The following is a 144,179-nucleotide window of genomic DNA, read 5'->3' as shown; positions in this document are numbered from 1 at the left end:
GACCTTTTGTAAATTGATTCTATTATCAGGGTCCGAGTCTAAGTTATGGATGGTAGACTAAATTTACTGATTCATGAGCTATATGAATATAGATACTCAATAAATGTGATATATTTTGCTAATAGTTTAGACCAGTAGTAAGAGGATATATATATAATGCAGCCAAGTTGAGCTGCCCCTTTGTTTGACACTATTCGTGTAATTTATTGCTATATATATATGAGTAATCGATAACTCTATGCTCTGATGTTTGCCTACCCTAAAAATAGTAGTCCATTAATCAGGATTGTTTAATGTATATATATTTTTTGAAGCTAATCCCAATACACTTTGCATTTATATGATGAAATAATGTTTGCATTGCTTAAATGGTTAATTTGTTTTCTTGCAAGGGAAGGAAGGGGAAGGGTGTGTTATGTTTTAACCAATAGGGAACATTTTACCTTTGTAAATAAGGGTGACACCTGTACAAATTTATGTCTATGATTACGGCTGCTTTTGGCCGAAACATGTAAGACGTATTTGTCTCTCCCCCTATCCTTGATGTTACCTCTATTTGCTTTTTAACCTTTTTGGATTCAAATAAAGTTTGGACTTTTATATATCTTCAAATGGGAGCTTTCTGGACTTATTTTTTCTTTCTACTCTTCTTATCTGTCAGAGCAAAGAGTAATGTTAACACGAATAAGTATATTGACTCTATTGAAATAGAATCTTCTTGTGTGTCCCTAGTAGATTAAGTGCATAAAATAGCTTGATATCAAAAATCTATGTGTAAGATTTATGAATAATATCACGTAATGCGTATCACATTTCAAATAGCAAACCAAAAAAACCCAAAAAAGGGGGGACATTGTTTACAATATTTCAGCCAATATTATCACTATAGAGCAGATGCTGCCCATTAATTTATTAACCAAATTTAATTGCGTTTTTCAACAAACGATAATAAAAGAATAATGTCAACACTAATCCACCAATTGACTTATTGAACACACTATTCTTATTTATAAAAGCAAAGAGTATTGTTATGCAATCATAAGATGAAATATGCTAAAGTGTATCTCTTATTACAGTGGTTATAATCATAATTTATTTTGTACTGTAATTTTCCAAACGTCATCTGCTACAAGTATAGGACTATCATTCGTGCCAGTATGGTAGTTTATCCCTATATGAGTTATTACAATAGTGTTACTGTTCCTTCTGTCATAGATTATTGATCTATATGCACATTAAAAGTCACCTATTGTACATTTACAGGAATGCCGCAAATCCATCCTGTTCGTTAATCCCATTGGGTGTAAGGGTATTAAGCCAAAAAATCCAGCGGCATTCAGATTGGAGCAGCATTTGTTCTATATCTCCTCCTCTTATGCCTGGTTTTATAACCTGTAATACAGAGACTTTTAGTCGTGGTCTAGGACCATGTTTCTTTAAGTAATGTCTTGCTACCGGAATGAGTGTTTTATTTTTACCTATATCAGTAATGCAATTTTTAATGCTATTGATATGTTCACCTATTCTGGTGCGTAGTTCTCTGGTCATAATACCCACATATCTCAAACCACATTCACATAGTAAACAGTAGACCACATTTTTGGTCCTACAATTAGCGAAACCAAGCATCCGTTTGGTTCCAGCACGTGTAGAAAATTCTCTTTCATCATGTATATATTCGCAGAAGCTACATGAGCCACAAGCATAAGTTCCACATAATCTTTTGGTACTTGTTTTTTTCCTAATAAAATGACTCTGTACCAGTTTGTTCCCTATTGTTGGTGCTCTGCGCCAGCTGGTGTTAATTCTTTGGCCTATACAATTAGCCAAAACTGGATCTGATTTCAAGATGTTAACATGTTTATCAAGTATCTCATGAATGTGCTGATGTTCTGAGTTATAGGTTGTAACAAATCTTACAGTATCATCAAGTTTTGTATTTTTCTTTTTAGGTATGAGTAAGGAGTCTCTTGAGGTTCTTTTGGCACGTTGGAATGCCAATCTTATAATTTTTCTTGTGTAACCTCTCTCCTTCAGACGCAATTTGAGCTCTTTCGCTCTTTTCATGAAAACAACATCATCTGTACAATTCCTCCTGATTCTGAGGAATTCCCCATGAATTCTTTGAATTTATTTATGCTCCCTGTCCAGATGATAAACAAATCATCTATATAGCGACTCCACATGCTTATGTACTGTGTGTACTGTGACATATCCTCTCCAAAAACTATTTCACGCTCCCACCACCCCAAATAGATGTTCGCATATGTGGGGGCACAGCTAGAACCCATAGCGGTCCCCTGTGTCTGTAAGTAAAATCTGTCGTTGAATACAAAGTAATTGTGTTTGAGGACAAAGTGTAATAATTTTATTATAAAATCATTACGTTCTTTTTTGTCATTAGCTTGCATGTCCAAGAAATATTTGACTGCATCACAGCCTTTGTCGTGTTTGATAGACGTATAGAGTGACTCAACATCACAGGTTATTAATAGAGTTTCTGTGTCAACTGTTATGTCATTTATCTTCCCAAGTATGTCCATTGTGTCCCTGGTATAGGAAGGGAGGGAAGTCACTGTATCTCGTAAATATAGGTCAAGAAATCTACTCGCTTGTTCACATAGACTCCCTATACTCGAGACTATAGGTCTGCCTGGTGGTTTTGTTCTATTTTTGTGAACCTTAGGTAAGAGATATAGTGTTGCAATTTTCGGATTCTTTACTTCTAAGAAGCAATATTCCTTTTGTCTAATAGTGCCGTTCATTTTGGCTTCTGTTATTAAGCTCTTATAATTTGTCAGGAATTGAATTCCACTATTTCCATTACTATGGAACTATCCTGGCCCTCTGCACCACTTTCTCAATTTACATGGAGACTGGACGAGACTTTTTTTAAAAAAAACAATATAAACTAAAAATTCATACCAGAAATGAATACTTTTCCTTTAACCAATGATGATATTTCAAAAATGAGATTGACAGAAATGGGTGATAAGTTTTTGAAACGTGGGTATCCTACAGACTTGATTACTAAAACTATTCAGGATGTTTTACCCTTGCGGAGAAAAGAACTTTTGAAATCTAAACCTCCTAGAACTGATCAAAGCAGAATGACTTTTGTCTCTGAATATTGCAGACAGAGTAAACAAATAACAAACATCATTCGCCGACATTGGGGCATTTTACAGAGATGCAATACAGAGATAAAAGAATTTCAGGAATTTCCTATGCCTGCTTTTAAAAGATCTAAAAATTTGCGTGACATTCTTGTCAAAGCTGATTTGGGTCCTAGTAAAATTTCTAGGCAGACTTACATTACAAAGAAAAACCTAGGTTGTTTTCCATGTCTAGGCTGTAGCAATTGTGGGTCTATCATAAAAAGTCCTCATTTTTTGCATCCACACACTGGTCATAAATTCATCTATAGAGATTTTTTTACTTGCAATACAAAATTTGTGGTTTATCTAATCAAATGTCCGTGTGGGCGTGTCGATGTGGGGGAGTCAACAAGACGCATAGGGGACCGCATTACGGAACATAAAAGCAATATTAGATGCAAGGTACTATCTGCACCTGTAGCGCACCATTTTCTATCTGCAGGCCATCAGGTTAACCAACTTAGGTTCCAGGTTATCGAGCAAATCCGCACCCCCAGACGTGGGGGCAATAGGGAGCTATTGCTCAAACAGCGTGAAACATTTTGGATATTTAAGCTCGATACCCTGGAACCTAAAGGCATGAATAGAGAAATAGATTGGACCTCTTTTTATTAATTATTATCTCAATATTATTATATTAAAAAAAAAAATTATTTTTGGGATTAATGTCCTGTCATTATTTACATAATGTAATTTGCATTTTTATTCTGTATCTTAGATCTCTATGACCATTGCCAGTCCTGATTCCCTTGAGTTGACGTTGCTGACTTTGAAGTGATATAAGTATACTGCCAATTGTACACTGTATATGATGCATCTTTGTTATTAATGAGCGATTCATTGTTACATTTATCTATCTAAGTTGATCCACTGTAGTAGCAAATTGCTAGATTGTTGCAAAATTTATCATTAATTTTGATAATAATTATCTAATAGTTCATTGTGGCTTCTTATCTGTTGTTTTTAAATTTTTCATTCACACTGACTGTGACACAAGATGGCGCTATATACAAATTTTGTGAAGCTTTAAGAATGTAAGGGTTAAAATTCCCAGGAATTACCTATAAAACACAGGTGTGTAATGAGTGATGTTATCACATGATTAAGGGGCACAGCCCCGAAACGTTGTGACTTTGTTTGCTCCTGTTCCTCTTGTACACAAATAAATAAGGAATTTTGCAAGGAGACCACCTTGTTTGTGTTTTATACCATTGCCTGCAAGTTGGCAGTTACTTGCACCGGTCTCCTGTTTCCTGGGTCTCAGTGCTGGATACTACTATCTTTTGCAACCTTTAACCAAGAAGCCCAGTCCAACCCAGGGCCAGACTGTGACATTTCTGAAGACCAGATGACATTGCAATGCCGCTTTCTTTAGTTAAATGACCCTGCTACACCTTTTTATTCTAGGCATGGAACCTCTAGCCGCACATATTAGACAGAATGCCAATATTAAGGGTGTGCCTATAGGTACTGATAAGTATAAGATAGGTCTATATGCAGATGATCTCCTTTGAACCCTAACATAACCCTCCACCTCTCTAGCCCTCTAGTCCAAGAATTTCAACAATTTGGCAAACTTTCACATTTTCATATCAACAATCAAAATCAATGGTACTAAATATCAACATAAATCCTATTTTTTTTTAAAGGACTAGCTGCAGTATGTCCTTATAAACTAAAGTTGGATTCAATTAAATACTTGGTGTTCTTCCCTTCACCCAACCTCAACAAACTATCTCACTTTAATTATAAACACCTCTTATTAAATATACAGTCTGATTGCATTAACTGGCAGCATAAACTCCTTTCACGGTGGGACCGTATTCAATCCATCAAAATGACGGTCTTTCCAAGAATACTTTGCATTTTACAGACAGTCCCAATATATCTCCCCACCTTGTATATACAACTGAATACTTTTAATTTTAATACTATAAAAAATAATAAAAAATATCTACTACTAGATTTCCCCTATCAGCAGTTTTCCACAATGCAGAATTTAATCCTATTGCCAGTAATCAAAACAATAATGAAGTAGGGGAACTTCTACATCAGGGAAAACTTAGATCTAGACTGAATTTATAAAACATAGCAGAAGGATGTTTCACTTCTTGGTTAATATGTACAATTGCACCATCTTTGGCAAATATCTCCATATAAGCATGATTTTTGGAGTGATTTAACTCCTTTTGAGCACCTGTGTTGACAGGATGCCATCCTTATAAAGGTTTTAGATGATTGTTTATATAATTTGCTACTTAAATACTCCCAGAAATGGAAGAATTAGAATTTGTCGTAACACCTCAGAAATGGTTGAGGCTATTTTAGAACACCAGTAATTCCTCCACTTCAAGGCCGGATTGGCCTACCAGGATACCAGGAGATTTCCCGGTGGGCTGCAGCAGCTGGGGCTGGAAAGCTACAATTTAAAGAGGTGATCAAAGAATGCAATTGGGTTGTAGGGAACCTATATAACCACAAGATGGCACTTTTTTAATTCAAACTAATATCATTCTTTTTTTTAAAAAATATTTATTTATATCCAGTAGTGTACAAAAAAACAAAAAAAAACATGGCAATAGATAGCAATACATTTCTTGATTTGCACCACGCAGGGTCATGAGTATACCTCCAGAAAAAAAAAAAAAAGGTACAAAAAATAACTGATTTCTTGTTTTGCGCCACGCAGGGCCAAGAGAGGAACCAAAAGAGAAAAAAAGAGAAAACAATTTTAACAATCTTATACATCTTGATTGTTCACTCTGGCCCTTAATACTTCCTTAACACTACTGTTTTAATATAATTTTTAAACTTCTTTCTTTAAATGATTTTAAAATACACGAACATTGGATAACATTTCAAAGACAATAAGTCATCTTTATACCAAAGAAAAAAAACAATAAATTACGTACTTTAGTGAGAACTTTACACTCAATCTGAATTGAATGTTATCTATATTAGATTGTCTTTCTCGTCTGTTTAGTTTGACCAAAAATCTCTCAGATTATATTCCTGAATCCGTGTATATATCATAATCATCCATATACACACATACATTCACACCTATCGAACCCATCGATAGGTACCAAGATCCACACCAAGGGGGGGAAGGGGGGATAAAGAAAGAGAAGAAAGAAAGAAACAAAAAAAAGAAAAGAAAAAATTTTTTTTTTTAAGAAAAACTGACCCAAAAACCTCAATATACTTTCTTAACTAATTGACCATTCTTTGGGAAAATGCCCTGTGAGTATATTTTGAAGAACAAAGATGGCATTGCTCAGTGGGCGAACTAATTGAATTTGAGTGCTATTCGGGAGTGACTTAATAATACCCTCCCATTTATTGAAAAAAGCTTGGACCTGCTCATTGTTTAAATTTTTTATATTGTACTGTTCCAATGTAATTTGCATAATGACTGCTTTCTTGAAGCCTGAGAATTTTACCATCTGTGCAGCCTTCCAATTTTTCAAGATGATAATACGGGCTAACATCAGTAATGTATTAATAAGTTTGTACTCTCTACCACCCGTCGGCCGCGTGGTAAGAAACACTACCTCTTGCGGACCTATATTTATTCTCGGATTAACTACCCGCTTAATCCAGTAAAATATCTTATTCCAAAATTGCATAATTTTAGGGCAGAACCACAGGCAATGCATAATATCGGCATTTTCTATACTGCATTTTGTACACTGATGGACTTTTTTATACCACATGGTCATTTTGCTTGGGGTAATGTAAACATTATATAGCAACTTCAACTGGGATTCACGCCATGCTGTAGGGACCCAAGAATCATTGATTATTGTCAGGCAATTCTGCACATCTATAACAAGGATCTCTGGGAAGTATCTTAGCCATATCGAATGTATATACTTAATTTGTCTAGTTTTAATATTGGCATTCAAAATTTTGTATAGATTAGCTATTGAGAAACTTCCCGCTTGATAAATTTTAATCCCAATTGCTAACAGGCCCGTATTCCAGTGCGACTTGAATTCTGTTTGGATACAAGTTAAACAATGCCGTATTTGAAGATAAGCGAAAAGCTCCTTATTCTGTATTCCATATTTAGATCTAAGAGTGTCAAATGTATCAATTATGCCAGGTTCCACCATTAACTGCCTAACGTATCTTAAGCCTCTCTCTCGCCAGCCCTGAAAAACTTGAGACTGGTACCCCGGTTGAAATCCCGGGTTTCCTTGAATTGTTAAGAATTCAGTCGCGAATGGAACAACCTTAATTTCCAAGCAGTATTTTTGCCACACCCTGATGACATTTTTAAACGTTATCAGATTATCTATGTTACAGGGGAGGTTTCTAATTGGGCAATGTAATATGGCTTTCAGGTCAAATGGAGCAACAATACTGGATTCACACTGATAGAAGGTAACATACTCCTTTTCAGTAATCCAGTCAATAGCATATTTTAATATTGTAGCCCAGTTATAGTATTTAATATTAGGAAACGATAGGCCAGCAGCCATATTGTCATTCATTAACCTATTTAACGCCATCCGTGGTTTTCTCCCCTTCCAGATAAACTTAGAACACATCTGGTTGAATCTGCCTATATCTCTACTTTTAAGTAAGACCGGAATATTCTGTAACAAATACAATAACTTAGGAAATAATATTGTCTTAATTAACATTATACGTGGTATAAGTGAAATCGGGAGATTCATCCAGTTATCCAATTGTTTCTGTATTTCCTGTAAACAAAATGGGAAATTTAAGGTATACCACTCTGATGGATTATCGCTAAGAACTATGCCTAAATAGTTTATATGCTTGGTTTCTTTAAAAGGGTGCCTCACATTCCCTTTTAATGGTCTCCTTATCCACAGTAACTCAGATTTACTTGAGTTGATTTTGTAGCCTGATATTGAGCCAAACAAATGCAGTAATTTGAGCAATATCGGTAAATTAACCTCCACGTTATTTAAAAAGAGCAATAAATCGTCTGCGTATAGTGAAAGAATGAACTTATGCCCCCGGATAGTAATACCCTCTAATTGGTCGCGCAGCAATATAGCCAATGGTTCGAGTGATATGTTAAACAGGAGGGGAGATAAAGGACATCCTTGCCTTGTACCTCTATAGAGAGAGAAAAAGTCTGTAGTTACATTATTTACAATAATGGCGGAAACCGGATTACTGTATATCAGTTTAATAAAATTAGCAAAATTGCCACTAAATCCGAACTTATCTATTGCCATGAAGCGATGACCTCAATCTATATAATCAAAAGCTTTCTCCGCATCCAACGCCACCATCGCGGCACTCAGTCTGTCCATGGTTTTCTCTGATAGATTGTTCCAAAAATAATCCAGTATCAGCATAGTTTTACGGATGCTTTTTACTGGGTTTCTCCCCTGCATAAAACCAACTTGATTCTCGTGTATAATATTTCTAAGAACAGGTTGTAATCGCATAGCAATAATCGATGTCAGTAACTTATAGTCTACATTTAATAATGATATAGGTCTATATAATTCAGCTCTCTCTGGGTCCTTGTTTTTCTTTAGGATAAGTGAAATATTAGATGCTGTAAAATATCGAGAACAACTTGAATGCGAGCCATAGTAGCTGTTGAATAACTTATATAAGATTGGGGTCACCTCCTCCTGCAACATTCTATAGAACTCTATCGGAAGGCAATCGGGCCCAGCAGCTTTATTAAGCTTAGCTTGTTTAATTGCCGTGTTTATTTCTTGTAGTGTAATTGGAGCGTTTAGATCTCGCTCTTCCTCAGACGAAATTCTTGGGAGTTTCACCCTAGACCAAAATACCTCTCTATCTATCTGTTTAGGAGGATCTGCCCTGTAAATTCCTTGAAAGTATTTAAAAAATACCTTCTTTATTTCTTCTGTCTGTGTATACCTGTTATTGCTCTGTCTAATTGTGGTAATCCAGTTGCTATCTTTAGGTTTAGCTATTCTAGCCAAGTATTTTGCAGCCCGGCCAGTGAATCCTCTGTATAACGCTTTCTGTTTTAGACCTTCTTGCATGGCCTTATGTTTTAGAAAAATGTTCCACTGGGATTTAGCCTCAGCATATCTCTTCCAATTATCATTGGTTCTAAGGGCTATATAAGTGTTGTAAGAGTTCCTAACTGTATTTGAAAGTTGCAGTTCTGTCTGTTTGTTTTTTTTCTTTAATATGCCTAAATAAACTTTAATGTGCCCTCTAAGAACAGCCTTTGCTGCCTCCCAGTAGATTTCAGTCTTCTCCAAAAAATTATCATTAAAGCTATGATACTCAGTCCATTTATTTCTAAGAAAATTCTGAAATCCACTGTTAGTTGCAAGATATTTGGGGAAGAACAAATTGTTATTATTCGCCTTTTTAAATGCGTTACAACCAAACTCCAGAGAGATAATGGCATGATCTGACAACACAATATCTTTGATGTCAGTTTTACAATCAGAGCCAAGCAAATTCTCTGCAATTAGGAACATATCGATTCTAGAAAGGCTTTGGAAACTTGATGACGCGCAAGTATATGCCTTAGTGTCTGGATGATGGATTCTCCAGATATCCCGCACCCCAAGTTGGGCACATAATTTTTGGAATATACGTGTTTTCTTATCCCCCTTGTACAATTCCTTCTTCCCAATTCTATCTAAATTAGGTAGGGGTGTTAGGTTGAAATCTCCCGCTATTATTAAGTTCTGTCCTATATATCCCAATAGCTTGTTTATTAAGCCATTCCAGAAATATGTGTCTAAAGCGTTAGGCCTGTATACATTACAAATTGTAAAACAAGCTGTATTAATTTTTATCTGCATAATTTGAAATCTGCCTCCAGGATCCTGTTCTGTACCAATTACTTCATGCCTTAATTGTTTATTAATCAGAATTGCCAGTCCTTTCTTCCTACCCTCCCCCGCTAATGCAACGACTTCTCCTACCCATTTTGTTTTTAACTTCATGATCTCCGAATCTTTTAGGTGAAGTTCCTGTAACATTACTAGATCAGGTTTGTATATCCCAAGCTGTCTAATGATGGCTTTCCTCTTAATTGGTGAGGTTATCCCACCTACGTTCCATGAGAGGAAATTTAAGGGACTCATGTCCACCTTCATTCCTTTAACTGTGGAGTTAACCTATATGATTTCAATCTGTTGTCAGTGGGGAGAGAAGGAAAAAGAAAAAAAAAAAAAAAAGGGGGGGGGGACCACCACATACATACATTCCAGACACATCCAAGCACCAACGGGGAACACAACCATACAGCCATGCACTCACTAGTCTACATACCATCAACACAGTCATATCGAAACCTAACTACCTGTCATTAATGTATTTTGATTTGTTATATTTATTGTATACCCTGGTCCTTACAAAAGGCCTGCGCTTCTTTATAATTGTTCAATACCTTCTGAGTTCCATCTATAGATAGCACCAGCTTAGCCGGGTATAGCATCCTGACATTATAGTTTGCGTTTAAAAGTTTAGAGCAGAATGGAGACATCTCTTTGCGCCTTGCTACGGTCTCACTAGAGAAATCCTGGAAAATTAAAATCTTATGCTGGTCTATCACAAGTGGATACATTTTTCTATATTGACGTAGGAAAGTTACTTTATCTTGAAAATTTAAAAACTTCAATACAATAGGTCTACTAGTGTTATGGTCTTTTCTCATTGGACGTACTATTCCTATTCTATGGATCCTCTCTATAAGTACTGGCGTAGGTGAATTGATTCCAAGACTCTGAGATAATGTGACCGTAGCAAAATACATCAAATCCTGATAGGTGTCACCTTCTGGAAGACCGATAATTCTAAGATTATTGCGCCTGGATCGGTCTTCCAGATCCTCAACTCTAGCTTGCAACTTATCAAGACGCGCCATATAATCAATAGTGATAGGTTCAGCTGAGTTAAGTTTATCCTCAATGTCTGAAATCCTTGTCTCTACCTCTGTTAGCCTTGTAGAAAAGTGCCTTATTTCTGCCGTAAGACTACAAATATCATTTTTAATATCTGATTTCATACTATCCAATTGTGGTGTGATGGACTTAGTGATTTGAAGGACAAGTTCCTGCATATCAATATGTGTCTCACTCTGAATTTGTGATGAGTCTAATGTCTGGTCAGTGCGTTTAGCCATTTTTTTTTCCTTCTGTTTAGCAGGCATAATAGGAGAAGGATTCCGAGTTGTGAGTATGAATTTATCCATATATACAAAATCTGATCAAGCCCACTACTACTAGGCCACTCAGGGTGACTGTGCCACACAATTTACGGGACTATTGAATTCGTGTGTTGTATAGAAGTGTTTGGAAAAGTCCGCGGGGGGATGTGTAAATCACAGGAGGGAAAAATAGGCAATACGTGCCTGTGCTACTAAGCCAAAAAAAGGCTAATCAATGTCTACATGCAAAAGGGGTCAGTGGGGAATGCGAGAAGGGATGTGAGGTGAGGAAGAAGAAGGGACAAAAAAAACAGAGGAAAAAAACAAAAAAAAAACAAGAGAAGTGCAAGTACAAAAACGTGAAAAGGGATGAGAAATAAACAAAGGAGTGGCCTGAATGGGGAATTACCAGGTTCTGGAGTACTTAGGATCTTTTTAGGAGTTTTAAGTTATTCTAAGTCCCACTTAATAAACCACTAACTGTTAAGTATATTACCAATATAGGAGGTATTAGAGGTGATTACTCTCTCAAGGCATATTTACACAACAAAGTTTCAGCGTTTTATACCAAGCAATACCTATTGCCAGGCTGAGCCGTATGATTACTCTAAAGGTTTATCTTGGCAGATTAATTTTCTACCAATATTTTTGCTTGTATCTGCTAAGCTTAATACAATAATGAGAAGATCTTACAGCCTGAGTGATATTCCTAGTACCTACGCTAGGAGCTTCCTTCTAACATTTAAAGACCAAGCAATTTAACCGATATAACAACTAAAAATCACAATCCAGAGGACTAGCGGCCTTATTTATCAGCCTAAAAATGCACCCTCAGGTAATATAATATCTCATTCAGGCAAAATTTACAGTATGATCCAGTATTCTTACCCTTAAACAGAATGTTATCCCGCCTAAGCCATAATGCACACAATAAACTGTACCTATGAGAAAAAACATTACCCCCTTATACTAGCATATGTATAAATATCCAATGGTGACTTCACTTAAAATATCCAGAGGGGACCATGCAATGCTAAATGTCCATACACATAGCCAGTTTACTGAGAATTATTTAGAGATAAATATTTAAATGTCCAGATGTCCGAATGATTATTTTTATGTATTTACAGAAAAAAAGAAACCGGATTTAAATGCAGTCATAAAGATTTTTTTCCCTTTAAACTTGCAAACTACAGCACAAGGAGCCACCTTCGGAAAGTGTATCCAAGATATATAAGATGAGTCCCCTGTCAATACAGCATGAATTGGATCCCTTCAATTATGACTAACATGTGCAGCCAGTACACAGGTGTATTGCCCAATACATATGTCCCCTACTCCACGGCATAGAGAGGGCCAGGCATCTCCCCTTCCACTGGTCGTACTCTCACAGGTCATATTTAAGTTTCGGCAAGAATACTGATAAGCAGGAGCAAGGTACCTTAATTATAGAGAGAGGGCCACTCCAATGATCTTTCGCCAGGCCTTCCTGTACTCACACTGTGTCCTTATGCGAATCCGCTCGTAGGGCCAAGCTAGGAGTGCCCCCAGCCGTCTTCCGTTTGATGCTCCAGGCCCACTATCAGCTCTCTATGGGATGCACCTCTCTGCCGGAACTATGCTTCACGCTACCATCGCAGCGCTATAGGACGTCTGTATTCATCCGCTGAACCACCACCGGCTCTGTATCTGACACCTCAATCTATGTGCTCACCAGGGAGACACCAGGCATCTCGCGACCTCCGATATTCCGACAGACACAGGACACGTCAGCAAGCTTAGGTATGTCTTTCACCTACTTTCTCCTCTCAGCGTTAGGGCCAAATTTTGTTATAGGGGTAAGGCCTCTGCAGCGGATACTTTTTCTTGAGGGCCATCAGGCGGCCCAACATGATATTTCTTCTGCCTCTTACATCCCGGCATGACAAGGGCTTCACCTCAGTAAGTTCACCAGGGAACTGTCCGGCCTCTCGTCTCCACCTAGGTTTCACCACTCAAGTCAGGACAGTGAACTTTCCATAGGGGGGCTTTGTTTAACGGCAAGACAGGCCACTACCGGGCCTGAGAATCTTCTTTTAGGTAGTATCAAATCTATATGCAGGTAGTCAGGTGTTATTTGCAACAACTAAAACAAGCACCGTTACAGTCTGATTGCTCCAGTCAGAGTGCAAAATAATGATATTGTAGCAGGTTGCTTCTGCCACGAAGCATACAAAATGGCAATTAGCAGACTTCCACTTCGTGGATCCCAAGATCCTATGCCCAGGCCAGTGGAGGATCCAGGGCCAAGGGTCGGTTGAAGGCGGGAGTGGTTGATTCAAGCTGTAAGCAGGAGCAGCCCAGCGTGCAGCACCTTGCTTGCTCCTCCCTCAAACGGAAGTCTCCGTTCACCCAAACTAATATAATTCTAATATAAAGTATTTAGGGAAGGAGTATCCCAGTAATCCCCATTATACTTAGTTAATGGAAAATAGGGCTGGTCTTTATATTTTCCAGGGCTGCTTTTTATTCCCAGTCCGGCCCTGCTCCACTTTACCGAATATATTAGAAATTAATTACATAATACTTTCACAATGGTACCTAACACCAATACGTCTCAAACTTATATTCCCTAGATTTTCACCCAAATGTTGGAGAGATTGTTGAGAAATAGGTACTGTGATCCATATATGGTGGTCATGCCCCCATCTGAGTTATTTACGGAAATCATTAGGATTGTTTTTTTAAAAACCTTATGGGAGACTAATTTTCTCTAACACCTTTCACAGTACTATTTAACAATAAGCCTAAACATGGATGTAGCCATGATTAGCTCTTCTCCAAATCGACCTTAATATCCCTGATAGGTATTCGAAGTTGACTTTAGTTCTCAGTTTAGCTGAATGGAAAGAGAACACAAGATTTAATGGTTCCTGAAGAGTAGCAAACCTTAGGAAAAACAAACTGACTATGTTTTAAGACATTATGTTTTATTGGGAAACATTACAATCACAAATAGGACTTTAGAGTTTACTTAAACCAAGCAGAACTACTGTTATAGCACCACTCTCTCCTCTTCTTTAGTCTCTTTCTTATTGCTCTGGTTTACTTCCTTTCATCCAGTTCATTTAACCATTTACTTATTTTATTTTTGTATTTTTTGTTCATATATTTATTGAAGTTTTTTGTAGCTACTTCATGTTTACTCAAGTAATACCTCCATATGTAGCTACTTCATGATTACTCAAGTAATACCTCCATATGTAGCTACTTTATGTTTACTCAAGTAATACCTTCATATGTAGCTACATCATGTTTACTGAAGTAATACCGCCATATGTAGCTACTTCCTGTTTACTCTAGTAATTCCTTCATATGTAGCTACCTCATGATTACTCAAGTAATACCACCATTTACTTATTTTATTTTTGTATTTTTTGTTCATATATTTATTGAAGGTTTTTGTAACTACTTCCTGTTTATTCAAGTAATATATCCATACATAGCTACTTCCTGTTTACTTAAGAAATATCTCACATTTCTGTTTTCAGCTGTTCTCTCAGTCCTAGTAATAATACAGAATGTTCAATCTATGCAAGACTCGGCTACACTGTAATCTTCCTATACATTAGGTTCATTATACTATGTTTCTAATATATGTCAGTTCAAATGTTTGTAATATTTACAGTTTACTCAAAACCTAAATAAAGAACAATAAATATACAAAAATATATATCTGGGTTTTGTTGCTATCAGACAAATGTTTTTCAAAATTGCACTTTGGCCCTCCAAGAAACAAAGTGTGGCCCCCCTCATGGATAAAGTTTGCTTTAAACTATCCTTATGACATGTTTAGCCTATTAAGCAGTGTCTAACTCTACTGACTAAAAAGGAAAATGAGGAAATGACAATTCACAAAGAGGCTTCTTATACAAAATAAATGTCCATCACTCCGGTCTCTCTAGCTCAGTCATCTACAGATGGTGATTGCTGGACAGGGACTGTGATGTAGAAATATGTCAGTGCTACCACCATGCAACTTCCATACACATATGAAACGTATCATGTAAATAAAGGGAGAAGATTAAAACAAATAATTGTCAGATACCAGCAGCTGCTCCTGAATCTATATTTTTCAGCAAAGGATAAGAAAAGAACAAAGCAAATTAGATAATAGAAGTAAATTGGAAGGTTATTTAAAATGTTATGCTCTATCTGAATCATGCAAAAAAAATATGTTGAGCTTCACATCCCTTTAACCCTGCTGTATCAATTAAGCTTCCCTCTGAGGGAGCAAACCCCTGATTTAATCAGCAAATAGAATCCTGACCCCATTGCTACTGTACAGCAGTATAATGCATAGCAAATTTCTGCAGCCCTTTTTGCCAGTCATCTGATAAATTATTGTACCCACGACATGGGCTCTGTGCATATTTACACTTATTATTTGATCTAGATATTGAACACATTGCTAGCTGTAATACAATCTGAGCTGGGTGGAGCCTGGCATCTAGTGGTAGAATTAGATACATGCACAAATATGAATCTGAATTCACAAGGAATGAAAGACAGAATATATAAAATTCCACACAGACACAAATACACTTTACAATTTTAAACAACTATTTATTATTTTAGAACAAAAGAAAATGTATGCTTTCCTGATAAATGTATTTCTTTTTGACACGATAAGTCCAAGGATCATCTTAATTACTAATGGGATATTCACTGCCTGGTCAGCAGGAGACAGCAAAGCTGTTAAATAGCTCTTCCCTCACACTCCAGTCATTCGACCGAAGTTAAGGTGAGAAAGGAAGAATCAAGGTGCAGAGGTGGCTGAAGTTTATAACATACAAATAACCTGTCTAAATAACAGGGTGGGCCTTGGACTCATCGTGTCAAAAAAGAAATACATTTATCAAGTAAGCATAAATTTTCTTTTCTTTTTAATGACACGAGTCCACAGATCATCTTAATTACTAATGGGATTCAATACCCAAGCTAGAGTACACAGATGATACGGGAGGGACAAGACAGGGAACCTAAACGGAAGGCACCACTGCTTGAAGAACCTTTCTCCCAAAAGCTGCCTCAGCCGAAGCAAGGGTGTCAAATTTATAGAACAAGAAAAAGTGTGAAGAGAGGACCAAGTTGCAGCCTTGCAAATCTGTTCCACAGAAGCATCATTCTTGAATGCCCATGAGGAAACAACGGCCCTCGTGGAATGAGCCGTAACTCTCTCTCCTCTCTGTCCAGCAGTCTCATATGCAAAATGTATGATACTCTTCAGCCAGAATGAGAAGTAGCCGTAGCTTTCTGTCCCCTACATTTTCCTGCAAAAACCACAAACAAAGCAGAAGATTGGCGAAAATCTTCAGTCGCCTTTAGGTAAAACTTTAAAGCACGGACCACGTCCAAATTGTACAGAAGCCGTTCCTTCTGAGAACTAGGATTAGGACACAAGGAAGGAACAACAATCTCCTGATTAATGTTCCGATCAGAAACAACCTTAGGAAGAAATCCTAATTTAGTATGTAAAACTACCTTATCTGAATGCAAAATAAGGTAAGGGGACTCATACTGCAATGCTGAGAGTTCTGACACTCTACAAGCAGAAGAAATAGCAACAAGAAACAAAGTTTTCCAAGATAACAACTTAATATCTAAGGAATGCATAGGCTTAAATGGAGCCCCTTGAAGAACTTTGAGAACTAAATTCAGACTCCATGGAGGAGTAACTGGTTTGAACACAGGCCTGATCCTGACCAAGGCCTGACAAAATGGTTGAACATCTGGAACATCCGCCAGAGGTTTGTGTAACAAAATAGATAAGGCCGAGATTTGACCCTTTGGGGAACTTGTCGAGAAACCTTTCTCCAAAAGACAGAATTCTAGGAATCCTAACTCTACTCCATGAGTAGCCCTTGGATTCACACCAATAGAGATATTTACGCTATATCTTATGGTAAATCCTACTAGTTACAAGTTCAATCTCCAAGCAGTCAGTTTAAGAGAAACTAGATTTGGGTGAAGGAAGGGCCCTTGAATTAGAAGGTCCTTCCTCAACGGAAGTCTCCAAGGTGGCAGAGATGACATGTCCACCAGATCTGCATACTAAATCCTGCGAGGCCAAGCAGGTGCAATGAGAATCACCGATGCCCTCTCCTGCTTGATTCGAGCAATGACCTGAGGAAGAAGAACAAATGGAGGAAATAGGTATGCTAAACTGAAAGTCCAAGGAACCGACAGAGCATCTATCAGTTCCGCCTGGGGTTCCCTGGACCTCAACCCGTATCTCAGGATCTTAGTTATTCTGTCGAGATGCCATGAGATCTAATTCCGGCTGACCCCACTTGAGAATCAGGCTGGAGAACACTTCCGGATGGAGTTCCCACTCCCCCGGATGAAAGGTCCGCCTGCTCATGAAGTCCGATAATAAGGATAAGGGAAAGGAGAGGGGAAAAAGAGGGGATTGGTAGCACTCTAATCCTAATTTAAATAACAAGCTGTTTAGACAACCAGCTATAATACACCGCTAGGTAGTGAAGGGTTAATTAAAATATAAAGTTTTAATTAAGTATAGTTAAAAACTAAAGAAAAGTTTAGTAAAGGCAATATACCAATCGCCACAAAATGCCCACAACAGTTAAAGCCAAACACAACCACGCTTGAAAATCAGTATAGACTGCAAGGCTAATAATATGTCACCCTCCTGTATTCCTGGCCGATAACAGGATACATCGGCATCAGGTGTCAAGGGTGACACAGTATAGCGTGTAATTGCAGTGTCTAGAAAAAGCGTGTATGTGGTTGTCTGGCTCAAATAAATTAAAACTCTGTATACAAACGCGTTTCGGCCGTTGTAAGGCCTTTCTCGATGTGTGAAAAGAAGAAAAGAAATGACAAGCCGATTGACTGTCAAATTAGCCTTTTTAACCCTTTAAGGACACAGCTTTCAGTATGCTCAATTGTTTTATGACGGAAAAATTCCGTCATATGTCCTTAAGAGGTTAAACCCTGCATAAAATATGTCAAAACCAATCAGCGCTTGGTAAACGGACACGGCTCCTCAGCAGCCAATCTTATTGATCATTTGATTGCCAAGGACGAACCGTAAGATACCTGTGCTAAGATTGGATAACGTGGACACGATAGAGGTCCAATTACGCTCCATCTCTAAGTCAAGCCTCTCCTTACACTGCTCGTATGACTAATAAGTCACGCACACGATCAACAGTAAATTAAAAGTAACGTCGCCTTTTTTTTTTTTTACAGAATATTGCACCGCATTATCCACTTGTCAAAGATGGATTGTTCCATCAATACCCATTTTCTTTTGCGCATTACTATACCTGTGATCATATGTGAATAACATCAGTTAACACTTATCAGCATCAGCGTTACATATAAGCATAGCCTCATTCAGTGCTGCATATTGATGTTGCCAAGAGAGGTTATATTGAGCTTGGTTGCATGATTGGAATATGGCTAAAGTTACAGTATGACTTGAAAATAAGACATGCACAATTTATGAAATAGACGTGATAGCATCACATAATCCCATGTTTTTCACAATCAGCATTGGATAGTAGTTACATGCCCATATATTTATGTGAATGTGGAATGGATTGTAGCTACACACGGGGACCAGAAAAGATTATGGTATAATGGGGGTTGTAAGTATTGATATATTCAGACAGAAAAGCGAGACATATACCCTATTATCACGAAAAAAAAAAAAAAAAAAAATATATATATATATATATATATATATATATATATATATATAAACCCTGATGTCACCAATGTTATTATAATCTGGTAGCCCATTCTGGGTGCATGCCCTATATGTTGATGGGTAGATAGATAGCCTTAGATAAGCCAAAATTGCAATAGATTAACATATAGACATTGTACAGTGTAACTGATTATGTCTTCATTAGCTGTAGCATATATATGGCACTAATCACAATCAAAAAGTCAGTAGTATTCATAAGGTAATTTGTAGAAAGCAATACTGATTATATAAATGATTAGTCATAGGCTAATCTATAAGTATACCCAAAAATTATTATTCTCATTGGATAACGTGGACACGATAGAGGTCCAATTACGCTCCATCTCTAAGTCAAACCTCTCTTGGCAACATCAATATGCAGCACTGAATGAGGCTATGCTTATATGTAACGCTGATGCTGATAAGTGTTAACTTATGTTATTCACATATGATCACAGGTATAGTAATGCGCAAAAGAAAATGGGTATTGATGGAACGATCCGTCTTTGACAAGTGGATAATGCGGTGCAATATTCTGTATAATAAAAAAGGCGACTTTACTTTTAATTTACTGCTGATCGTGTGCGTGACATATTAGTCATACGAGCAGTGTAAGGAAAGGCTTGACTTAGAGATGGAGCGTAATTGGACCTCTATCATGTCCACGTTATCCAATCTTAGCACAGGTATCTTACGGTCCGTCCTTGGCAATGAAATGATCGATATGATTGGCTGCTGAGGAGGCGTGCCCATTTACCAACCGCTGATTGGTTTTGACATATTTTATGCAGGGTTTAAAAAGGCTAACTTGACAGTCAATCGGCTTGTCATTTCTTTTCTTCTTTTCACACATTGAGAAAGGCCTTACAACGGCCGAAATGCGTTTGTGTACAGAGTTTTAATTTATTTGAGCCAGACACCACAGACACTTTTTCTAGACACTGCAATTACACGCTATACTGTGTCACCCCTGACACCTGATGCCGATGTATCCTGTTATTGGCCAGGAATACAGGAGGGTGACATATTATTAGCCTTGCAGTCTATACTGATTTTCAAGCGTGGTTGTGTTTGGCTTTAACTGTTGTGGGCATTTTGTGGCGATTGGTATATTGCCTTTACTAAACTTTTCTTTAGTTTTTAACTATACTTAATTAAAACTTTATATTTTAATTAACCCTTCACTACCTAGCGGTGTTTTATAGCTGGTTGTCTAAACAGCTTGTTCTTTAAATTAGGATTAGAGTGCTACCAATCCCCTCTTTTTCCCCTGTCCTTTCCCTTATCCTTATTATCAGACTTAATTTAAGGGGCAGCACCGAAGTTTATATACTTCTTATATCCTATACATACAATTTGACATTGTACCAATATTAACTGTTTATTTTTTGCTCATGAAGTCCACCTCCCAGTTGTCCACCCCTGGGATGTAGATCGCCAACAGGCAGCAAGAATGGGCATCCGCCCACTGAATTATCTTGGTTACCTCTGTCATCGCTAAGGAACTCCTTGATCCTCCCTGATTGATGTAAGCCACTGAAGTTATGTTGTCCAACTGGAACTTGCTAAACTGGACCAAGGCTAACTGAGGCAAGGCCAGAAGAGCACTGAAGATCGCTCTCAGCTCCAGGATGTTTATAAGAAGAAAAGACTCTGAGTCCAAACTCCCTAAGCCTTTAGGAAACCCCAGACTGCTCCCCACCCTAGAAGGCTGGTGTCTGTTGTCACAATCACCGAAGATGGTCTGTGAAAGCAGGTTCCGTGGGAGAAATGATCCAGAGACAACCACTATTGAAGAAAATCCCTTGTCTCCTGCTCCATTAGTATTCGAAGAGACAAATCCGCATAATCTCCGTTCCATTGTCGGAGCATGCTTAACTGCAGAGGTCTGAGGTGGAACCGAGCAAACGGGATGATGTCCATTGCCACCACCATCAGCCAGATTACCTCCATGCACTGAGCCACTGAAGGCTGAGGAATGGACTGAAGGACTAGACAAGTATCGCTAATCTTTGATTTCCTGACTTCTGTCAGAAAAATATACATTGATAGGGAATCTAATATAGTTCCTAAGAAAGTTACCCTTGTAGTTGGGACTAAGGAACTTTTTTCCAAATTTACATTCCACCCGTGAGATTGCAGAAAGGATAACACAATGTCTGTGTAGGATCGTGCATGTTGTAATAATGGCACCTGGACTAGGATGTCATCCAGATAGGGCGCCACTGCAATGCCCCGAAACCGAAGAACCGCCAACAGCGATCCCAGAACTTGAGATGATCCCTGTGAATGGGAACATGCAGGTACGCGTCCTTTAAATCCACTATTGTCATAAATTGACCCTCTTGGATCAAAGGGAGAATGGAACGAATAGTTTCTATCTTGAAGGACGGTACTCTGAGAAATTTGTTTAAACTTTTGAGATCTAAAATCGGCCTGAAGGTTCCCTCTTTTTTGGGAACCACAGATTGGAATAAAATTCCAGACCCTGTTCCTGTACCGGAACAGGAACAATCACTCCCAGGTTGGAAAGGTCTCTTACGCAGTGTAAGAACGCCTCTCTTTTTGTCTGGTCTGCAGAAAATCTTGAAAGCAGAAACCTGCCTCTGGGAGAAAAAATTTGGAATTCTAACTTGTATCCCTGGGACACTATTTATATTGCCCAGGGATCCTGAACATCTCAAACCCAAGCCTGAGCAAAGAAGGAAAGTCTGCCCCCTACAAGATCCGGTCCTGGATCGGGGGCATTCCCTTCTTACTGTCTTAGATTCAACAGCAGGCTTTTTGGATTGTTTTCCCTTATTCCAAGATTGATTGGGTCTCCATGCAGGCTTAGTCTGTTCCTGTTTGGAGGCAGTAGAGGAAGAATTTCCCTTGAAATTTTGAAAGGAACAAAAATTACTCTGTTGTCCTTTTTGTTTGTTTCTCTATGCTGAGGGAGAAGATGACCCTTACCTCCCGTGATATCAGAGATAATCTCTGAGAGGCCAGATCCAAACAAGGTTTTCCCCTTGTAAGGAATAGCTAGAAGCTTAGACTTAGAGGACACATCCGCAGACCAAGGCTTTAACCATAAAGCTCTGCGAGCTAGAATAGAGAAACCCGAAATCTTTGCTCCCAGTTTGATAACTTGAAGGGAAAGCATCTGTAATAAAGGAATTATCCAATTTCAGAGCTTTAATCCTATCCTGGATTTCATCCAAAGAAGTTTCTGTCCTGATAGCATCAGACAGAGCATCGAACCAATATGCCGCCGCACTAGTAATGGTAGCAATGCTCACAGCCCTGGTGTACATACATCTTTTTGAGTAAACCCTCTAATTTCTCCATGGGATCTTTGAAAGCACAACTATCCTCTATGGGAATAGTAGTTCTCTTAGCTAAGGTGGAAATGGCCTCTTCCACCTTGGGCACTGTTTGCCAATTCTCATTGATAGAGTCGGCTATGGGAAACATCCTTTTTAAAAATAGGAGATGGAGAAAAAGGTATACCCGGTCTCTCCCACTCCTTAGTAATGATCTCAGAAGCTCGGTCTGGGACTGGAAAGACATCTGTTGAGGAGGGAACCTCAAAATATTTGTTTAGTTTACTGTACTTTTTAGGAATAACTACTACGAGGAGTCGCTGTCATCCAAAGTAGCTAAAACCTCCTTAAGTAACAGACGGAGATGTTCTAGCTTAAATCTGAAAGATACCACTTCAGTGTCAGCAGGAAGAATTATACTGTCTGAATCTGAAATTTCCCCTTCAGATGCTACTACGGTATCCTCCTCTTCTGGGAGGGGATCTCCAAAATAGTAACAACAGCGTCAGAGACCTCGCTTGCTGAATGTCTGATTTTCCTCTCACGCTTTCCTTGTAATATTGGAAAGCAGACAGAGCATCTGAAATTGTAGAAGACATAAGAGAAGCAATGTCCCTCAGTAACTCCAGCTGGAGTTAGAGAGGAAACGCAGGGCACTGTATGTGAGGGCGGTAAAATCTGGGACACAAGGAGAAAATTGCAGCATATATTGAACCTCGCCATTAGACTCCTGGACAACATCCGCTTTAGGACAAGTTGGCTCAGAAAAAAATATTTCCCTATAATTTAGAGTCCTCTTAATACATGAGGAACAGAAAGGGATTGGTGGTCCACATTGGCCTCAAAGCATAAGGAGCAAGTGGCCTCTTACAGGGGCTCTTGGTCCATGCTGTTCACAATGGTCTAAATAATAAATAAAAACTTTAAACTTTAATTAAAAAAAAATGTAAGAAAAAACGTTAGTCTCTTTAAAATTTAAACATGTAACTATTTTACTGCGTCTGACAAATTATACTCTTCACAATTTTAAGACTTATCTAAACATCTCTACACCTCAGCAACTTTGCTGAGGGGCCACACTGTACCAGGGCTATTGCCTTTATTTTATACAACAGACGATCCGGAACGTAGCAGGAGAAAAAAAGCGTTTCTCCGGTTCTAGCAAAGCCTGTCTATGCGCTAACACTGTTTCTGTGGGCAGATTGCGCAGATGGCTATTCCGTGTGTCTCTCAATACAGGCGCAGAAAAGTGGCGCGCAACACTGAGATCCGCCCATCGTGGGCGTCGCCAAAAACGGAACCATCTCCCGGTCGGTATATTGCAAGCTAAAACCGCCGGGAGATAATCAGAGCCTTAAAAAAACAATGTCCCCCTGTGTCCAGCTCCAGTGCCTGCATGAAAATGGCTGCCCCCATCACAATAAAGAGCCTCTATTTAATCTTAGCCCTTATTATTATGCGATTACCAGTAATATAGTGCTCACTTTTTTCTGAAAGTTATATGTTCCCAGAAAACATTAAAGTTAGCACTTACCTTGAACTTCTGCCTGACAGCAGTGAGAATTATGTCCCACAAGTTCCCATTGCTCTAAAGCCACCACTGCTCTACTGAAGAGACTGATATGGACTACGGCTACACCCTAGAACAAAGCAGCACAATCTTGTACTATAAAAATAATAAACTCTTGATTGAAGAATCTTTTCTAACACCTAACTTTACCACCTCCTTGCACTTAACGTAGGCAAAGAGAATGACTGGAGTTGGAGGGAAGGGAGGAGCCATTTAACAGCTTTGCTGTGGTGCTGTTTGCCGCCTCCTGCTGACCAGGAGGTGAATATCCCATTAGTAATTAAGATGATCCGTGGACTCATTGTGTTATTAAAAAGAAATGTATTTTCCATTAAACCCTGCACAAGGCATATTGGGGCTCATATCTCTTTTAATCTTTTACAAAATGTAAACAAGCAGATAAGGATCACCTGTGCAACCAAAATATTGCTCACCTGTGTATGACAACATGCCAGACAAGAAAACAAACCAAGAATTTTCATTTCATACAGTAATCATTTGTTCTACTCTGCTTGCGGAACATTCCTTGCCATCAGTCCTAGTATTAACCAGTAAAGGAGAAGTGTTCATGCTGAAAGTACACTGCCTTTTGTTCTCTACTGTACATTGCTGAATCAGTGTCTGCCAGGAGTTGTACAGAGCCTTTAGTTGGTTACTTCCTACCCCTACCTCAGTCTCTTCTGGGTATTTCGGAGTTAACTCGAGTAGTGTGATACACACTACATGCATAGAAACATACACACATTCACACTACTTGCATACATACACTACATACATACAGATAAACACTACATACAAATATACACACACACACACACACACACACACTACATGCATACATAACCACATGCATACACACACACACTATCTACATATACACAAACTACATGCATGCACACATTAAATACATACAAAGACATATACACACACTACATGCATAAAAACATTCACACATGCATACAGATACACACACACACACAAGTACATGCATACAAACACACACTACCTACAAACACACACATTAAATACATACAGACACACAACTACATGCAAACAGACACTACCTAGATATACAAAAAACTACATGCATACACACATTAACCCCTTAACAGCTGGACTTATATGTCTACATCGGAACAAAGTTTAGATGCAAACATGAAAGTTAAAAATTTAAATCATGCGATCGCCTAAGGGCGTTAAAGCCCAGTGTGGTTAGGATGGCACAGAACATCCTAAGGGCATTAAGGTGTTAAATACATAGATACACACAGAGACACACTACATGCATACAGATACACACACTACATACATACCAACACACGCCACACACACAAGTCCTATAACTATGTGATCAAATCAGTAACATACTGAATGCTAAGCAGCAGCCCATGATGCCTTTTAAATAAAACAGATTTATTACGATTAGTTTACTCATTTACCACAGAATAATGTAATATAATAGGGGCATCTGACTCCCTAGCCACCAGCCTTCCCACTGCTACTGACCCCCCCCCCGCCCCAACGCTCAGGTGGGTTAGTTGGGGTCTGGCAGTTAGGTGGTTAATTGCAGTGGGCAGGTTGCGGTTAGAGGGTTTCCTGAAGGGGGGTTAGGTGCAGGGATTTTGGGTGGCGGTTAGGGGGCTAATGCAGGGCCAGACTACAAATGGAGAGCAAAAAAAAAGCTTTTTTATCTTTGCCATCATATTACAAATTGAAAGTAATAGATTAGTGCAAGAGAGGAAGTCTATGACATGCTAAAATCTGAATATCAAAGTGCATGCGCACTAAATCCCTCACATCACCAAATCACCTCAGCCTTCTATGGGGGTGTGCTGAAAAACTCATGTGGGATATCGCTTGAGCTCTGAGGCGAACATGCTAAACCGATCAAATAGTGGAGGAGTTCTTTACCAACTTTTAATCTATGATTTTCTAATGAAATATAAATTTATAAACACTGCACATGAACATTTGTATACACTACACATACACACACACATTTAAACAGACATCTGTATACACGCATACAAATACACACAATTTGTATACACTCATACATACACAAATACACACACATAAAAAAATATATACATATGCACATATAAACACGCACATTTGTACACACTCATACATACACGCACATAAATACACACATTCATACATTTGCATACACACATACAAAATGCAAACACATACATACAGTATCTCACAAAGTACACCCCTCACATTTTTTGTAAATATTTTATTATATCTTTTCATGTGGCAACACTGAAGAAAGGACACTTTGCTGCAATGTAAAGTAGTGAGTGTACAGCCTGTATAACAGTGTAAACTTGCTGTCCCCTCAAAATAACTCAACACTCAGCCATTAATATCTAAACCGTTGGCAACAAAAGTGAGTACACCCCCTAAGTGGAAATGTCCAAATTGGGCCCAAAGTGTCAATATTTTGTGTGGCCACCATTATTTTCCTGCACTGCCTTAACCCTCTTGGGCATGGAGTTCACACAGAGCTTCACAGGTTGCCACTGGAGTCCTCTTCCACTCCTCCATGATGACATCACAGAGCTGGTGGATGTTCGAGACCTTGCGCTCCCCCACTTTCCATTTGAGGATGCCCCACAGATGCTCAATAGGATTTAAGTCTGGAGACATGTTTGGCCAGTCCATCGCCTTTACCCTCAGCTTCTTTAGCAAGGCAGGGGTCATCTTGGAGGTATGTTTGGGGTCGTTATGTTGGCATACTGCCCTGCAGCCCAGTCTCCAAAGCAAGGGGATCATGCTCTGCTTCAGTATGTCACATTACATGTTGGCATTCATGGTTCCCTCAATGAACTATAGCTCCCCAGTGCCGGCAGCAATTATGCAGGCCCAGACCATGACACTCCCACCACCATGCTTGATTGTAGGCAAGACACACTTGTCTTTGTACTCCTCACCAGGTTCCCACCACACATGCTTGACACCATCTGAACCAAATAAGTTTATCTTGGTCTCATCAGACCACAGGACATGGTTCCAGTAATCCAGCATCAGCAAACTGTTTGCAGGCTTTCTTGTGCATCATCTTTAGAAGAGGCTCCTTCAGGGACCACAGCCATGCAGCCCAATTTGATGCAGTGAGCACTGACAGGCTGACCACCCCCCCCCACCCATTCAACCTGTGCAGCAATGTTAGCAGCACCCATACGTCTATTTCCCAAAGACAACAATCTGGATATGACGCTGAGCATGTGCACTTAACTTCTTTGGTCAACCATGGCAAGGCCTGTTCTGAGTGGAACCTGTCCTGTGAAACCGCTGTATGGTATTGCCCAATGTGCTGCAGCTCAGTTTCAGGGTCTTGGCAATCTTCTTATAGCCTAGGCCATCTTTATATAGAACAACAATTCTTTTTTTCAGATCCTCAGAGAGTTCTTTGCCATGAGGTGCCATGTTGAACTTCCAGTGACCAGTATGAGAGAATGCGAGAGCGATAACACCAAATTTAACACACCTGCTCCCCATTCACACCCGATACCTTGTAATACTAACAAGTCACATGACACCTAAAAAGCAATAACCCATAAAAAAAAAAAAGTGGAATTTTTAAGGTAACACATAAAATTGTACTTGGTATAAGCCCACAAGTAGTTCCAGATTAAATATTATAGCTGCTCTCGCTGAATCTCGCCCACAGCAGCAGCAGGACTATTAATAGTTAAGGCTGCAGATAAAGCTGTTGTCTTATTTACCCGATTAGAAGCCATTGGCCAGTTTGAGAGGTTACACCACTGTTCAGTTGCCAGGATTAAAAAAAAAAAAGATCCATAATGCGGATGGAAATTTGTTAGCTTTCTATTTAATGGTTAAGATGTCAGACTCACAATATCTAATAAGACACAATTTGTGGTGTTTATCGGTTTATTATAATGCATCATACAAGTAAAATAAAAATTTTGAATAATTGTTTTTTTTTGGAAAAAGACAAAACTGGTCTAAAAGTTCAAACTTTGATTTAGTGCAGGATTTACCAATATTTTGTATTAAAAAACCCAGAAACACCAGCACTTGTAAATAGACTCAGCTTCATAAAGAGCTCAGCGGAAGTTTCATTTTTATGGCATCGGATGTATTTTTGTCTCCAGCTATCAATGAGATGAACAAATTCCAGTGTTTAAAAACGCCATTACGTTCTAACTTGTATATGGATCCCATGATACAGTAGTGTCATCACTTATAAATTACAGAGCAAAAATCACTGCTATTATTTAGTGGTTAGCAGCCGTCATGATCTGCAGACTGAAAAGTGCATAAAGAAAATAGCTTTTGTATTTAAAATTTAGAAAGTAGTATAATTTAGTGGACACAAACCGTGTATGCTACTTGCACAGCAAATTATATTCTACGTATAATTAGTAGGATAAAAAAAGTATTATTTCAAATGCCCAGAAACAGACTGGGGTGAAATGTGACATCAGTTATCGGAATCTTGTATTACACTAAGGCCCTGTCATATCTCATTTCCAATGCATACTGTTGACGAAGGACAAGCCTATCAGCTTGCTGTCTTGTTTTAAAGAACATATTGGAGTACATAACAGCTAGCAAGGGACATGAAACCCAAACATTTCCTTTCATAATTCAGATAGAGAATACAATTTAAAGCAACTTTCCAATTTATGTCTATAATTTAAATTTGCTTCCTTCTCTTATCCTTTGATGAAAGGTTTATCTAGGAAAGCTCAGGAGCAGCAAATAACCTAGGTTGCTGATTGGTGGCTGCAGATACATAATGATTGCTATTGGCTCACCCATGTGTTCAGTCAGCAACCAGTAGTGCATTGCTGTTCATTTAACAAAGTTTACCAAGAAAACTTGATAATAGGAGTACATTAGAAAGGTGCTTAAAATGACATGCTCTATCTGAATCATGAAAGAAAAAAAAAATTGGGTTTCATATCCCTTTAAGTATTCTAGATAAAAAAAAAAAAAAAAGATAGATAATATGGGATAAACTTTGGTTTTAATTGAAATTTAATTTTGTTTTGTATATCTATGTTTTATGTCTTAAATATTCAAATAAAATCTTTGTCAAATGAGACATTACTAGAGGTCTGAGGTCTATGACAGAACAAGACCAGAATGGCTAAAGCCAGGTGTCAAACGGCAGACAAGAATTTACCTGAAGACAAAAACAGAAAAAGGCGTAACACTGGAATTATCTAAGCACTGAATAACCAATGTATATTCTTATTAGTGAAGATTTTATTTTGTAGTAAAGTTAAAGGGACTTTGTGTTTTTGTTATTGCATCTAAAAGATAGAAAAGAAAAATGTATTAGGGCTTCTTGTTTTTTCAAAAAGCAGATGCTGATCTAATTAACAATACCACTTGTTTATATCCATGCTGATGAAGGTGTGTTACGGTTAAAGGGACAGTCTAGTCAAACTTAAACTTTCATGATTCAGATAGGGCATGCAATTTTAAAAAAAAACTTTTCAATTTACTTTTATCATCAAATGTGCTTTGTTCTCTTGATGTTCTTTGTTGAAAGCTAGACCTAGGTAGGCTCATATGCCAATTTCTAAACCTTTGAAGGCTGTCTCTTATCTCAGTGCAATTGATAGATTTTCACAGCTAGACAGTGCTAGTTCATGTGTGCAATAGAGATACAATTGTGCTCACTCCTGTAGAGTTATTTATGAGTCAGGACTGGCTAAAATGCATGTCTGTCAAAAGGACTGAGATAAGGGGGCAGTCTGCAGCGGCTTAGATACAAGATAATCAGAGGTAAAAAGTATATTAATATAACAATAATGGTTATGCAAAACTGGGGAATGGGTAATAAAGAGATTATCTACTGTATCTTTAGAAACAATAAAAATTCTGGAGTAGACTGTCCTTTTAACCAATATATCTGTAATGGTCAGTCAATGCAATGAGCCATCTGTCCCTAGGGAAGTGTTGTATACAAACATTAACTTCCTGTTAGTTTCTAAATAAAATGAAACAGTTGTAACAAATGTTGCTGAAAAAATGATTTTAACATGTTTAGCTGCTGCTGTTTCATTTGTAGGACAGAACTGACTTTAATGCTGTCTAGTTTACACATGACAAAATCCATATAAGGCATAGAAGCGCCTTGTAAACCACTAGGGTAACAATGGATTCCAGCTCCATAAAAACCTCACTACATAAATGTATGAGCTTGAACTCATATGGAAAAAAACTAATTTACAAAACGATAGTGTTTGTGCAATTTTCAAACACCGTGAGCAGTACGTAGCAGCACAAGATTTGCCATAGTGCAACAGGTCACACCTCTAGCAACTTGCTACATTGTGTAATGAGAACAAGTAATTGGCTGCAATATTAGAATGGAGGGGTCAGACCTCTATACAATGATACTCTGTCTAATAAGTCATTTGCTGGGTCCCTGTAATGTCTTATACAGTGAGGTAAAGGTTTTTCAAAGGCTGGATAATTTGGGTCATGCATCACTACTAAACCACAAGACCTTGACTGATTGTTAAAAAAACTAACGGAAAAAAACCCACTATGTAATCAGCTTCACAGGAGGATTTTAGCACCCCCAAAACGTATCCTCTAAAGCTAAGAATGTGTACACAGCACCCAAGAGACATCTGCATTTACATTTCAAAGTGCAGGTGGCATAGACAGGTTGATAATGTGTAAGACAGTTTAGCCAAGAACCAGACAGACAGCAATAAGGCACGGCAGGAGCTCAGCCACTTTAGCAGGTGAACTGCTGCAAAGCAACATTCCCACAAACACTCAGAAATAAAATGTTACAAGATGGGGTTAATCTCACATAAGTAACCTTTCCTCTTATCAACTCTCATGAGCTTCCGCTTTCAAGTCAGTTCCCACAATGCACACACTTCATACACACATCCAAGAAAATACAATGCTCAAATCATCCTCATTAATAAATAAAAGGGAGTTAAATTAATTACACATCCCCGCAATACAAAATCTTCCACTACCATTGCAATTGCTGAGGATCTGTTGCAGTTTAAGCATAAGGTTCAGTTTTTCCAACAGAAACATCACTGTCTTGTTTGTAGTCTTTGTTATAAGAGGAGTGATTTCTGTAGGGAAATTGTTCAGTTTCTCAGTCAACAAAATAAAAATTCACGGAAATGTCAGAGGACCAATGCATTACCAAAAAGTTCTAATTTTACAAAAGAATAATGCTACAGTCAGGATGGTTATGTCCCATAACCCGAGTGTCATCTGGAACAGGAGTTACTCTTATCAATCCCATAACATAGAATGTCAGTTTTAGGACAGCTTTCTGGGGCCGCCATATTTCAGGACTGGTCTACTCCTGCGACAGCAGCGTCCTCTTTGGGAGGAGGTTCCAAGTAAATAGGGGTCACAGAGGGGGGCTTCTTAACTCTGCGGAAAAGAAAAAACAAAAAAAAGCAAAAAAACAACAAGACCAGATTTTAATTATTGCAATCATTTTACTAGTTTTGCATTGTTTTTTTTCAAATGCCCTTTTAATCATAGAAAATTATTCAGTAAATAAGTCAATGAAGCAAATCACAGGTGACACAAAACGTACTGAAGTATCCTCAGGGTGTAATAATTTTTGCTAGTGTATTAGTTCTCTTACACTACCCAGTCAGTGTCCAAGGATTACCCAGTAATAGACACGGTATAAGTATACAGGGACATTCCAAGAACCAGGCCTGCTGCTGTGTTCTGGAACTGCTGCAAGGAACCAACAGTGTTTTTAACCAACAGTGTGTGCTATCTCATGGGCAAACAAAAGTCAAAGTTGTGCCACAAAACAGCAGACAGAGGCTCTGGGTGGACCAAACTGCACTACAATGCACTTCCTGCTATTATAGAGGAGACTATTTAATATAAAAAGCAAGTCCACTAGAGAGGGTTTAAATCAGACGTTGACAAATTTGTTTGAAGTGGAGAAACAATATTGAGAGGAGCCCCCTGTAAATGGTTATAAAATATCTATATTCTCTGGCTACAGTGAGACACATTGAGGCCAACACAGTCTGAGTGACCTAGAGCAAAAGATAATGTTACTTACGCAAAAGGAGAAAAAGGGACCCCGACCACCACAAAATGATTCTTCTTTCGAAAGAGGCGCCAAACTCCTTTGTGATTCCCTCGGACATCAAGGTCCCAGATATGTAGGCACTTTGGGGGAATATAAACTAGTTTATGGGAAGCTGTGAGCAGAAATAAACACAAACTGACAGACTAGCAGGACATGAGAGTGCATCCATGAGGATTCCATTTTTGGCCGGAATATACCCTCAATTGTATATATACACGAAGCATACAGAAAACAACTAATATACCTTTAGGTCTTTATGAAATTGTAATTACACACCAAGTTTCCAGGGGCATGCAGAGTTTGGGTGCAACTAGGGACAGTACCTTTGCGACCTGAGTCCAGGTGTTGAAGTCTGCTTCCTGCTCCATCCTGATATACATGACATAGGTTTTATGCTCCGAGTCTGGGATGAACGAATCCTCACACTGGTTTTTGCTGTGATCTAGCACCACTGCCTCACTGAAAGTAGTAACAACGTCTCATGAGGGCTCTTTTCACATAGTCAGTGCAAGATATTGTATAGCAGCAACAGAAGAACAGTACATACCTCAGTATCCTATGGATTTCTAGCTCATATGCATCCTTCTTCAAGCTAGGGCCCATCATTAAAATAAAAAAATAAAAAATTACATTGGCAAACAAATTTGAATTATATTTATCAGGTCTCTGTTCCGTTGTTTGCTGCCGTTAATACCATTTTTCAGTTTCTTAGGTTACCATATGCCTCTGCAGTCGAGATAAGGACCATGGGAATGAGGATTTAGGCAGATGGACCAATGCTGTTAGATTGCCAATCTGCGTTTGCTATTGCAATACTGGGGTTACAGGTGTGTGTCATGTTTGTGGCTCAGCTACAGTCTGAAAATCAGTGACTCCGATACAAGGCTGCTGTATTTGGGAAGTTTTCAAGACACTGGAATTCTCAGAGTTTCTGCACTTTGACATATTTAGACTAAATTTCTTATAAGCAGTTACATAAAACTGGGCACATTTCTAAATTCTGACAATGTATTTTTAACAGAACATCTTAAGTCACTATAATATTTTGTTTTATCTTTAAACTTTCATAACAGTTACCCCAATTTCCAAAGATAAGGTAAGCTAACACAAAATCAAAATGGAGTTTAGAGTAGAGTAATGTATGAGAGGGCACACAAAGGCCTTTAACTACAACGAGAGCCGTACTGCTGCTCATGCCTCGCCACGAGAGCCGTACTGCTGCTCATGCCTCGCCACGAGAGCCGTACTGCTGCTCATGCCTCGCCACGAGAGCCGTACTGCTGCTCATGCCTCGCCACGAGAGCCGTACTGCTGCTCATGCCTCGCCACGAGAGCCGTACTGCTGCTCATGCCTCGCCACGAGAGCCGTACTGCTGCTCATGCCTCGCCACGAGAGCCGTACTGCTGCTCATGCCTCGCCACGAGAGCCGTACTGCTGCTCATGCCTCGCCACGAGAGCCGTACTGCTGCTCATGCCTCGCCACGAGAGCCGTACTGCTGCTCATGCCTCGCCACGAGAGCCGTACTGCTGCTCATGCCTCGCCACGAGAGCCGTACTGCTGCTCATGCCTCGCCACGAGAGCCGTACTGCTGCTCATGCCTCGCCACGAGAGCCGTACTGCTGCTCATGCCTCGCCACGAGAGCCGTACTGCTGCTCATGCCTCGCCACGAGAGCCGTACTGCTGCTCATGCCTCGCCACGAGAGCCGTACTGCTGCTCATGCCTCGCCTCGCGAGCCGTACTGCTGCTCACGCCTCGCGAGCCGTACTGCTGCTCACGCCTCGCCACGAGAGCCGTACTGCTGCTCACGCCTCGCCACGAGAGCCGTACTGCTGCTCACGCCTCGCCACGAGAGCCGTACTGCTGCTCACGCCTCGCCACGAGAGCCGTACTGCTGCTCACGCCTCGCCACGAGAGCCGTACTGCTGCTCACGCCTCGCCACGAGAGCCGTACTGCTGCTCATGCCTCGCCACGAGAGCCGTACTGCTGCTCATGCCTCGCCACGAGAGCCGTACTGCTGCTCATGCCTCGCCACGAGAGCCGTACTGCTGCTCATGCCTCGCCACGAGAGCCGTACTGCTGCTCATGCCTCACCACAACTGTATTTCTACTTGTGCCCCATAAGAATGCCACTAAAGGTGTGATTCTTCTGTGTGTCCACTCACATCTGAATACATGCCAAGGTCACCCTCTGCCTGGCACATTGAGCTAAATGAGATTACACACAACATCATTTAGTGTATCTCTGCTATTCCAGCAAGGCATCTGTCAGTTAGAAGGTGTTATGGTATGTACTGAGGGGGCAGTGATGCACTGTAATACCCTACTCCTGTGTCCCTTGTTTATAGAAGTACAAAAAAAAAAAAAATGAAACATGCATACGCCAAACAAGAGACTCCTGGACTGGTTTCACAAGACCCTTGACCTATAAGTAATCAGTTGGAGGGTTTTTTTTTGTTTTTTTGTTTGTTTGTTGTTGGGTTTTATTTGGGGGGGGGGTGAAATGAACTGTAGAAGAGATTAAAAGCATATGGCTGACCGAAAAGGGTTAACATTACTCTGTAAGTAGTTGATATATCTCTGTGCCTAGAACTGCACAACAAATATTTAGTGCAGAAGAGAACAGAGTACCGTTATGTGAAAACAATCACAAATTAGTGAGATAAATGCTAGATGCTTTATTCCAGCAGTATACAATAAAGATATGTTCTGTCTAGCCATACCTCTCCACATTGCTTAGCTGCACATTCGGAATGGTATTGAACTTGTGCTTTTTAAAATAAGCTTCCTGTAGAGAAGGAAAAAAAAAAACATTTTATTTTTGAAAAATATCTGGGATTCAAAATAAAGGTTTTATCTGGGTTTTTTTTAATAAAACTTCTTTAGTAAAGTGTATTAAGGAACAACCTTTTGTATAAAACTAGGGATTTATACACATTTTTAGATAAAGGACTACACCTTGTACTGGAGCTAGTAACAGGAGATGCTTGTTTAGGTCCTGCTATGGTCTTACCAGGTAAAAGAATATGCCAGGGTGTTTCTGTTGACTTGTATTACACAAGATTTTACCATATGATCAATACAAATGTGGAATAGTCAATCAGAATAAAGCAACGCACTGTGTCACACTGCATAAATCAGTTCCGAGTCATTTCACAGCTATTTACCTCCAATCAAAAAGTATTAAAAAAAATATCCACTTACTAAGAAACATGCAAAGTCGCATTGCTTACATGGGAGAAATACCTGCTGTCCCTTAAGGGGCCACTGTAAGTAAATATTTTCTATGCCTGTTACTAACTACCCCAAATACACTTTTTATCAATAGCATTTCATTAACATATCTCTACCGTATATCAGAAATCTTGTCTGCAAATTTAATTGTTTTCCAAACCCACTCCGTGAGTATCCTTTGCTCTGTAACAATCCGTTTACAATACCTAGGTTTCAAAATGGCGCTTTAAACACAAAGTTATTGGTTTAAGTATTTTGAACACACAGTGCTGAAAATAGTGGGCAGGATAACGTGACATCATCGGCGAATAAAAGATATAACTTTTAGAACGTTATGAAACTTCGTTTTGGAGAAAATATAGGTCAGTAGGGTTTAATTAATGTTTATTAACTTTAATAAGTTAGTTGTTTAGCTTAAAAATTATAACAGAAAGTAATCCTTTAAGGGGATCCTGCTGGCACATGATTACAGAAGCTGTCTATGGGTCAAATAAACAATTTAACACTCATTTGCAACTAGTAACTCCATCTTTACAGGTCTATGGACAGTTAACGTTAAATGTGCTCTAGCATCATCCTTGGTTAGGAAACGCTTAAGAGGACACAGATATCGCACCCAAAATCCGCCATATATTCAAACCTTTTCCAACAAACAATAGGAGAAGTTAAAAACAGCCTTATAACTTCTTAGAAAATACCTCAATCTATGCAAAGTTACCCCCATAACCCGAGCGAGCGAACCAGCATTCAGCAGAGAAAATTATTTTAACTCACATGGAAATAGCCGTTCATGTTCAGACCAACAATGCCAAAATGATACGATCTGGAGACATCTGGGATGAGACACTCCCTGCCCTTTCGTTGTTCTGGCATTCGCATCCACATATCCCAGTCCCACAACTAGAACAAACATCAGCAAGAAAGTAGACACATTGAGTATGACTGTAGCAGCACAGCTCCGATAAGAGGACACAATGAGAGACTGACGTTCATACTTCACTTTGTAGCTACAGAGACACAATTCATCATATCTGTATAGTAAAGGATACCACTGGTGGGGATTATAGGTCACCCATGTGTGTCTATAGGTAGCTAAATTAGCAATGGAGTAATTTATTCTAAACACAAATCATTTTGCAGAGAGGAGATACACGGTAAAGAACCAAAATCAGTTCAGCTCCAAAACAAAAGAATTGTTTTTGCCAGTCAGCCTCTCAGTAATTAGTTTGACCAGACCACAAGCCGATTAAAACACAAAACATTATTTGGCATTCACTTGCTTTTTCTGGAGTTGGCCACTTTGGTTCCAATTCATCCTTGTAGAGGTTTTTTCTTAAAACCCACCCCAAGCCTGGCATGGTCTCCACCCTGTAGAGAAGAGATGGATCCTCTGCAGTGTGCTCATATCCCTGAAAAACAAAGAATCCATCTGGGAATCATTCTGAGAACAGGAAATACTAAATGTACTACAAGTGCTGTAGAAAGCTGATCTAGAGACACAGAAATTAAATTCTATAACTACCCACTACCGTGATAAAGGGGCGCGATTTCTGCTTTTCCCGTGCTCATTTATCCTGTTACTATTGCACCATAATAAATAAATATGCCAAACTTGATGTGACATTGCAACCACAAATAAAAACATTGTATCTCAGCTGCCAACCTGATCATTCCATGCAGAGATGCAGTACAGGCTCTCATCTTCTTCCAGTAGGTGTATAGTCTGACTCAGGAAGCTGCAACGTCACAATGTGGGCGACATCTGTTACACAGATGATTCACAATGGGAGAGATTATTTTTTAGTTAATGTGAAAGAACGAACTTGAGCCTACCTGAAAAAATCTATTGAAATGTCCAAATCTTCTTCAAGTACAATTACAAACTTGGCATCCTTTACATGAAAAAGCAGAAGAAAATGTTAAAGGACCACTCAATGCAGTAGAATTAGATAACTAACAAGTGCATAATAAAAATACAATGATTTAACACCCTCTCTGAATTTCAAATAAGCAGTAAAAAAAATTTTCTGACAAATGTTTTTTTTCCACCATTTTCCGGCCTCCTGTATCATGTGACAGACATCAGCCAATCACAGACTAGTATACGTATACCCTGTGAGCTTGTGCACATGCTCAGTAGGATCTTCTTCCCCAAAAAGTGTGAATATAAAAAGACTGTGCAAAATTTGATAATGGACGTAAATTGGAAATGGTCTTAAAACTGCATGCTCTATTTAAATCAAAAAAGTTTATTTTGACTTGAGTGTCCCTTTAAACTGTGTATGTGACACAAGACATATTAATTAATATCACTCAGTTAAGTATCTGTAGGTGAAATAAATGTGTTGTATAGCAAAATATTAAACTAGAAAGATTATTTTCTTCAAACTAAACTGAAGATCAAGTTTATTAGGAAAATGTGTGAAATAACAGACGTCATGCAATGCTTTTTAAAAGATTCCACTTGATAACTTAAAGCAACATAAATAGCAGCAGACAATTCATGGCTACGGACACGTATGAAGAAATTCTTTAAGGTTTCATTTTAATTTACTCCCATAAACTATTCTTTTGTGCGTTTTTTTCCTCAAATCGGACTATAGTTGTAGTTGGGTTTCGGTGCAGAAATAGTGATAAACACTTTACAATGAATGTGAAGAAACAAAAGCTACAGCGGTAAGTGAGGTTGTTACTCACGGGATGCAGGTTAAATGTGGCCGTCAAACTGGCTTTGTAATGCTGAAAATAAAACAAAATACATTTAACAATTATTACTTAAAAGGGACAAGAATAGTGTTAAAATGACATGCTCTCATTTGTTGGGACCCTGCAAAGCTATAGGTTTAATCACTGTAAAGTAGTTAAACAAATAGTTAAAGTACAACTGTTGGTCCTGAGTGGAGACTGCCACCCAATCAGCAGCGGTAGTTGCACAATTGGGTTATGTGACTACTGCTGCTGAATGGATCAAAATCCTGGTCCACTTGAGACCATCTGCGCTCTGCAGCTCCCAAAACAGTCCTTTAAAGGGACAGTCTAGGCCAAAATAAAACTTTCATGATTCAAATAGAGCATGTAATTTTAAACAATTTACTTTTATCACCAATTTTGCTTTGTTCTCTTGGTATTCTTAGTTGAAAGCTTAACGTAGGAGGTTCATATGCTAATTTCTTAGACCTTGAAGGCCACTTCTTTTCAGAATGCATTTTAACAGTTTTTCACCACTAGAGGGTGTTAGTTCACGTATTTCATAGATATAACACTGCGCTCGTGCACGTGAAGTTATCTGGGAGCAGGCACTGATTGGCTAAACTGCAAGTCTGTCAAAAGAACTGAAATAAAGGGGCAGTTTGCAGAGGCTTAGATACATGATAATCACAGAGGTTAAAAGTATATTATTATAACTGTTTGTTATGCAAAACTGGGGAATGGGTAATAAAGTGATTATCCATCTTTTAAAATAAAAATTCTGGTGTAGACTGTCCCTTTAACTAATCTGTACAACCCCTTTGAAGGGGTTAAACGCATAGCATTGCAGGGTTGCTAGTGTTCCAATTACACCTTGTAACAAACTAGATAATGTAATTTGACCACTAGAAGGTTGCTTTAATGGATTCCTTTGCTATCCCCATTATAAACCATGAAAATAGGGGTTGACCGATGTGATCCTTTGAAGCCAGCCATATGTTTTTGTAGGAATTCGTATACAGTAAATGAAAAATAATAAAAATTAGTAAGAGCCAGCAGGAGCTGTGTCAAGTCTTGTACTGAAGGAGGGTTCCTGAAGGTTTACGTCTGGTTACTAACTTTACATAACGTTACATAGATCTATACATTTCTTTGCTGGCTACTAAAACAAAGTGTGTGACTGGTTCCTTTGTTTGATATAAATCTGTGTGCCCTGTATTGCAGGATTAAAACAAAATATTGCCATCATTTTGGTTTACAAAGCATATGAGTAGCATTTATATACCATTACTAACAGTCGTGAGATTCCTGCTGCAGCATTGTCAGTGGTGAGGAAATTATCAATGTCACTGACTCAGTTGTTGTCATCAGTATATAATTTAGGGTGAAGAAGAGCTTTAGGGTTTGTGCTTAGGGAGAAAACCAGATTATGTAGAATCTTGTTAGGCAAAGAGTCAACTCTGTTTCCCTGTGATGGTGCAATGCATTGTGAAGCAAAATTAAGCAGTCCACCCAGGCTTACGAAGGGAATGTGGCAAAATAATGCTCAACATTGAAGCTACAACACTGCAGTGCTGCAATATGCCGACTTGGCATGTTCCTATCAATTAACGCATGCTTATTGTGTATAGCAGCTTAAAGTGGGTATGCGAGGGGGGATTGTTACCTGGGACACACGTGCATTCTTGATGCTTATAGGTGTATGCTGGATGCCTTTCAGCCCATAAAGCTCCACAACATCCATTGGTTCCTGCAAACAGGCAAGTAGGTTTAATGCACTTTGTAAACCTTTTCACGAATACAACAGATCATGATGCGAGTCTTTGTACAGTTAAAGCACAACTTAACTTTTCTCTACATATAATGGGATCAATGCTATTTTACAGGAAAGTTATTGTATATTAATATAAACAATACGAGATCTTGTTATGGATTTATAGCCATACATACTACTTGCTTTGGATTTATAGCCATACATATTACTTGCTTTAGCTGGGTATATGCATCATATTGAGAACTAAGCCAAGGTGTCTGTCTAATCATACAGATATAATAAGTGTATTCATTAGAACAATTATAGTGATGCATTTTCTAAATAAATGTATAAATTATAGATATGCAATTATCACAATAAATAGGAGAAAGTGTTGTTACAAACAACAGCCAGATCTGTACCAGCTGTGCATCGCTTATTGGAACTGCTTTTTATTTACATATTCAGACCTTCCTGTGAGTTGTAGGTGAGGTCACTTGGCTTTTTTAAATATGATTACAGTATAAAGTGGCTTCCTGACAAGTTTATTTATAGACAAGCTAAAAGTGGTATTCTTTATACGGCACATAAGTAGGGAGGGTTCTTACATATAAACTCATAAGAGGAAAACAGAAGAGCAACAGTAAAATGCTATAATGCTGGGGGTCTTAAACCTTTGTATATGGAGGACTGGTCTCGGCCACATAACATTACACTTCTGCTAAAAATAATGCCTCACATCATAATCATATTTTTAGATAATAGAAAATGAGTTACTTTTAATGAACTTAATGCAATGATAAAATAAAAACAACTGCATTTTCCATACTAAATTACGGACATCTGTTTTCTGCTCAGTGGTGCCAGAGGCCCCATATAAGCCTCAGACTGTACAATAATAAAATACTCTAATGCATTAGTGCAAATGCATGTAAGTAACGTAAGGCTCCAGCATTGGCGCAATAAGTTCTAATCCTGCAGAGAAACCAGTTCTGAAGAGAACACGTTATTGGCAGCAACATTGCCGCTTCTGGTTGGTTCAATGGCCCTGTCCTGCACAGAAGTGGTAATGCACTCCGGTGCCCGAGTATGGCTTGCAAGGGTTAACTAGCTAGTCATGCACTAGCATTTGTGCAGTTATAAAAACCACTAATGCTTTAGGGCATTTTATTTCATTACATCCCATATGTTTTAGGCATAATATATGTGGGAATATTTGTGTAATTGTTGCACATTTCTAATATACAAAATAGTGTTACCTCATAGTATCCATCTATAAAGACCGTTATCATCTGTGGGGTGACTCCCTGTGCCGACAATAAAGACCGCAGCATCCTATAAACAGCAAATAATTCTTTACTTTCTAACACATATTTTGTTAACATTATTTCAACATTAAAAAAGAATTTTCAGCTCAAAATTAAAACCTTACAACACGTCAGAAGCAGAGAGCTTTAAAGGGGCATGAATGTCATGATATAGCATCCAATATACTTGTTATCAAAAGTACTTTGCTGTCTTCTTATACTTTGTTTAAAAGGCATACCTATGTATGCTCAAGAGCAGCAATGCACTACCGAGAGCAAGCTGGTGGCTACATACATATGTCTTGTCATTAGCTCAACAGATGTACTCCGCTAGCTCACAGTAGTACATTGCTGTTCTAGAGCAGACTGTTTTTAACCCTTTGCAGGGATTAAACACTAAGAACCAGATTACACGTGGCGCGGGTTAGCGAGCGTATTACAAGTTGAAAGTAAATGGTTTGTGCGAGTGTACCTGAAGCATGCTACAGGTACAATCTCGCACAAACCATTTACTTTTAACTTGTAATACGCTCGCTAACCCGCGCCACGTGTAATATATATGTGTAATTTATTTTAATGTATATATGTTGTGTTTGGTGCACATTTATTCTTAGCCCTAACCCTAAATCAGTTGAGCTAACCGCTCAGCGATGTACGCTTATTTTCAACTTGTAATATGCGCGCAAGTTTGCGCAGTTGCAATATCGTACCCATGCTAATGTTGGCACGCCATTTGTAATCTAGCCCATAGTTAGATGCAAGCAATAGTGCAACAGAAATGCGCTAACACATTACAGCATTTTCCTTTTGTACTTGTATGTATCTGTGGTTATAGTGTATGCAAATTAACTGTTATGCCAGACTGGTGCAGATGCCTGGGAACAAGATCTAACAGCACAATTCACTGATCCTATGCTGCATGCGTTAGTTACTTCACGGCTCACCTGTACAAGTAATTGGGTCTGTTCCCAGCAATTACAGCCACTGGCACGTTGGAGACTTTATTTTCTTTTAGCTGAACAGGTAAATACAATAAACAAATAAGTGGTCAGGGCAATATTTAAATAATCTTTATACAAACGTGAGACTCAGAGGCAACGACACCATCCCAGTGATACGTTATAGCCTCTCATGCCATACACTAACCACACATACAGCTAGATTACGAGTTTTGTGTTATGAGAAGTGCGGTACTAACTTGCACGTTATTGTCACCGCTCACTTACCTACAGCACTGGTATTACAGGTTTTTCTAAACCTGGCGTTATTAGGCAAGGAGTGAGTGTAGAGCAAAATTGAGCTCCATACCGCACTCCAATACCAGCGCTGCTTAAGTCGGCGGTGAGCTGTTTTTACATACTTGTGCACGATTTCCCCATAGACATCAATGGGGAGAGCCGGCTGAGAAAAATAAAAGCAGCGTAAAGCTCCGTAACGCAGCCCCATTGATTCCTATGGGGAAACTACATTTATGTTTACACCCAACATGAACCCCAAGTCTAAACACCCCTAATCTTACACTTATTAAGCCCTAACCTGCCGCCCCAGACATCGACATCTACATTATACTTATTAACCCCTAATCTGCTGCCCCAAACATCGCTAACACCTACATAATGATATTAACCCCTAATCTGCCACTATAATAAACCGCCGTACTCCCGCATCGCAAACACTAGTTAAATATTATTAACCCCTAATCTGCCGCCCCTATACTAAAATGTAATAACCCCTAAACCTAAGTCTAACCCTAACACCCCCTAACAAATATAATTAAAATAAAATATAAATAAAACCTACTATCATTACCTAAATTATTCCTATTTAAAACTAAATACTTACCTATAAAATAAACCCTAAGCTAGCTACAATATAACTAATAGTTACATTGTAGCTATCTTAGGGTTTATTTTTATTTTACAGGCAAGTTTGTATTTATTTTAACTAGGTAGAATAGTTAGTAAATAGTTAATAACTATTTAATAACTACCTAGCTAAAATAAATCCTAACCTAAGTTACACTAACACCTAACCTTACACTACAATTAAATTACCTAAATTAAATACAATTAACTAAACTACAACAAAAAAAAACCCCACTAAAATTACAGAAAATAAAAAACAAATGACAAGATCTTTAAACTAATTACACCTAATCTAATAGCCCTATCAAAATAAAAAAAGCCCACCCAAAATAAAAAAAAACTAGCCTAAACTAAACTACCAATAGAAAATTCCACTAGTGTGGCGCTTACCGTTCCTGCGAGGGTCCGGGGTCCTTTCACTGAGCAGCGTCACTTCAGCGTGTCTGAGAGGTAACAGTGTGTCACGTCCGTTCCGCTCCTCCGTGCAGACTGTGTGGGAAATCCGGAAGTAGGGAGCCCAGCCGACACGCCTCTGTCCAGGCGTGATGAGAGTACAAAGTGCAACGTGAAAGAACGGCTACAGGGCTACAAACCTACTCAATCCAATGAATAAAAGGGGACAGCATAAAAGAAGTTGTAAAAGTAAAAAGGCTTTATTGTGTAACACTAAAAACAAGTAGAGCCGTAGCTCAAAACAGCATACACTGACAAAAGGGGTAACAGTGCAGCACAGCAGACATGTTTCGTGTGTCCTCAGCACACTTGTTCACTACCAATAGCCCTTAAAAGGGCCTTTTGTGGGGCATTGCCCCAAAGAAGTCAGCTCTTTTACCTGAAAAAAAAATACAAACAACCCCCCCCCCAACAGTAAAAGCCACCCCACACACAAACAACCCCCCAAATAAAACCCTAACTAAAAAAATCTAAGCTCCCCATTGCCCTGAAAAGGGCATTTGGATGGGCACTGCCCTTAAAAGGGCATTTAGCTCTATTGCGGCCCAAAGCCCTAACCTTAAAATAAAACCCACCCAATAAACCCTTAAAAAAGAAAATGTATGCTTACCTGATAAATGTATTTCTTTTTTGACACGATAAGTCCACGGATCATCTAAATTACTAATGGGATATTCACCTCCTGGTCAACAGGAGGCGGCAAAAAGCAACACAGCAGAGCTGTTAAATAGCTCCTTCCTTTCCTCCCACTCCAGTTATTCGACCGAAGTTAGGTAGAGAAAAGAAAAGCTAAGGTGCAGAGGTGACTGAATTTAGTATAACCCAAAAACCTGTCTTACCAGAAAAAACAGGGCGGGCCGTGGACTCATCGTGTCAAAAAAAGAAATAAATTCATGGTAAGCATAAATTTTCTTTTCTTTTTTAAGACACGATGAGTCCACGGATCATCTCAATTACTAATGGGATTCAATACCCAAGCTAGAGTACACAGATGATACGGGAGGGACAAGACAGGGCATCTAAAAGAAGGCACCACTGCTTGTAGAACTTTTCTCCCAAAAGCGGCCTCAGCTGAGGCAAAAGTGTCAAATTTGTAGAATTTAGTAAAAGTGTGGAGAGGACCAAGTTGCAGCCTTGCAAATCTGCTCCACAGAAGCTTCGTTTTTGTATACCCATGAAGAAGCAACAGCCCTCGTGGAATGAGCCGTAACTTTTTCAGGAGGCTGATGTCCAGCAGACTCGTATTCAAAACGGATGATGCTCTTTAACCAAAGAGAAAGAAGCTGCCATAGCCTTCTGTCCCTTACGTTTTCAAGAGAAAATCACAAACAAAGAAGAAGACTGACGAAAGTCTTTTGTTGCCTGTAGGTAAAACTTCAAAGCACGGACCACATCCAGATTGTGTAGAAGTCACTCCTTCTGAGAAGAAGGATTAGGACACAGAGAAGGAACAACAATCTCCTGATTAATGTTCCGGTCAGAAACAACCTTAGGAAGAAATCCTGGCTTTGTACGAAAAACCACCTTATCTGAATGGAAAATAAGATAAGGAGACTCATACTGTAATGCCGAGAGTTCAGAAACTCTTCGAGCAGAAGAAATAGCAACTAAAAACAAAATCTTCCAAGATAAAAATTTAATATCTAAGGAATGCATAGGCTCAAACGGATCCCCCTGAAGAACCTTGTGAACTAAATTCAGACTCCAAGGAGGAGTAACTGCTTTGAACACAGGTCTAATTCTGACTAAGGCCTGACAAAAAGATTGAACATCTGGAATATCTTCCAGACGTCTGTGAAACAAAATAGACAAGGCAGATATTTGACCCTTTAGAGAACTTTATGACAAGCCCTTCTCTAAACCCTCTTGAAGGAAGGACAATCCTAACTCTACTTAGCCCTTGGAAGTACACCAAAAAAGATTTACGCCAAATTTTATGGTAAATTCTTCTCATTACAGGTTTACGAGCTTGAATCATGGTATCAATGACCCACTCGGAAAAAACCCTCTTAGATAAAATTAAGCGTTCAATCTCCAAGCAGTCAGCTTCAGAGAAACTAGATTTGGATGAAGGAAGGGACCCTGGATTAGAAGGTCCTTCCTCAACGGAAGTCTCCAAGTAGAGAGGACATTTCCACCAGATCTGCATACTAAATCCTGCGAGGCCAAGCCGAAGCAATTAGTATCACCGAAACCCTCTCCCGCTTGATTCAAGCAATGACTTGAGGAAGAAGAGCAAACTGAGGAAATAGGTATGCTAGACTGAAAGTCCAAGGGACCGCCAGAGCATCTATCATTTCTGCCTGGGGTCCTTGGACCTTAAACCGTATATTGGGAGCTTGGCATTCTGACGAGATGCCATGAGATCTAATTCCGGCTGACCCCATTTGAGAGTCAGACTGGAGAACACTTCCGGATGAAGTTCCCATTCCCCCGGATGAAAAGTCTGTCTGCTCAGAAAATCCGCCTCACAGTTCTCCACTCCTGGGATTGCTGAAAGGAAACTAGAATGGGCTTCCACCCACTGAATTATTTTGGATATCTGTCATCGCTAAGGAACTTCTTGTTCCTCCCTGATGATTGATGTAAGCTACTGAGGTTATGTTGTCCAACATGAATCTGATAAATTGAACTGATGCTAATTGTGGCCATGCCAGAAGAGCATTGAAGATCGCTCTTAGCTCCAGAATGTTTATCGGGAGAAAAGACTAGGACCGAGTCCAAACTCCCTGAGCCTTTAGGGAGCCCCATACTGCTCCCCATCCCTGAAGGCTGGCATCTGTTGTGACTATCACCCAGGATGGACTGCGAAAGCAGGACCCCTGAGAAAGATGATCCGGAGACAACCACCATTGAAGAGAATCCCTTGTCTCCTGTTCCAGTAGAATTTGAGACAAAAATCTGTATAATCTCCGTTCCATTGTCTGAGCATGCTTAATTGCAAAGGTCTGAGATGAATTTGAGCAAACGGGATGATGTCCATTGCTGCCACCATCAACCCAATAATTTCCATACACTGAGCTACTGATGGTCGAGGGGTGGAGTGAAGTACTAGACAAGTATCTATAATTTTTGATTTCCTGTCTTCAGAAAAATCTTCATTGAAAGAGAATCTATTATGGTTCCCAAGAAAGTTACTCGTGTCTGGAACTAGAGAACTCTTTTCCAAATTTACCTTCCACCCATGAGTCTGCAGGAAGGAAAGTACCATTTCTGTGTGGGACTTTGCTTGATGAAATGACGGAGCCTGAACTAGGATTTCGTCCAGATAAGGCGCCACCGCTACTCGTCATAAACGAAGAACTCTCAGCAGAGATCCCAAAACCTTTGTGAAAATTCTGGGAGCTGTAGCAAGACGCAAGACCGAAAGGAAGAGCCACAAACTGGAAATGTTTGTCCAGAAACGCGAATCTTAGGAACATGCAGGTAAGCGTCCTTTAAATCCAGTTGTCATAAACTGACCCTCTTGGATTATAAAGGAAGGAAGGAATGAATTGTTTCCATCTTGAAGGACGGAATCCTGGGAAATTTGTTTAAGCTCTTGAGATCTAAAATTGGTCTGAAAGTTCCTTCTTTTTTGGGAAACACAAAGATTGGAATAAAACCCAACCCTGTTCTTGAATTGAAACTGGGACAATCACTCCCAGATCTGAGAGGTCTTTTATACAATGTAAGAACGCCTCTTTGTCTGGTCTGCAGATAATCTTGAAAGAAGAAACCTTCCTCTGGGAGGAAAACTCTTGAATTCTATCTTGTATCCCTGGGACACAATCTCTACCGCCCAGGGATCCTGAACATCTTGAATCCAAGCCTGAGAGAAAAGAGAAAGTCTGCCCCCGATAAGATCTGGTCCCGGATCGGGGGCCTGACCATAATGCTGACTTTGCCTCAATGGCAGGCTTCTTGGGTTGTTTACCTTTATTCCATGATTGAGTCGGTCTCCATGCAGGTTTAGGTTGTTCCTGCTTAGTGGAGGAAGAGAAAGAATATCACTTGAAATTTCGAAAGGAACGAAAATTATTCTGACATCCTTTAGCTTGATTCTCCTATCCTGAGGAAGAAGATGGCCCTTACCTCCTGTGATATCAGAGATAATTTCCGCAAGGTCTTCCCCTTGTTGTAAGGAATAGCCAAGAGCTTAGATTTTGAGGAAACATCTGCAGACCAGGGCTTGGGCTTTAACCATAAAGCTCTGCGGGCCAAAATAGAGAAACCCGATATCTTCGCTCCCAGTTTAATAATCTGAAGGGAAGCATCTGTAATAAAGGCATTAGCGAGCTTCAAAGCCTTTATTCTAGCCTGAATTTCTTCCAAAGACTTCTCAGTCCTGAGAGACTCAGACAGAGCATCAAACCAATAGGCTGCCGCACTAGTAACGGTAGCAATGCATGTAGCTGGCTGCCACTCCAAACCCTGGTGAACATAAATCTTCTTAAGAAGACCTTCCTGTTTCTTATCCATAGGGTCTTTGAAAGCACAACTATCTTCTATAGGAATAGTAGTTCTCTTAGCTAAGGCGGAAACAACCCCTTCCACCTTAGGAACTGTTTGCCAAGTTTCCCTAAAGGAATCCGCTACGGGAAACATCTTCTTAAAAATATGCGAAGGAGAAAAAGGAATGCCTGGTCTCTCCCATTCCTTTGAAATGATTTCCGATGCTCTTTGGAACTGGAAAAACATCTGAGTAAGAAGGGACTTCAAAGTATCTGTCCAGCTTACTATACTTCTCTGGGATAACCATGATTGTGGAGTCACAATCATCTAAAGTGACCAAAACCTCTCTAAGTAATAGACGTAGGTGTTCCAGTTTAAATCTAAAAGAGACAACCTCTGAATCCGTCAGAGGTAAAGTATATTCTGAATCTGAAATTTCTCCCTCAGATACTGCCGTAGGGTCCTCCTCCTGTCCTTGGGGGGGGAACCTCAGAAATAACCACAATGGCGTCAGAACTGACTAAATGTCTGGCCTTTCTCTTACGCTTGCCCTGTAACATTGGAAAGGCAGACAATGCATCAGAAATTGTAGAAGACATATGGGAAGCTATGTCTTTTAAAGTAACCAGCGGGCGCTAGAGCAGAGGTAAATCTACAAAAGGTTATACAGACTGCGCAAAGGTTAGGGTATATATGCTTTAGAATTTAAGGGGATATTTCTCCTAAATCCCCAGGGGAAAGGACACACAGAGAACAATGTAAAATCTAAAGCACCAGTACAGGCAAAAAATACCCAGGAAAAAGAGAGCAAACGATTTTGATGTTTATATTAAAAAATAATTTATTCTTCAACAAATGTCACAATGAGAACCTAAAAATAAAAATATATGTATAACATGGAATGATAATCTCCTAGGTAAAAATTAAACCTTATACAAGAATTCAGACAGTAAAATATGTGATTGGCCAATCTCTATTAAAAAATGTGAGTAATCTATAAAAGCATTTACACAAGGAAAATCACACATGTATTGTAGGCTACTAATGTAAGCAACTAGAACTGTATGTATCACAATTTCTAGCAATTTGTAACACAATATCTATCATAAAAATATCTACTGATAATCAAAAGTATGTGCGCTAAGTGCATATACCAAAATAGCTTCCGTTAAATATGGCTATGTCCGCATGACAGTGAAATGTCCACAAAGGTGCAGATGAATATGAATGCTTTACTGGTATCCGTGATTCCTTTAGTGTAGCACAGTGTTTTTGGGTGTTAGTGCTCTAATGGATCCACTCAAAACTACAGGTACCTGTTTTAGTGATCCTTTTAAGTTCAGCTCTTAGAGTGGAATGAGCTGTCTTCTTTGTCCTATGTCACCTTGTAGAAGTAAATGCCTCCAGAATAAGACGAGCAATGTAACTGCTTTAGCTGATCTTGAAGCCGCACTGTGAACCCCAGCTACAAACACTTCTGTCTCTTGCTCAGTTTGCGCCTATACCGGTTAGGGCGCTGATTGGCTTAGTGGTATGGGAGTGTCTGGTTTGAGCTGTCGGGTGCCGGAAAGGATCAGCTGTAGAGCCGGCACTAAGCCGGTATAGGCGAACTGGGCAAGAGACAGAAGTGTTTGTAGCTGGGGTTGACAGCGCGGCTTCAAGATCAGCTAAAGCAGTTACATTGCTCGTCTTATTCTGGAGGCATTTACTTCTACAAGGTGACATTGGACAAAGAAGACAGCTCATTCCACTCTAAGAGCTGAACTTAAAAGGATCACTAAAACAGGTACCTGTAGTTTTGAGTGGATCCATTAGAGCACTAACACCCAAAAACACTGTGCTACACTAAAGGAATCACGGATACCAGTAAAGCATTCATATTCATCTGCACCTTTGTGGACATTTCACTGTCATGCGGACATAGCCATATTTAACGGAAGCTATTTTGGTATATGCACTTAGCGCACATACTTTTGATTATCAGTAGATATTTTTATGATAGTGTTACAAATTGCTAGAAATTGTGATACATACAGTTCTAGTTGCTTACATTAGTAGCCTACAATACATGTGTGATTTTCCTTGTGTAAATGCTAGAGCAGAGGTGCAGGGCACTGCTTGTGCTGGTGGTACATTTTGGGGACGTTAGGGGAGAAAGCTGCGGCATAACTTGACCCTCATCAATTGAGCCTGATGCAACATTGGCCATAGAAAAATTTTGCTCAGAAAAAAATATGATCCCTAAAATTTAAGGTCCTTTGAATACATGTAGGACAGAAAGGGATTGGTGTTTCTACAGTTGCTTCCAAAAACACAATGAGCAAGAAGCATTTTGTAAGGATCCTTGGTCCATCCTTAAACAGAATTTGGCCTTATAAACAATAAAATTAATGTTTTCCAAAATGGTACTGTCGCTTTAAATGCAAAGAGACCACTGCGTTATTTTGTGTAATAAAAAGTAATAATGATATCAGAAAGTATATTTTTTAGCTCAAAAAAAACTACTTATAAAAATAAAAGCACCCCTGCACCTCATAAGCTGTGCTGAGGTGCTCCTACCTGACCAGCAACGACTGGAATCAATACATAAAACAGCGCAATCTATTTTTCAGTCCGTGATGCGCTACAGAGAAGCAGGAAACTCAAATCCCCAACCGGTGCTAGAAACGCATGTCCATATGCAGAATCATGCACTTCTACACCACTGAAAAGAATGCTTCACTTTCTTGATGTAGGCAGAGTATCTGCCCGACTGCTGGGCAACCTTTGTTGTTTAAAATGGCGCGAGTTGAAAGCTCCGCCCATCGTGGGCGTGAAGATAAGTAACTGACAATAAGAGGATGATATAGTGAAAAAATTAAAAATAAAACTGAGCAAACGTTTATTTAAATTCAAATTCCCCAGTCCCTGTACTTGCATTAAAGCGGTCATTAAAAGGGACATGAAAAAAAAAAAATTTCTTTCAGGATTTAGAAAGAGCATGCAATTTTAAACAACTTTTTAATTTACTTCTATTATCTAATTTACTTCATTCTCTTGATATGCTTTGCTGAAAAGCATATCTAGATATGCTCAGTAGCTGCTGATTGGTAGATGCACATAGAGGCCTTGTCTGATTGGCTCACCCATGTGCATTGCTATTTCTTCAGCAAAGGATATCTAAAGAATGAAGCATAATAGAAGTAATTTGGAAAGTTATTTAAAATTGTATTCTCTACCTGAATCATGAAATAACTTTTTGGGGTTTAGTGTCCCTTTAAATATCCTGAACCAGGAAAATTAGAAATTATGTCAAATGGGAATAAAGTGCTAGCCCTTTCCTGGGTCCCCCAGAAATAAATAAGCAGTACTTAACTTAATGTCTGCCTGACAGCTAGGCAGATCACAAGTTTAAGAAGTCCTCTCCCTCCTAGTGACCTGTTGAGAAAAAGGCATGCTGAGTAATCTATTACCTCAGACTAAGGCATATAGGGCAGCAAATATATGGGAGGCGCAGTGAGAATTATGTCCCACAAGTTCCCATTGCTCTAAAGCCACCAAAGCCCTACTGAAGAGACTGATATGGACTACGGCTACACCCTAGAACAAAGCAGTACAATCTTGAACTACTTTAAAAATAATAAACTCTTGAAGAATCTAATCCTAACACCTCACTTTGCCACTTCCTATCACGAACGCAGGCAAGAGAATGACTGGGGTGGGAGGGAAGGGATGAGCTATTTAATAGCTCTGCTGGTGTGCTCTTTGCCGCCTCCTGTAGACCAGGAGGTGAATATCCCATTAGTAATTGAAATGATCCGTGGACTCATCGTGTCTTAAAAAAGAAATCCTAACACTAACCCCCTTAAGATCCACTTACAGTTTTGAAGATCCGACATCCATCCTCAACGAAGCCGGAAGAAGTCCTCATCGAACCCGGGAGAAGTCTTCATCCAAGCCGGGAGAAGTCTTCATCCAAGCAGGGAGAAGTGGTCCTTCAGACGGGCAGAAGTCTTCATCCAGACGGCATCTTCATCTATCCAGCGCAAAGTGGGTCCATCTTCAAGACATCCGGTGCGGAGCATCCTCTTCCAACGACGACTACCCGACGAATGAATGTACCTTTAAGTGATGTCATCCAAGATGGCGTCCCTTAGATTCCGATTGGCTGATTGGAACAGCCAATAGAATGCAAGCTCAAGCCTATTGGCTGATTGGATCAGCCAATAGGATTTGTCCAACCTTAATTCCAATTGGCTGATAGAATTCTAAGGGACACCATCTCTGATGTCTTGAAGTTGGACCCACTCCACGCCGGTTGGATGAAGACTTCTGCCCGTCTGGAGGACCAGCGTAAAACTTATAACTACTGACTTTAGAATGCGTTACGAATCTTGCGGGATAGGCTGTACCGCTCAATTTTTGGCCTCCCAGGACAAGCTTGCAATACCGGCGCTATGGAAGTCCCATTGAAAATAGACTATACGCAAATTGTGTAAGTTGATTTGCGGTAAGGCAAAAAAAGTGTGCGGTACAGCTGTACCTACAAGACTCTTAATAGCAGCGGTAGTTAAAAAGCAGCGTTATGAGCCTTAACGCTGCTTTTTTTTTTACGCATAACGCAAGACTCGTAATCTAGCCGATAGAAAACTGTTTCTTTGTTATAGGTATGTTTATATATATATATATATATATATATATATATATATATATATATATATATATATATATATATATACACACACACTCTCTCTAACTCTGGTCCTTGCTTGTCACTTGCTAAATGACAAAAATGTTCCACACTTTACAGGAACAACGTTGTACTTAATACTCACAGGGCTTGGGTTAAACTCAATAGGAGTCGGATCCTTACAGCTGCAAACGCTGCCGTAACCTTCCACCTTACTGCAGAATCTCTTCCTCCTGCGATTCAACTCTGTATCAGGCCAATGGCATTCAGCATCTGTAGTAAATGATATTGTGACATACATTAAAGTGATGATAATCTTTCCCCTTTGTATTTTAGGTGGAGTTGAATTCATCAGTTGTAATGAAGATGCGCTGCAACTCACTTTTTAATTGAGCCATGTCATTCTAATACCCTATGCTCTTGGCCAGCAACTTCAAAAAAGTAATTTATTTTTTTTTGTGAGCAAACGGTTTGAGCTGTTCTCCAATCAGTGCTTTAGCTGTACGGCACTTTTATTGTAGCTAGAGCGATGATTTTTTTAAGTGGGTGGCCGGTGCACCGGGTATTGAATTTTACCGCTACATTAAAAAGTTATAGTGCATCTTCAGTACAAGGGATGAATTAAAGGGACAGTCAAGTCGCAAAAAAACTTTCAGGATTTAAATAGGACATGTCATTTTAAACAACTTCCCAATTTTGCTTTGTTCTCTTGTTATTCTTAGTTGAAAGCTAAACCTAGGAGGTTCATATGCTAATTTCTTAGACCTTGAAGATTGCCTCTAATCTGAATGCATTTTGACCACTAGAGGGCATTACTTCATGTGTTTCATATAGATATTATTGAGCTCATGCACGTGAAGTGACCTAGGAGTGAGCACTGATTGGCTAAAATGCAAGTCAGTCAAAAGAACTGAAATAAGGGGACAGTCTGCAGAGGCTTAGATACAAGGTAATTACAGAGGTAAAACGTGTATTATTATAACTGTGTTGCTTATGCAAAACTGGGGAATGGGTAATAAAAGGGATTATCTTTCTTTTTAAACAACAAAAATTCTGATGTTGACTGTCTCTTTAAACTCTAAAAAAATGCCTACATTCCAGATCTGTATATTAAAAGGGGAAAGTTTACCATCACTTTAACTACCAACCCTCAATGTATTTATGAGGTTAATGAGATTTCAGAACATTATAATACATGAAAAGGTGACATGAAGGAAGAAAGTGTCATCTAAAGACATTATTTATGCGCTTATACCCAGATTTATTGAGACATTTATTCACATGGCTCAAAGCTGCCTTTGTCTCTCCTCTAATTAAAGGGACATGAAACCCACATTATTTTGTTTCACGATTCAGACAGAGCATTTGATTTTTAACAACTTTCCAGTTTACTTCTATTATCAATTTTGCTTCATTCTCTTGGTATCTTTAATTGAAGTAGCAGCAATGCACTACTGGGAGCTAGCTGAACACATCTGTAAGCGAATCAAAAGAGTCATATGTGCAGCCACCAATCAACAGCTAGCTCCCAGCTCCTGAGCCTATCTAGGTATGGTTTTCAACAAAAGGACACCAAGAAAACAAAGCAAATTAGATAGTAGTAAATTTAAAAAAAAGTTGTTTAATTTTGTATGTTCTATCTGAATCCTGAAAAAAAAATTTTTTGGTTTCCGTCCCCTTTAAAGGACCAGTCAACACATTAGATTTGCATAATCAACAAATACAAGATAACAAGACAATGCAATAGCACTTAGTCTGTAGTAGATTTTTTTTTATAACAAATTTCAGTTATGTATATTTCCACTCCCCTTGTACCATGTGATAGCAATCAGCCAATCACAAATGCATATACGTATAATCTGAATTCTTGCACATGCTCAGTAGGATCTGGTGATTCAAAAACAGAATTTATGTTTACCTGATAAATTTCTTTCTCCTACGGTGTGTCCGGTCCACGGCTTCATCCTTACTTGTGGGATATTCTCATTCCCTACAGGAAGTGGCAAAGAGAGCACACAGCAAAGCTGTCCATATAGTCCCCCCTCTAGCTCCTCCCCCCAGTCATTCGACCGACGGTTAGGAGAAAAAGGAGAACCATAGGGTGCAGTGGTGACTGTAGTGTACAAGAAACAAAAATTTTAAACCTGACTAAAAGCCAGGGCGGGCCGTGGACCGGACACACCGTAGGAGAAAGAAATTATCAGGTAAACATAAATTCTGTTTTCTCCTACATTGGTGTGTCCGGTCCACGGCTTCATCCTTACTTGTGGGAACCAATACCAAAGCTTTAGGACACGGATGAAGGGAGGGAACAAGTCAGGTAACCTAAACAAAAGGCACCACTGCTTGTAAAACCTCTCCCCCAAAAATAGCCTCCGAAGAAGCATAAGTATCGAATTTGTAAAATTTGGCAAATCTATACAGAGAAGACCACGTCGCTGCCTTACAGATCTGTTCAACAGAAGCCTTATTCTTGAAAGCCCATGTGGAAGCCACAGCTCTAGTAGAGTGAGCTGTAATTCGTTCAGGAGGCTGCCGTCCGGCAGTCTCATAAGCCAATCGGATGATGCTTTTTAGCCAGAAGGAAAGAGAGGTAGCAGTAGCTTCCTGACCTCTCCTCTTACCAGAATAGACAAACAAGGATGATGTCTGTCTGAAATCCTTTGTTGCTTCTAAATAGAATTTTAAAGCATGAACCACATCCAGATTATGTAACAAACGTTCCTTCTTCGAAATTGGATTCGAACACAGAGAAGGAACAACTATTTCCTGGTTAATATTCCTATTGGAAACCACTTTTGGAAGAAAACCAGGCTTGGTACGTTATCTGTATGAAAAAACCAGATAGGGTGAATTACACTGCAAAGCAGACAATTCAGAAACTCAAGATAGTAACTTAATATCTATGGAATGTAAAGGTTCAAACGGAACCCCTTGAAGAACTGAAAGAACTAAGTTTAGACTCCATGGAGGAGTCACAGGTCTGTAGACAGACTTGATTCTGACGCCTGTACAAACGCTTGAACATCTGGCACGGCTGCCAGACGTTTGAGCAACAAAACAGACAGAGCAGATATCTGTCCCTTTAGAGAACTAGCTGACAGACCTTTCTCCAATCCCTCTTGGAGAAAGGAAAGTATACTTGGAATCTTAATTTTACTCCATGAGTAACCCTTGGATTCGCACCAACAGAGATATTTTTGCCATATCTTATGGTAAATTTTCCTGGTCACAGGCTTTCTGGCCTGAACCAGAGTATCTATAACAGATTCCGAAAACTCACGCTTAGATAGGATCAAGCGTTCAATCTCCAAGCAGTCAGTTGCAGAGAAACTAGGTTTGAATGTTCGAATGGACCTTGTACTAGAAGGTCCTGTCTCAAAAGGTAGCTTCCATGGTGGAACCGATGACATTCACCAGGTCTGCATACCAAGTCCTGCGTGGCCACGCAGGAACTATTAGAATCACCGAAGCCTTCTCCTGTTTGATCCTGGCTACTAGCCTGGGAAGGAGAGGAAACGGTGGAAAGACATAAACTAGATTGAACGACCAAGGCGCCACTAATGCATCCATCAATGTCGCCTTGGGATCCCTGGACCTGGACCCGTAGCGTGGAACCTTGGAGTTCTGACGAGACGCCATCAGATCCATATCTGGAATGCCCCATAGTTGAGTTAACTGGGCAAAGACCTCCGGGTGAAGTTCCCACTCCCCCGGATGGAAAGTCGGACGACTCAAATAATCCGCCTCCCAGTTGTCTACTCCTGGGATGTGAATTGCAGATAGATGGCAGGAGTGATCCTCCGCCCATCTTGGATACTTCTCTCATCGCCAGGGAACTCTTTGTTCCTCCCTGATGATTGATGTACGCCACAGTCGTCATGTTGTCCGACTGAAATCTTATAAATTTGGCCTTCGCTAGTTGAGGCCAAGCCAGGAGCGCATTGAATATCGCTCTCAGTTCCAAAATGTACATCGGGAGAAGAGATTCTTCCCGAGACCATAAACCCTGAGCTTTCAGGTAGTCCCAGACCGTGCCCCAGCCTAAGAGACTGGCGTCGGTCGTGACAATGATCCACTCTGGTCTGCGGAAACTCATTCCCTGAGACAACCACCAGAGGAGCGATTCTCTGGTTTTCTGGACCATTTGTATCTGGGGAGACAAATCTGCATAATCCCCATTCCACTGCCTGAGCATGCACAATTGCAGTGGTCTTAGATGAATTCTGGCAAACGGGACTATGTCCATTGCCGCAACCATTAGACCGATTACCTCCATGCACTGAGCCACAGACGGCTGAGGAATGGCGTGAAGAACTCGACAAGCATTTGAAAGTTTTGACTTCCTGACCTCCGTCAGAAAGATTTTCATTTCTACCGAGTCTATTATTGTTCCCAGGAAAGGAACCCTTGTGACTGGGGACAGAGAACTTTTTTCTACGTTCACCTTCCACCCGTGAGACCTTAGGAAGGCAAGAGCAATATCTGTATGAGCCTTGGCTCTGGGAAAAGACGACGCCTGTATTAAGATGTCGTCCAGGTAAGGTGCTACTGCAATGCCCCGCGGTCTTAGTACCGCTAGAAGGGACCCTAGCACCTTTGTGAAAATTCTGGGAGCGGTGGCTAACCCAAAAGGAAGAGCCACGAACTGGTAATGCTTGTCCAGAAAGGCGAACCTTAAGAACTGATGGTGATTTTTGTGGATAGGAATATGCAGGTATGCATCCTTTAGGTCCACGGCAGTCGTGTATTGATCCTCCTGGATCATTGGTAAAATTGTTCGAATTGTTTCCATTTTGAATGATGGAACTTTGAGGAATTTGTTTAGGATCTTTAAATCCAGAATTGGCCTGGCTGTTCCCTCCTTTTTGGGAACTACAAACAGGTTTGAGTAAAAAGTAAGAATGCCTGTTTCCTTATCTGTCTAAAGATAAGTGAGACATGAGGAACCTTCCCCTTGGGGAAAGGTCTTTGAACTCTAGAAGGTACCCCTGAGAGACAATTTCTAGTGCCAAGGGGTCCGGAACATCTCTTGCCCAAGCCTGAGCAAAGAGAGAAAGCCTGCCCCCTACTAGATCCGGTCCCGGATCGGGGCTACCCTTTCATGCTGTCTTGGTAGCAGCAGGCTTCTTGGCCTGTTTACCCTTGTTCCAGCCCTGCAAAGGTTTCCATGTTGGCTTGGGCTGGTAAGCGTTACCCTCTTGCTTAGTAGCTGTAGAGGTTGAAGCAGGTCCGTTCCTGAAGTTGCGAAAGGAACGAAAATTGGTCTTGTTTTTAGCCTTGAAGGCTCTACCTTGTGGAAGGGCATGGCCCTTTCCCAGTGATATCTGAAATAATCTCTTTCAACTCTGGCCCGAATAGGGTCTTACCCTTGAAAGGAATATTAAGCAATTTTGTTTTGGACGACCCTCTACCTTGGGGACCGTCTGCCAAGCGTCCCTTCTAGGGTCAACAATTGGGAACATTTTCTAAAATATAGGAGGGGGAACAAAAGGTACACCTGGCTTCTCCCACTCCTTAGACACGATATCCGCCATCTTAGGTATCGGAAACACATCAGTGTGTACTGGGACCTCTAGGAATTTGTCCATTTTACACAATTTTTCTGGGATCACCAAAGGATCACAATCATCAAGTGCAACTAGGACCTCCTTAAGTAGGGCGCGGAGGTGTTCTAGCTTAAATTTAAATGTTATGGTATCAGGCTCTGCCTGCTGAGAAACTTTTCCTGTCAGAAATTTCTCCCTCAAACAGGCCCTCCCTCACCGCCAAGTCAGATTGATGTGAGGGCACTACAGATAAATTATCCTCTGCGTCTGCTTGCTCATTGTCTGTGTTTAAAACTGAGCAATCACGCTTCCTAGGAAAAGCTGGCAGTTTAGATAAAAATGCTGAAAGAGAATTATCCATTAATGTCGCTAACTGTTGCATAGTAATCACAATTGGTGCGCTAGATGTACTGGGCATCGCCTGCGCGGGCATAGCTGGTGTTGACACAGAAGGAGAGGAAAGCAAGCTATCTTCACTACCTTCAGCTAAAGAATCATCTTGGGCTATATTTTTAAGTGTGATTGTACTGTCCTTAAGCTGTTTGGACGCTATGGCACACTTCACACATAAATTTAATGGGGGAACCACCTTGGCCTTTGGACATACAGAACATAGGTTATCTGAAGGGTCAGACATGTTTGACAGACTTAAACAGAACTACAATGCAATAAAAATAATTTTTGACAAAAACGTTACTGTCTCTTTAAATAATAAAAGTGCACACTTTATTATTGAAACATCAAAAAACCATGAAATAAACATCCGATTTTTATGAAATTTTCACCACAGAGTCTGAATGCTTTGAAAAGATTGCACACAAATTTTCAGACCAATTAACCCCTTAATGCCCAAACCGGAGCTAATAACAGTTATTAACAGGTTAAAACACTACAGTACTAGCCACAGCTTCCACTGTAGCCCATTACCTTCCTAGGGATTATTTTAGTAGGAAATAAGCCTCTCTGGAGTCTTTTCTGAACCCACATGAAGCTGCATGGACTGCCTAAGCAAAAAACAACTGAACAATTGAGGCCTGAAAACGAGGCCTCCTCCCTCTTCCTTCCAGAGTGAAGGGGCCTTTCTGACTAGATTTAGGTGTCCAAATAAGTGCCAGGCCGAAATTAAACCCCACATACTCTCTACCACCCCCGTGGAGATGCTACTTGTTCAGAGCGGCAAAGAGAATGACTGGGGGGCGGAGCTAGAGGGGGGACTATATGGACAGCTTTGCTGTGTGCTCTCTTTGCCACTTCCTGTAGGGAATGCATTATGCCACAAGTAAGGATGAAGCCGTGGACCGGACACACCAATGTAGGAGAAAATTGTAAATATAAAAGACTGCACATTTTATTTAATAGAAGTAAATTGAAAAGTTGTTTAAAATTACATGCTCTATCTGAATCATGAAATTTTAATTTAACCTGAGTGTCCCTTTAAGTCTTTAGTAGTTTACCCGGTTATGTTTCTGATAAGGGTAAACCTTTGTGTGTCATGTATGGGGGGGAGTTGTGCTTGTAGAAGATGTAGGCGGTAGCTCCCCTTGTTTTAGGAGCCAGGTAAAGCCTTTGGTCTATAGGTACATGTACAACAGGGAATGAAAACCTAGAAGTTTTTTTTTTTTTTTTTTATTGAGGAAATATACATACATGAATAACAAGTACAAAAGAGGAAAACCAAAATATGACAGATGTTGGAGCATGTACAAGCACAATATATTGCTGAAGCAGTCCTCATTTTTGTCCCATATAACAAGTTTCTAGGTCACGCTTGGAGCTTTAATTAATATGTTTCCAAAAGAAAATGGGATTGTTTAAACTAGATACAAAACATTGTGAAATAAACAGAAACAGGGCTAGATCAGGTCCGAGCCGTCAAGAGCCATCTCATAAATATAAACAGTTTGCGTCCCGCACAAGTAATGTTAGTACATGGCAAGAGCTTGTTAGTAAGTAAAAATGGAGTGTACGTGGATATTCCTTTCCCTGACATATGTGTTTTTGGAAATACTAGCGGGCCAGTATCATTCAATGCACTGCCTAGGAGATGTGGGGCGTAACAATACTTTACATCCTCTAAGGGTAGTTAATCCAGGCGTTAACTCTTTTGCCCTCTCTATAACCCCGGCCGAAGGTCACAGAGTAAAGGCCAGCGACTTCCCATGAGGGTGGTAATGATAGTTTGGGATTAATACTCCCAGAGACCATGGACTGTATAAGGCATGGGGTTGTGTATACGCTATTATGAAGCAGGGCATTCCTTTACATTATATAGGCAACTACAATCCAAACAAGTGCCGTGCATTAGATTGCCGGTTATAAGGCGCAAAGTATGAATAAGTGTCAACAGTCACTTCACCGTCAGTCACACAAATATCAGTCTTGTGCTCCTAGATATTATATTAGTGCCCGAAAAGTTAACATCTGCTATAAATTAGGTCTTTACTTGCAGGGTATACTATGGGAATAGGCTTTTTGCTGGACTACCAATGATATGTTGGCAACCACCGTTTTGCTAAAAATACATACAACGTAAAAACATTTTGGGGAGCTTATAATATACTTATATAAACATAACACAAGATTCCAAAACAACAAGGAATTTCTTAGGAACATTAACGTGAGTTCCAATGAACAGGGAGAGACAGACACTTATTATAGCTCTTTTTGCTTTTTGTCAGCCCCCTGAGTCTACTTGCAATCTGGGCAGGGTCCCTTTGTGAATACTCAGTTTGCATGGCCATAGAATAATGCAGTCTTTCCCATACATGGCCTTGTTCTTTAGGTGCAAGGAGGGACATGATTTCTCATATACAATCTCCCAGGTCTCAAGTTCAAAGGGATTCCCACAGGCTATTAGCTGGTGTATATTACCCACTGCATGACATTTCTGATTAGGCTTGGTGTCCCAGTTTCACCAAATGCCAGCAGCGCTTTTACAATGAAAGTTTTTGGCACCAGTATTACCTCTTTAATGTCAATGACAGAGTCTATCTGTATGTCTGAGCTTACTTACCGGCATCGGGAGGGATAAGAATGCTCCTGCCAGGCAGCCGAAGAGTATATGCTATTCTTGTAGCCGCGCCAGGGCCCTTCTGCGCAAGCTGCAAATTGATGCCATTCAGGGCTGCCTCCTTGCTGCTAGGATTATGCCTGTCGGCTTGTACTGTTGTGGGAAGGTCCCTCTTCTGCAGCTGTATCGGAAGATTTTCTGCAGGCTGAGGTTCACTCTCTGCCGTTATATCTCTCCAGTCACCATCTTTGTTTGGGTGTGCTATAGGGATCTGTGTTGATTCTTCCATGGGTATGTTTTTTATCGTTGGTAGGGTGCTCTGAGTACGGTCTAATGGGAGTGATCGATGATAGATTCTGAGGAGTAGATTCTCCAGTTTAGCAAAGCGCTGATCTAGCTCCTGCTCCAGGCTCATCTCCCATGCGGTCGCCATCTTGAAAGCAATCTTATGTGCGGCAACTTAAGGACCCGAACCCTTACAAGATTGTTGGCTGTAAATTATTTATTTTGCTTAGTGATGTTTTAAAAGGTCGGTAAGGCAGAGACCTGCTGCCAGCACTGATAACCCGGAGGAGACGGGGGGGGTCGCTACCTATTAATAGGCCACCGCCTTAGGTCTTAGTCTTCCGAACTGTGTCTCTTGGGTCATGGAAACAGCTGTCGAAGATGGAAATATAGCCACCGTTTGTTTGGCAACCATAAATCGTTGAGATATATGTGTATTTTAGCCGTTAGGCTCTCTAAAATCGGTGGATTGAAGAGGATTCTTCTAGAGCCTGCAGTAGATACGTCCTATCAAGTACGTGGTTTGAACACGCCCACCGAAAACCTAGAAGTTTTATGTATTACATGCATCTAAGTTCTGCCACTTACCAGTTCAAGATTGATCTTGTTTTATTTCTAATGAAATTATACACAAGAAGCTTGGTTTCCAATCACAAATGGCAAAAGTTGTAACTTAAAAAGTCAGCAAAGGAATTTATGTAAAGAAAAAACATAATTTATGTAAGAACTTACCTGATAAATTCATTTCTTTCATATTAGCAAGAGTCCATGAGCTAGTGACGTATGGGATATACATTCCTACCAGGAGGGGCAAAGTTTCCCAAACCTTAAAATGCCTATAAATACACCCCTCACCACACCCACAATTCAGTTTAACGAATAGCCAAGAAGTGGGGTGATAAAAAAGTGCGAAAGCATATAAAATAAGGAATTGGAATGATTGTGCTTTATACAAAAAAATCATAACCACCACAAAAAGGGTGGGCCTCATGGACTCTTGCTAATATGAAAGAAATGAATTTATCAGGTAAGTTCTTACATAAATTATGTTTTCTTTCATGTAATTAGCAAGAGTCCATGAGCTAGTGACGTATGGGATAATGATTACCCAAGATGTGGATCTTTCCACACAAGAGTCACTAGAGAGGGAGGGATAAAATAAAGACAGCCAATTCCTGCTGAAAATAATCCACACCCAAAATAAAGTTTAATAAAAAACATAAGCAGAAGATTCAGACTGAAACCGCTGCCTGAAGTACTTTTCTACCAAAAACTGCTTCAGAAGAAGAAAATACATCAAAAATGGTAGAATTTAGTAAAAATATGCAAAGAGGACCAAGTTGCAGCTTTGCAAATGTGATCAACCGAAGCTTCATTCCTAAACGCCCAGGAAGTAGAAACTGACCTGGTAGAATGAGCTGTAATCCTCTGAGGCGGAGTTTTACCCGACTCAACATAGGCAAGATGAATTAAAGATTTCAACCAAGATGCCAAAGAAATGGCAGAAGCTTTCTGGCCTTTTCTAGAACCGGAAAAGATAACAAATAGACTAGAAGTCTTTCGGAAAGACTTAGTAGCTTCAACATAATATTTCAAAGCTCTAACAACATCCAAAGAATGCAATGATTTCTCCTTAGAATTCTTAGGATTAGGACATAATGAAGGAACCACAATTTCTCTACTAATGTTGTTGGAATTCACAACTTTAGGTAAAAATTCAAAAGAAGTTCGCAACACCGCCTTATCCTGATGAAAAATCAGAAAAGGAGACTCACAAGAAAGAGCAGATAATTCAGAAACTCTTCTGGCAGAAGAGATGGCCAAAAGGAACAAAACTTTCCAAGAAAGTAATTTAATGACCAATGAATGCATAGGTTCAAAGGGAGGAGCTTGAAGAGCTCCCAGAACCAAATTCAAACTCCAAGGAGGAGAAATTGACTTAATGACAGGTTTTATACGAACCAAAGCTTGTACAAAACAATAAATATCAGGAAGAATAGCAATCTTTCTGTGAAAAAGAACAGAAAGAGCAGAGATTTGTCCTTTCAAGGAACTTGCAGACAAACCCTTATCTAAACCATCCTGAAGAAACTGTAAAATTCTCGGTATTCTAAAAGGATGCCAAGAAAAATGATGAGAAAGACACCAAAAAAATATAAGTCTTCCAGACTCTATAATATATCTCTCTAGATACAGATTTACGAGCCTGTAACACAGTATTAATCACAGAGTCAGAGAAACCTCTTTGACCAAGAATCAAGCGTTCAATCGCCATACCTTTAAATTTAAGGATTTCAGATCCTGATGGAAAAAAGGACCTTGTGACAGAAGGTCTGGTCTAACGGAAGAGTCCACGGTTGGCAAGAGGCCATCCGGACAAGATCCGCATACCAAACCTGTAAGGCCATGCCGGAGCTACCAGCAGAACAAACGAGCATTCCTTCAGAATCTTGGAGATTACTCTTGGAAGAAGAACTAGAGGCGGAAAGATATAGGCAGGATGATACTTCCAAGGAAGTGATAATGCATCCACTGCCTCCGCCTAAGGATCCCGGGATCTGGACAGATATCTGGGAAGTTTCTTGTTTAGATGAGACGCCATCAGATCTATTTCTGGAAGTTCCCACATTTGAACAACCTGAAGAAATACCTCTGGGTGAAGAGACCATTCGCCCGGATGCAACGTTTGGCGACTGAGATAATCCGCTTCCCAATTGTCTACACCTGGGATATGAACCGCAGAGATTAGACAGGAGCTGGAGTCCGCCCAAACCAAAAAATTCGAGATACTTCTTTCATAGCCAGAGGACTGTGAGTCGCTCCTTGATGATTGATGTATGCCACAGTTGTGACATTGTCTGTCTGAAAACAAATGAACGATTCTCTCTACAGAAGAGGCCAAAACTGAAGAGCTCTGAAAATTGCACGGAGTTCCAAAATATTTATCGGTAATCTCACCTCCTGAGATTCCCAAACTCCTTGTGCCGACAGAGATCCCCACACAGCTCCCCAACCTGTGAGACTTGTATCTGTTGAAATTACAGTCCAGGTCGGAAGCACAAAAGAAGCCCCCTGAATTAAACGATGGTGATCTGTCCACCACGTTAGAGAGTGTCGAACAATCGGTTTTAAAGATATAAATTGAGATATCTTTGTGTAATCCTTGCACCATTGATTCAGCATACAGAGCTGAAGAGGTCGCATGTGAAAAACGAGCAAAGGGGATTGCGTTCAATGCAGCAGTCATAAGACCTAGAATTTCCATGCATAAGGTTACCGAAGGGAATGATTGTGACTGAAGGTTTCGACAAGCTGAAAACAATTTTAGACGTCTCTTGTCTGTTAAAGACAGAGTCATGGACACTGAATCTATCTGGAAACCCAGAAAGGTTACCCTTGACTGAGGAATCAATGAATTTTTTGGTAAATTGATCCTCCAACCATGATCTTGAAGAAACAACACAAGTCGAATCGCATGAGATTCTTCGAATGAGAAGACTGAGCAAATACCAAGATAATCGTCCAAATAAGGAAATACCAAAACCCTGTTCTCTGAATACAGAAAGAAGGGCACCGAGAATCTTTGAAAAAAATTCTTGGAACTGAGGCTAGGCCAAACGGTAGAGCCACAAAACTGGTAATGCTTGTCTAAAAAGAGAATCTCAAACACTAAAAGTGATCTGAATGAATCGGAATATGCAGATACACATCCTGCAAATCTATTGTAGACATAAAATGCCCTTGCTAAACAAAAGGCAGAATAGTCCTACAGTAACCATCTTGAATGTTGGTATACATAACGATTCAATATTGATAGATCCGGAACTGGTCTGAAGGAATTGACCTTCTTTGGTACAATGAAGAGATAAAATAAAACCCTAGCCCCTGTTCCAGAACTGGAACTGGCATAATTACTCCAGCCAACTCTAGATCTGAAACACATTTCAGAAATGCTGAGCCTTGCTGTGTTAACTGGGACACGGGAAAGAAAAAAATCTCTTAGCAGGAGGCCTTAACTGAAGCCAATTCTGTACCTTTCTGAAACCAGAGATTGAGAACGGAATTGATCCAAACTCCTTTGAAGAAAACGTAATCTGCCCCATACCAGCTGAACTGGAAAAAGGGCCGCACCTTCATGGGTACTTAGGAGCTGACTATAGGTTTCTATAAGGCTTGGATATATTCCAAACTGGAAATAGTTTCCAAACTGATACCGCTCCTGAGGATGAAGGATCAGGCTTTTGTTCCTTATTATGAGAAAAAGAACGAAAAAATGATTATTACCCTGGAAAGAAAGGGAAAAACAAAGTTAACTTAGAAGACATATCAGCATTCCAAGTTAAATCCATAAAGCTTTTCTAGCTAAAATAGCTAGAGACATATACCTGACATCAACTCAAATGATATCAAAAGATGGTATCACCAATAAAATTATTAGCATGTTATAGAATAAAAATAATGCTATAAAATTATGATCTGTTACTTGTTGCGCTAAAACTTCTAACCAAAAAGATGAAGCTGCAGCAACATCCGGTAAAAATATAGCAGGTCTAAGAAGATTACCTAAACATAAGTAAACTTTTCTTAGAAAGGATTCAATTTTCTTATCTAAAGGATCCTTAAATTTAGTACTATCTGCCGTAAGAATAGTAGTACATTTTAGCAGGAATAGAGACAGCCCCAAACCTTAGGGATTTTGTCCCAAAAAACTCTAATCTGTCAGATGGCACAGAATATAATTGCTTAAACGTTTAGAAGGAGTAAAAGAATTACCCAAATTATTCCATTCCCTGGAAATTACTTCAGAAAAAGCATCAGGGAGATTAAACACTTCTGGAATAAATACAGGAGATTTAAAAACCCTATTTAAACGTTTAGATTTAGTATCAAGAGGACCAGAATCCTCTATATCTAAAGCAATTAATACTTCTTTAAATAAAGAACGAATAAATTCCATCTTGAACAAATACAAAGATTTAACAGCATCAACCTCTGAGACAGAAACTTCTGAACCAGAAGAACCATTATCAGTATCAGAACGATGATGTTCATTTAAAAATTCATCTGAAAAAAAGAGAAGTTTTTAAAAGACTTTTATGTAAACTAGAAGGAGAAATAACAGACATAGCCTTCTAAATGGATTTAAAAAATAAAATCTCTTATGTTTATCAGGAACACTCTGAAAATTAAATGTTGACGGAACAGCAACAGGTAATATAACAGTACTAAAGGAAATTTTATCTGCATTAATAAGTTTGTCATGACATGCAATACAAACAACAGCTGGAGAAACAGATACCAAAAATTTATAGCAGATACACTTAGCTTGGTAGCTCCAGCCCCGGGCAGTGATTTTCCTGAAGTAACTTCTGACTCAGTTGCAACGTGGAACATCTTGCAATATGTAATAGAAAAAACAACATATAAAGCAAATTGATCAAAATCCTTAAATGACAGTTTCAGGAATGGGAAAAAAAATGCCAGTGAACAAGCTTCTAGCAACCAGAAGCAATAAATAATGAGACTTAAATAATGTGGAGACAAAAGAGACGCCCATATTTTTTTAGCGCCAAACAAGACGCCCACATTATTTGGCGCCGAAATGCTCTTGGCGCCAAAATGACGCCACATCCGGAACGCCGACATTTTTGGCGCAAAATAACGTAAAAAAAATGACGCAACTTCCGGCGACACGTATGACGCCGGAAACGGAAAAAAATGTTTGCGCCAAAAAAGTCCGCGCCAAGAATGACGCAATAAAATGAAGCATTTTCAGCCCCCGCGAGCCTAACAGCCCACAGGGAAAAAAGAGTCAAATTTTTGAAGGTAAGAAAAAAACATAATTTATGTAAGAACTTACCTGATAAATTCATTTCTTTCATATTAGCAAGAGTCCATGAGCTAGTGACGTATGGGATATACATTCCTACCAGGAGGGGCAAAGTTTCCCAAACCTCAAAATGCCTATAAATACACCCCTCACCACACCCACAATTCAGTTTAACGAATAGCCAAGAAGTGGGGTGATAAAAAAGTGCGAAAGCATATAAAATAAGGAATTGGAATAAATTGTGCTTTATACAAAATCATAACCACCACAAAAAAGGGTGGGCCTCATGGACTCTTGCTAATATGAAAGAAATGAATTTATCAGGTAAGTTCTTACATAAATTATGTTTTCTTTCATGTAATTAGCAAGAGTCCATGAGCTAGTGACGTATGGGATAATGACTACCCAAGATGTGGATCTTTCCACGCAAGAGTCACTAGAGAGGGAGGGATAAAATAAAGACAGCCAATTCCTGCTGAAAATAATCCACACCCAAAATAAAGTTTAACGAAAAACATAAGCAGAAGATTCAAACTGAAACCGCTGCCTGAAGTACTTTTCTACCAAAAACTGCTTCAGAAGAAGAAAATACATCAAAATGGTAGAATTTAGTAAAAGTATGCAAAGAGGACCAAGTTGCTGCTTTGCAAATCTGGTCAACCGAAGCTTCATTCCTAAACGCCCAGGAAGTAGAAACTGACCTAGTAGAATGAGCTGTAATTCTCTGAGGCGGGGTTTTACCCGACTCAACATAGGCAAGATGAATTAAAGATTTCAACCAAGATGCCAAAGAAATGGCAGAAGCTTTCTGGCCTTTTCTAGAACCGGAAAAGATAACAAATAGACTAGAAGTCTTACGGAAAGATTTCGTAGCTTCAACATAATATTTCAAAGCTCTAACAACATCCAAAGAATGCAACGATTTCTCCTTAGAATTCTTAGGATTAGGACATAATGAAGGAACCACAATTTCTCTACTAATGTTGTTGGAATTCACAACTTTAGGTAAAAATTCAAAAGAAGTTCGCAACACCGCCTTATCCTGGTGAAAAATCAGAAAAGGAGACTCACAAGAAAGAGCAGATAATTCAGAAACTCTTCTAGCAGAAGAGATGGCCAAAAGGAACAAAACTTTCCAAGAAAGCAATTTAATGTCCAATGAATGCATAGGTTCAAACGGAGGAGCTTGAAGAGCTCCCAGAACCAGATTCAAACTCCAAGGAGGAGAGATTGACTTAATGACAGGTTTTATACGAACCAAAGCTTGTACAAAACAATGAATATCAGGAAGAATAGCAATCTTTCTGTGAAAAAGAACAGAAAGAGCAGAGATTTGTCCTTTCAAAGAACTTGCGGACAAACCCTTATCTAAACCATCCTGAAGAAACTGTAAAATTCTCGGTATTCTAAAAGAATGCCAAGAAAAATGATGAGAAAGACACCAAGAAATATAAGTCTTCCAGACTCTATAATATATCTCTCGAGATACAGACTTACGAGCCTGTAACATAGTATTAATCACGGAGTCAGAGAAACCTCTTTGACCAAGAATCAAGCGTTCAATCTCCATACCTTTAAATTTAAGGATTTCAGATCCTGATGGAAAAAAGGACCTTGTGACAGAAGGTCTGGTCTTAACGGAAGAGTCCACGGTTGGCAAGAGGCCATCCGGACAAGATCCGCATACCAAAACCTGTGAGGCCATGCCGGAGCTACCAGCAGAACAAACGAGCATTCCTTCAGAATCTTGGATATTACTCTTGGAAGAAGAACTAGAGGCGGAAAGATATAGGCAGGATGATACTTCCAAGGAAGTGATAATGCATCCACTGCCTCCGCCTGAGGATCCCGGGATCTGGACAGATACCTGGGAAGTTTCTTGTTTAGATGGGACGCCATCAGATCTATTTCTGGAAGTTCCCACATTTGAACAATCTGAAGAAATACCTCTGGGTGAAGAGACCATTCGCCCGGATGTAACGTTTGGCGACTGAGATAATCCGCTTCCCAATTGTCTATACCTGGGATATGAACCGCAGAGATTAGACAGGAGCTGGAGTCCGCCCAAACCAAAATTCGAGATACTTCTTTCATAGCCAGAGGACTGTGAGTCCCTCCTTGATGATTGATGTATGCCACAGTTGTGACATTGTCCGTCTGAAAACAAATGAACGATTCTCTCTTCAGAAGAGGCCAAAACTGAAGAGCTCTGAAAATTGCACGGAGTTCCAAAATATTGATCGGTAATCTCACCTCCTGAGATTCCCAAACTCCTTGTGCTGTCAGAGATCCCCACACAGCTCCCCAACCTGAGAGACTTGCATCTGTTGAAATTACAGTCCAGGTCGGAAGCACAAAAGAAGCCCCCTGAATTAAACGATGGTGATCTGTCCACCATGTTAGAGAGTGTCGAACAATCGGTTTTAAAGATATTATTTGAGAAATCTTCGTGTAATCCTTGCACCATTGCTTCAGCATACAGAGCTGAAGAGGTCGCATGTGAAAACGAGCAAAGGGGATTGCGTCCGATGCAGCAGTCATAAGACCTAGAATTTCCATGCATAAGGCTACCGAAGGGAATGATTGTGACTGAAGGTTTCGACAAGCTGCAATCAATTTTAGACGTCTCTTGTCTGTTAAAGACAGAGTCATGGACACTGAATCCATCTGGAAACCCAGAAAGGTTACTCTTGTCTGAGGAATCAAAGAACTTTTTGGTAAATTGATCCTCCAACCATGATCTTGAAGAAACAACACAAGTCGATTCGTATGAGATTCTGCTAAATGTAAAGACTGAGCAAGTACCAAGATATCGTCCAAATAAGGAAATACCACAATACCCTGTTCTCTGATTACAGACAGAAGGGCACCGAGAACCTTTGTAAAAATTCTTGGAGCTGTAGCTAGGCCAAACGGCAGAGCCACAAACTGGTAATGCTTGTCCAGAAAAGAGAATCTCAGGAACTGATAATGATCTGGATGAATCGGAATATGCAGATATGCATCCTGTAAATCTATTGTGGACATATAATTCCCTTGCTGAACAAAAGGCAATATAGTCCTTACAGTTACCATCTTGAACGTTGGTATCCTTACATAACGATTCAATATTTTTAGATCCAGAACTGGTCTGAAGGAATTCTCCTTCTTTGGTACAATGAAGAGATTTGAATAAAACCCCATCCCCTGTTCCGGAACTGGAACTGGCATAATTACTCCAGACAACTCTAGATCTGAAACACATTTCAGAAATGCTTGAGCTTTTACTGGATTTACTGGGACACGGGAAAGAAAAAATCTCTTTGCAGGAGGTCTCATCTTGAAACCAATTCTGTACCCTTCTGAAACAATGCTCTGAATCCAAAGATTGTGAACAGAATTGATCCAAATTTCCTTGAAAAAACGTAACCTGCCCCCTACCAGCTGAGCTGGAACGAGGGCCGCACCTTCATGTGGACTTAGAAGCAGGCTTTGCCTTTCTAGCTGGCTTGGATTTATTCCAGACTGGAGATGGTTTCCAAACCGAAACTGCTCCTGAGGATGAAGGATCAGGCTTTTGTTCTTTGTTGAAACGAAAGGAACGAAAACGATTATTAGCCCTGTTTTTACCTTTAGATTTTTTATCCTGTGGTAAAAAAGTTCCTTTCCCACCAGTAACAGTTGAAATAATGGAATCCAACTGAGAACCAAATAATTTGTTACCCTGGAAAGAAATGGAAAGCAAAGTTGATTTAGAAGCCATATCAGCATTCCAAGTTTTAAGCCATAAAGCTCTTCTAGCTAAGATAGCTAGAGACATAAACCTGACATCAACTCTGATAATATCAAAAATAGCATCACAGATAAAATTATTAGCATGCTGAAGAAGAATAATAATATCATGAGAATCACGATGTGTTACTTGTTGCGCTAAAGTTTCCAACCAAAAAGTTGAAGCTGCAGCAACATCAGCCAAAGATATAGCAGGTCTAAGAAGATTACCTGAACACAGATAAGCTTTTCTTAGAAAGGATTCAATTTTCCTATCTAGAGGATCTTTAAACGAAGTACCATCTGACGTAGGAATAGTAGTACGTTTAGCAAGGGTAGAAATAGCCCCATCAACTTTAGGGATCTTGTCCCAAAATTCTAATCTGTCAGACGGCACAGGATATAAATGCTTAAAACGTTTAGAAGGAGTAAATGAATTACCCAATTTATCCCATTCCTTGGAAATTACTGCAGAAATAGCATTAGGAACAGGAAAAACTTCTGGAAAAACCACAGGAGCTTTAAATACCTTATCCAAACGTTTAGAATTAACATCAAGAGGACCAGAATCCTCTATTTCTAAAGCAATTAGTACTTCTTTAAGTAAAGAACGAATAAATTCCATTTTAAATAAATATGAAGATTTATCAGCATCAACCTCTGAGACAGAATCCTCTGAACCAGAGGAATCAGAATGATGATCTTCATTTAAAAATTCATCTGTAGGGAGAGAAGTTTTAAAAGATTTTTTACGTTTACTAGAAGGAGAAATAACAGACATAGCCTTCTTAATGGATTCTGAAACAAAATCTCTTATATTATCAGGAACATTCTGCACCTTAGATGTTGAAGGAACTGCAACAGGCAATGGTACTTTACTAAAGGAAATATTATCTGCTTTAACAAGTTTGTCATGACAATCAATACAAACAACAGCTGGAGGAATAGCTACCAAAAGTTTACAGCAGATGCACTTAGCTTTGGTAGATTCAGCACTTGACAGCGATTTTCCTGTAGTATCTTCTGACTCAGATGCAACGTGGGACATCTTGCAATATGTAAGAGAAAAAACAACATATATAAAGCAAAATTGATCAAATTCCTTAAAAGACAGTTTCAGGAATGGGAAAAAATGCCAAAGAACAAGCTTCTAGCAACCAGAAGCAATAAAAAATGAGACTAAAATAATGTGGAGACAAAAGTGACGCCCATATTTTTTCGCGCCAAATAAGACGCCCACATTATTTGGCGCCTAAATGCTTTTGGCGCCAAAAATGACGCCACATCCGGAACGCCGACATTTTTGGCGCAAAATAACGTCAAAAAAATGACGCAACTTCCGGCGACACGTATGACGCCGGAAACGGAAATAGAATTTTTGCGCCAAAAGAGTCCGCGCCAAGAATGACGCAATAAAATGAAGCATTTTCAGCCCCCGCGAGCCTAACAGCCCACAGGGAAGAGTCAAATTTTTTGAAGGTAAGAAAAAAATTATTAAATCAAATGCATTATCCCAAATATGAAACTGACTGTCTGAAAATAAGGAAAGTTGAACATTCTGAGTCAAGGCAAATAAATGTTTGAATACATATATTTAGAACTTTATAAACAAAGTGCCCAACCATAGCTTGGAGTGTCACAGAAAATAAGACTTACTTACCCCAGGACACTCATCTACATATAGCAGATAGCCAAACCAGTACTGAAACGAGAATCAGCAGAGGTAATGGTATATATAAGAGTATATCGTCGATCTGAAAAGGGAGGTAAGAGATGAATCTCTACGACCGATAACAGAGAACCTATGAAATAGACCCCGTAGAAGGAGATCACTGCATTCAAATAGGCAATACTCTCCTCACATCCCTCTGACATTCACTGCACGCTGAGAGGAAAACCGGGCTCCAACTTGCTGCGGAGCGCATATCAACGTAGAATCTAGCACAAACTTACTTCACCACCTCCATCGGAGGCAAAGTTTGTAAAACTGAATTGTGGGTGTGGTGAGGGGTGTATTTATAGGCATTTTGAGGTTTGGGAAACTTTGCCCCTCCTGGTAGGAATGTATATCCCATACGTCACTAGCTCATGGACTCTTGCTAATTACATGAAAGAAATGATTAATTCAAATGCATTATCCCAAATATGAAACTGACTGTCTGAAAAATAAGGAAAGTTGAACATTCTGAGTCAAGGCAAATAAATGTTTGAATACATATATTTAGAACTTTATAAACAAAGTGCCCAACCATAGCTTAGAGTGTCACAGAAAATAAGATTTACTTACCCCAGGACACTCATCTACATGTTTGTAGAAAGCCAAACCAGTACTGAAACGAGAATCAGCAGAGGTAATGGTATATATAAGAGTATATCGTCGATCTGAAAAGGGAGGTAAGAGATGAATCTCTACGACCGATAACAGAGAACCTATGAAATAGACCCCGTAGAAGGAGATCACTGTATTCAAATAGGCAATACTCTCCTCACATCCCTCTGACATTCACTGCACGCTGAGAGGAAAACCGGGCTCCAACTTGCTGCAGAGCGCATATCAACGTAGAATCTAGCACAAACTTACTTCACCACCTCCATCGGAGGCAAAGTTTGTAAAACTGAATTGTGGGTGTGGTGAGGGGTGTATTTATAGGCATTTTAAGGTTTGGGAAACTTTGCCCCTCCTGGTAGGAATGTATATCCCATACGTCACTAGCTCATGGACTCTTGCTAATTACATGAAAGAAATCCAAAAAGGTGAGACTACTGTACAGTTATTACGCTACTGTACTCTGTTATTGGTGGCGATCTTATTAATTTATAAATATAGACCCAATAAGAGAAAGGTCAATACACATCATAAAAGGTTTAACTTTAGAAGAGTTCATTACATACAAGACCATTTCTCTTTTGTTTAAATGATAAAAGGTGAAATCAGTGATTGACTCTTAAAAAGGGACAGTCTACTTGAAAACTTAAAAAAAAGATAAGAATCCCTTTATTACCCCCTTCCCAGTTATGCACAACAAACAGTTATATAAATACACTTTTTACCTCTGTGATTACCTTGTAAGCCTCTGCAGACTGCCCCCTTATCTTAGTTCTTTTGATAGACTTACATTTTAGCCAATCAGTGCCCTCATATAAAGTAACTCCACGGGGGTGAGCACAATGTTATTTATGTTGCACACATGAACTAGCGCAGTCTGTGAAAAACTGTCAGAACGCACCAAGAGGCAGCCTTCAAGGGCTTAAAAATAAGCATTTGAGCCTACCTAGCTTTCAACAAATACCAAGAGAACAAAGCAAATTTGATAAAAGTAAATTGGAAAGTTATTTAAAATTGCTTTCCCTATCAGAATCACGAAAGTTTAATTTTGACTTGAGTGTCCCTTTAACCTCCACAGCATAGAAATAATCTGAAAGTGGGTGTATTAATTTCAGTTCACTGTGGGTGAACTGAAATGTTTTATTCCTAAACTCTTAAAATGTGCTGCATTGATAAAGATGTGCAAATAAAAGTCAAAAGCAAATCATTCTGGAACAAATCCTTCACAGGATGTTCTCATATAGCGACAAATCTCCTGCACTGTACCTTCAGGTGGGACGAGCTGGATATCCGTCTTCAGCAGGACTGGGTCACCCCATGTTGATAACGCAGGTGATTTTGAATGCTTCTCTCCAAAAATCTGCCCTACAACAAACAAAAACGTACATAAGAATTAGAGAATTTTTTTTTTATAGATTATATAAATTGTGTATATATTTCTCAGCTGCCTGGGAGTGTAAGGCTTTTTCCTGTTATTGATATATAGTCCTTAGCACTTTTTTTTATATTTTTAATAAATTGTTATAATATATACCAGATTCAACCTCCATAAATGCTGTATATGTGTCATTTTTAGAGCGGACTAGATATTTTTCCCTAACCTTATAGCTGGTTATTTACTATTGCATATAGATATTCAAGATATTTTTTCTCTTAGAATGAAGTCAAGGCTTACTTTTTTGAGAGGCCTCTTGCCAAGGTGGAAAACACTTAGCATTGGTGAAGAGCTAACAAAGATAAATATCCCACTTTAGCAAAATTAGCAAATCCCTACTTATGCATCTCAGACACCTCAACACCATCTGAGCGCCTCTTCCCTGCTGCAGGCAATATCGCTGCAAACAGAGAGCCAGCCTAAGCCAGGAGCAGGTGGTCATGTTGACATTTTTGTATTTCAATGCAAAGATTCTGAAAGAATAAATAACAGAAAGTTAAACAGTGATAGTCTAATGCTTTCTACTTCTTTTCAAAACAGTTTGTGGTTTTGTTTTGATTGATTATAAAAATGTGTTCTGCTGTTTAAAAATTGGATAAACAGTTACGTTAATGTAAAGTTTTAGTCTGAAGTTTATATTTGTAAAACTCAGTATGTGGATTTTATTTAAAATATAGGAAACTATTATTGATTATTTTTTATCCGATTAATCGGAAAAATAATCGGCCGATTAATCGATTATTGAAATAATCGTTAGTTGCAGCCCTATATTGATCATATTCTTCATAGCGACAACAAAGTTACTGTTATGTATCTTTTAGACTAAATTAATTATACTTTGCAAAGCTTAGGTTATTTGTTAATAGCTCAGCTACCAAGGAAACTGAAAGAATGCTACATAAATATATATAATAAAAAACACTTATTTTCAATATATCATTTAAAACAGTAACAATTAGATAATATCCCGGATGTCTTAGACTTCTAGTTAATGCATACTACAGGATATTTCTCAATTGTGAAAGACATAGTAAGATTAACCCCTTCCCGCCGTTAGGACGTCTTGAATCCATAACCGCTTCATGAATGGGATAGTGGGCTGGAGAACATTCCTATCGTCATAGGCACTCACCTCTGACCCGATCCCATTACTGAAGTAACACAATCACATGAATGATCGCGTGATTTAAATTTTTACTTGTTTACATCGGAACTTTGCTTCAATGTAGACAAATAAGTCCCTGCAGTAAGGGGTTAATGTACTATAGTGATGACTGATCTCCTAAGCAGCCATCTAATCAATTATCTCTCCAACTCCATAAGATCAGGCTCATACCTCCTTTCTTTACTATGAACGTCCACATATCACGCCAGCCAAGAGAGGAAGCAATCTGGCTGCCCATGCTCTTGAGAAGGTTCTTAGCCGCATCTTTCAGATGGAAGGAGCCTTCATCCTAACAAGGAAGTCAGTAGAAGAGGTTTGCATTTAGTAGCAGTGGGAATAAGACACCTGGCTGGTTGCAGTTATTGTTTTTACTGGCAGCTCCTTACCTTGACTGTGAAGATCAGTATGCGCCCTCGTGCCACCATGTTAAGGAAAAGAACCATTGCTTCATCCTCATGCGGAGAATATGTGTCAAACACTCTCTTTGCCATAACATGGCCCTGCATAGTAACATAAAGAGGGGTCAGTCACTGTAATTGTAACAGTAATGCGACATCCCAGATATACCGGACCCAGAAACCACTACCTTCCATTCCTACTACGAGCTCAAATAAAATCTATTATAAGGGATTATATCAATGTATCCCAGAGTTTCTCTAACAATATATACATAGAATTGCAGTCGCTAGTTCTAAAATTACATCGTCTAGCACGTCTAGTTGAAAACATTCTGAATCAGATAAACTTCTGTTTAATTGCTACAATTAAATGATGTTGCAATAATCCATGTGAAGAGAAAAATAACTGCAAGAGACTGCATTATGCAATTGAAATATATAAATACCTACACTATAATAAACACACATTTCTAGGTTTCGCCTTAAAGGGACATGAAACTCAATTTTTTTACTTTCATGTTTCAGATAGAAGTAAATTGGAGTTGTTTCAAATGTTATGCTCTATCTAAACCATGAAAGAAAAACTTTAAGTTTCATGTACCTTTAAGGCCATCCCCAGTAAATCAGGGTTCAGTACTTACAAGGCTGAAGAGTTGATGTGAAGAGAAATTTAAAATGTAGTATTTATGATGCTATAAAAACGTGGAAACCATACCGTTGCTTGGTTCAGCACTATCACATGGATTCCCCGACCTTGTTCTCTTGCTTCATCTTCAAGCACCTACAATGTGAAATAATAAATACCTTTTTTTTTAAATTTATTTTTTATCAGTTATTTGTAGAGCGCCAAAAGATTCTGTAGGACTATAAACATTGGCATGGTATGCAGGTAACATTTATAGGGATCAAATGGGTAGAGGGCCCTGACATGAGTTGCACTGTTTTAGTCCGCTCTTATGAAGGTGATCTACCAACAGCTGGGCTCTTAGGCTTACATGCTAAGGGGGTTCAAGGGGATAACAAAGGAGGAGAGTAACTGGGTTTAGCTAGTGTAGATTGTATGCATCCCTGAACAGTAGAGTCTTAGGGAGTGCTTGAAACTTTAAAAACTAGGGGAGAGTTTTGTGGAGTGAGGCAGAGAGTGCCACAAGATAGGGGCCAGTCTGGAGAAGTCCTGTAGACAGAAATGTGAGAAAGTAACGAGAAGAGGAGGTCGTGAGCAGAGCGAAGGAGATGGGACGGAGAGTATCTGGAAAAAAGGTCTGAGATATAGGAGGGAGTAATGCAGTGAGGGCCTTGTATGTCGGAGAATTTTGTGGAGGCCTGAGGAAGCCAGTGAAGGAACTGACAGAGAGATGCAGCAGATTAAGAGCGACGTGTGAGAAAGACGAGCCTGGCAGAGGCATTCATTATGGATTGTAAAGGAGCTAGACAGTAGTCCAGGTGAGAAAGGATGAGAGAGTGGATTAAATTCTTGGTTGTGTCATGCGTAAGGAAATGTCAAATTTTAGAGATGTTTTTAAGGGGGAAGCAGCAGGAATTGGCAAAAGACTGAATGTGAGGAGTGAAATAAAGATCCGAGTCAAGTGTGACCCCAAGACATCGGGCATAGGGGTAATGATGCAGTTATCGACAGTTATAGAGAAATGGGGGAGTGGAGATTTTGGAAGGGGGGAAAATAAGGAGCTCAGTTTTGGAGAGATGTAGCTTAAGGTAGTGAGAGTAATGGAGAGACTTAATGGATGAGATATGAGAAAGACAGTGACACTCATTAGCAAGGAAAGAGATTTTTTTGGAGGGGTTTCTTGTTAAAAAAAATTCAACGTGTTATGCCCCTTTCCAGCAGCCAAAGGGATAAGTAATTTAGAGGAAATGATGCAAAACAGTTTCAGCAATATTTTTGCATCAACTAGAACTCACTGTAGTCCCGTCCACAGCTATATAGACCTTTGACCTACTGGAAAAGACTTCGATGTCCAGCACTTTCTTCCCACCAGCACGATGAGGGGCTTCCACATTCTGAACAAGATCTGAGAATAGGGGAGGAAGATAGACAGTCAAACTCAGTTTTCTTAAAAATAAAAAAAACTTATAGTACAAGGTAAATTCTGACATTAAACATTTGCAGGGATTGTGAAACTATATTAAACGTAAAATAATTAAGATCTTGGCTGATTTTCTCTTCTCTGATGAAATTATCTAAGAAGTCTCATCAGTATTGTGCACTTTTCTATATAAAGAATTTTAGAAAAACAAATTTTAGATTGGGAGCAGGTTATCTAGATACCCAGGTTCTGGATGTGAAGCAGTAAAACATATTACAATTCAATGCTCAATACTTTTTTTTTTTTTTTTTTAAGTTTGGGAATTTCTTCTCTTTATAATTAGGTCCTCAGAGATTGTAATGTTAAATTATATGTTGATAAGATAACATTGTACTAAACTTTATTTTGTCCCATTCTCCTGCAATTTAACTCTGAAAAATTCAACAGAACCATTTTTTGCTCACTTAATTGGACTTATTTATACTAAATTACTATTTGGACTCAGTGAAGGAAATAAGCAAAAGATAAGAATTTATAAAAAAAAAAAAAAAAAAGGAAAGAATTTTTTAAATAATAATAAATAATAATAATAATAATAATAATAATAATAATAATAATAATAATAATAATAATAATAATAATAATAATAATAATAATAATAATAATAATAATAATAATAATAATAATAATAATAATAATAATAATAATAATAATAATAATAATAATAATAATAATAATAATAATAATAATAATAATAATAATAATAATAATAATAATAATAATAATAATAATAATAATAATAATAATAATAATAATAATCTCTAGCTATAACCAGCTAGTGAGGATATGGGTGGGTAGGGACAGGGCACCACTTGTATAATTAATTGTGGTGATCCTGGTGCAGGAAGTTTAAATAATTAAATTGATCAAAGAGAGCACCAACAGTAAACCTAATCCTGCAACCCCTATTAATCCAATGTATACAAAAGTAAAGACACCGTCCCTTTAAGAACAAATCAGCGTATACATCACACTCATATTGAGATAAATCATATGAATATTTATTAGGAACAAAAAAAGAATATACAATAGGATAGTTACTTCCCTTTAGTTAGAACAGCTGCCTTCCAGTCTCTCTCAAAGCTGTACAAATGATGTATATTGGCAAATAGAGGCGATTAGAACCAGCGCCTCTATACAACGAATATTTATTAGGGAAATACAAAACTAATTCAACTGAGCCTATATCAGGTATCCCTGAATAAATGTTACCGGTATAAATGTTGCAACTTAAAATATATCATAGCCATGTAATGTGGCACAACGTAATCAGCAATCTGTTAAAGTTCCACCTGGAATTGTGAACAATGTATCCACAACATGTTACAGTTCATATAAGTAACAAAACAGGGCTAAGTAAGCCTCTCTTCTTGGTGACAGGGAATTCACAGTATAAATCACTACAGCATGTAAACAGACCAGCCGTCCTCCTAGACACCAAGATCACCGGACCACCAGATCTGACTTGGTATATGTTAATATGCAGGTCTTCTTACCAGACCGGCTTTTCCAAACCACACTGACTGTGTGTCCGCCTCCAATTCGTGATGTCACTGGCTGGGTGTTGCTGCTAGTTTTATCCAAGACTGGCGTCCCATAATCAGGAAAAACATGATGCAAATTTGTGCTGTATGAATATTGGTACAAATAAATACAGTTCAAGTAGAAAGTGTCCCTTCAATCAGAGGAGATGAATGGGCTCAGTGAACAAAAAATGTCTTACAAAAACAGGGCAGGCCGTGGACTCATTGTGTCAAAAAAAGAAATAAATTTATCAGGTAAGCATACATTTTCTTTTCGTTTTAATGACATGATGAGTCCACGGATCATCTTAATTACAATTGGAAATCAATACCCAAGCTAGAGTACACAGATGATATGGGAGGGACAAGACAGGGAACCTAAAACGGAAGGCACCATTGCTTGAAGAACCTTTCTCCTAAAAACAGCCTCAGCCAAGGCAAAAGTGTCAAATTTGTAAAATTTTGAAAAAGTGTGAAGAGAGGACCAAGTTGCAGCCTTGCAAATCTGTTCCACTGAAGCTTCATTTTTGAATGCCCATGAGGAAACAACAGTCCTCGTGGAATGAGCCTTAACTCTCTCTGGAGGCTGCTGTCCAGCAGTCTCATATGCAAAACGTATGATACTCTTCAGCCAAAAAGAAAGAAGTAGCCGTAGCCTAGCTTCTGTCCCTTACGTTTTCCTGATAAAACCTCAAACTGAGCAGAAGATTGATGAAAAAATCCCTAGTCGCCTGCAGGTAAAACATTAAGGCCCGAACCACGTCCAAATTGTGTAAAAGCCGCTCCTTCTGAGAAGGATTAGGACACAAGGAAGGAACAACAATCTCCTGATTAATGTTCCGATCAGAAACAACTTTAGGAAGAAATCCTAATTTAGTACGTAAAATTACCTTATCTGAATGAAAAATAAGGTAAGGAGACTCATACTGCAAAGCCGAAAATTCTGACACTCTGCGAGCAGAAGAAATAGCCACAAGAAATAAAACTTTCAAAGATACCAACTTAATATCTAAGGAATGCATAGGCTCAAACGGAGCCCCTTGAAGAACTTTGAGAACCAAATTAAGACTCCATGGAGGAGTAATTGGCTTGAACACAGGCCTGATGCTGACCAAGGCCTGACAAAAAGATTGCACATCTGCAATATATGTCAAACGTTTGTGTAACAAAATAGATAAGGCAGAAATTTGACGACCCTTTAATGAACTTGTCGATAATCCTTTCTCCAAACCTTCTTGTAGAAAGGACAAAATTCTAGGAATCCTAACTCTGCTCCATGAGTAGCCCTTGGATTCACACCAATAGAGATATTTACTCCATATCCTATGGTAAATCCTTCTAGTTAGACGTACGAGCCTGAATCATGGTCTCTATGACCGATTCTGAAAAGCCCCGCTTGGATAAAATTAAGCGTTCAATATCCAAGCAGTCAGCTTCAGAGAAACTAGAGTTGGGTGAAGAAAGGGCCCTTGAAGTAGAAGGTCCTTCCTCAACGGAAGCCTCCAAGGTGGCAGAGATGACATGTCCACCAGATCCGCATACCAAATCCTGCGAGGCCAAGCTGGTGCAATGAGGATCACAGAGGCCCTCTCTTGCTTGATTCGAGCAATGGCCCGAGGAAGAAGAGCAAATGGAGGAAATAGGTATGCTTGACTGAAGGTCATAGGTGCCGCCAGGGCATCCATCAGTACTGCCTGCGGGTCCCTGGACCTCGACCCCGTACCTCAGGAGCTTGGCATTCTGTCGAGATGCCATGAGATCTAATTCCTGCTGACCCCATTTGAGAATCAGGCTGGAGAATACTTCCGGATGGAGTTCCCACTCTCCCAGATGAAAGGTCTGCCTGCTTAGGAAGTCCACCTCCCAGTTGTCCACCCCTGGGATGTGGATCGCCGACAGACAGCAAGAGTGGGTTTCCGCCCACTGAATTATTTTGACTACCTCTCATCGCTAAGGAATTTCTCATTCCTCCCTGATGATTGATGTAAGCCACTGAAGTTATGTTGTCTGACTGGAACCTTATAAACTAGACCGAGGCCAACTGTGGCCAGGCCAGAAGAGCATTGAAGATCGCTCTCAGCTCCAGAATGTTTATATGAAGAACAGACTCTGACTAAGTCCAAACTCCCTGAGCTTTTAGGGATCCCCAGACTGCTCCCCATCCTAGAAGGCTGGCGTCTGTTGTCACTATTACCCAAGATGGTCTGCGAAAGCAGGTTCCCTGGGAAAGATGATCCAGAGACAACCACCATTGCAGAGAATCCCTTGTCTCCTGCTCCAGAAGTATTTGAGGAGACTAGTCCGCATAATCTCCGTTCCATTGCCTGAGCATGTTTAACTGCAGAGGTCTGAGGTGGAACCGAGCAAACGGGATGATGTCCATTGCCGCCACCATCAGCCCGATTGCCTATATGCACTGAGCCACTGATGGCCGAGGAGTGGACTGAAGAGCTAGATAAGTATTGAAGATTTTTCTGACAGAAGAATCTATTATGGTTCCCAAGAAAATTACCCTTGCATTTGGTATTAAGGAACTCTTTTCCAAATTTACCTTCCACCCGTGAGATCGCAGGAAGGATAGCAACATTTCCGTGTGGGATCTTGCTTGTTGGAAGGATGGCGCCTGGACTAGGATGTCGTCCAGATAGGGTGCCACTGCAATACCCCGTACCCGAAGCACCGCCAACAGCGAACCCAGAACCTTTGAGAAAATTCTGCGAGCTGTGGCAAGACCAAAGGTTAGACACGAATTTGAAGTGTTCGTCTAGAAAGGCAAACCTTAGAAACTTGTCCTTGTGAATGGGAACATGCAAGTACGCGTCCTTTGGTCCAAGAGGGTCAATTTATGACAACGGTGGATTTAAAGGAAGAATGGAACTAATAGTTTCCATCTTAAAGGACGGTACTCTGAGGAATTTGTTTAGACTCTTGAGGTCTAAAATATGCCTGAAAGTTCCCTCTTTTTCCGGAACCACAAACAGATTGGAATAAAATCTCAGACCCCGTTCCTGAGTCGGAACAGGAACTATCACTCCCAGGTCGGAGAGGTCTCTTATACAGTGCAAGAACGCCTCTCTTTTTGTCTAGTCTACAGACAATCTTGAATGCAGAAACCTGCCTCTGGGAGGAAAACTTTTGAACTCTAGTTTGTATCCCTGGGACACTTTCTACTGCCCAGGGATCCTGAAAATCTCAAACCCAAGTCTGCCCCCTACCAGATCCGGTCCCGGATCAGGGGCAGACCCTTCATGCTGACTTTGGTTCAATGGCAGGCTTCTTGGAGTGTTTTCCCTTATTCCAAGACTGATTGGGTCTCCATGAAGGTTTAGACTGTTCCTGCTTGGAGGCAGAAGAGGAAGAATTTCCCTTGAAATTTTGAAAGAAACGAAAATTGCTCTGTTGTCCTTTTTGTTTGTTTCTCTTGTCCTGAGGGAGAAGGTGACCCTTACCTCCCGTAACATGAGAAATTATTTCCGTCAAGCCAGGTCCAAACAAGGTCTTCCCCTTGTAAGGAAATCGCTAAAAGCTTAGATTTGGAAGATACATCCGCAGACCAAGGTTTTAAACCATAGGGGCTCTGCGAGCTAGAACAGAGAACCCTGAAATCTTTGCTCCCAGTTTGATAACTTGAAGGGAAGCATCCATAATAAAAGGAATTAGCCAATTTATGAGCTTTAATCCTATCCTGGATTTCATCCAGAGGAGTATCTGTCCTAATAGCATCAGACAACGCATCAAACCAATATGCTGCAGCACTAGTGACAGTAGCAATGCACACAGCTGGCTGCCATTGTAAGCCCTGGTGTACATACATCATTTTGAGTAACCCCTCTATTTTTTTGTCCATAGGATCTTTAAAAGGCACAACTATTCTCTATGGGTATAGTAGTTCTCTTAGCCAAAGTGGAAACCGCTCATTCCACCTTGGGGACTGTTTGCCAAGTCTCCTTGACAGAGTCAGCTATGGGGAACATCTTCTTCAATATAGGAGATGGATAAAAAGGGGATACCCGGTCTCTCCCACTCCTTAGCAATGATCTCAGAAGCTCAGACTGGAACCGGATAACACCTCTATTGAGGAAGGTACATCAAAATATTTGTTTAGCTTACTGGATTTTTTGGGATTAACAACGACCGTGGAGTTGCTGTCGTCCAATGTAGCTAAAACCTCCTTAAGTAGCAGACAGAGGTGTTCTAGCTTAAACCTGAAAGATACCACTTCAGTATCAGCAAGAGGAATTACACTGTCAGAATCTGAAATTTCACCCTCAGATGCTACTATGGTATCCCCCTCCTCAGGCTTCTGGGAGGGTGCATCCGCAATAGGAATAACTGCGTCAGAAACCTTGCTTACTGAATGTCTGATTGTCCACTTACGCTTTCTTTGCAACACAGGAAAGGCAGACAACATGAGAGAAGCGATGTCTTTTAAAGTAACCCCAACTGGAGCCACCGAGGAAACGCAGGGCACTGCATGTGAGGGCGGTAAAATTTGGGACGCTTGAGGAGAAAGCTGCGGCATATATTGAACATTGTCATTGGATTCCTGACCAGCATCCTCCTTAGAAAATGTTGGTTCAGGAAAAATGTTATCCCTGTAACTTACAGCCCTCTCAATTCAAGAGGAACAAAAAGGGATTGGCGATTCCACATTGGCATCAAAACATAAAGAGCAGGTGACATTTTGCATAGCCTCATGGTCCATTCTTACTCTTAATGGATAGAACTAGCAATCAAAAAGTGAAATTAACAAAATGAAACTTGACAAAAAAAAACAAAAAAACGTTACTGTCTCTTTTAAAAACTTTAACTTTTTTACTATAAACTGCAGAATGCGGAAAAAACGATACTTAGACAAAAATCACATTAGAAAATGTTGGTTCAAAACACTTCTACACCTCAGCTATCTGCTGAGGTGCCTACCTGCCCAACAACACAGGAGGTAAGTCCCACTAGCAATGCAGATGATCCCTAGATCAGCAGGAAACACTTCGAGAATCCTTCCTAGAAACGCTCGTCTTTCATGAACCCAAGCGCTTCTAGTCGGCCTGTAACTGTGTCATCTCCGTAGATGCAAGAGAAATGGTTTGTAATGCTAAAAATATTGTCACACTTAGCCCCGCCCCTCGTGGGCGTCTCTAATTAACAATCTCCCAGTCGGTATTATTCAAGTTAAACCGCCGGGAGCAGTGGAACCGCCATAAAAATTTCAACTACGCAGCAATCTTGGCCCCAGTGCCTGCTATGATGTCTATAGTCTCCTTCAGTAAGGAGAAATAAAATGTCCCAAGAGAATAAAGAGCTTTACTAACAAAAAGAGCCCTTTCCTTCCTCGTTTAAGTAAATATAGCGAGCACTTTTTCTGAGTGATCCAGAATTAAGCACTTACCTGACCAATGCCTGACAGCAAGGCATCTCACCAGGCTTGAGAGGTCCTCTCCCTCACATAGGCCTGTGGAACAAAAGAGACTGAGTATTTCCCCTCAGGTCTTCACAATTAGGGCAGCATAAAATCTATGAGAGGCGCAGTGAGAATTATGTCCCACCAGTTCCCATTGCTCTAAAGCCACCACTGCTGTACTGAAGAGACTGATGTGGACTACGGCTACACCCTAGGACAAGCAGCACAATCTTGCACCACTTTAAAAATAATAAACTCTTTATTGAAGAATCTAAAACACCACCTAACTTTACCACTTCCTAGCACTAACGTAGGCAAAGAGAATGTCTGGGTTGGGAGGGAAGGGAGGTGATATTTAACAGCTCTGCTGTGGTGCTCTTTGCCGCCTCTTGCAGGGCAGGAGTGGTATTCCCAATAGTAATTAAGATGATCCATGGACTCATTGTGTCATTAAAAAGAAAATAAAAACTTACAATGAAGTTACCAGCTCAGTAAATTACTAGTTAAATAACTGTATAGGTGAAATCAATATTCAGAGATGTGCTGCAGCTTAATAGTAACCAAAGCATATACACACTCATTTCTATGTCAAATAGTGAAGCACTTGTGATAAACTCCCAGTGATCTCTATATAAACAACACGGGAGATACACAGCCCAGCAGATTGTTCTGTTGAAAGGTACCAGCCAGGGCTTAGTGTCTGATCTCTGTATCAGACTCTTTTCTACAGCAGCAAACTTTCACCAACATAACAAACATAGCTATAAAAGTTATAAATATATTGATAATACATTACAACCACATATAGTGGTAATATTAAAAAAAGGTTCCAGTTTGTTAGCTAAAGTATTAAAGGGACACTGACCCCAAATATTTTCTTTTGTGATTCAGAGAGAGCATGCAATTTTAAGCACCTTTCTAATTTACTCCTATTATCAAATTTTCTTCATTCTCTTGGTATCTTTATTTGAAATGCAAGAATGTAAGTTTAGATGCCAGCCCATATTTGGTGAACAACCTGGGTTGTTCTTGCTGATTGGTGGATAAATTCACCCACCAATAAACAAGTGCTGTCCACCATGCTGAACCAAAAAATAGCTTAGATGCCTTCTTTTTCAAATAAAGATTGCATGAGAACGAAGAAAAATTGATAAATAGGAGTAAATTAGAAAGTTTCTAAAAATTGTATGCTCTATATGAATCTCAAAAGAAAAAAATTGGGTTCAGTGTCCCTTTAACAAATATATTCCTACTGTTGCAGTTATGAAACATCACACAATTTTAGCTGTTCTGACATCATACAGGACCCGTCAGTTTTTATCATAAAACATTGCAGCCATGCATAGTAACTGTGTACTTACCATAGTCCTGTTCAGCCTCTTCTTCATTAACTGCACGTCTTGTGTCCATGATTAACTTGATGTTTACAATAACCGTTACAAGCAGGAAAAGAACAGCCACGGTCTACAATAAAAACACATTAAAATAAACAATAGGTTATGTTTGTTCCTGTGCTCGGTGAGTTAATGCTCACCCAGTGTTCTCAACAGAACCTTTTGCGAGTCGGGCGGCAATGTAAAATAGGCAGGTGGGGGCAGTGTAATACTCTGCAACATTAAAACTTTTTTGTATTTATAAATGTTACTTAAGGTATCCAATGCACAAACTAATTGCATAATTTAACATAAATTGATTTATTGATAATCTGTGTAACAAATGTAGAAAAATAGAAAAAAAAATATTACCATAATATTGGCTTAAATGTAAGCCAGGTTGGGTGATGTGCCCATTAAATAGGTCCTGGGGAGACGAATAAAGTACATACTAAATACTAGTATTTAGAGCATGTAAAGGAAATCTGAACTAAAATACATCCAGTGGTGTACTTAGTTTTTGTACTGCCCTAGGAAATAAGCTGCTCTCACTACCCCAAACAATTTAACTCATGTTTCCTTCAAATATTTCTTACAACCAGAAATGCATGAAGGGCAATCTGGGGTCATTAATCTGCAATAAAACTAATATAATATTTGGGCCCTGATGATCAAGAAATCTTCAGAACAACAAGAAATTGCCTTTTTGGCCCTGCCAGTCTCGCAATCTGTTGGTCTGGCGATATTTTCAAACATAGTGGGCTGACCCTCTTTGCTCCGACAAGTGGAGTTGTATATCCCATAGGAAATAACTGAAGTTGCAGCTTCATCAAAAGTCCGCCAACATCGCTAGTTATCTGCGATCACGGTGGGGGGGGGGGGGGGGGGGAGAGAATCTGTATTTAAAGTGCGTTTACAGAACAGACTGCCTTTGCATAAACAAAAAAAAAATGGTTTTGGTGTAGTAATACTTCAAATAATGCCTATGTAAATAAGTTTCACTGTACATTACAAAAGATATGTGCGTTCATAGTTTTTGTGGGGTCACGACCGCCAAACATGCCGGACGTCAGCAATATTTTTCTCTTTTTGGACCCAGCTTTCTTCTTGTGAAGGTGCAACACATTAAGATCTGGATCTGTCTTCCTGTGCCCTGTCCCCATAATAAAGTATTGCTATACCTCACAAGATAAAGCACAGGATATATAGTTAACACTACATTCACTTTATATTGAGGACGGGAACTCTGAAAAGGCTGCAAACGGCGAAAGCACATGTAACGGTTGAGCACAATACTAGATGCACCTCAACCAACCGAGGGAATTCTCTGCACCGTAATCGGTACCCCTGTTCTTGTATCTCACTAGCCCACTAGATATTAAGATGCCCCATTCAGCCTTATTAAAACCTTACATAACAACTGGGAATGTTTCAAACAACAACTAGACCCATAACCCTATGTGGAGACAACTAATGGTGATTTTAAATGCATCATTGCTATATACAATCTTTAATTGTACAATGCTTTAGAGAAAGATATTTCACTGCTTTGGTTTACCCAAGTGCTCATATCTGTCCATCAGCATTATGTTTATTGAAAAGACTTTTTCTGACATTCACATCTTCACCATTACACCACACTTGTTTGAAGAGTAAGGTTCCTGATGAAGCTATTCTCAACTACACCAAGGAAAACACTGCCTCTTGTTATTTTATATACTTAACTTGGTTGGTCATTACGCAGATATATACACTTGCAACAGTATCCAAAAATGCTTGTGAAATGTCTGGTACAAGAGTAAAGTTCTGTATCATTTTCTCTGCCCTAAAATTAAACCCCCATCATCCATTAGAGAGCCAAATAATTTCACCTAGCGCAGTAAAATGGATCAAAATAGCTATTCCATGAGAAAGATACAATTTTGAAAGTCTTCTGTGCCATGTTTTTTGTTAAGGTCAGAGATAAAGATCAAATTAATATCAACCTGGAATGTCTGGGTCTCGTGTGATTTGCGACCTATATCTTGTCATGCTGCAAATTCCTCATGTTAAGTTATATTCACATCACCATGCAATTAAAGGGACACTGAACCCAATTTTTTTTCCATGATTCAGATAGAACATGACATTTTAAGCAACTTTCTAATTTACTCCTATTATAAATTTTTCTTCATTCTCTTGCTATCTTAATTTACAAACCAGGAATGTGATGCATAGGAGCCGGCCCATTTTTGGTTGAGAACCTGGGTTATGCTTGCTTATTGGTGGGTAGATGTAAGCCTCCAATAAGCAAGCGCTATCCATGGTGCTGAACCTAAAATGGGCTGGCTGCTAAGATTTACATTCCTGCTTTTAAAATAAAGATAGCAAGAGAACGAAGAAAAATTGATAATAGGAGTAAATTAGAAAAGTTTAAATGTCTCAGACTTTCTTGTGGTTTACCAAGCACCTTTCACCTCTGGCTCCAGCACTAGTCATACACAACTCTTATGATTGGAAATACAGCTAAAAAACTGACACACTGCGCACAGAAGAATACACTTGTTGATATTAAAAGTGATGAAGGTGCAAGAAAGAGGCCTTGCTACACTCGTACATATTCTATTCCAACTGTCAGTTCCCTTTAAGATAAATAATGCAGCACACCCCATGGGCTTTTTATAACCTTGCTAGTTGTGGTGGATACACAGCTGATCTATACTGATCCTGTATCAGTGTATTATGCCTATGTGTCAGGTAAGTGACAATGGTGCCCTTCCCATTTTAAACCCACAGATGAGCTTTCATCAATATGAAAACCAGCTACTTTCTAGGACAGTGTTATTTTGTCGTCAAGCATCAACTTTAATCAATACATTATAAAAGTATTTTAAAGCTGCACCTGATAAGTACTATCACATGGAAAAATAAGTACTATGAATAAGTGCAAAATAAACTGACAGTACACACGCACATGCTGGTGTTTCTGCCTACCTGGCACATTCGTCGCACTGTCCGATGATTGCTCAGCTTATATTTCCATGCCAGATACCAGCTTCTTTTACTACGTGGAAGGGGCGGCTTTCCATTAGCACCAGGATCCCAGTCCTCCATTGTTTCTGGGCCAGGCTGGGGGATTTGTTGTGTTGCCTGCATCTGTCGGTTTCCTCTTGTCAGGGACATCCGCATTGCCCTGTTGTCCTAACTAGCAGCATGGGTACTGAATAACCTAGAAAGAAATAGGCATGGTTGGAAAATTTCTTATTCACTTACTGCTATAGATACCCATCCATAGACTTATTTGTTTTTGTTTGTTTTTTTAAAGAGCACCTAAAAGATCAGCTAACATAGTTATATTAGAGATAAAACTTCAGGAAATTGGCTAACTGGTATAAAGAGATTTAAATATTGTAGAAATTGTGTAGGTTGCAATAATATTCCTAACTCAAAAAAGAAGAATAAGAATAGTTTCCATTTAAGAGATGGAAAAAAAAAAAAATATATTGACCAACTAATAACCTGTAATAGTAATTATGTGGTTTATCTCCTAGTCTGTAGTTGCAATTGGTTTTATATAAAGTAAAACCACTAGATTTCTTAAGACTAGGATATATGAACACATTTATAACATAAACATCTAGTCTCCGCACACTTTAAGGTAAAGCATAACCAAGATCCTAGTGGGTTAATTTTCATGGGAATTAGACAAGAAGATAATCATTGGAGAGGGACTGATAGGAAGAAAACTCTCAAAACTAGAAATTAAGTGCTTAATACTTTAGTACCATATGGCCTGAATGTTGGGTTTGAACTACGCCACTTCTTAACATAAGTTAACATTTTATATTTTTCCTGGTTCTATCAATATTGTCATTAATAAAAACAATTGCGATAATGGGGACACAATGTATATTATATTTTTGTAATTATGACTGTTATGTATCAATTTTCATATGAATTTTAGTAATCACAATAAGTTTGTTGTAAATATTCTCCTTGATATGATGCAATAGAAATAATGTTATAATACGTATTTGATGTTTTTAATTACTTTTATATTTTTAATAAATTAACTTTTAATATAGCGGTTCCAGACTTTATTCCACTGTTGGAATCCTTGATAGCCTATATCAGGTCTGCGGATATATCAGGAGCTGATTTGTAGCTCCAGAAAAGTGAGAGTACACTTCTATCTAATTATACCATATCCGTTATACACAGTAACACACTATGTGTTTGTCTTTTATATTTTGAGACACGGTAACAGACTTTGGCAGCAGCATCTCACTTAGCATTGGGGGAGCTAATCCTGACAGCCTTGTAAATCAGGACGGCACAGCACTTGAGCTTAAAGTGAAGGTAACGTTAACAGGTATTGAAGACACCAAAGCATTTATCAATAGAACATTAATGCAAATCGCTAACATTTTTCATACACCTATATTTTTTACAATATCTTTATTTTCAATTATGTACCGTCTCTTAGAAGACTCCTCCCCGCCTCTACTTCCGTGTTCTCCTGTGTTTGTTGTCTTGAGCGGTCCCACCCACACTCAACGTCGCTCAAAAGCGTGTTCCCGATGCCGATTTGAACTGCGCATGCGCATATCGCCGTTGACACATAGTACTCAATGAATTATTATATTCATTGAGTACTATGCTATCCTATTTTATAACTACGCTATTTGATCATTACTTGTACCACGATCAATGTTGACTGAGAATTTTGTTAGGATGTTTTTACGATGAGACCGACAGAGCATGCGTGTCTCATGAATGAGCATGGAGAATAAAGTACGCTAATATGGGTTTAACGCATGCGCTTAACACTCACGTGACGTTGCAATGAATGGGCTAAACACCCTGGGGGAGAAACAAGCATTGGAGGATCTAATATGACTCGCCTGTCAATCACTTTGTCAAAATGGCGGGCGGAAGAAAGAATATCATTGTCGGCTGTTTATAAGGTAAAAAACAAGCAATATATAATATGATTTGAAAAAAAAATGAATTAAACTAGGTCTATTTTTTAAAAAGGAATAATATGATGTACCTGAGTGTTGTTAACTTTACTTTAAGAAAGCTCAAGGTTATGCAAGTAAAATTACTTACAAATACTGCTTCCCAGTAGTAATTCAAAGTGTGCATACACCTAATATATATACCAAATAGATTTACCAATGACTCTGCCACAAATGGAATAAATGTAAAATAAACAACTTTATATAAAGAATATATGTATAAGGAGGTACACAACTATTAGATGTGGGTGAATAACTATAAAATACCCAAGACTATGGTATATGTATAAACTAGATTGAATATTTATTACAAGGTAAGAGAGACTGATCGATTGAGCATTGGATTACAAGGAGAGCAGAGTGAAATATCACTCTGAGATACCGGAGACTGAAATAATAGTACTCCATAGAAGAACCGGAGGCTGAATTGAAGAGCACTCCAAGGAGGTACTGGAGGCTGACAAGAAAGCATTTTACCAAGATTTATATTGATCGTTATCATAGATAACAGAAGCGAAGGAGTAAAAGACAACAGTTCATCATAGGCCAATATTGGCACATCATATCGGGACATTTAAGGAACCGGAGACAATTCCGGCACACCACCACAGTGCACTGTGAGTATTCAACACGGAATAACAACTAACGTCGAAATCCAGGTACTTTTTTGGGCCAATTGGCCGAAGATTATCTATACACAATAGAAAATGATTGCATTTATTGCATCCATTGATTGACATTCTATATTAAAATGTACGCCTTATATCCACATTAACGCTGAATTTAGCTCAAATTAGCCTATGAGCCAAACATACTTAAAGGGCCACTAAACCCAAAATCTTTCTTTCATGATTCAGATAGAGAATAGAAATTTAAACAACATTACAATTAACTTCTATTATTTATTTTGCTTCATTTTTTAGATATCCTTAGTTGAAGAAAAAGCAATGCACATGGTGAACCAATCACACAAAGCTTCTATGTGCAGCAACCAATCAGCAGCTACTGTGCATATCTAGATATGCTTTTTAGCAAAGAATATCAAGAGAATAAAACAAATTAGATAATATAAGTAAATTAGAAAGATGTTTAAAATTGCATTCTCTTTCTAAATCATGAAAGAAAAAATGTGGGTGTCATGTCCCTTTAACATCTTTATAAAACACCATTTGATGAACATTTGGATACATTTTGACAGATAGTACTTTAAACATCCGATATGTTTTGATACATATGGTAAAAGAACACCATTCACTTTACACACGCATTAGTGAAGTTCATATTTATTCAACAAAGGCTTCTTATTTATATTCCACAAAGGCTTCATATTTATACTTCTATCGGTCAGGATACCAATTGTTTTTAAGTGCTTTTAGCAATTGTTTTTATAGTTCATTCAGTACATAGTACTTATTGCTTCATTGACACTGGTGTCATTATCTATCATATGGGTTAATACCCATACTTTGTAATAAATATTCAATCTAGTTTATACATATACCATAGTCTTGTGTATTTTATAGTTACTCACATCTAATAGTTGTGTACCTCTTATACATATACTCTTTATATGAAGTTGTTTATTTTACATTTATTCCATTTGTGGCAGAGTCATTGGTAAATCTATTTGGTATATATATTAGGTGTATGCACACTTAATTACTACTAGGAAGCAGCATCTGTTTGTGCCACCTATAGCTAGTTGAATCATTAACTTTTTAACTGTTTTTGGGAAAGAACGTTTTTTTTTAGGTGTACAGTATTCCCTTCTGTTCAGGACAGATATACAATATCTCCTTTACCTAAAATTACTGACACATTTGTTCACATTATATTATGTAACAATGTTGCACCACGATTTGTTTCTTTTTTCTTTGAGATATTGTGAATCTAGAAACTCCTACGTCGTTTGACACTTAATATCCTTTATCAAATTTATTATTGATTATTTTTTGTTTGTGATTGCAAGTTAATTATCACTGTCTATTTGTGTAGTAGCATGAAACTTTCTCTTGTTGGGTTTGGGGTGAAGATTTTTACCTAGCTGTGTTAGTTACCAAAAATAAAATGGTTATTGGAGTATCTCTAACTTGGTTGGTGGTGGTGGAGTCCTGTTGGGTTGGAACCTTAATAGACCTTTAGTTTGGAGTTAATGAGTCTCTAGTCAGGTCAGGTATTCTTTTAAAGGGCTGAAATTAGTTCTTGCTGTGGTGAATGTGTCTAGTCCAGATGGAAGTAAAAGGTATATTTTGGTGGGTGATGAGTTGAGTTGTTTCAAGTGAAACTGAGGATAAAGACATAGGTGGGTGAATTAGCCTCTAGTTGCTTTGAAGGTAAACACAAACAGTTAATAAGGAAGTGAAGACTTCAACTATAAAGTGAAGGCATCTGTAGCTAATTTGGGGATAAAGATCTAGGAGCAGTGATAGTTTAGGTGTCTCAAACCTAGGGCCTGATGATCTAAAACTCAGAGGGAAATCACGTAAAAACTATGAGATATTTTTTAGACCTTAGATTGTAATGTAGGAGTCTATCTATTGCATCCCAATGCATGGTGAGAAACATTTCTAAAGCTATATTCTTTGAGGGACATCACAGCACTTATTTAGATAATCTTGCCTGTGCAGAGAACTTTATATGATCGGATCCCTAGTTACATGGTTAAGTGTATTTACCTTAGTAAAGCTTAACCAAGATGAGTTTTAGGAAGATAGATACATGGCTATAAAGCTAATGTGCCTGTAATTGGAGAATAAGATTTCCCTAGCTGGAAACTAAATGTCCTTACTTAGGGCTATGTATCCTAACCTGCAGATGATTAAGTAATAGCTAGGGCAAAAAGGTCCTTAGCTAATGTGTCCCTAGCTCAGCCTATGGTACCTATATGGGTTTTGAGTGGAAAGGCATTTTCTGGGAAGTTAAAGTGCCTATAATTGGGGATAAAGATATCCCTAGATGGGGTTCCTTAGCTAGGGATGATATGTCCACAGTTGAGGCAGATGTGTCCTTAAAGGGACATGAAACCCAAATTTTTTCTTTCATGATTTAGAAAGAGCATACAATTATAAACAACTTTCTAATTTACTTCTATTATCTATTTTGCTTCATTCTCTTGATATTCTTTGCTGAAAAGCATATCTAGATATGCTTAGTAGCTGCTGATAGGTAGCTGCACAAAGATGCCTCCTGTGATTGGTTCACCGTGTGCATCGCTATTTCTTCATTAAAGTATATCTAAAGAATGAAGCAAATTAGGTAATATAAATAAATTTGAATGTTGTTTAAAATTGTATTCTCTACCTTAATCATGAAAGAAAATGTTTGGGTATAGTGTCCCTTTAAGTGGGGTAGACATATATTACTATCTAGGTTAAACCTGCCCATACCCAGGACAACGTAGTCCATAGGAGGGGTGAAGCTGCCAGTAGCTGGGGTGAGATTGCCAGTAGCTGGGGTTAAGTGTATTTACCTTAGTAAAGCTTAACCAAGATGAGTTTAAGGAAGATAGATACTTGGCTATAAAGTTAATGTGCCTGTAATTGGAGAATAAGATTTCCCTAGCTGGAAACTAAATGTCCTTACTTAGGGGTATGTATCCTAACCTGCAGATGATAAAGTAATAGCCAAGGCAAAAAGGTCCTTAGCTAATGTGTCCCTAGCTAGGCCTATGGTACCTATATGGGTTTTGAGTGGAAAGGCATTTTCTGGTAAGTTAAAGTGCCTATAATTGGGGATAAAGATATCCCTAGATGGGGTTGATGTTCCTTAGCTAGGGACAATATGTCCACAGTTGAGGCAGATGTGTCCTTAGGTGGGGTGGACATATTACTAGCTAGGTTAAACCTGCCCATACCCAGGGCAAAGTTGTCCAAAGGAGGGGGTGAAGCTGCCACTAGCTGGGATGAAGCTGCCAGTATCAGAGTCAAAATTGCCCTTTGCTGGGGTGAAGCTATCAGTAGCAGGGGTAAAAGTGCCACTAGCTGGGGTGAGATTGCCAGTAGCAAGGGTAAAGCTGACAGTAGCAGGGGTGAGATTGTCAGTAGCTTGGGTGAAGCTGCCAGTAACAGGGGTGAGATTGTCAGTAGCAGGGGTGAGGGTGCCAGAAACTTGGATGAAGCTGCCAGTAGCAGGGGTGAAGCTGCCAGTAGCAGGGGTGAAGCTGCCAGTAGCAGGGGTGAAGCTGCCAGTAGCAGGGGTGAAGCTGCCAGTAGCAGGGGTGAAGCTGATAGTAGCAGGGGTGAAGCTGCCAGTAGCAGGGGTGAAGCTGCCAGTAGCAGGGGTGAAGCTGCCAGTAGCAGGGGTGAAGCTGATAGTAGCAGGGGTGAAGCTGCCAGTAGCAGGGGTGAAGCTGATAGTAGCAGGGGTGAAGCTGCCAGTAGCAGGGGTGAAGCTGATAGTAGCAGGGGTGAAGCTGCCAGTAGCAGGGGTGAAGCTGCCAGTAGCTGGGGTGAGATTGTCAGTAGCTGGGGTGAGATTGTCAGTAGCTGGGGGTGAAGGTGCCACTAGCTGGGATAAAGGTGCCATTAACTGGGGTGAAGATGCCACTAGCTGGGGAAGATCTGCCACTTGGTATGTGAGGTGACTAGCTGTGGTTAGAGATCTGTATGGTCTGTCCCACTCGCACCGTCTTTCCTTACTCACCTCGCAGTTTTCCCCCGTTCATGCCCGCAAGCAGCCCCCGGGACGGTACCGTTTCTCATCCTCTCAGACAGCTGTATGCCTGAGCGCGCACTTTCCCCACGAGCACAAGCACGTCAGCGTAAAATGTGTGTAAGAACTTGAGTTCTAATACGCAAGTGACGCTTATGCGCGCCCCCGTTTTACGGTAGCGGCTAGATTCCATCCCTCTAAAGGACACTCTGACATCACAGCAGTCACGTGATTGCAGTGATCACATGGTATAGAGAGCTGAGGAAGCACAAGTGCGGGAGACTCAAATCGATAGGACTTTTCTTGTTTTCCTTCTGCTGCTGTCTGTTTCGTCAGGAGTTGTTATCTGGGCTTATGCTGGACATGGAAAAAACACTAATGTGAAAAAGGAGTGAGAAGAACATGGGTTTTCATGAAGCAAGAAGCTGGGATCCTGATTAAAACAGCCAGCCAGAGATTTGTAGATTGTCTTTATTTTCAACTCTGAATAATGGGAACCTCATCTGTGCCCAGGATTTGTGCTAGAAACAGGAAGAACTGGTTGTGGGAAAATATTACACATGGGGCCCAACATTTTCTTTTATTCTTTATTTTCTAAGAGAAGCTGTGATCTGGGACTGCAGATGAGCAATGGGAAACCACTAAGTTAAAGGGACATTCTAGCCAAAATTGGAATCCATGATGATGCATTTCGGTTTTGAATAGCAGCATTTTTGTAATACACATGTATTAACAAAAATGCTTCTAGTAAAAGCTATAGCTGTTTCAAAAGAGTATTTAAGTATGCACAGTGCACCAGCATTTTAAACACAGCACTTGCTTAGAGAGCCTAAGGGGCTTGTACCACTTGGTAATGACTCAATTTGTTAATTGTTAGCAGGATAGAAGCCCTTCTGGTGCTATGATCAGCTGCAGTATTTAAAATGCTGGTGCACTGAGAATATCTAGCTATGCTTCACGTGCACGTGCAGAGAAAAATGTCAACACTAAAACAGTGATAACTTTTACCGAAAGCATTTTTGCCAATCCATGTATATTGCAAATATGTTTCTATCGAAAGATGTAATTAATCTACGTGCATTAAAATTTTGACTGGAATGTCCCTTTTAAGTAAAACTGCACTTGTCTTGTTACATAATTAGTGAAAGTCAGCCACAATTGTTAAAGTGAAAGTAAAGTTATGTGGTCCGCTCTCCTCGGTTGCCTAGTTAATTTAAAATAAATAGGAGTTTCAGTCATGATTTTTTACAAATTTGCATGTAAATGCCATTTTCGCTGCAAAAAAACTCAATAATTTACTACTTACAATTCAACCCGTTCTTTCCCCTCACATTTTACTTCCTCATCACATTTATCAATTGACCAATTGACTTTCTGGCCGTTAGGCGACGTCATCCACCTATATGTTCAATTGCGCATGCAGCAATTCTTTTTTGTGCTCATTGTGTAGTACCAGCGTTCACGATTCACGCATGCGCACAACTTTTGTTTTAGAACAGCCGAGTTGAAAACAGGCTCATCACAGAATCGCATGCGCATTGACAGGAAGGTCTACGATTCGCGCATGCGCAATGCGTCCTTTGCTTGTGAACGCGCATTTTCTAGATGTCTAAACACAGAATCATAAGAAGTCTAAGATGGGCGGAGGATAACGGTAGGAGCAATAAAATTTTAATTAAAAGTCACAATTCACAGAATTAAAAAAAAAAAAAACATAGCGATCTTACTATTTGGAATGTATACAATACTTGGATGTGTTGTTAAGTGCTAAAATTTACTTTCACTTTAGTATATTTGAAGCTTGATTTAAAATGGACATTAATTCATAAGAACAGGAGTTAATTCGCTTATATTGTCAATATATATCTTAACTACCTTATTTATGTGCTGGTGTTACTACACTATGACACCAAGGGGATTATGGAAAGGAAGGGGTTAATGGCTGTTCTGTGTATGACTGATGGGGAATAGTTATAGTATTCTGTGTCACTGGTATGAATGGGCATTATTCTCTCTTTACCTGTGTGTAAATGTCTGTGTGTCTGTCTCCTTATGTATGTGACTTTCTCAGAGTCAGAGACACAGAATAAACGAAGGGGATGACACTGGTCAATTGCGAACGTGGTAACGAAATAGGCTGTACGTGCTTAATGAATTTAAAAAATGGAAGCGATCAAGTAATAATAACAACTACAAGAGAACCAACATCAATGTAGCTGGAATGGGAACGTGAACCTTATAAAGTCTAAAATAGACAAGAATAAAAACAGAGGATAAAAAATATCATATCAATGGATAATTTATTATATCAATGATTACTAATATACATATACAATACACTGGTGTATAAAAAAAGAATAAAAATAAAAACAAAAAATACATAAAATGCAATAATTGAATACACTATAGTAATACCATTAAGAACTGGGAGTATAAAGAGAACAAAGGAACCTCATATGTAAAAGGTTAATGCAACAATGTATAAAAAATGTTTATAATCCGAGCTGCCTGTTAAATGAGGATCCCTTAGATTCCAAGTTATAATGTTACCAGTTAGTGGGCATTAAGTCCATAGATTGTATTATTCAAATAGAATGAAAAAGGACGGATTATTTCCTGTATATGTGATTTGTACAATTGTGAGGCAGGGTTAAACTTCGCCGTGAGTGTTTGGCTGTTTTTCCTTCAATCGATATGACAATTTGTTGTATTATGGAATTTACGTCAAATAAGTACAGTTTATAACAACAGGTGTGTAGCTTTTACTCACTTTGGAGCTTTCAGCGTCCTCGCTTTATTCACCCGTTACCTGTAAGCAGGGCAATGTGTGGAAGTGGTCCAATTGGGACCGTTGAAGTGCGTGCACTTATTCAAACTGCTGGAAATCCTTGAAGATGCATACTCCTACCGGCTCAGTATGTGCTGTCTGAGCACGTAGAAAGAGTCGGTTCTGGGAGTGGTTTCTTGGTTGCAGGAGCAATCTGTAAGAACGTCTACACGTTTCAGCTATAAAGCCTTTAGTATACACCTGCTGAAAAATCCTGATGAGATTTGTGTTCCTGTTTTGCCTTGTTGAAGCTAATTGGAGTCTTATCTCAAGTGTCATTTGAGATTCACTCCTACTGACCCCTGCTCCTAAGGCTTTAGAAATAAATGCTGGAGCACATATTATGTTCTCTGTGTAGTCAGGATTAGAACATTCAGTTGTGTGCTGTTACCTTGTGTCTGATGTCTCTTGCACATATCATGAAGACTCTGCAGCAGGTACTTTAGATAACTTTTATTCAGCTACAACCACATGGCTTATTCACTACAGGTTCATCAGTAAAACTAACATGGCTTCTGATGATGTTGCAGAGACAGAGGGTGTGGTGAGCTGAGCTTAAAGCTGCAGCACTTCTAACATATAATAATGAGACAAGGTTAGTGCAAAGATACAGTAAAAGCTGCAGTAATCTTAACATCCCCTTTTTTCTAAAAAAAAAAAAAATAAATATAAAAAATAAATAAAAATAAAGAACAGACAGTGGATAATATTGTAACATAGAACAAGTAACTAAACCATACAGTTGAACTTAGAACAGTTTATCTCTATAGTCTATGTGCACAAGACCTAGGTCGCAGCCTAGATTTTAGTCACAGTTATGTTTTCTGCGATAAGTCCGCCTTCGGATTAGGTTATTCCTTGCTGAATAATCTCTCACTGAATCCTCACATTGCCATCTAGAAGGTGGCCTTCTGTTTCTAGAGGGCCGTAGAGTATTTGGTTCAGGAGAAATAGTCTGTGGAGGAGTACCCAATGGTTGTTGATCACCTGTGATATTTTGTTGTTGGACAGAATCATTCTGAGGTTGATCTGTTTCAGTTGTGTTCATTGCATTTTCTTCCTCAGAAGACTCAGGTGGGCACCACACTCCATGCCAGATATCCTCACCATCTGAATCATTGGATATTTGTGTAGCTGGTTGAGATCTGTCTCATTTGTTCTACATGGCGGGAAACTGTACCACCAGCTTGTAGTTGAACTTTAAACATTCTGTTGCCCATGCCTTGTATTATGACAGCTGGAATCCATTTATTTGGGCCACGGTAGTTTCTAACCCATACTCTGTCATGAAGAACAAATTCTGAAACGCTGGAAGTGTTCAACTCTTGTTTGGAATGTTCTGGTCTAACTTTATCCAGTGGAGTTCTCAGGCGTCTTCCAAACTTTAACATTGCAGGTGATAGCCCAGTAGTGGCATGGGGTGTGTTTCGATAGTTAAACAAAAAGTTAGAAAGGGAGTTTGGATTAAATTTTGATTTGTGAGAGACAGCTGAGTGGCGTTTTAAAGTTTGTACAAATCTTTCAGCCTGTCCATTAGAGGCTGGAAAATATGGAGCTGTCTTACAGTGTTTGATGTTATTTGTAGCTAGAAATGTTTCAAATTCATGGGATATGAACTGTGGACCATTGTCTGAGACTAAAGTTTGTGGCAGTCCAAATCTTGCAAACATACTGCAAAGAACGACAATGGTTTGTTGTGTTGTAGTACTTGACATTTGAACTACTTCTGGCCACTTGGAATGAGCATCCACAGCTACCAAATACATTTGTCCATCCACTGGCCCTGCAAAATCAACATGGATTCTTGTCCAAGGTTCATTTGGCCATGGCCAAGTTTTTGAGGTGTCCCTGCTGGGATTCCGCTGTGTCTGTGCACATGCATTGCAAGCAGCTACATAAGAAGCAATATCTGTATCCAATTTAGGCCACCAAAAATATTCTCGTGCTCTTTGCTTCATTTTTACAACACCCTGATGTGAGCTGTGTAGTAACTTTAATGCTAATGTTTGCAGTAAGTTCGGAATTATCACTCGTGACCCCCATAACAGACAGCCTGAGTCATGCACAGTTTCCTTCTTCCTTGTAAAATATGGCTGAAGATCAGAGCGAACTACTTTAGGCCACCCATGTTGAACAAAAGACTTAATTTCCTGTAAGGTAGAATCAGCGCATGTATAAGTAGCAATCACTTTGGAATTTAGATTTAAAGGCTGTGGAGGAGTTTCTATAATTTTAGAAGATGCTGTCATGTGATGTACCATTGGTAATCTTGAAAACATATCCACATTTGTATGATCACTGTGGCATCGATATTTAATGGAGTATTTGTAAGCCGCCAGCTGAAGTGCATAGCGCTGAAGTCGAGCAGCTGTTGTGTTGGAGATACCCTTCTGAGGGTGCAGAATGGACAAGAGTGGTTTATGATCCGTGATCAGAGTAAAAGGTCTGCCATATATATAAATGTGGAATTTCTTCACAGCCCAAATTATTGCTAAAGCTTCCTGATCAATCTGGGCATAATTTCTCTCAGATGGAGTTAAAGATCTAGACGCAAAAGACACAGGACGTTCAGAACCATCGGGCATAATGTGTGAAAGTACTGCGCCTAAACCATATGGTGAAGCATCGCAGGCTAGTACCAAAGGCTTCTTAAGGTCATAGTGGACAAGGAGTCTTGATTCCAGAAGAAGTTGCTTAGAGCGTTCAAATGCTCGTGTACATAAGTCAGTCCAGGCCCATTGGTTTTTACTATCTAAAAGGCGGTGTAGTGGATATAGTAAATGAGCCAAATTTGGTAAAAATCTGTGATAGTAATTGAGCAACCCCAAATAAGAACGTAGCTGAGATACATTAACAGGGGTGGGGGCATGAACCAGCGCTTTCACTTTTTCAGCAGTTGTGTGGAGACCATTCTTGTCCACTACATGTGCACAATATTCTAAACTCTTGCAGAAGAACTCACACTTTTCCATGTTAACTTTCAGTCCGAATTCCTGTAGGCGCTGTAAAACAGCTTCAACATTGGCTTTATGAGTGGCATCATTTTCACCAGTGATAAGCATGTCATCTAACATACAGTGGGTATGTGGAATACCTGCAGCACTTCTAACATATAACAATGAGACAAGGTTAGTGCAAAGATACAGTAAAAGCTGCAGTAATCTTAACACATATTTTATCCCTTTATCAGTGATATCATTTTAAATATGCATTAAACACTAGTTTTGTGATATAAAAGGTTTAATAATGTTCAATTAAACAACTTTACAATATACTGTCATTATTTTATCAATATGGCCGCACCATTACTTTATGGAGATTAAAACTTTACTTTTACATTAGTTGTTTTAAAGGGAAAGTCTACTCTTTAATTGTTATTGTTTATAAATATAGATAATCCCTGTATTACCCATTCCCCAGTTTTGCATAACCAACACGGATATATTAATATACTTTTTACCTCTGTGATTACCTTGTATCTAAGCCTCTGCAAACTGCCCCCTTATTTCAGTTCCACAGGACTGAGCACAATGTTATTTCCATGGCATACGTGAACTAGCCCTTTCTAGCTGTGGAAAAACTCAAAATGCACTGAGATAAGGAGGTGTCAAGAAAACTGTCCCTTTTATTATTTTTGATTAATTTAAATATATTGCATTTTATGTTATTGTGAATTGCATTAAAGGGACATTTCAGCCAAAATTAGAATCCGCATGGATGCATTTAAGTTTTGAATAGCAGCATTTCCGTAATATAGATGTATTTAGCAAAATGCTTCTAATAAAAGCTATAGCTGTTTCAAAAGTGTATTTAAGTATGCACCGTGCACCAGCATTTTATACACAACACATGCTCTGAGCCTCACATACACGTGCAAAGAAAAATGTTAAGACTAAAACAGTGATACCGTTTACTAGAAGCATTTTTGCCAAAACGTGTATATTGCAAATATGTTTCTTTTCAAGAAAGTAATTCATCTGAGTGCATTTCAATTTTGACTGGAATGTCCCTTTAATACTTGATATTTAGTTTTGTCCTGAACAATCACAATCCCCCTTAGATCCATCACACATTAAGGAGAATATCGACTATAAACAAATATGTAGAAATTCTTATAAATGTTTGTTTATTCTGTACAAAATAAATATTTCTCTGTTCCTACAAAACTGTCATCAGCACCACTATAAACTCACTATACACAAGCACTACTATAGACGCTCTATACACAAGCATACTATAGACTCTCTATACACAAGCACTACTATAGACGCTCTATACACAAGCATACTATAGACTCTCTATACACAAGCACTTCTATAGACAAAAGAAAACACAGAGCGCACCCCACTCTAAGTGTTACACTGTTTTATTAGGACAAGCACACAAAACGTGTAAATCGCACGTACAATGTGATAAAAAGTTAAAAGCACAGTCACCAAATCCGAGTCCGTCCTGTCAGATACTGAGGGTTTGTTTCCTGTCACCTCGTCAGCTGCATCCTCTAGTGAGCTTCTGGAAAGCCGTAAGGGGACTTCGCCGTAACGAGGGATACTCTTTTTTTCAGCACCGTCTTTTCAGTGATCCGGAGTCGGTGCTTGTGCAGCCTCAACGCGTTTCTTCAGGCTACGACCTGACTTTTTCAAGAGGAGATAGAAACTAAATCGATGCGGTCCCTTTTAAAACGCCCGGGTCAGGCGCGCCTCCAAAGATAAGGTTGTCATTGGTTGTAAATTCATCAATGACATGAAAACGAGGCTAGCATTCATGTGTACATCAGTTCAGTCTTTTACATCAGGTGCGGTAAAATAGCTGCATATAAAATACATATAAAATGCTAGACTCTCTATACACAAGCACTTCTATAGACTCACTATACACAAGCATACTATAGACTCACTATACACAAGCACTTCTATAGACTCACTATACACAAGCATACTATAGACTCACTATACACAAGCATACTATAGACTCTCTATACACAAGCACTACTATAGACGCACTATACACAAGCATACTATAGACTTTATACACAAGCACTACTATAGATGCACTATACACAAGCATACTATAGACTCACTGTACACAAGCACTACTATAGACTCACTATACACAAGCATACTATAGACTCACTATACACAAGCATACTATAGACTCACTATACACAAGCACTACTATAGATGCACTATACACAAGCATACTATAGACTCACTATACACAATCACTACTATAGAAGCACTATACACAAGCATACTATAGACTCTATACACAAGCACTACTATAGACGCACTATACACAAGCACACTATAGACTCACTGTACACAAGCACACTATAGACTCACTGTAAAAAAAAAAAAAAAAAGACAGGGTTAATTGACTGCACCCGGAAAAGAAAACAAGCTCACTATAAAGGGACCTCCTAACAAAGGACCCAGCTAATTACGTGGGAAAAAGTGACACAATAGGAGGGCCAAAGGCTAAAGTAATTTATCAGGGCTATAAAAGAAACCTGCAACAGATAATGTTGCAGTGGGCCACTTAAAGACAAAAGATACAAAAAATGGTGGCCTATCTAACAAATAAATATATAAAAACAGATATTATTTAATTGTAGCAGAAATAAAAAACAGAAATATTTATACAGTTTACTAAATCTGGCTAAGCATAAGCAGATAAATGAGGACCTGTGATAAGTGTGTGCCAGATATAGTGAGTTACAAATAAATAACAGACATTGGCGTATATACAATGTACAATAATACAGTCAAGTGGGTACCCAAGTGAATAAACGCCCCTCTTGGGGCAAAAAATGATTAATTGAAAAAATGTAAAAATAGTCTACAAAAAGTGTCTCTGATGAGTGTTTTTAATAATCCCAGTGACAGTCTGTTCTTAGAACATATAAGTGAAAGGATCCTGAATATTGTCCTTTAGAATTTCCTGAGATAATATCCTAAAAGGGTGTCCTTAATAGCTAGGTATAACAACCAGTAGTCACGGGACCTGGATATGCTCAGCCTGTAAAAGTAAAAACAAATGCAAAACCCATCTAACCAAGTGAGTAAAATAGGGAATTAACTCACCAGTGAAGAATACAAGCCTATCTATTTGTTAGGTCACCATTTTTTGTATCTTTTGTCTTTAAGTGGCCCACTGCAACATTATCTGTTGCAGGTTTCTTTTATAGCCCTGATAGATTACTTTAGCCTTTGACGCTCCTATTCTATAGACTCACTGTACACAAGCATACTATAGACTCACTGTACACAAGCATACTATAGACTCTATACATGAGCATACTATAGACTCACTGTACACAAGCATACTATAGACTCAATACACGGGCATACTATAGACTATAGACTCACTGTACACAAGCATACTATAGACTCACTGTACACAAGCATACTATAGACTCTATACATGAGCATACTATAGACTCACTGTACACAAGCATACTATAGACTCTATACACGGGCATACTATAGACTATAGACTCACTGTACACAAGAATACTATAGACTCACTATACACAAGCATACTTTAGACTCACTGTACACAAGCATACTATAGACTATACACGAGCATACTATAGACTATAGACTCACTGTACACAAGCATACTATAGACTCTATACACGAGCATACTATAAACTATAGACTCACTGTACACAAGCATACTATAGACTCACTGTACACAAGCATACTATAGACTCTATACATGAGCATACTATAGACTCTATACACGAGCATACTATAGACTATACACAAGCATACTATAGACTCTATACACAAGCATACTATAGACTCACTGTACACAAGCATACTATAGACTATACACAAGCATACTATAGACTCACTATACACAAGCAAACTTAATTATCAAACTATAAATGGACAAACCAATCACATGTTTATATGTAGAGAAATGTAAAAATAAAGTTACAGTATTGTTTGGTTTGTGGCCTTTATTGTGAGAAGCTGCCTTACTGCTGCTATAGTCTGATGATTAAAATGGGGCTGATATTAATGAAAGAGTAAACTGACAAGTCAGATAGAACATGCAGTTTTAAACAATTTTCCAATTTACTTCTATTAACTAATTTGCTTCATTACTTGGTATCATTTGGTGAAAAGCAAACCTAGGTAGTCACAGGAGCAGCAATTCACTTCTGTCAGCTAGCTGGTGACTGGTGGTGACTGGTCAGCTAGCTGGTGGCTGCACTAATATGCCTCTTGTTATTGGCTCACCCAGTTCCCAGTAGAGCATTGCTGTTCCTTCAAGAAATGATACCAAGACAATTAAGCAAATATCATAGTAGATGTAAATTGGAAATTTCTTAAAAATTGTGTTCTCTATCCAAATCGTGAAAGAAAAAAAAATGTTTTTTATCCCTATAAGTGCTAGAAACATAATCTCAATAAACATGTAGAAGGGATTTTAACTTGGCGAAGAGAACATTCTAAACACGAGTTATATGATAATATACTGGTCTTATCAATACAAGTGTAGAATAAAAAAATAGTGAAACCATGCAAGGCACAACTCCATTACCTGGTAGCATAAAATTAGACACATTACAGTGATGCATTTTGGTTTTAACAGACACTTTTTTACAATAGACTTGTATTAACAAAATAATGATTCTGTCATCACTATATCAACAGCATATGCACATATGCTGTTTATGCCTTATACACAAAGATTTAAACATGGCACCTTTTTAAAGACAGAGCCCTGTTGATTATTGCCCCCATTTATTTCATACAAGATGCCACAGTCTCTCTGAGCAGGGTGGTGTCTGATTGCTGGTGCATGGGGTGCACACAGCATATGACATTGAAACACTAATAGCTTCTAAATACATGCAAAGAATAATGTGGTTTAGCTTAGAAATTATCATTTAGACAAAGGGCCAGGCGTACTATTGGCCGTGTGGACAGGGTTCTAAACTTGAATCTGTATGTCCTCTCTTTGTATGTACCAAAATTTACCGAGTGTGTACTGCCACCCCCTTCCCGCATGGCAGGGAAGGGCCTGTCAATCACCCCAAGCAAGCATGCTTAGGGTGATTTCTCTCCGTCAAATCAGAGGTGACGGAGATTGTAAAAAGCAGCGGTTATCACACTACTTAATAAAATGAGCCCTTAAAGCCTGAAGAACTTGTCTTCTATTTAATGTGCAAATGTTAGCGGCTTCTATGGTCATTACAGAGAATTCACCACTTATAATCCCTATGCGTCATATTGATGAGGGGGCAAAATAACCTGCAGTCCCTGCTGCAGCTCTCCCAGCCCTTATAAATGTCCTGTTTTGCTGAGGACCACCTGATCATGCCCTGATTTGCTTACTATCTGCCCTGCTTCACTCTGTCCTTTCTGGAGGAATCTTTTAAGGTTTGAAGTTTAATAGGGCATATTAGTATAATAAAAAGCTATCATTCTGTACTAAAACACCACTAAAATACCTATCTTATAACACCTTTCAGTTACTATAAGAGATGGGACAATAAACAGCTGTATATGGGCAACATGTTTTGCAGTATGTGATTTAGCTCTGTTCCTATACAGGACATGACCACTAGGGGGCCAAAATGTCCTTTAGCAGTAAGTGATCTAGCTCTGTCACTTTGAACAGGCTAATTCCCATCCCTATACAGGACATGACCACTAGGGGGCAAGATGTCCTTTAGCAGTATGTGATCTATCTATTTCACTGTGAACAGGCTAATTCCCATCCCTATACAGGACATGACCACTAGGGGGCAAGATGTCCTTTAGCAGTATGTGATCTATCTATTTCGCTGTGAACAGGCTAATTCCCATCCCTATACAGGACATGACCACTAGGGGGCAAGATGTCCTTTAGCAGTATGTGATCTATCTATTTCACTGTGAACAGGCTAATTCCCATCCCTATACAGGACATGACCACTAGGGGGCAAGATGTCCTTTAGCAGTATGTGATCTATCTATTTCACTGTGAACAGGATAATTCCCATCCCTATACAGGACATGCCCACTAGGGGGCAAACATATCCTTTAGCAGTATGGGATCTATCTTTGTCACTGTGAGCGGGCTAATTCCAATCCCTATACAGGACATGACCACTAGGGGGCAAGATGTCCTTTAGCAGTAGTGATGTCGCGAACTGAAAATTTTCCGAACGTGAACGTCCACAACTGTTCGCGAACTGGGAGAACCGCCATTGACTTCAATAGGCAGGCGAATTTTAAAACCCACAGGGACTCTTTCTGGCCACAATAGTAATGGAAAAGTTGTTTCAAGGGGACTAACACCTGGATTGTGGCATGCCGGAGGGGGATCCATGGCAAAACTCCCACGGAAAATTACATAGTTGATGCAGAATCTGGTTTTAAGCCATAAAGGGCATAAATCACCTAACATTCCTAAATTGTTTGGAATAACGTGCTTTAAACATCAGGTATGATGTTGTATCGATCAGGTAGTGTAAGGGTTATGCCCGCTTCACAGTGACAGACCAAACTCCCCGTTTAACGCACCGCAAACAACCGTAAACAGTCCATTTGCACAAGCACGAGATAGATAGATTTGATAGATACATAGATTAGATAGATAGATCAATAGATGCAATATACATTTGATAGATACGATAGATAGATAGATAGATAGATAGATAGATTTGATAGATAAATAGATTTGATAGATAGATAGATAATTTCCCAGACAGAGAATTACAAGACGTGCGGCCTGGGACCCATGGTAAGGTTCCCAGAGGCAGTTGCGGCGCCAGGGGACGTGTATATGGCATGGATTTTAGGAACTGGGAGATGGAAAAAGATGCTTGGTCGGTCCTCCTACTTCAAATTTGGGGCACTGCGCGTGCAATCTACTGTGCCACCAGAAATGAGTGGTGTGTTAAGTAGTACTATTCTGATCAGTTTAATACCTGTTACTCCCCCTATCGGTGGACGTGTATATGGCATGGATTTTAGGAACCGGGAGATGGAAAAAGATGCTTGGTCGGTCCTCCTACTTCAAATTTGGGGCACTGCGTGTGCAATCGTGGCCGGACTTTTAGCCGACGGACATTTGGCCGACGGACATTTGGCCGAAACACAAGTGGCTGTCACAAAACAGTCCGGCCACGAGATAGATAGATTTGATAGATAGATACATAGATTAGATAGATAGATCAATAGATGCAATATACATTTGATAGATACGATAGATAGATAAATAGATTTGATAGATAAATAGATTTGATAGATAGATAATTTCCCAGACAGAGAATTACAAGACGTGCGGTCTGAGACCCATGGTAAGGTTCCCAGAGGCAGTTGCGGCGCCAGGGGACGTGTATATGGCATGGATTTTAGGAACCGGGAGATGGAAAAAGATGCTTGGTCGGTCCTCCTACTTCAAATTTGGGGCACTGCGCGTGCAATCTACTGTGCCACCAGATATGAGTGGTGTTTTAAGTAGTACTATTCTGATCAGTTTAATCCCTGTTACGTCCCCTATCAGGGGACGTGTATATGGCATGGATTTTAGGAACCGGGAGAAGGAAAAAGATGCTTGGTTGGTCCTCCTACTTCAAATTTGGGGCACTGCGCGTGCAATCTACTGTGCCACCAGATATGAGTGGTGTGGTTTTTGAAGCCACAGTGCAGCACCAGAGGCCAGAAAAATTTGGCATGTACACATGCCTGAAAAATTAGGTATTGTTGCAGCCGCTGCTATAGCAGCGGCCAGAAAAATTGATGTTTGTTTTCCAGGCAGAAAGTGCCCTAAAACATTGCGGCTTGAACCCTAGTTGGTGGCGGATAAGTCACACAAGTCATCCGGCATTCGAAGATAAAATTCAGCAGCGTGTGGACCATTTTTAGCCCAAGGCAGCTCATCTCATCAGACCTTTTTTACTCGAATGTATCGCCCAATGTCAGTCCCTTCGGGATCCATCCCTCATTCATCTTAATAAAGGTGAGGTAATCTAGACTTTTTTGACCTAGGCAACTTCTCTTCTCAGTGACAATACCTCCTGCTGCACTGAAGGTCCTTTCTGACAGGACACTTGAAGCGGGGCAGGCCAGAAGTTCTATTGCAAATTGGGATAGCTCAGGCCACAGGTCAAGCCTGCACACCCAGTAGTCAAGGGGTTCATCGCTCCTCAGAGTGTCGAGATCTGCAGTTAAGGCGAGGTAGTCTGCTACCTGTCGGTCGAGTCGTTCTCTGAGGGTGGACCCCGAAGGGCTGTGGCGATGCATAGGAGTTTTTTTTTTAATTATTTACACTACTATTACACCAGATATGAGTGGTGGCACTGGGCAAGTGGGCCTGGCACACACGCTAGCAGGCAGGCAACTGCAATTAGATTACACTAGCAGACTGATGTTTCACAGTCAAAAAAGTTTTTTTTTTTTTAATTATTTACACTACTGTTACACCAGATATGAGTGGTGGCACTGGGCAAGTGGGCCTGGCACACACGCTGGCAGGCAGGCAACTGCAATTAGATTACACTAGCAGATTGATGTTTCACAGTCAAAAAAGGTTTTTTTTTAAAATTATTTACACTACTGTTACACCAGATATGAGTGGTGGCACTGGGCAAGTGGGCCTGGCACACACGCTAGCAGGCAGGCAACTGCAATTAGATTACACTAGCAGACTGATTTTTCACAGTCCAAAAAGTTTTTTTTTTTTTTTATTATTTACACTACTGTTACACCAGATATGAGTGGTGGCACTGGGCAAGTGGGCCTGGCACACACGCTGGCAGGCAGGCAGGCAACTGCAATTAGATTACACTAGCAGACTGATGTTTCACAGTCAAAAAAGTTTTTTTTTTTTTTAAATTATTTACACTACTGTTACACCAGATATGAGTGGTGGCACTGGGCAAGTGCCTTGGCAGGCAAGCAACTGCAATTAGATTACTATAGATGCACTATACACAAGCATACTATAGACTCACTATACACAATCACTACTATAGAAACACTATACACAAGCATACTATAGACTCTATACACAAGCACTACTATAGACGCACTATACACAAGCACACTATATACTCACTGTACACAAGCACACTATAGACTCACTGTAAAAAAAAAAAAAAGACAGGGTTAATTGACTGCGCCCGGAAAAGAAAACAAGCTCACTATAAAGGGACCTCCTAACAAAGGACCCAGCTAATTACGTGGGAAAAAGTGACACAATAGGAGGGCCAAAGGCTAAAGTAATTTATCAGGGCTATAAAAGAAACCTGCAACAGATAATGTTGCAGTGGGCCACTTAAAGACAAAAGATACAAAAAATGGTGGCCTATCTAACAAATAAATATATAAAAACAGATATTATTTAATTGTAGCAGAAATAAAAAACAGAAATATTTATACAGTTTACTAAATCTGGCTAAGCATAAGCAGATAAATGAGGACCTGTGATAAGTGTGTGCCAGATATAGTGAGTTACAAATAAATAACAGACATTGGCGTATATACAATGTACAATAATACAGTCAAGTGGGTACCCAAGTGAATAAACGCCCCTCTTGGGGCAAAAAATGATTAATTGAAAAAATGTAAAAATAGTCTACAAAAAGTGTCTCTGATGAGTGTTTTTAATAATCCCAGTGACAGTCTGTTCTTAGAACATATAAGTGAAAGGATCCTGAATATTGTCCTTTAGAATTTCCTGAGATAATATCCTAAAAGGGTGTCCTTAATAGCTAGGTATAACAACCAGTAGTCACGGGACCTGGATATGCTCAGCCTGTAAAAGTAAAAACAAATGCAAAACCCATCTAACCAAGTGAGTAAAATAGGGAATTAACTCACCAGTGAAGAATACAAGCCTATCTATTTGTTAGGTCACCATTTTTTGTATCTTTTGTCTTTAAGTGGCCCACTGCAACATTATCTGTTGCAGGTTTCTTTTATAGCCCTGATAGATTACTTTAGCCTTTGACGCTCCTATTCTATAGACTCACTGTACACAAGCATACTATAGACTCACTGTACACAAGCATACTATAGACTCTATACATGAGCATACTATAGACTCACTGTACACAAGCATACTATAGACTCTATACACGGGCATACTATAGACTATAGACTCACTGTACACAAGAATACTATAGACTCACTATACACAAGCATACTTTAGACTCACTGTACACAAGCATACTATAGACTATACACGAGCATACTATAGACTATAGACTCACTGTACACAAGCATACTATAGACTCTATACACGAGCATACTATAAACTATAGACTCACTGTACACAAGCATACTATAGACTCACTATACATAAGCATACTATAGACTCACTGTACACAAGCATACTATAGACTCTATACATGAGCATACTATAGACTCTATACATGAGCATACTATAGACTCTACACAAGCATACTATAGACTCACTGTACACAAGCATACTATAGACTATACACAAGCATACTATAGACTCACTATACACAAGCAAACTTAATTATCAAACTATAAATGGACAAACCAATCACATGTTTATATGTAGAGAAATGTAAAAATAAAGTTACAGTATTGTTTGGTTTGTGGCCTTTATTGTGAGAAGCTGCCTTACTGCTGCTATAGTCTGATGATTAAAATGGGGCTGATATTAATGAAAGAGTAAACTGACAAGTCAGATAGAACATGCAGTTTTAAACAATTTTCCAATTTACTTCTATTAACTAATTTGCTTCATTACTTGGTATCATTTGGTGAAAAGCAAACCTAGGTAGTCACAGGAGCAGCAATTCACTTCTGTCAGCTAGCTGGTGACTGGTGGTGACTGGTCAGCTAGCTGGTGGCTGCACTAATATGCCTCTTGTTATTGGCTCACCCAGTTCCCAGTAGAGCATTGCTGTTCCTTCAAGAAATGATACCAAGACAATTAAGCAAATATCATAGTAGATGTAAATTGGAAATTTCTTTAAAATTGTATTCTCTATCCAAATCGTGAAAGAAAAAAAAATGTTTTTTATCCCTATAAGTGCTAGAAACATAATCTCAATAAACATGTAGAAGGGATTTTAACTTGGCAAAGAGAACATTCTAAACATGAGTTATATGATATACTGGTCTTATCAATACAAGTGTAGAATAAAAAAATAGTGAAACCATGCAAGGCACAACTCCATTACCTGGTAGCATAAAATTAGACACATTACAGTGATGCATTTTGGTTTTAACAGACACTTTTTTACAATAGACTTGTATTAACAAAATAATGATTCTGTCATCACTATATCAACAGCATATGCACATATGCTGTTTATGCCTTATACACAAAGATTTAAACATGGCACCTTTTTAAAGACAGAGCCCTGTTGATTATTGCCCCCATTTATTTCATACAAGATGCCACAGTCTCTCTGAGCAGGGTGGTGTCTGATTGCTGGTGCATGGGGTGCACACAGCGTATGCCATTGAAACATTAATAGCTTCTAAATACATGCAAAGAATAATGTGGTTTAGCTTAGAAATGATCATTTAGACAAAGGGCCAGGTGTACTATTGGCCGTGTGGACAGGGTTCTAAACTTGAATCTGTATGTCCTATAAGAGATGGGACAATAAACAGCTGTATATGGGCAACATGTTTTGCAGTATGTGATTTAGCTCTGTCCCTATACAGGACATGATTGCTAGTATTAAATGGGTCCCATTTTAATGGGGTTATTTAAGCTTAACTGGAGCTTTTTGTAAGTATTTTAGATTTGTATAGGTTGAACTCGATGGACTTCAGTCTTTTTTCAACCTTATCTACTATGTTATCTACTATGTTATCTTATCTAGCTCTGTCACTTTGAAAAGGCTAATTCCCATCCCTATGCAGGACATGACCACTAGGGGGCAAAATGTCCTTTAGCAGTATGTGATCTATATATTTCACTGTGAACAGGCTAATTCCCATCCCTATACAGGACATGCCCACTAGGGGGCAAAATGTCCTTTAGCAGTATGTGATCTATATATTTCACTGTGAACAGGCAAATTCCCATCCCTATACAGGACATGCCCACTAGGGGGCAAACATATCCTTTAGCAGTATGGGATCTATCTTTGTCACTGTGAGCGGGCTAATTCCCACCCCTATACAGGACATGACCACTAGGGGGCAAGATGTCCTTTAGCAGTATGTGATCTAGCTCTGTCAATTTGAACAGGCTAATTCCCATCCCTATGCAGGACATGCCCACTAGGGGGCAAAAATATTCTTTAGCAGAATGGGATCTATCTTTGTCACTCTGAGCAAGCTAATTCTCATCCCTATACAGGACATGGCCACTAGGGGGCAAAATGTCCTTTAGCAGTATGGGATTTAGATTTTTCACACTGAGTGAGCTAAATCCCATTCTCAGAAAGGACAATGTCCTTTAGAGGGATGGAATCTAGTCTCAACCCCCGTTTTACTAAACTGGTCCAAAGTATTTCTAGCTGCAGACTGGAGCTCCACTCTAGACAGGAAACATGTGACCTCCACTGACTCTAGACAGGAAACGTGACCTCCACTCAATTTTTTTTTTTTTTTTAATCAACTTTAATGTAACAAACAACCTATAGACAATCATTCTAAAAACGAAACATTTTGCAGCTTTCTTGTTCTTAATGTTCACTCACAGTGGATTATGCCGATTGTCATTTATTAGTTAACCACTGTGAATGAACGCTGCAAAACGTACAAGGCTGAAGTTGGATTCTTATTCAGTCAGCTTCTTATTCTGCAACTGATTACAATTTTCAAAATAAAGATACCTAGCATTATTTTCATTTTAAATAAAATAATACACTTTCCAAAAACCTAAACAAACTTACATTTTATTAAAAAAAACAACTTATATTGCAATAATCAGATTGCAAACATGGCATAATTTTGATTGTTTCTAATAAGTAACTGATATTATAAAAGGGTTAAAATCCTTTGCGCCACTTATTTATGTGTGGAATCTCACTCCTTGTAAATATCCACACAGTAATGAGGGCCGAAAGGATTTTAACCCTTTTAAAATATCTGATTCCTTTAAAGACAAAGGTAAAGTATATGAGGTGGCAAAGTTGTCACCAGTTTGTTTGCTTCAAAAGGAGTTGGGCCGGGGTGAGAACAAGTTTATTCTATGGAGAGGTTCACGCCCTGTATATATCCACAAAGAAGTGAGTGGTCCAAAGGATTTTAACCCTTTTAAAATACTAGTTACTTATTCAGAAAAGGTCAAATATATGAAGTGGCAAGGTTGGCAATAGTTTTTTTTGTCATAGAAATCATTGGGCCAGGCTGAAAACATGTTTATCCTATGTAGGGCTTCACGTCGTGTATGTATCCACGCAGAAATGAATGCCCCAAAGTATTTTAACCCTTTTAAAATACCAGTTACTTATTCAGAAAAGGTAAAATAAATGAAGTTTAAATCAATGAGATAGGTATAGAACTGCCTTATTCATCAAATTATGTTTCCATCTATAACCCATACACTTATATTCCTTAGGGGAGTGCGGGAGGGGGGCCCCTAGTGGTTGGTATACAGTGTAATCCCAAAGAAAACGAAAACCACTATTTGGCACACACTTAAACACATAGGTAGATCCACAGAAAGGGAGCAAAAAAAACAACAACTTTTACTGTCAAATATTAAAATACAAATATTGGAGCATCTGGATTTAACACACTACAGTTATCTATTAAATTAAGCAGATTCCAACACTGTCAGAGGCCCATTGTAAGATGTCCACAGAGATAGAAAAAGGTCCCTAATAAACTACTGACTATGATTTGGTGCTACCCACAAAGGTGAGTGAAGGGTGGGGGTTATCAGACTATCTCTTGGTAGGCAGCTGCTTACAATTATTGTGCAAAAGGTACGGCTTGCAGTGACTAAGGAATGACCAGAATTACCTGTATATCAGTCACAGAGAGCACACAAATAAAGTATAACCATATCCAGATTACTCACAGACAGACGAACGCCTAATGCACGTTCCCTGGGCTTTCTTAGAGCCTCAACGATTTGACAATAAAGGTTAAGTTTTATTTTTTTGCTCCCTTTCTGCGGATCTACCTATGTGTTTAAGTGTGTGCCAAATAGTGGTTTTCTTTTTTGGGGGATTACAAAATATATGAAGTGACAAGGTTGTCACCAATATGTTTGCCATAAAGAGCGTTGGGCCAGGCTGATAACGTCTGTTGTATGATGGGGTTCACGCCCTGTATATATCCACATATAAATGAGTGTCCCACAGGATTTTAACCCATTTAAAATATCAGTTACTCAAAATTATGCTATGTTTGCCATCTGTTTATTGCAATATAAGATTATTTTTTTTATAAAATGTATTTTTTTTTAGGTTTTTGAAAAGTGTATTATTTTATTTAAAATAAAAATAATGCTAGATATCTTTATTTTGCAAATTGCAATCAGTTGCAGAAAAAGAAGCCGACTAAATAAGAAGACAACTTCAGCCTTGTACATTTTGCAGCTTTCTTGTTCTTAATGTTCACTCACAGTGGTTACCTTATAAATGACAGTCACAGTGGTTTCCTTATAAAGGACAGTCACAGTGGTTACCTTATAAAGGACAGTCACAGTGGTTACCTTATAAATGACAGTCACAGTGGTTTCCTTATAATGGACAGTCACAGTGGTTACCTTATAAATGACAATCAGCATAAACCACTGTGAGTGATGTTTCATTTTCAGAATGATTGTCTATAGGTTGTTTGTTACATTAAAGTTGATTTTAAAAAATAAAAATAAGCAAAGAAAAAAAAGCTTTGAGTGGAGGTCAGATGTTTCCTGTCTATAGTGGAGCTCCAGTCTGCAGCTAGACCCTTCTCAACTGGTCTGGGTTAAAGTAGTAATGTCACTAAACAAAGGGTGATAGTGTGACTGTGCTCGGGGCACTCTAAGCTGTCAGTGGTTGCTGTATGTAACTGCACCCGGGGTGAGGGGGAATGCCAGAGTCTGCATATACTCCACAGCTGGGTTCTCATTTATTTACTCAGCAAATTACACAAGCACTTCAGTTAAACCCATTCAAGGCAAATGTACCTCAAATTCCTCAATATTCTATCAGAAATAGCCGATTTACCTCAAATAACAATAAACAGAATCAGATAACAAAACAATAAACTGCATTAGATTTACCTCCGCAAACAATAAGCAGTGGCAGATTTACTTCAGGTGTCAAAAATCAGCGACAGATTTGCTTCACGTGACAATAACCAAGCATCAGATTTAACTCTGGTGACAATAACCAGCATCAGATTTAACTCTGGTGACAATAACTAGCATCAGATTTAACTCTGGTGACAATAACCAGCATCAGATTTACCTCAGTCAACAATAACCAACAGCAGATTTACCTCAGGTGGCAATAACCAGCGAAAGATTTATCTCAGGTGACAATGAGCAGTGGCAGATTTACTCAGGGTGACAATAAGGAGCCACAGATTTACCTCAGATGACTCCTATGGCACTATGGAAGCGCCAGCCTGTCTGGAGGGGCGGTGAGCTCTTGATCAGATAAGGCTCTTATCAGATGGCAATTGTGTATATAAACTGTGTGTTTGTCCCAATAAGTCTGTGTTTCACCTTAATACTGGTCTTGCCTGGTTATTAGGGTGGACTACTTGCTATAATCACTTTCCTGCTATACAGCTACAGGTTCCAGGGTAAAGAATGATCCGTAACATCTAGTTGGCAGTGGTGGGATGTTTCCTTCCACCTGGAACATTCAAACCACCAACAGGAACCCTTCTGATGGAGCAGCAGTACTCGTGTACAAGTGGCCAGCAATAAGCCGAAAGCAACCATCATTGCAGAGCTGATGGAGGGCGACGAAGCCAGTGATTAGGCCAGAGAACCAGACAGCAGCCAGGCCAGTGATCGGGCTAGCAAGCCCTCAACAGGTGGGACTGATATGTCCCAAGTCCAGCAGGAGATCCAATAGTGGCTGGCACTTTATGGAACTACCCCACCACAGGAGGTGATAACTCAGATTATTGCCGAAACCACTCGTCTCAAGCTGCTGGAGGTCCAAAAGGCTCTGGAGGGAGCCGCACTGGTCGATCTGAGGCATGCTTCACCCCAAAAAGAAAGTTACCCCATAAGGCCTTCCATGTCTTTAAAGATGGAGAGGAAGACATTGACCGGTACCTCCAGGTATTTAAGACCCAGTGTGAGATGCAGGGCATTGGCGGAGACCGACTGGGTTACCCTCCTGATAGGAAAGCTGTCGGGAAGGGCTTTGGATGCTTTTGAGGCTATCCCCCTGCAAGACAAGTGGAGCTATGACTGGGTAAAAAGAGCGCATCCTGGCCCGGTATGCCATCACTCCGGAGGCGCATCGTCTCAAGTTTCGGAGTCTGAGAAGGAGAGAGCGGCAACCATTTACAGAGTGGACCCACCAATTCACCCACTCCCTGGACTATTGGTTCTCGGGTTGCCAAGTGACCACCCTGGCCCAAGCCTCCCAGCTCATCCTGCTGGAGCACTTTTATGACCACTTCCCACCGGAGGTATAAGAATGGGTCCAGGATTGGAAACCCGCCATGGTAGATCAAGCAGCAGCTCTGGTGGACCAGTTCTTAGATGCCCGACGCACGGTTCAACCCAAACCTTGTCCAATGGTCCGCCCTACTATCGCATCTTCTCATCCTCCAGTGATCCACCGGTACCCTTCTGCTCCACCAGCTCAACCCCGCTCTTCTGACCCAAGTCCACCCCGGAAGACGGGAATCCAGTGCTACGGGTGTGATCAGATTGGCCATGTACGGTCCAATTGCCCAAGGAATCCGCCCCCTAACAACTGGACCAGAGCACCGGCTGGGGTTTCCAGAGCAGCAGCCCATTGCTTGGAGTCAGGAAACCCCACTTGGGCTGAAGAGGAAGCATGAGGTAGACCCAGTACAAGCGTCAGCTGGCGACAATCGTTTGCATTATCACCAGCCAGTGTGGATTATCGACTGGCAGGCCCAAGGGTTATGGGACAGCAGAGCCACCATTACTCTTGTCCAGTCACACCTGGTCACCAGTTCAGAAAAGACCAGGAAATCAATTACAGTTCGTGTGGCTGGGGGTAAGGTGCTCCAAATCCCCACTGCATGGGTCCACTTGGATTGGGGGTGCCGGTTTCCCATGCTGTGTAAGTGGGTGTCATAGGCCACTTGCCAGAAGTTCTGCTAGGGAATAACTTGGGACATCTCGCCTCCTCCTTTCTTATGAATGGCCCTACGGATGCCCAATTACCACCCACCAACAAGCCAGGCGCCATGCTGAGGCACTCGAGAATGGGACCAAGGTAAGCCACCCGACTTCTACACTGACAGATTACCCCCTTTCCTGGGCTTCCCCCTCCGACTTTGCCCAGGAGATGTTATGTGACCAGACGTTAGCCTCCTACTGGGGCCCGGGCGGGGACAGACCCCAGGGGGTTAGGAGGGGACCCGCTTTGAGTGGGACAGAGGGTGGCGGGAGCAGGCAGATGTCCAAGCGACAGTTGGTGTTACCGCAAAAGGATCGGTATGACCTACAACGCATTAGGGCACAACATTCCCCTGGCAGGAAATCTAGGGATTACTAGGACCCGCCACTGACTTACCCAGACCTTTTTCTGGCCCTGGATATTGGGGACGTTAGAAAGTACTGCCGAATCTGTGACATCTGTCAGAGAGTAGGGAAGACAGGGTAACCACTCCAAAGCTTCCCTGCATCCCCCTCCCTATTATCAACAAACTATTCAGCAGGATAGCTGTCTTACCATGCCCCATCCCAGCCCCTTGGGAAAGAGATATATACTGATGGTAGTAGACTATGCTACCCAGTACACGGAGGCAATCTCCCTGGCCAACATCCAGGCAGAGACAGTAGCCGATTCCCTGCTCCGGATCGTTTGCCAGAGTGGGTTTCCGCCGGGAGATTATCTCTGACTAAGGGACAGAGTTTACTGCTGTGTTCACCCAGCAGCTATAAAGGCTTTGCAGGATAAAACCCCTGCCGAGCTCCCCATACGACCCCCAGACTAACGAGTTATGCGAGAGGTTTCAATGGGAAACTGAAGCAGCTGCTTTGGATGTTCTCTGTCTCTCACAAGGACTGGAAGAGTCACCTGCCGCACCTCATGTTCGCTTACCTAAATAAGTTTAGTTAGTGTTGGCAATGTCGGGGAACAGCGTTTTAGGGGGTTAATAGGTTTAGTTAGTGTCGGCTATGATTTACCTCAGGTGCCAATTAGACATGTGCAACGCTAAAATTTTTGTTTAGTTTCGTTTTTCATTAGTTAAATAATTTAGTTTAAAGGGACATGAAACTTAAATTTTTTCCTTTCATGATTTAGAACAAGCATACCATTTTAAACAACTTTCTAATTTACTTCTATTATCTAATTTGCTTCATTCTCTTGATATTCTTTGCTGAAAAGCATATCTAGATAGACTCAGTAGCTGCTGATTGGTGGCTGCACATAGATGCCTCATGAGATTGGCTCCCCATGTACATTGCTATTTCTTCAACAAAGGATATCTAAAGAATGAAACAAATTAGATAATAGAAGTCAATTGGAATGTTGTTTAAAATTGTATTCTCTACTTGAATCATTAAAGACATTTTTTGGGGTTTAGTATGCTTTTAACCCCTTAATGACCACAGCACTTTTCCATTTTCTGTCCGTTTGGGACCAAGGCTATTTTTACATTTTTGCTGTGTTTGTGTTTAGCTGTAATTTTCATTTTACTCATTTACTGTACCCCACACATATTATATACTGTTTTTCTCTACATTAAATGGACTTTCTAAAGATACCATTATTTTCATCATATCTTATAATTCGCTCTTTATTTTTTTTTTACAAATATGAGGAAAAAAAATGGAAAAAAAAACAGTTTTTTCTAACTTTGACCCCCAAAATCTGTTACACATCTACAACCACCAAAAAAACACCCATGCTAAATAGTTTCTAAAAAAATTTAGCAATACCGAATGTTTACATGTTCTTCGATTTTTTTTGCAAGTTATAGGGCAATAAATACAAGTAGCACTTTGCTCTTTCCAAACCACTTTTTTTCAAAATTAGCGCTAGTTACATTGGGACACTGATATCTTTCAGGAATCCCTGAATATCCCTTGACATGTATATAATTTTTTTAGAAGACATCCCGAAGTATTGATCTAGGCCCATTTTGGTATATTTCATGCCACCATTTCACCGCAAAATGCAATCAAATAAAAAAAAAATCGTTCACTTTTTCACAATTTTTTTCACAAACTTTAGGTTTCTCACTGAAATTATTTACAAACAGCTTGTGCAATCATGGCACAAATGGTTGTAAATGCTTTTCTGGGATCCCCTTTGTTCAGAAATAGCAAAACATATATGACTTTGGCGTTGCTTTTTGGTAATTAGAAGGCCGCTAAATGCCGCTGCGCATCACACGTGTATTTTGTCTAGCAGTGAAGGGGTTAATTAGGTAGCTTGTAGGGAGCTTGCAGGGTTGATTTTAGCTTTAGTGTAGGGATCAGCCTCCCACCTGACACATCACACCCCCTGATCCCTCCCAAACAGCTCCCTTCCCTCCCCACAATTGTCCCGCCATCTTAAGTACTGGCAGAAAGTCTGCCAGTACTAAAATAAGTTGTTTTTTTTTGTAGCATATTTACATATGCTGCTCTGCAGGATCCCCCCTTAGCCCCCAACCTCCCTGATCCCTCCCCAAACAGCTCTCTAACCCTCCCCCTCTGCCTTATTGGAGCCATCTTGGGTACTGGCAAATGTTCTGCAGTGTAGCAGTTCCCACCCCGCTCCCTGCCCGTGCACGCGCCCGCCCCCCCGTGCGCGCCCCTGGCGATCAAGCCCACAATTCTGGCCCCCCTCTTGCATCATCAGATGCATTGATGGCTGCCACCCGCCTCCCAGACCGGCTCCCACCCACCAACGATACCGGCCATCGATGTCCGGTGCAGAGAGGGCCACAGAGTGTCTCTCTCTCTGCATCGGATGGCCAAGGAAGGTTATTGTTTTAAATATTGTGATTTAGTTAGTGTCGGGGAACTGCGGTTTAGATTAGAACAATGAAATGATGTTTGGGAACGGCGGTTTAGGGGTTAATAGGTTTATTTAGTGTTTTAGTTAGTGTCGGCGATGTTGGGGATCTGCGGTTTAGGGGTTAATAGGTTTATTTAGTGGTTTTAGTTAGTGTCAGCGATGTTGGGGATCTGCGGTTTAGGGGTTAATAGGTTTAGTTAGTGTTGGCGATGTTTGGGAACAGTGGTTTAAGGGTTAATAGGTTTAGTTAGTGTCGGCGATATCGGGGAACTGCGGTTTAGGGGTTAATAGGCTTAGTTAGTTTCGGCGATGTTGGGGGACTGCAGTTTAGGGGATAATAGGTTTAGTTAGTGTCGGCGATGTCGGAGAGAACGGTGGTTTAGGGGTTAATAGGCTTAGTTAGTTTCGGCGATGTTGGGGGACTGCAGTTTAGGGGATATAGGTTTAGTTAGTGTCGGCGATGTCGGAGAACGGTGGTTTAGGGGTTAATAGCTTTATTTAGTGATTTAGTTAGTGTCGGGGAACTGCGGTTTAGATTAGAACAATGAAAAATTTTGAATATGAATAAAGAATCGATACGAAAATTCGGACACTTATTTATTCATTTCCGGAATTATTTGGGATTTTAGTTATGGTGCCTATTTGGAAATTCGGATTCATTCGAATCTCCGAAACGGCCAAAATTCGGCCGAAAACGACATTCGGACGAAACAAATTGCACATGTCTAGTGACAATAAGCAGCAGCAGATTTACCTCAGGTGACAATAAGCAGCGGCAGATTAATCTCAGATGACAATAAGCAGCGGCAGATTTACCTCAGGTAAAAATAAGCAGCAGCAGCAGATTTACCCTCAGGTGACAATAAACAGCTGCAGATTTACTTTAGGTGACATTAAGCAGCGTCAGATTTACCTCAGGTGACAATAAGCAGCGACAGATTTACCTCGGGTATAAATAAGCAGCAGCAAATTTACCTCAGGCAACAATAAGCAGCGGCAGATTTATCTCAGGTGAGGTGACAATAAGCAGTGGCAGATTTAACTCAAATAACAATAAGCAGCAGCAGATTTACCTCAGGTGACAATGACCAGCAGCAGATTTAATTCAGTTGACAATAAGCAGTGGAAAATTTACCTCAGGTGACAAGAAGCAGCAGCAGCAGATTTACCTCAGGTGACAAGAAGCAGCAGCAGATTTACCTCAGGTGAGAAGAAGCAGCAGCAGATTTACCTCAGGTGACAATAAGCAGCGGCAGATTTACCTCGGGTAGCAATAAGCAGCGGCAGATTTACCTCAGGTAACAATAAGCAGAGGCAGATTTACCTTAGGTGACAACAAATAGTGGCAGATTTACATCAGATAGCAATTAGTAGCAGCAGCTTTACCTCCGGGTGACAATAAGCGAGCAGCAAATTTACCTCAGGGGACAATAAACATCAGCAGTTTTACCTCAGGTAAAAATAAGCAGCAGTAGTTTTACCTCAGGTAACAATAAGAAGCGGCAGATTTACCTCAGGTGACAATAAACAGCAGCAGATTTACCTCAGGTGACAATAAGCAGCAGCAGATTTATCTCAGGTGACAATAGGCACCATCAGATTTACCACAGGTAACAATAAGCAGCAGCAGATTTACCTCAGGTGACAATAAGCAGCGGCAGATTTACCTCAGGTAAAAATAAGCAGCAGCAAGTTTACCTCAGGTGACAATAAGCAGCAGCAGATTTATCTCAGGTGACAATAGGCACCATCAGATTTACCACAGGTAACAATAAGCAGCGGCAGATTTACCTCAGGTAACAATAAGCAGCAGCAGATTTACCTCAGGCAACAATAAGCAGCAGCAGATTTATCTCAGGTGAGGTGACAATAAGCAGTGGCAGATTTAACTCAAATAATAAGCAGCAGCAGATTTACCTCAGGTGACAATGACCAGCAGCAGATTTACCTCAGGTGACAATAAGCAGCGGCAGATTTACCTCAGATAGCAATCAGCAGCGGCAGATTTACCTCAGGTGACAATGACCAGCAGCAGATTTACCTAAATTGACAATAATCACCAGCAGATTTACCTCAGGTGACGATAAACATTAGCAGATTTACCTCAGGTGACAATAAGAAAGCTAAAAACAAATAATAACCAAGTATTTCTCCGTTCTTTCAGTTAGGTTTTAGTAAGTTTTGCTTAGACCTTTTTGTTCAGAAACGATACATACCGTGGCTAAAGCCATAGTAACAAATGATAGTTAATTAATATTGGCGATAACTAATGATGTTTGAATGCATTTTTTTCATTTAATCAATATTAGTTCATGACAATGATGAAGTTAAATATTTCATTTGAATGTTATTAATTTTGGAACAGGTTACGAGCGGAGTGCAAATTAACACTTATGTTAATTTTAGTTGGTAGTAAACAGTTTTACCTCTCACGATAACCCGACAAGCGCAAAAGCTGTTATATAAAAGTTATATTATCATATACACGTTCACGTATTCCCCCTTAGAAGTCAATGGAGAGAAAAAAGTGGAATAAAAAAACCTCACTCTCGTGCAAACCCCATCACATATTCTCATTTGCGCTAAACCAACATGAAAACATAGCAGAATATGTTCTATTTATTCATAAATACATATTTCTACATATCTCTGACGGTATTTTGGTGCAATATATATCTATACCAATTTACAGGGAGTGCAGAATTATTAGGCAAGTTGTATTTTTGAGGATTCATTTTATTATTGAACAACAACCATGTTCTCAATGAACCCAAAAAACTCATTAATATCAAAGCTGAATAGTTTTGGAAGTAGTTTTTAGTTTGTTTTTAGTTATAGCTATTTTAGGGGGATATCTGTGTGTGCAGGTGACTATTACTGTGCATAATTATTAGGCAACTTAACAAAAAACAAATATATACCCATTTCAATTATTTATTTTTTACCAGTGAAACCCAATATAACATCTCAACATTCACAAATATATATTTCTGACATTCAAAAACAAAGCATTAACAAATCAGTGACCAATATAGCCACCTTTCTTTGCAAGGACACTCAAATGCCTGCCATCCATGGATTCTGTCAGTGTTTTGATCTGTTTCACCATCAACATTGCGTGCAGCAGCAACCACAGCCTCCCAGACACTTCAGAGAGGTGTACTGTTTTCCCTCCTTGTAAATCTCACATTTAATGATGGACCACAGGTTCTCAATGGGGTTCAGATCAGGTGAACAAGGAGGCCATGTCATTAGATTTTCTTCTTTTATACCCTTTCTTGCCAGCCACGCTGTGGAGTACTTGGACGTGTGTGATGGAGCATTGTCCTGCATGAAAATCATGTTTTTCTTGAAGGATGCAGACTTCTTCCTGTACCACTGCTTGAAGAAGGTGTCTTCCAGAAACTGGCAGTAGGACTGGGAGTTGAGCTTGACTCCATCCTCAACCCGAAAAGGCCCCACAAGCTCATCTTTGATGAAACCAGCCCAAACCAGTACTCCACCTCCACCTTGCTGGCGGTCTGAGTCGGACTGGAGCTCTCTGCCCTTTACCAATCCAGCACGGGCCCATCCATCTGGCCCATCAAGACTCACTCTCATTTCATCAGTCCATAAAACCTTAGAAAAATCAGTCTTGAGATATTTCTTGGCCCAGTCTTGACCGTTTCAGCTTGTGTGTCTTGTTCAGTGGTGGTCGTCTTTCAGCCTTTCTTACCTTGGCCATGTCTCTGAGTATTGCACACCTTGTGCTTTTGGGCACTCCAGTGATGTTGCAGCTCTGAAATATGGCCAAACTGGTGGCAAGTGGCATCTTGGCAGCTGCACGCTTGACTTTTCTCAGTTCATGGGCAGTTATTTTGCGCCTTGGTTTTACCACACGCTTCTTGCGACCCTGTTGACTATTTTGAATGAAACGCTTGATTGTTCGATGATCACGCTTCAGAAGCTTTGCAATTTTAAGAGTGCTGCATCCCTCTGCAAGATATCTCACTATTTTTGACTTTTCTGAGCCTATCAAGTCCTTCTTTTGACCCATTTTGCCAAAGGAAAGGAAGTTGCCTAATAATTATGCACACCTGATATAGGGTGTTGATGTCATTAGACCACACCCCTTCTCATTACAGAGATGCACATCACCTAATATGCTTAATTGGTAGTAGGCTTTCGAGCCTATACAGCTTGGAGTAAGACAACATGCATAAAGAGGATGATGTGGTCAAATACTCATTTGCCTAATAATTCTGCACTCCCTGTATATAGATGATTATATATAGGTATAGATATATACATATATATATATATGCGGGTAATCATTCTAGCATAAATCGCGATTGTGCTCAATCGATCACGCTTACTTTCAACTCTTAATACCAGCGGTAAGCCTGAGGAGCGCAAACACCCATGATAAACCCCTTATCGCTCACACACAAAAATTTTGCGCTCCCCCATTAGTAATCGAACCCTTTATAAATAACGTTATTTCCAGTTCAAACCCGTCACTGCAATCATAAATGGAAAGTACATTTAGAGGATTTCATTTGTGTGTAACTTTCACACTTAAAACATGATTTGAATTATGTTTTATAACTTTTTATTACAAAAAAAACTGTTTGATTAACATGTGAATTGAACATGTGCTGGGACTTTTAAACTGGCTTGCGGTAGCAATTAACACTCCAAAAATGAATCAGAGCTCAGACTTTACATAGTGGTCTATGGGGACTGTGTGCCCCCTGTAACTATATATGTGTATATGCATATTTATGTGTTAATATCTGCGTGACTTACCCCTTTGCTGCTCTAGGTTCTCATGCCGTGTCTCACAGCACGAGAACGAGGCTCCCGTTGAAGCATATGGAAGCACACTATTGAGCACAAAGCTTCCATGCGTTGGGTGCACTGGTATTACGAGTGGAGCAACAAATATCACGTAAGCGCAATTTTGGCTCCACTCATAATCTAGTCCAAAGTGTGTTGTGATTAATGGGAAACCCAGTGTCAGATTATCCCCATACAAGGTACAAATGCATTTTCAAAGCTTTTGGGCCTTACCTGAGGTTATAAGATAACATACTGCACAACAGTGCAAGCTTTGCTGACAGAATGACAGTGGCAATCTTTGTCTACTTCAGTGACTACGTTCGATAGGTCGTTTTGATCACTTAAAAATGATTGCAGCAAACAATGTGTAAATGATTTTAAAAAAAAATCACATTCACTAACTTTTTATTGCAAGACAGCAGAAAACTCTTTTAATCACATTGTGCATCATGTTTACTGTGCCTTTAATACAGCAAGACTATCTAAATATCCTGTGAATCACACGAGTTTTGTAGGATATTGGAATACAAATCCTTTCTACATTTTGTGTAAACCTGAGATTTCTCACGTATCTTTAGGGACAGACACTAGCAGGGTTATGCTGCGTGCACTTCCTATTTTAATTACTGAAAAGGTGGCAAATAAATAATGAAAGTTTACTGAAGTCATTTTACCGCATGTAATTCATTTTATATTTTCTCCCTTTTCTATAATTTCCTGCAATATATAGTTGCATATATGAACCACTAGATTGCAGTCATGGGGCCACCTGATCACAATATTTTACAGGAAATCTTACAGCTATTCCAGGATCCACACAACATGTCTGAGCAAGTTGTCATGGTAATGGTCACAGCTGATGTAAATGACAGATTTGACACTGCCAGCAGTGCAGGTGACATTGTAAGACGATGGTATTAGTATGACACAATAGCTTTTACTGTTTTTATGCCTAATTTCTTCCTCATGTTATGGAAGATAGGGGAATCCATAATTTAAAAGTTCATTATCAGATGCATTAGATACAGCCATATGATGCAGCAGGGACTATGGTTAGATTATAAAAACTCCTGTTACACAGTAAAGCAAGTACTCTCTCCCATTACACTATAAAGCAAGTACTATTTCCCATTACACAGTAAAGCAAGTACTCTCTCTCATTACACAGTAAAGCAAGTACTATTTCCCATTACACAGTAAAGCAAGTACTCTCTCTCATTACACAGTAAAGCAAGTACTATTTCCCATTACACAGTAAAGCAAGTACTCTCTCCCATTACACAATACAGCAAGTACTCTCTCTCATTACACAGTAAAGCAAGTACTCTCTCCCATTACACAATACAGCAAGTACTCTCTCTCATTACACAATACAGCAAGTACTCTCTCCCATTACCACTATAAAGCAAGTACTATCTCCCATTACACAGTAAAGTAAGTACTATTTCCCATTACACAGTAAAGCAAGTACTATTTCCCATACACAGTAAAGCAAGTACTATTTCCCATTACACAGTAAAGCAAGTACTATTTCCCATTACACAGTAAAGCAAGTACTATTTCCCATTACACAGTAAAGCAAGTACTATTTCCCATTACACAGTAAAGCAAGTGCTATTTCCCATTACACAGTAAAGCAAGTACTCTCTCCCTTACACAGTAAAGTAAGTACTATTTCCCATTACACAATAAAGCAAGTACTATTTCCCATTACACAGTAAAGCAAGTACCTATTTCCCATTACACAGTAAAGCAAGTATTCTCTCCCATTACATTATAAAGCAAGTACTATTTCCCATTACACAGTAAAGTAAGTACTATTTCCATTACACAGTAAAGCAAGTACTATTTCCCATTACACAGTAAAGCAAGTACTCTCTCCCATTACACAGTAAAGCAAGTACTATCTCTCAATACACAATAAAAAGCAAGTACTCTCTCTCATTACACTATAAAGCAAGTACTATCTCCCATTGCACAGTAAAGCAAGTACTCTCTCCCATTACACAGTAAAGCAAGTACTTTATCCCATTACACAGTAAAGCAAGTACTCTCTCCCATTACACTATAAAGCAAGTAATATTTCCCATTACACAGTAAAGCAAGTACTCTCTCCCATTACACAGTAAAGCAAGTACTCTCTCCCATTACACACTAAAGCAAGTACTCTATCCCATTACACTATAAAGCAAGTACTATTTCCCATTACACAGTAAAGCAAGTACTCTCTCCCATTACACAGTAAAGCAAGTACTATCTCTCAATACACAATAAAAGCAAGTACTCTCTCTCATTACACTATAAAGCAAGTACTATCTCCCATTGCACAGTAAAGCAAGTACTCTCTCCCATTACAGAGTAAAGCAAGTACTCTCTCCCTTACACAATAAAGCAAGTGCTCTCTCTCATTACACAATACAGCAAGTACTCTCTCCCATTACAAAATAAAGCAAGTACTCTCTCCGATTACACAGTAAAGCAAGTACTCTCTCCCATTACATAATACAGAAAGTACTCTCTCCCATTAAACAATACAGCAAGTACTCTCTCATTACACAATGCAGCAAGTACTCTCTCCCATTACACAATAAAGCAAGTACTCACCCATTACACAGTAAAGCAAGTACTCTCTCCCATTACATAATACAGCAAGTACTCTCTCCCATTACACAATAAAGCAAGTACTCTCTCCCATTAAACAGTAAAGCAAGTATTTTCTCCCATTACACAATACAGCAAGTACTCTCTCCCATTACACAATACAGCAGTAGTTGTGAGTTTTGCGCCACAAAAATGCTTCACAAAACTCTTAACTAAAGTGTTACAAAGTACACTAACACTCATAAACTATCTAGTAACCTCTAAACCGCCACCCTCCTGCATCACAAACACTATATTAACGCTATTAACCCCCTAATCTGCCGCCCAACCACATCACGACTATAAAATAAATTTATTAACCCCTAATCTGCCGCCTCCCGACATCGCCCACACTATAAAAATTATTAATCCCTCTTCCAATGCTCCACGACATCACCACCACTAAAATAAAGCTATTAAACCCTATTCCGCCGCTCCCTGACATTGCTGCCACTAAATAAACCTAATAACCCCTAAACCTCTGGCCTCCCACATCTCCGCAACTAAATAAACCTGTTAACCCCTAATCCGCCGGCCCCCCACAACGCAAAAAAACATAAATTAAAACTATTAACCCCTAAACCTAACACCCCCTAACTTTAAATTAAAATTACAATATAACTATATTTAAATAAATAAAACTTACCTGTGAAATAAAAATAAACCTAACATTAAACTATAAATAAATTAACCTAACCTTACTATTGTAATAAAATAAAAAATACTACCAATTAAAAATACTAAATTAAATTTTAAAAAAACTAACACTACGAAAAAAAATAAAAAAATCTAAAAATTACAAAAAATAATAAACACTAAATTATGAAAAATAAAAAACACTAAGCTTACAAAAAATACGAAAAAAAAACGAAAATTATCAAAAATACAACAAATTACACCTAATTTAATAGCCCTATAAAAATAAAAAAGCCCCCAAAATAAAAACACCACCTAGCCTACAATAAACTATCAATAGCCCTTAAAATGGCCTTTTGTAGGGCATTGTCCGAAGTTAAACAGCTCTTTTACCTGTAAAACAAAATACAAAGTCCCCCCAACAGTAAAACCCATCACCCAACAAACCCCCAAAAATAAAAAAAACCTAACTCTAAGAAAAACCTAAGCTATCCATTGCCCCTAAAGGGGCATTTGTATGGGTATTGCCCTTAAAAGGGCTTTCAGCTCTTTGTCATTGCCCTTGAAAGGGCATTTAGCTCTTTTTCAAAAGCCCAAAGCCTTAATCTTAAAAAACCCACCCCAAAAAAATTAAAAATACCTAATACTAACCCCAGAATATCTACTCACGGTTGCTGAAGTCCGGACATCAGCCAATAGGATGAGAGCTTCCTAAAATCCTATTGGCTGTTCAAAACAGCCAATAGGACAAGAGCTACTGAATTTCTATTGGCTAATTTGAAGAATCAAATCAGCCAATAGGAATGCAAGGTACGCCATTTTGAAAACGGCTACCTTGCACTGAAGCTTCAGTGTACTGCGGGGACCTATGAAGAGGATGCTCCGCGCTGGATGTCTTCGCCGCTCTGCGCCGCCGGTATGAAGATAGAAAACGCTCCCACGATGGATGAAGATGTCGCCCCGCTGGATGAAGACTTCTCACTGCCTGGATGTCCAGACTTCAGCAATCATGAGTAGATATTCTGGGGTTAGTGTTAGGTATTTTTTTATTTTTTGGGGTGTTTTTTATTTATATTAGGGCTTTAGGCTTTTGAAAAAGAGCTAACTGCCCTTTTAAGGGCAACGCCATACAAATGCCCCTTTAGGGGCAATGGGTAGTTTAGGCTTTTTTTAGAGTTAGTTTTTTTTTATTTGGGGGGTTTGGTTGGGTGGTGGTTTTTACTGTTGGGGGGACTTTGTATTTTTTTTTCCAGGTAAAAGAGCTGTTTAACTTAGGGCAATGTCCTACAAAAGGCCCTATTAAGGGCTATTGGTAGTTTATTGTAGGCTGGGGGGCTATTTGGGGGGGGCTTTTTTATTTTTTTATAGGGCTATTAGATTAGGTGTAATCTTTTTTATTTTTGATAATTTTTGTTTATTATTTTTTGTAAGCTTAGTTTTTTTTATTTTTCGTAATTTAGTGTTTATTATTTTTGTAATTTTAGATTTTTAACATTGTTTGGCAGTGTAAGTTTTTTTAAATTTAGTATTTTTCATTGGTAGTATTTTTATTTTATTAGAATAGTAATGTTAGGTTAATTTATAGTTTAATGTTAGGTTTATTTTTATTTTACAGGTAAGTTTTTATTTATTTAAATAGTTATATTGTTTTTTAATTTAAAGTTAGGGGGTGTGTAAGGTTTAGGGGTTAATAGTTTTACTTAGTGTTTTGCATTGTGGGGGGGCCGGCGGTTTAGGGGTTAAAAGGTTTATTTGGTGACGGAGATGTGGGGGCCGGAGGTTTCAGGGGTTAATTGTTTTATTTAATGACGGAGATGTGGGCGAGGCCGGAGGTTTAGGGGTTAATATCTTTAATTATAGTGTAGAGAGAGCAGCGGAATGGGGGTTAATAACTTTATTATAGTGGCTGTGAATGTCGGGGAGCGGCAGATTAGGGGGTTAATAACTTTTATTAATGGCGGCGATGTTGGGAGGCGGCAGATTAGGGGTTAATACCTTTATTTACGGTGTCGGCAATGTCGGGCGGAGCAGATTAGGGGTGTTTAGACTTGGGGTTTATGTTAGGGTTGCTACAGAGTTACAGAGATTTTTCATTCCGCACTTCAGGTGTTTTTTTCCTAACACTGTCTCCCATTGATGTCTATGGGGGAAAGCGTGCAAGAGCACGTCAAAGCAGCCCTTGGCTTTTGTGCGGTATGGAGCTTAACGCCACCATATCACCTGCACAAGGAGGCTTTTCAGTAACTCGTAATGGCAGCACTATGGAGGGTGAAATAACGCAACTTTTTTGGCATTAGTTTTGCACCCTGTTTAGCGCAAAACTTTTAATCTAGGTGTTGATTACTTACATTCCCTGCCAAGTATAGGATATACTTTTTATTCATTGGTGCTGTTTAAACTGCTGGACTCTGATTGCCTTACTGTTGATGAACTCGGCTTGCCTCTGACCTCGCTCCTGCTTATCCCCTGAACTGCTGACCTCTTTGGATTGCCTTACTGCTGCTGAACTCTGCTTGTCTCTGATTACTCTCTGCCTAACCCCTTGGTACTGTGAAGGATTGGACTGTCTGCCTGGTATTGACCTCTGGCCCTTCCACTGACAAACTCTCTGCTGCTTAACCCCTGAACCGCTGTTACTGTGGATAGCCTTCTGGTTGCTGAACTCTGCTTCCCTGACTACTCTCTAGTTATCCCCATGTTGTTCCGTGAAGGATTGCCTCTCTACTGTGAGTACTGCTCACCTCATTTACTTATCTCTTCTTTTGTTCTGTGATATTTCCTTATCCTTCCACTTGACGCTGGGATAAGAAGGACTACTGGCCAACGTTTGGTCTTGATAGGGAAATATCCCACGAGCATTACATTTATACTTGGGCCATGGACCCCAAAATAGGTAACAATAGCAATCTCTCTTCAGGACAAATGCTGGGAACCCATGCCACACACCTGCAAAGTCTGGATTATAAATTAGAGGACTATTACCGCTATGCTCTCCTCATTTGTTGCAGAGAAAAAACACTGCTCCTGTTGCCACACAGCCTGTCCTTGCTGCCTAGTACCCGCAACCTCCTCCCCTGCTTCTGGCAAACATACCCCGGATACCTTTGCCTGACAAATATGAAGGCACTACCGACTGGACCGACTGGAACTACCAAATTTCCTCAAACCAGTGCAGAATACATTTCCGCAATGACCCTCATACCTTCCAGTCCCATCAGTCTAAGGTCACCTTTATTATTTCCTTATTGAAGGATAGGGCCATAGCCTGGGTCTGTCCCCTATTGGAACATAGTGCTCAGCTCCTCAATGATGCTGATACCTTCATTTCTGCACTGTCTTCCGTGTTTGGGACCTCTGGTCGCACTTCTGCTGCAGAATACTCTCTCTTGGATCTCCGGAGGGGTCTACATGAACGCATCAAGGATGAGCTCGCTTATCGTGATATTCCATCTACCCTGGGTGAATTTATAGAGCTTTGCATCAGTCTGGATTCTCGCTTTCAGAAGTGACCTTCTCGTCCTCCTACCCATCTAACTATTAGACTGTCCTCCACCCCTCCAACACCACCAGTTGCTTCTGAGAATGAACCCATGGATCTCTCTTCCCTTAAGTCCTCTGAATTTGAAAGACAGAGAAGAAGGAGGTTGAGACTATGCTTTTATTGTGGATCTAATGCACACCATTTTAAGAATTGTGATATACTGCCAGGAAAAGCCAACGGATAGAGAATAAAGAAGGGTACCTCTAAGCAATGGGCCACTACCATTTTCCCCTCACTCTTCTCGGATCTAGGTACCCATTACCCTTACTTTCCTCCAGAACTCTGTCCACGCACAAGCCATTGTTGATTCTGGGGCCATCATGTTTCAGATTCACCGCAGGTTTCCCTCTTCTTTAGAATAAACAGTGTCTCAAAATAACCATCTGGATGGCACTCCCCCTTGGATCTGGCTTGATCCATTTTGAATCTGCACCCCTGACCATGACTGTGAAGTCATTCATTCTGAACAATTGTAATTTGATGTTATTCATTCCCCTGCACAACCAGTTATTCTTGGTCCTTCCCTTAGCTACGCAAACACAATCCACAATTTGATTGGACTGAGGGACAATTGTTCTCCTGGGGCAAATCCTGTTTTCACTCCTGCCTGGCTAAGGTTAACACCATTGTATTCATACCCTACAGCCCCCCCCCCCCAACCTTCAGACTTCTTCTACCCTTCCCTTGGTATATTGCAGAATTTATAGATATGTTTGAAAAGAAAGCAGCTGATAGTGCTACCACTCACCATCCTTACGACTGCCAAAATGATCTCTTCCTGGAGCTCACTTCCTAAAGGAAGGACCTATCCATGTCTAAGGCCGAGACTAAAGCCATGGAGGAATACATCCCAAGAAAACTTAGCTAAATACTTTATTCACCCTTTCTTCGCTCCTGCTGGGGCTGGTTTCTTTTTTTTTAGTAAAAAGGATGGTAGTTTGAGACCCTGCATCGACTTACAGAGCCCTAAACAACATCACTAGATAATTAGTTAGGCCTCATCTTGAGTATTGTGTGCAGTTCTGGAGGCCCATATCTTCAGAAGGATATTAACAAACTTGAATCTGTGCAAAGGAGGGCTACCAAAATGGTACATGGTCTAAAAAATAAAACTTACCAGGGATAGGCTCAATTTACCTAAAATATGTATACGCTTAGATGAGAGAAGGGAAAGAGGTGATATGATAGCAAACCTTTCAAGTACATTAAAGGGTTTAGTAAAACTGAGGCTGTGGGTATTTACATAAAATGAAAATTCAAAAACAAGGGGTCATGAGCTCAGCTAAAGGGTAGTAGATTCAGGAGTAATTTGAGGAAGCACTTCTTTACAGAAAGAGTGATTGATTTATGGAATAAACTTCCTCAAGAGGTAGTAGCAACAAACACTGTTGGGGACTTTAAAAATGCATGGGACAAGCATAAGGCTATCCTACAAACTAAATATGTTTATACTGTTAGGTAATATCGGGCAGACTTGCTGGGCCTATGGCTCTTGTCTGCCGTCAATATCTATATTTCTATGTTTCTATCACTATCAAGAACCATTACCCTATTCCCTTTGATTACTGAATTATATAATTTGCTCCAAAATGCTTGCTTACTTTACGAAACTAGATCTTCGTGGGGCATACAATCTCATTTACATCTTCCCGGGACATTGAATGGAAAACTGCCTTCAACACGAGATCAGGACACTATGAATATTTAGTAATGCCTTTTGGATGTGCAATGCCCCTGCTGTATTTCAAGCTTTCATCAATGACATCTTCGTGACCTCCTTAATCAGTACTGTCATTGTCTATAGTGGATGACATCCTCATATTCTCCCACTACCTTGGCGAAGCATCATGAGCATGTGAAACAGGTTCTCCTTCGTCTCAGAAACAATTCTCTGGTAGCCAAGTTGGAGAAGCGTGAATTTGATCAAGCCCTGATTCAGTTCCTTGGATATGTTATCTCAAAGGAAGGGTTTTGCATGGATCCTACTAAGCTAACCCGCGGTTTTGGAACTGGCCTCAAACCCACCGAATTAAAGAACTACAAAGATTTTTAGGGTTTTCCAACTATTAACGCTAGTTTATAAATAACCTTCTCCAGAATTGTTGCTCCACTCACTGAGCTGACTAAACGAAATAGAGACGGTAAAAATTGGCCTCCAGCAGCTGTGGATGCTTTTTCTTTCTAAAAAAAGGCCTTTTGTACTGATCATGTGCTACAACCATCCTCACCCTGACCCTGCAGTTTCACATTAGAGGTTGATGCCTCCTAAATAGGAGCCGGTGCTGTCTTAACTCAAAGGGACCCCTTCTACTTCCAATCTCATCCTCGTAACCTTTTTCTGCTAAACATCTTTCCCTTGTAGAGAGGAACTACGATGTGGGGAATCGTGAGCTCCTAGCCATTAAAATGGCCCTTACTGAGTGGCGACATTGACTGGAGGGCACTGCCAAACCCAATTCAGATTCTTACCGACCATAACAACCTGACATACTCAGAGACAGCTTATCGACCTCAATCCTCGACAGGCCTAGGTGGGCCCTATTTCTTTTCTCACTTTAGTTTTATAGTCTCTTATCTTCCTGGGACCAAGAATAAACAGGCTGATGCTCTTTCCCATTAGTTTCTTCACTCTAATGACTCTTCTGAAGCCCCTATCGAACACATCATTCCTTCCTCCCGTGTCATAGCTCAACTTAACACTTCTCTACTAATGTGCTCAGTCAAGAAAACCTCCCGAAGCCCCTATGACCTCCTGACATCCTTTTTGTACATCCCGAACCTACAAACTCCTGTGCTATCCGGGCTCATGATGGCAAACCTGTCCTGGTCATCCTGGTTTGACAAGAACCTTTTAGACTTCTTTCTCGGCATGTTTGGTGGTCTACTATGAAGTCCCGACTCCTCAAGAGTATGTCAAGGCCTGTCAAACTTGTGCTGCCAATAAAACTCCCCAATCCTTACCTTATGGCCTACTCCAACCTTTGATCATACCCAAACAACCTTCGGGACACACATAACCATTGATTTTATGTAGACCTTCCTCCTTCTGACCATCAATACAGTTATATGGGTTGTAGTGGACCGATTTTTTAAGAATTGCTAATTTTGTGCCTTGGTCAAACTACCTACTGCCCAGCGAGTTGTCAAGTCTATTTCTTCTTCATGTGGTACGTCTTCATGGTATACCCACAAATACTGTCCTCTGACAGAGGACCTCAATTTGTTTCCCACTTTCTGGAGAGCTCTTTTGCAATATAATTGGGACCTCTGTTTCCTTGTCTTCTGGCTACCATACTCAGACTAATGGTCTGACGTAGACGAACAAATCAGGATCTCAAAGCCTATCTCAGAGCCTATGTCAATTCTCAGCATAACAATTGATCTGAACTCTTGCCCCCTGGCTGGATTGGCGAGGAACAGTCATTGGCAACTCATCTTTATGATGCTCTCTGTTTCAAGCTGCTGCAGGTTATCAACCCCGTCCTCTTCCCTCTTTCAGCCCAGTCTACGGGGGGTTCCTGCTGCTGACCGTCATTTCACTGACCCTTACTATTCATTGGCAGTGTGTACGCTCTCAGTTACGTTCAGCTGTCTCCAGATACAAGAAGCCTGCCGATCATCATTGAGCTACTATTCGTTCCTTTGCTGTTAGTGAGCAAGTCTGGGTCTCTACTCGACACATTCACTTACCGTCAGCCTTGTCACAAATTGGGTCCTCACTACATCGGCGCCCTACAAGGTCCTCAAATTAGTTTTTCCTGTAGCTTACAAAGTGCCCTTACCCCAGAACCCTGCACATTCATCCAGTCTTCCACATTTCTCTGCTCAAGCCCTACATAACGAACAGATATACCCAACTCAGACCTCCTCTCCACTCTTGGTTCATAGCAAACCAGAGTATAAGATTGCCCAAGATTCTAGATTCCAGGTACAGACGCAGGCAACTTCAATACCTCGTACACTGGAAGGGTTACTCTGTGGCAGACCGTTCCTGGGTTCCTTGCCCATCATGTGCACCGCTTCCTTCCCTGGTATTCAGGTTTCATGCTTACTCATCCCCACCAAGTCTATATAGGGTTCCGGAGGTACCCTTTGAGGAGGTGGCTCTGTCACGCCGCTCACAGCCTCAATTTCTTGTGGCCGTTTGCCACAGACGCTGTTGGCTGTTCTCCTGTTGCCAATGACCGTTTGCCATGGATGCAGTGGTTCCTTCTGGCACTCGGCCGATGTCATCGCCCTCACGCCAAGGTCCCTTCCGATGCGGTCGGATCAGCTGTCTCCTCCTTGGCGCGAATCTACACCCTATGTAAAGTACCTTAGTTACTTACATTCCCTACCCCAAGTGTAGGTTATACTTTGTACCTTCCTGGGTGCTGTTTGAACTGCTGACTCTTTTGATTGCCTTACTGTTGATGAACTCTGCTTGCCCCTGACCTCGCTCATTGCTTAAACCCTGAACTGCGACTCTTTGGATTGCCTTACTGCTGCTGAACTCTGCTTGTCTCTGATTACTCTCTTCCTAACCTCTGAAGTATTGTGAAGGATTGGACTGTCTGCCAATTTTGGTATTGATCTCTGCCTTCCACTGACCACTCTCTGCTGTTTAACTCCTGAACCTGCTGGATATTCTTACTGTTGCTGAACTCTGCTTGTTCTCTGATTACTCTCTACCTAACTCCTGGTACTCGTGAAGGATTGGACTGTCTGCTTAGTATTGACCTCTGCCTTCCACTGACAACTCTCTGCTGCTTAACCCTGAACTGCTGTTACTGATGATAGCCTTCTGGTTGCCGAACTCTGCTTGCCTGGGCTACTCTCTATTTATCCCCTGTTGTGCTGTGAAGGATTGCCCTCTCTACTGTGAGTACTGCTCACTCATTTACTTATCTCTTCTTTTGTTCTGGGATATTTTCCTTATCCTTCCACTTGACGCCGGGATAAGAAGACTACTGGCCAAGTTTGGTCTGATAGGGAAATATCCCACAAGCATTACAGTACTCTCTCCCATTACACAGTAAAGCAAGTACTCTCTCCCATTACATGATAAAGCAAGTACTCTCTTCCATTACACAATAAAGCAAGTACTCTCTCCCATTACCCAGTAAAGCAAGTACTCTCTTCCATTACACAATAAAGCAAGTACTCTCTCCCATTACCCAGTAAAGCAAGTACTCTGTCCCATTACATGATAAAGCAAGTAAAGGAACTTTTTTACAGTATTACAGTAGTGTAGTTTTTAAATGAGTGAAATGGAATTTGTCAGTGTTATATGAATAAATAACAACAATAATATTAATGAAAAAATACCTGAGGGACTTTTTTAGCGTCTGGGGCTTTACCACTTGTGGATCCAGTTGACAGAGGTAATGTGAAGTGCGTAATCATCTGGAGGTTAATTTTTAGGGCCTCGTTCAACTGAACATTAAGAATTGGATTAAGAATAGAATTAGACACCTAATTATATTGGGCCCGATTCTCATAAACTCACCAGCATGGAGAGAAATTAACAGCTTATTTTACTGAGCATTATATTGTGATGTGTCCAAAGCATTTAAGGGACCTCTCCTTAATGAGATACACAGTTCACAAGGTAAAAATTGTGAACGGTCTAGATTTGCATAACTAAATGGATGGTAAAAAGACAATGCAATAGCACTCAGGCCCTGATATTCAAAACCTCTCCGCTCAGGTGACATGATATAAAATGATCCTCCAGTACTGCGAGATCCCTAGTGAAATATTCAAAAGACCTATTTTTTTTTTGCTTCTCCAAGGGGCATTCACTGCATTTCTGTATGTGAAGGAGAGACCAGCCCAGTGCAATATAGCCCTGAATGACATGACAGTTCTGCTGCATTTACACTATGGGGCCTATTTATCAATATCCGTATGGAGCTTGATGCCCCGTGTTTCTGGCGAGCCTTCTGCCTTCTAAAGACCGCTGCTCGATAACCTGTCCTCCTGCTCTGAGGTGGCGGACAGACGTCGCCGAAAATCAAACCGATCCTATACAATCGGAATGATTGACACCCCCTGCTAGCGGCCGATTTGCCGCGAATCTGCAGGGGGCGGCGTTGCACCAGGAGTTCGCAAGAACTGCTAGTGCAATGATAAATGCAGAGAGCGTATGCTGTCGCCATTTATCGATGTGCAGCGGCCATGATCTGCAATATCGGATCATGTCCGCTCGCATCATGATAAATAGGCCACTTTGTGTTTTCTATTTTATATCAATTTACACTTCAGATCACATTTTATTGCATTTCAACTTTGCACTTTCTATTTTGTATTTTATTTTGTATATGTATTTGTGATGCTTCAAATTTTGATTATGCCTTCACAGTTTCTGTGTAACTAAAACAAATTAGGCTCACACATTAACACGTTTTCATGTATTTTATTTAAATTAAAATTGTCGGCTTCAGTTTCCCAGAGAGCGTTATTATTTTCTATGGGCCCCATAATAAAACATTCTCTAGTTTAGAGAGAGAATATGTGCTGACTTCACAGAGGCAAAACTCACTGAATTTTCTAAGAAAAGGGGATGAACCTGGAAATTCTAGAGAGATGAGAGATGCCTTCCCTAGAAAGCAATAAAGCTTTCTGGGATACAAAATTTCACATGGAAGAGAGAAGCTAACCGGAGAACCCCTGGGGCTGATATAAAGGCTCAGTTTGCATCAATTCCAAATTAAACTGAAATGATTTCACTACAATTTAACTTGCTATTTTAGTAAATATTACTTCTCTATTAGTTAAAATAAGTGTATTGAGAATTTTGAGCAAACTTCAGCTGCATGCAGCTAGCGAGATGAATCAGTGAGACCAGTTGATTAAAATACTTAGAAAATTTCACAAGACTTGTGAGAGATCTTCAGACATACCCTGAGAACTCCCCTGTTCAGCTCAGGGAACTGCCCTGTCCCTTCCACTTTCTCAAACTGTCAGTTTACAATGGAGAAAATACAAAGTGCAAAGCATAATCAAAATGTGTAATGTCACTGCTAGATCAAAATTTAAATTTATTAAATTACAAATGAGAAAGTGCAATCTGAAATGTATAGTAATATAACATACAATGGACAAAGTGTAAGTGTAACAAAACTCTCATATCATGCAGTGCTATATTGCACTGGACTTGTCTCTGTTTCACATAAATAAATGAGAGAGATCTCGCCATACTTGAGTTCCGCCCTTTTCTTTTGAGAATTCAGGGAGTTCAGCCTTTGTGAAGTCTGAACTACAATTTCTCTCCAAGCTAAAAAGTTATGTCTGTTTCCACTCCCTCATATCCACCCGACATCACTAAATGCTGACAGCATATGTTGTTGGCATTTAACATTGCACAAGAATTTCTTGTGCAATGCTGCCCCCTGCATATTTGCGGCCAATCAGCCTCTAGCAGGGGGTGTCAATCATCCCGATCGTATCCGATCGGAATGATTGCATTCCGCCACCTAAGAGGTGGCGGATAAGTTAAGGAGCACCAGTCTTACTACTGCTGCTTCTTAACTCTTGTTTCCAGCGATCTGGAAACATTGGGGGGTAGATTGCAGCATCCGCTGCTTGATAAATCTACCCCTAAGAATTGTATTTATAAAATAATAGAGGTTACATTTAGATTGTATAGGATATCAGTTTTTTTCTTTTTTTTAGTATTCTGTTGTAATGAACTGGTCTGTATTTTACTTTCTTACTGGTTACTTTTTCTTTGCTAAGACATGGAGATTCCACAACATCATTCCAATTACTAGTGGAAATATCACTCCTGGCCCAGGAGGAGGCAAAGAGCACCACAGCAAAGCTGTTAATTGTCACTTCCCTTCAGTCATACTCTTTGCCTCTGTCAATGGAGGAGGTGAAGTTTGGTGTCTGAAAATATTGATTCCTTTTTCGGGAACTTTTCCCTGCAAGCAAGGATTTGGGTTTAGCTGTGTCCACGTCAATCTCTTGAGTAAGATTAGTAGTGACTTTTAAGCAGTTAGGAAGAGATGAGGTGGTCCTTACTTTGGTTTCCTAACATTTTGCTGCCCTAGTCATAGAAAGCCAGATTTGGTTACTCTGTTCTTTCTTTTTCTACAGGTCTCTGTAAGGAGTATGTGCCCTTTCACGCCTTGTGAGCTGTCTTCCTTCCGGACAGCTAGACTGCAGGTAAGTTCTTTTGTCTTCTTGGTACTGGAGACTTGCACTTCAGGAGATTATTACAGTTGCAGTATATTGGGACATAATTAATCCTTTATTCAGGATTTAATTTGGCAGGGGGCAGGCACATAGAGTATGTGGAGACTAGGGGTTAATGTTCCCTTTTGTATATGGAAGGTTTTTTCCTCTGTGGGACTAAGTCAGCATAAGAAAGGATCTGTGTCTTTTTTATTTAGACTTAGTTGTGTGATGGGCTTATAATTTTTCACTGTGCTAATTTTATTTTATTAGTCAGTTTTAAACAGGCTATTGCAGAAAACGTCTGTGATATTTCATCTCCGGTATTTCTAGGCAGTAGGAAACGCGAGCTTTTAGTTGCTACGCAGTTTCCTTTCTCTGCCGATCATGTGACTTCTCTCTCATCCATTTTGATATTGGAGCGTCGTCACTTCTTTTCAGCCTCTTCCGTTGTCGGCTCTGCAGTTCGATAGCTGAAGGGGTTGTTTTGGCAGCAAATTGTTGGAGGATATTACAGTAGGGTACCTCAGTCTGTCTGAGGTGTAGGGGTCCTGAGTTTATTTTTATCTAGGCATGTTTTAGCAGTACCGCTTTAAGAATATAAAGACTTTTTTAAAGGGACAGTAGTCTTTTCTCAAAAAATTTTTAGTTTCTCATTTATTTTTGGGGAATTTGTTTTTGACTAATTATGGATATGGATCAAGAGTCTGTGTCCTGTGATAGATGCTTATTATGCCTAGAGGCCCCAATTTTTTTGCTTATGCAATTTTGTACTACATTTTTAGCTAGAACGCTAGAGTGTAAAAATAAAATTTTGCCCGCTGAGCTCAATGTCTCTCAGGATAATACTGTTCAGGCAGTGCCACAGTTTTCTCTTAAAATGTTCCAAGCCTGAATTGCATCACATACAGTACCCTGCAGTTCCTCTCAGCCTCCTGGAGGAGTTTATTTGCCATCAGATTTTGCTGCTCAAATATCCTCTGCAGTATCAGAGGCTTTATCTGCTTTTCCCATGATGGGGAAGCGCAAGAAGAAATCTAACAACATTTCAGAATGTAAGGTGTCTGTTCCGTCTGCTGCTACGCAGGTTTCCCTTCCTCATAAGTCTGATGAGGAGGATACCTCAGTAGCCTCTGAGGGTGAAATCTCAGATTCAGACAGTATAATTCCTTTGTCTGATGCTGAAGAAGTAAACTTCAGATTTAAGCTTGAACACCTTTGTTTACTGTTAAAGGAGTTACTGGCTACTTTGGACAAAACCGACCCTTCTGTCGCTGTCAACCCTAAGAAATCTAGTAAGCTTAACAAATACTATGATGTACCTTCCTCTGTGGAAGTGTTTCCTGTTCCAGACCGCGTGACAGAGATTATTTCACAGGAATGGGGAAAGCCAGGGATACCTTTCTGTCTCCCGTCTTAAAAAAGATGTTTCCTGTTGCTGACTCTATTAAAGATTCATGGTGCACGGTGCCTAAAGTAGAAGGGGCTATTTCTACTCTGGCTAAGAGAACTATGATCCCTATTGAGGATAGCTGTTCTTTTAAGGATCCCATGGACAAAAAGCTGGAGGCTTATTTGAATAAGATGATGTTAATCAGGGTCTTCAATGGCAACCTGCAGTTTGTATTGCCACAGTAACAAGTGCGGCATCTTTTTGGTGCAATGCCTTGTCTTAATTAATATTAGAAGCAACTCCATTGGAAGAGATCCAAGATAGGATTAAGGCTCTCAAATTAGCCAATTCTTTTATCTCTGATGCTAACATGCAAATCATTAGACTGGGAGCCAAGATGTCTGGCTTCACTATTCTAGCCTGTAGGGCCCCATGGCTTAAATCTTGGTCAGCTGATGTTACCTCCAAGTCTAAGCTCCTGGTGCTTCCTTAATTTCTGATATTACTGGTGGAAAAGTGTTTTTTCTACCACAAAACAAGAAGAACAGACCTAAAGGACGTCAGAGTAATTTCCGTTCCTTTCTTAACTTCAAAGGTCAAAAGTCTTCCTCTCCCTCTTCCAAGCAGGAGCAGTCCAAGTCTTCTTGGAGACCCAATCATTCTTGGAACAAGGGAACACAATCAAAGAAACCCTAAGCTGAGTCAAAGTCAGCATAAAGGTTCTGCCCCCGGTCCGGGATCGGTTTAAATGGGGGGCAAACTTTCCCTGTTTTCTCAAGCATGGATTCAAGATGTCCCAGATTCTTGGGCTGTGGACATAGTATCTCAGGGTTACAAAATAGAATTCACATCTCGTCCTCCCAAGTGCAGATTTCTCCT

At 39.7% G+C, this 144,179-nt stretch overlaps 1 protein-coding gene across 1 annotated transcript; it reads right to left on the bottom strand.

Annotated features, from left to right (window-relative positions):
* Positions 1 to 27,750: 27,750 nt before the first annotated feature.
* Positions 27,751 to 96,313, bottom strand: LOC128643650 (protein O-linked-mannose beta-1,2-N-acetylglucosaminyltransferase 1-like). The gene is made up of 22 exons (XM_053696476.1): positions 96,218 to 96,313; positions 89,550 to 89,784; positions 86,565 to 86,667; positions 78,095 to 78,204; positions 76,890 to 76,955; positions 76,163 to 76,276; positions 75,948 to 76,065; positions 74,443 to 74,541; positions 52,572 to 52,699; positions 41,950 to 42,020; positions 40,958 to 41,033; positions 39,612 to 39,695; positions 37,955 to 37,996; positions 37,091 to 37,149; positions 36,921 to 36,993; positions 36,538 to 36,666; positions 36,032 to 36,157; positions 34,747 to 34,811; positions 32,569 to 32,613; positions 32,345 to 32,480; positions 31,992 to 32,101; positions 27,751 to 31,333 (listed from the first exon to the last, which is right to left on the bottom strand). The coding sequence occupies exons 2-22, from the start codon at positions 89,742 to 89,744 to the stop codon at positions 31,246 to 31,248; spliced, it is 2,037 nt and encodes a 678-aa protein (XP_053552451.1). The 5' UTR covers positions 89,745 to 89,784; positions 96,218 to 96,313; the 3' UTR covers positions 27,751 to 31,245.
* Positions 96,314 to 144,179: the final 47,866 nt, after the last annotated feature.

Source organism: Bombina bombina, unplaced genomic scaffold (genome assembly GCF_027579735.1).
Source record: "Bombina bombina isolate aBomBom1 unplaced genomic scaffold, aBomBom1.pri scaffold_553, whole genome shotgun sequence".
Classification (NCBI taxonomy): Eukaryota; Metazoa; Chordata; class Amphibia; order Anura; family Bombinatoridae; genus Bombina; species Bombina bombina.
The sequence above is the reverse complement of the archived record's forward strand: the minus strand, read 5'-3'. Positions and strand labels throughout refer to the sequence as shown.

Coding starts and splice junctions, on each gene's coding strand:
- LOC128643650 (XM_053696476.1), bottom strand. CDS start 89,744: ATGCGGATGTCCCTGACAAGAGGAAACCGACAGATGCAGGCAACACAA. Junction 78,205..86,564: donor AGAGGCTGAACAGGACTATG/GTAAGTACACAG, acceptor CCCTATTCTCAG/ATCTTGTTCAGAATGTGGAA. Junction 39,696..40,957: donor TTATAGATGGATACTATGAG/GTAACACTATTT, acceptor GCCTGTTTGCAG/GAACCAATGGATGTTGTGGA.